We start from the raw sequence: 144179 nt of genomic DNA, 5'->3' as shown, positions 1-144179 counted from the left end.
TGTCTATTATCACGTCCAACTGGTTACTTGCAAACACAATAGTTAATCATTTGGAACAAGCAACTTACCAGTGCCTCCACTAATATTGCTGAAAAGGCTCAGCAGGTCTGGCAGAGAGAAATCAAAGTTCACATTTCGGGTTTTACTTTATTAATACATTTGGTGGGATCGTTTACTTTAATTGATATTTTACATCTGTTATATTGCCTGATAGTTAAATACTTCCTGTAACTCAAGTTAGAGACAGTAACTTTCGATTCTTCCCCGGAAACAAATATAGAGTTATTTATGTGTCTGCCTCTTTCATTACAAGTTTGGTCACAATTTCCAGACAAACTTAAGCGTCATGGACGCATTCTGATATATCGCAAGGCGGTTAGAATTTGAGGGGTCACTGGACGCGAAACGTTAGCTCCGCTGTTCCTTGACAGATGCGGCCAGACCTGCTGTTGTTTTCAAACTCCGTTAGGCTATAGTCGGAGACTTTACCACATAGTATAAACCGCCCTACAAGAAGTCCGGAGGTGGGGCTTGAGACGCGTCTCTTGGCCCAGAGGTAGGGACACTATCTTTTTCACACGACAGCTCAGTAGGATAAGCGACAGCATCTTAGGGATCTATTCGCCCTGCATGTGGCAGTGCTTAAAAGGATCTGCAGGCGGGCTGAAGGACTGATTTACAGTTTCAGAGGCAGGGTCAGGACAACTTCTGACGTTGGAAAGCATGGAGCACCTACAATTAAATGGAAGAGCCATCTCCAAAAATCACCACGATGCGTGGAAATTCTGTGGAACTGCCATTTCTGCGACAAACAAGCGCAATGCAAACTTTTACTGTGTTCTTGGGCAAAGCGTAAGACATCGCCCCCATCGGCGAAACGATAAATTACACGCCAATAATTGTTGTGTTCTCAAACATGATTGTCCAGTACTCTTGGTAATTCAGAGCTCGGAATGACCGGACAGATGTTCAGATTGCGCATGCTTGTTAGTAAAAAAAGACTGAGACACCAGAAGCTGCAGCTTTTTACGATTTGGGCTTAATAGAAATGATGTTAGTGGCACTGCATAAAATCGCTTGGAGAACGTAAAACTTTAGGCATCAATAGGGATTAATTGGATTTCGCGCTATTGAGCAATTCCCTTTCAATGCGGTGCCCACATATTCCCCGGTCTCATCAGGAGTGCGAATCTCAGTTGAAATGGTTTGAGTTGCGTTCACAAGATCATGAATAATATTTCTATATATGCTCAGGAGCTGAACCACTGTTTCTTAGAATCGTACAAAAATGAGGATGGAATTAGATGAGTTTGTTTTTTTTATTTCTCCATGGAATTAGAGTGTGAATTTCTCTTCCCTAAAAGCCACTGGTTGCTGGTTCCTTACATTGATTCCAGGCCTAATAGAATATATGAGGCAACAAGGTGTAGAGCTGGAAGAACGCAGCGGGTCAAGCAGCGTCAGAGGAGCCAGAAAGCTGACGTTTTGGGCCTGGACCCTAAGGGGTCAGCTTTCCTGCTCCTCTAGCGCTGCTTGGCCTGCTGCGTTCAACCAGCTCTACACCTTGTTTTCTCAGATTCTCTGGCATCAGCAATTCCTACTGTGTCTGGTAGAATAGATGTTTGCTGGACACCAGAGTCTAGGGTTATGATGACAGGATAGGAGATCATAGCCGTTTCAGGTATGATCTAATTGAATGGTGGAGCAGATTTGATGGGGTGAACGGTCTACTCCTGAGCTTAATGTAAAAATAAGGCACGTGTTGAAAAATATACGTACAGCTAAGAGATGATCTGCTTCACTCATGTACCCAAACCTTCATCTGTTTATCTATCTGCCATTTAATAGTAATGATCAGTAGATTTAATTCATGTTCTCATCTATCAATTTTTTCCCATGAGCAGTTGTTGGGATTTGAAAGTGATTTGGTTTAGCAATTAAATATAATGTTGTTCCAACTGGGAAGAACAGAATGCTTCCACCCATTAACTCCAGGGAGAACTTTTTAAAAGTGTGTTCATTGTAAACTGTAAATCTCCTTTTGTATTTAATGTATTCTATCATTCTGTGTGTGCTAGATCATGGTTATATCTCAGCTGCTTTGGGTGGGAAAGAGTTAACACTGGCCAGGGCTTAGAAAAGAATTACATAAATGTAAATTATACTTGTTTTTTTGGTGTTCCTGTCTCTTGCAGAAGTCAAATTATTGCTCTTTGATGGACGATATATTTTCCTTAGAAATTTGCTCACCAGGTCCCTAATACGGTACATCAATGAAATGGTATCATTCTTGTCAGTCTAAGTTGCTTGATATATTTTTGTGTGTATCTGACAAGCAAAAGCAATACAAACCTACCCTTTTGGTCATCATCAATTTACGGAGGCAATACTGCCATATTTTATTCAGCAGCGCAAGAACGATACCAGGATGCCCTCATGTGGATAAAAACAATCAACTCAGTTTAACTTTCCACCAACAAGCTGTATAAACTAACATAAAAAGCATACACTGGTTCAAAGGCTGAAATAAAAACAGAACTGCTGATAACTCATTGACATGAAACTATAATTTTATTTCACTCTCCACAGATTTGCAGAGTATTTCCAACACTTTTTTTGTTTAATTAACTCTATAAACTAGGTTGTACACAAAGATTAACCAAAAGTCCTCTGCAGTCTATGTTGTTTTCATATATTTACAAAACAGGCTTTGCATTGCAAAAGATATGGCATTGAGATAAAGATCAACCCTAAATCTTTAAAGCATTAGTGAAGGTGCAGAATGATTCCTGTTACTATATTGAGAGTTTTACAGTATTTTGTTTTCCATAGAGATTGCAAATGTAAGATAAAAACATTCAGAGGATGCTGTGAAGTAAGTGAAATAACACCAATTAAAAATCGTATGATAACATTCTTCAAATGAGATAATTGCCCAAGTTACCAAGTAGTATGATAATTATCCACAACTTAAATAAGGAGTGATCATTTATGCAGTCGCAGGCCCAAACTTTGCTGAGAGCAAGAGCAGATTGTTAATGTCAGCTGACGCTGAAAGGCTAATGATTGTGTTGCAATCATTGCAACTTTACTGAACAATTTTCAGTAGTTTATTGTCAGGAAATAAACTGCCAGGTTTTGATTTAATGATTTGTGGTTTCTTTAAAAAAAAGGTATGATCTGGGCTTGCATCTTTACTCGTTGCAATTTATAAGAACGAGAGATGACCTTTTTGAAACATATAAGACTCTTAACGGCTTGTCAGGGGAGACGGAGAGGGGTTGTTTCCACTTGTGAGAGAGACTAGGACCAAAAAGGATAATCTCAGCATAAAGAGTTACACATTTATTACAGACATGTGGAGGGATTTCCTCACTCAGACGCCAGTGAATCTGTGGAATTCCTTACTTAGAGGCTGCCAAGGCTGGCTCGTAAAATATATTCAAGGCCGAGAGACAGATTTTTAATCAATAAGAGCTGTAGGGAAAAGGAAAGAACGTGGAGTTGAGGTTGATCAGATCAGTCATTGCCATTGAATAGCAGAGAGAGTTCAGTGAGCTGAATAGTCCATATCCATTCCTATGCCTTATCGAGTTGGACACAACAGTGCTTTACAATATGCAAAGGCCTTGATGTATAAACTGTTATGGATTAACACTTTTATTTGTGAAGTACTTTGAAATAGTTCAATGTTTTGTCCTTAAAAGGTAGATATTTATTACAATTTTTTTAAAGCATTATGTAAGTTAATATTGATCCAACGCATGTATTACTTTTGTTAAAAAAAGAACATAGAACAGTACAGCACAGTACAGGCCGTACTGCCCAAGATTTTGTGCCAAACTATTATCCTATTAAGATCAAACTACCCTGCATACCCTACATTTTACTATCATCCATGTCCTACACCATTTGCATGGTGTCAGTGAGCTGAGAGCAGATAACAACACATACACAGTCACAAATGTGCAGAGAAAGAAGATTAATCTGTCTTTAAAATCGACATAAAGGCATCTTTAAAATGGTTCTCAAAAGTTAGATGACTTAAATCCCATCGCAACCAAAGCAGACAACCAGACTGAATTGATCGTAAAAATGTCATTAGATAATTCAAGGCACAGAAACAGAAGTTGCTGGAAAAACTCAGCAGGTCTGGCAGCATCTGTGAAGAGAAATCAGAACTAACAGATGAAGGGTCACTGGACCTAAAATGTTAGCTCTGATTTCTTTCCACAAATGCTGCCAGACCTGATGAGCTTTTCCAACAATTTTTGTTTTTGTTTCTGAGTTCCAGCATCCACAGTTCTTGCAGTTTTTTTGTGAATAATTCAAGGCATCAAGTCAGGTGATGGAACTCTCAAAAGATGTGCAGACTAATTGGGCAATAGCAGAGTGTAGGGACATCGGGAGGCTTTCCAGCAGAATTTGAACCATAGAATTGCTACACTATGGAAACAGGCTGTTCAGCCCATTGAGTCCACAGTGACCCTCCGACGAGCATCCCACTCAGACACAGATCCCTGTAACCCTGCATTTCTCATGGTTAACTTACACATCCCTCGACACAATGGGCAACTTAGCATGGCCAATCCACCTAACCTGCACGTCTTTGAACTGTGGGAGAGAAGCAGAGCAAACCCACACAGATACAGAAAGAATGTGCAAACTCCACACAGGCAGTTGTCCAAGTCTGGAATCAAACCTGAGTCTGTGGAATTGTGAGGCCGCCTTCACTTTGAGGAACAATGATTTATTGAAGTAATTATTTGGAGCCATTTTGTTTGCTTGTGATAAAAACTTGCTGAGGAGAACCATCTGAACACCGTGGAAAAGACATCTTAATACAGGAAAGAAAGAAGATGTTGATGTTAAACCATCTAAAGACTCCCTTACTGAAACATGCAATGCAAAAATCTATAGCATAAGGCATAAAATAGAAACAAAGGGAATATCACTCACCCCTCAAACCTGTTCTGCTTAACCAACTCGTGAGAGTAACTTACGAGTATTTGGTTACTGAACCTAACACAATATTGAATCTGTCTTGAAGTTTCAACGACTTCACTTCAGAAAAGGAATCTTCGAGTCTGCCAAGCCTGCAACAATATTACATATAAATTACATGGTCACTTTCATAACATAATTTTATATTTACTCTAAATCCTAGTACATGTATTTTAGCTAATAATTTCACTATTGTTTAATCTAAGAAACTTTCAGCAATAGTTAAACTAATGTTTTATCTGGCCTGAAGCACAAAGCCGTGTTGCTAAATATTTTTCAACTGAAACCCTCAAAAAAGGAGTCTGCATAAGAGTTATACAAATTTATAGTGGAATCTCACTGACGTCATGCATAGTACATGCTTGTGACAATACTTGCACAGATCTTGTCCTTCTGGTAGAAGTTCAACAACCTCTGTGACGACAGTTCTTTTTTTCAAATAAAAGCAGAATTCCAAGTTTCAAAGGCTTACGGAAGCAGAGCAAGTCAGCAAAAATAAGCAAAACTGTGGGTAAGACTGAGACAGTCAGGATACATAGTCTGCAATTTAGCACATTATTGCAGGTTGAACATCGATGCCCCCATACATTCAAGAATAAATTCATTATTATTGCACTGTATGACTGTTACGTTTTATGTTGGTAAAGGAAAAGTAAGAATTTTGAGTTTGTATTGTGACTTTCACCATCTTAGGATGTCACAAAATCCTTTACAGTCAGTATAGTACTTTGGAAATGTGGTCCCTTTTGTAATGTAGGCAACTCAACAATCAGTTTGTGCACAGCAAAACCATCCAAATAGTAAAGGGATCTGTTCTGCTCTTCTAAATACTTTTTGGAATTATTTATAATAGATTTTGGCCCTTCTCTGCGTATTTGACCAGAGTTGCTGGAAGTTGTGATCATTGGAGTTGTTCCCTGCATCTATTACTATCCCATTGTGTCCTGTGTCTGAATGCAGGCTTGTTTTCATTTTGAGTTGTGAAATTATTGCAAGAATAATAAAGTAAAAAGTTTTTTTTCTCAAAACATTGAATAATGCAACTTGTTGCAGAATTTTGAGGGACAATGTGCATCTGTATGCGTGTTTGTTTATTTTGAGAGGTGTTTTGTGGAGTTGTCACCAAAGATGTTTAATTGTATTCTACTGTCAGCAAGAGAATTCAAACAATCAAATTTCTACTCAAAATATTTTGACAAGTATTAATTAATCTTGAGTAACTGCATACTAATGAATGGTTAGCTCAAAAATATTCCACAAACTGTTAATGCATTGACATGGGTAAACATAGCCATCCAGCCAGAAAAGTGAAAGGTTCTACACGTTTTTTGGTAGGCTCCCAGCGTCAAGAGACAAACTCATGCTATTGGATAGAGCATTGGAATACTCAGTCTGACTACTTCAGCTCACCACACATAAAATTATCAAACAGTATAACACAGAAGGAAGCCATTCGGCCACTTAAATTTGTACTAGCTCTTTCAAAGAGCTGCAATTGTAAATGGGGAAAGTGTTGAAAGTTATGGAAATGAAATAGAGAAGTCCAGATATCTAACGTGATCACAATGCCCTCGACACCGCTATTATCATCCTTATGGATGGCTTGTTCTGCCAGTAGCACAGACCCATCAGGAATAATGGGTGTGCATAGTCAAGAAGGGATTGCCATGGAAGTTCTCAGCATTGGTTCCAGATCCCGTGAAGCCTCATAGTATCAGGTCAAATATAAGCAAAGAAACCTCCAGCTTGTTGCCACCTATCGCACTCCCCTCAGCTAACGAATTGGTGCTCGTCCATATTGAATAACACTTGGAGGAAGCACTGAGGGAAGCAAGAGCACCAAATATCTCTGAATGAAGAACTTCAATGTTAATGTCCAAGAGTAGCTCAGTAGCATGACTACTGACAGCGCTGACCAGGTCCTAAAGAGCACAGCTGCAAGAATGTGAATGCAGAATGTGGTGGAGATGAAGTTCTGCCTTTACATTAAGGATACCCAAGATTGTGTCGTGTATCATGACGAGTTAAATCAGACAGACTTTGAAGAGATGCAGCAACTCAAATCTGAGTACCCATGAGGCACTGTGGGCCATCAGCAGCAAAGATTTACTTAAACACAACCTCAGCTTCATGGCCTGGCATACCAACCCCTGGTTCAATGAATGTTGATCTAACAAGCAAAGCCTACATCTCTGAATGAATAGAATAAACATTATTTGCATTGTCATAACAGTCAACAAAGCTTCAGGAGGATTCTAAACTTGCATGCACTTAAAGACCACGCAAGTGCTTATTAACAGAACTGCTGATCCTTGAGTTTAAAAACAGAAGCAGGCAAAGAATGCTTGGTCTCTGTGAAAACGTAGAGAGCAAAATGTTGATGGGTTTCATTTGTGGTTTCCCTAGCACTTAGCTGAAGAGATGATCAAGAAATAAATATGCCAACGTGTCTCTCAAAAAAATGGTCAGGAAACATTTTATGTGCAGCTCGGAGACCTTCTTCTTCACATTTTTGTATAGAGACCTGTGTAACATTTTCCAAAAGTCCCAAATCAACTACACAACCTTTTAGTAGTGCTATTTTCGTATTTATAAAAATTTTTATTGTCATTCTAACCAGATACCTCGAACTACCTTCAACACAACCCAATGATGGGTGGTGATTGAGGGATGATATACTAGCGGCAGTATGATGACTGATACCAAATGATAACTGCGTCCCTTTACAAATAAAAGGACATATGTAGCCTCTTTATAAAGCTCACCTTTACAAGGCAAAAGAATGAGAAGGAGTTGAAACCTGATGGTGGATCACAAAAAGCTAAGTTTCAAATAAGTAGAGCTGAAAAACCTCCTCCCACCCACCCTCCTGCAAAAATTCCATCCCCTATTCCCAATTCCTCCGCCTCCGCCGCATCTGCTCCCACGATAAGACATTCCACTCCCGCACATCCCAGATGTCCAAGTTCTTTAAGGACCGCAACTTTCCCCCCACAGTGATCGAGAACGCCCTTGACCGTCTCCCGTATTTCCCGCGACACATCCCTCACACCCCGCCCCCGCCACAACCGCCCCAAGAGGATCCCCCTCGTTCTCACACACCACCCCACCAACCTCCGGATACAACGCATTATCCTCCGACACTTCCGCCATTTACAATCCGACCCCACCACCCAAGACATTTTTCCATCCCCTCCCCTGTCAGCTTTCCGGAGAGACCACTCTCTCCGTGACTCCCTTGTTCGCTCCACACTGCCCTCCAACCCCACCACACCCGGCACCTTCACCTGCAACCGCAGGAAATGCTACACTTGTCCCCACATCTCCTCCCTCACCCCCATCCCAGGCCCCAAGATGACATTCCACATTAAGCAGAGGTTCACCTGCACATCTGCCAATGTGGTATACTGCATCCACTGTACCCGGTGCGGCTTCCTCTACATTGGGGAAACCAAGCGGAGGCTTGGGGACCGCTTTGCAGAACACCTCCGCTCAGTTCGCAACAAACAACTGCACCTCCCAGTCGCAAACCATTTCCACTCCCCCTCCCATTCTCTAGATGACATGTCCATCATGGGCCTCCTGCACTGCCACAATGATGCCACCCGAAGGTTGCAGGAACAGCAACTCATATTCCGCCTGGGAACCCTGCAGCCATATGGTATCAATGTGGACTTCACCAGTTTCAAAATCTCCCCTTCCCCTACTGCATCCCTAAACCAGCCCAGTTCGTCCCCTCCCCCCACTGCACCACACAACCAGCCCAGCTCTTCCCCCCCCACCCACTGCATCCCAAAATCAGTCCAACCTGTCTCTGGCTCCCTAACCGGTTCTTCCTCTCACCCATCCCTTCCTCCCACCCCAAGCCGCACCCCCAGCTACCTACTAACCTCATCCCACCTCCTTGACCTGTCCGTCTTCCCTGGACTGACCTATCCCCTCCCTACCTCCCCACCTACACTCTCTCCACCTATCTTCTTTACTCTCCATCTTCGGTCCGCCTCCCCCTCTCTCCCTATTTATTCCAGTTCCCTCTCCCCATCCCCCTCTCTGATGAAGGGTCTAGGCCCGAAACGTCAGCTTTTGTGCTCCTGAGATGCTGCTTGGCCTGCTGTGTTCATCCAGCCTCACATTGTATTATCCTGAAAAATATCCTGTCTGGTTTTGTTTTGTGTGGTCCTCTTTCAGAGTTTTGCAATTCACATCTGTACTCTTAAACACTTCCTTCATTAAGTTTGGGCTTTTGTTTCAACTCATGGAGGTATAAGTGCCACTTCTGATACAACATGTCTCAAGTTGAATTGCCTGAGCTTCCTTTTTACAAGCATTTATCATAAAGAGGTCTGAACTACAACCTTTTGTTAGAATTCCCATAGTGTATTAACAGCAGGCTGCATTTCCCTTGAAGTTAACACATGCACAGTTGAGGAAAAGTTCCCTTCACTTCAACTGTAATTACGGTTCTTAATAAGATGGTTTTTAAAGGGAGCCATAGGTGGACATCAGAGTCCTCATCAACCAATACCTGATTTATAAATCCATTGCCATGATGTTGTCGTTACACATGTTTCCAATAATTTTTTTTAAGTTGAGTCAGAATCATTCCTATAAAATTACACATTATGATATTTTTAGTGAAAAGCTCAATCCCAGATTGCAACCTGATTAATAGATCACATTTATTTTTATTTTAACGGGATGGACTTTCATAAGAACACATGCAATGTTGCAGATTGGATTTTGACAATAAAAGACATTTATTACATAAAAGAAATATAGATAAAATAAAACAAGTTATTTACATATCACACAAGTTGTCTAATTTCAAAACACACATTTAGAGACAATATGCCATCAATCCCTTTATAGTCCTTAAAGACAAGAGAGAGAATTCCCTTTACTGTCTCATCTGTAGTATAGACTTTTTTTTCAAAGTAAATTGTGTATGTAGCTTTTTTTTTAAAAAAAACCTAGGCATCAGGGACTGTGCCAGTTATATTTTAACATGATTCATACTCTCCAGAGTGAGGCCTATAGCGCATCAACTGATCTTTTCAAAACTTATGAATAGGTAATAAGATACTACAATTAGGCATTTGTTGGAAACAAAAATTGATGGAGCTATTATATTAATTGATCGAACAATACAGTGGCTTAATAAAGAATGTGTAGAAATTCAATTGGATCGCAGGAATAATATTTCTAGACTGTATACTGTTTGTGTAAAAATATATGGAAACCACTAAGGGAATGATTTTCAGTACACCAAAAATCTAAATTTACCCTACAGTGGAAACACTAATTAGCACATTATTTGTAAATATGTATTCGTGTTACTTAGCACAATGTGAAGTGAGTTTGTAGTTACAACTATTACCTTAATAAACTCTTGGAACATTACAGCTTGTTTGAATGCCAGGTCATTAATTCCGAATTGTAAAAATATGTGGCAATGACTGTGTTGGCTAATGTTTGGCAAGGCATTGCCTGAGATCGATCAGAAATCTCTTGTGATGATGCTGACACTCACTGAAAGTAGAATGAACTAACGTATTCTCATCATACATCACTCTATACAGAAATCAGTAGAGGGAAATATGTCTTCTTTGGCTAACAAACATACTTTTGAGAACAGTTTTTCTTTAAGAAACTTCCATTCAAAGTTGTCTATCAACCCAAAATTTCAAATGGTAACCCTATTGGTCAGTGATTCTAATATAAGGACCCAACAGTAATTGTTTTCAGAGGTATTTCACAAAATGGATTGTCTTCTTAAAGATTCAGAGAAATAGAAAAATCTAAACTAATATGTGCTGATTAAACAGCAAAGAGCTCAATGTTACAAGTCAAATGTCAGTCTCATTAATGACTAAATTGAACAGAACATAAATTAAAATGCTAATAAATGTAATAACTTATGGAAAGTCAGCTAATAAATCAGGTTGGAAGCCTGAGATATATTGTCTGTTACTTTGCAGTTGACCCAGTCCTGTTGTATTTTTTTTTAAATCAACCTGTTTAAGGATGTTATCATACGCCTCTCGAGTAGGTGGAATTTGAACCCAAGTTTCTCGTCCAGGGGTGGCACCCTGATCCTTTCCTGTTGAAGTAAGTATGACAAGCACTTGCACTTGGAATAGCTGCACAAACGTAAATAGATACACTCATATTCCCACCTCATGACCAAACTCTTAGGTCATTTTCCTGGGCATCCTTTAGCAGATAGCCAAAGCTAGTGACCATTTGTTTTTACTGCCAGTATCTTTGAATCAGGATAACAAGATAGGCATCAAGATTAGAGGACACACCCACCAATGTTACCATAAGATGTAGAAACAGAAGTAGGCCATTCAGTCTCCTGAATTTGATGCACTTTTCAATGAGATCATGGTTGATTATAATCCTCAAGTCTACTTTCATTCCTATTCTCCACAACCTTGGTTCACTTAGTGGTTAAAAATCAGTATCTCATTCTTGAATATACTGAATAAGCCATCCTCTCCAGCTATCTGAGATAAAGAATTCCACAGATTGACTTCTTTCTGGGGAATGAAATTCCTCCTTATCCCAGTCCTAATTGAGCAACACCTTACTTTAGGGTGGTACGGTGGCTCAGTGATTAGCACTACTGCCTCACAGCACCAGGGACCCTGCTTCAATTCTATCCTCGAGCAACTGTATGTGTGGAGTTTGCACATTTTCCCCCATGTCTGTGTTGGCTTCCTCCCACAATCCAAAGATATGCAGAATTGGTGGATTGGCCATGGTAAATTGCCCATAGTTTACACTCAGGGATGTGTAGCTGAGGTGGATTATAAGGGGATGGGTCTGGGTGGGAGGCTTCAAGGTTCAGTGTGGACTTGTTGGGCCAAAGGGCCCATTTGCACACTGTAGAGGTTCTGTGATACTCTGATATCATACCCTCTGGTTCTAGCTAGTTATACACATTTTGCAAAAATTACATTAACAAGTTATATAAGATGCAGCTTCTCAACAAACCCTCAATTCATCTTTAGAATGAGCATTAGTGATGGTGGGTGGCATCAGAATTTTTGCTTCATGTGTCAGGAAATCAGCTCATTTAAAAAAAGCGTTCTTTGAGCAGCAGGATGGTTAAAACATTGAAGATCCTCCTGGGCAAGCATTAATTCTCGTTCATTTTCTGGCACACGGCCTGTCCTTCGGAGATTTCTTTATGGAAGGTTCATAAAGCTGCAAAATCTGCAAGTTAATTATCACAGCTGTAAAACTCCTTCAAAGTTTGCAAACGGTGGAAAAGTTTTCAGTGCCTTTTTATTTGCCTGTTCGAGCTTGCACAAAACTCGGCCAAAACAGGAAAAATACAAAACTTCGACTTTTTTTTCTTGAGAGTAGATGCTCATGAATATCGGTTAATTAGGAAAAACACAAAATGTACCTAACTCTTTGTACCTGTACTGCTATTCACATAGAATAGGATTGACCTGCACACTGAGCTCCATTTACTTGCCTTTGTTCTTGCTCGATACACTGAACATTAATTATTAGCAACATGCTGGAGATCTGCCAATGACTTCCACCATGTTGCCTTTTATGTTTTGCTCAGCTAACCGGTGTTTTGCAATGGAATACAAAGAAAACATATAGATTACTTAATTGGTCATTCTTCACTGCAAAATGACAGAATGCATTTGGTAAAGCAGATTGCGCAGCACAGGCAAAACAGATGAACAGCTATGCCTCAGCAACGCTTTGCTTTTCAGTTGTTATCAAGCATTCATTGAAAGACACTGGAATCATTTTATTCAATTGTGTTTTGCCTACAGGTGCTTTCAGTGAGTAGAAATAAAGGGTAAATAAACACAGCAAGTATAGCTTGCAGTAAAACTCTGGCTGTGGCACATTATTGCTGATTAAAAAAGAAACACAGCAGCCCAGAGGTTTTAGAAGCAGGTGAAGAATGACAGAAATGATCTGATTTTCTTGTCCTATACTCAATGCATACTCAACATACACTCCAGTATTTTAAACTGCCCTCAATGTTTCAACTCTTGTGATAGCCTATTTGTGTTTTACATGATTAAAATAGATCTCTTTGTCCAAGATTAACCATTGTATGAATCAAGGAGAGTAAACTGGATGGCAAGACCTGAGGCCGTTCAAACTAAGCAAATTGGTTGGATGGTGAATGTAGCTTCTCTGATTACATTGATTAGAGGCTATAATTAAAACAGACTCATTTTTGGTTAAATGCAGAGAAAACATTGTAAGTAGAAATATAAGTACATTTAGCGTAAGTCTGCTGTTATCTCCATTGATATTGCAGGCAATTGATTTTGCATTTTCACTCAACTTCTTGTCTGCATGGATGGAGGTCTATATTCAGCTATCTTCAAACATGTGGCTTCATTGAGACTATTGTCAGCTTTTGGCTGGTTTCTAAGCTGGTACTTTGCATTCTTTCCTTATCTTGTTCCAAGTCTGCAAATTGGCAATCCTGGTTGCCAAACCAGTCCTAAGCACAATAAAAGCATGTGATTTTGTGAACAGAAAATTTCCACGTAAGTCTATCACAACTAAAGAACTGATCATCGCCATCAGAAAGAAAGATGGAGAATATGCCACATTTACATCAATAGAGTTGAGGTTGAGATAGTGATGAGCATTAAGTTCTTCAGAGTGACAATAACCGACCAGTTCTGGACTTGCCATGTAAATGCGACAGTCAAGAAGACACAATGCCTTTTCTTCCTCAGGCAGCTCAGGAAATTTGGCATGTCCATAAGGTGCCTCAAGAACTTCTAAAGCTGCACCATTGAAAGCATACTGTCTGGGTACATATCAGCCCCGTACGGCAACTGCTCTGACCAGAACTGTAAGAAACTGCTGAAGGTGGTGTGGACAGCCTAGGCCATCATGGAAGCCAACCTTCCATCCATGGACTCCATTTACACAGCTCGCTTCTGGAGAAAGGAGGCCAACATCGTCAAAGATGATCCCATCGCACCCTGGTAATAACCTCTTCCATCAGGTAGAAGATACAGAATAGAGAAGAGAATATCTTGTATTGTCACTTGTACTACAATATGGAAGTATAGGAGTACAGTAAAAAGTTTCTACAATGGCTGCCTTTTAATGGTGCCATCTTAGGCACAAGTATCTAGGTACAAATCTTAGAGTTTAAAAAAAAGAGTAGTCTTACACAAAGGGGATTAAAGGAAAGCATAAGCATTACTCAGAGGTAGGTACAATATAACATGTGGCACCAAGCCCAAATCCAGCAACTGTCCTACCACCTCCAGTCCGCTCCTCACTGGCACTCAACAGTAACCAGGTAAGTCATGCTGTACTGGGATTGGTTCCTCCTGAACACATGCACAAGCAGGTTCAGGAACAGCTTCTTTCCGGCCGTAATCAGACTGCTGAATGGACTCTAGCTTCAAATAACATTACCTCCAATGTAACCTGTATGCTTCTAAGTCTTTTTGATCTGTACATCCGTTGCTTGCCAAGATTTGCATGTACCGCTCGTAAACAAAGCTTTTCGCTGTATTTCGACACATGTGGTGATAAAATTCTTGTCTTCTCCTTACTAATTGGAGGTATAATGGAAAATACAGATATAGGTCTATGGTTATAATCAGAAATGTCTATTAGAAATATATCAATCACGGCTTTTAGTTGAAGCAAACCTTCAGGCTGAGAAAAAATGTAATTGATTTCCATGCAACTTAATGAACTACTTACTGAGTGTTGTTAGCTATGTGACTGAACTAATCTATAGTCATGATTGCTCATTCACCTCTGAGATCAGGCTTTAAATCCAGTAGGATTTTCTGGCTATAAATGTTTTAAGTCAAAAGTTTTTTGGAATTCTAATCAACTTTAGGTGGGTGGATGACTGCAGATCAAAATTTCAAGGTCCTTTAAATACAGAGTAAGCACAATTGTCCCTTTATAGCGGAAATCCCACATTTTAAACAGTGACACCCCACTATTCCAATAATGCATAAAAACTGCAATAAGCAAAACTGTAACAAATACATTTGATTCCATGCTTTAGAAAAAAGCCATTCAGTTCATTAGATCTATGCATGCAACTGTGCCCTTAAAAGCCTCTTTCAGATACATTGCTTTAAAAAAAATAAATATTAAAAAAGATTATTTACAAATTGAACATCTTTCAAGACTTTGTTCTCTCAAATTCACAAAAACAAAATGAACTTTGACTTTCATGTTGTACTTCAAAGTAAACCTCAAGCTCTGACCAACTGATGCTGTAACCTAAGAACTGAAACATTTGGGCTGTCCATTCTGCAGCGTAGCGAGTTAAGATATTTTTATGCTTCCTGCTCTGACCTGTTATGACACCCCTTAAATTTAGGCCTTCTGGCTCAAAGATAGAGACACTACCACTGCACCACAAGCACCCATCACAGCTAACTTAGCATTCTGAATCTAATAATAGTTTCTCAGCTCCAGGCCTCAATATTTTCTGACAATTCAGTGCTTGAATTCATATTGGCAATAGTCCAAAGTGAAGTAGCTGTCATTTTGTTTGGAATTCCAGGACCAGAGTGACCAATTAACCAGCGTTTATAAGCACACATAATTCGGACAAATTTCGATTCTTCTCCCGTATTGTTTCATCCTTTAATTGTGAACAGGGCATTTTCTACAACGGTGTCCTGTCGCAAACAGAAAACATTGTTTTAAACACGAGCGATAACTAAAGAAGAAATACTGTTTGCTCCTGATGTGTCGTGAATGAATCATAATTCAGTGATGAGAAAAATTCAAATCTGTTGAATTCACATTGCCAGGAATGAAACAATTTGCAACAAGCCATAAGAGCACAATCATATCTTTCTAGATGGGAGGAGTCAATGCTTCTGAGAGGATGCAGAGCAGATGATGTATGAGATGTAATACCATGGATTCTGGATTTCTGTTCGTTGGAGAAACTGAAGGAGGCATAGTGCTGTCTTGGAGCAGAGGAGGTAAAGAGATTTGATAGACATGTTCAAAATCATGAATAGCTATGACAGATTAGAACCCAAAGAATAGAGGAGAATTTGTTTGCTGTGACAGAAGAGTTAGTTTTGATATAATACAGATTAAAGATAATTCATAAAAGAAATGGAGATAAGATGTGAAACATTTTTGTGCAGTGAATTGTTATACTCTGGAATTCACTGCCTAAAGGCTGGTGGAAGTAGGTACATTAAATTTCCAAAAGGGGAATTGGATAAATATTTCAAAAGGTATATAGGACAATGAGAGAAACCTTGAATTAATGGCATTCTGCAGAGGGGATCTATTAGAATGGCCATTGGCATGAATGAGTTCAGTAATTTGGAGAGTTGAGAAACTGGAATTTCTTTTGTCATGGAGATATTTGATAAGGTGTTCAGAATCACCATAGGTTTTGATAGAGTAATTGCAGACAAACTGACAGAGATTTAAGACAGCTGACAAAACAATCAGAACTAATGTGAGATGAAACTCTTATATGCAGCAAATTATGACTTGTTATGGGTGGGCACTGTCTGAAAAGGCAAAGGAAGCAGATATATTGAGAGTTTCTGAAGTAGCTTGTGATGAATAACTGTAGAGGAAAAAAATTGCAAAGTTTATGGGGAATGGGCAGGAGAATGAAATTAATTCACCCTACTTTCTATAATAAAAGCTAATATGCATTGAAAGTTTTTTTTCTTATTTATATATCTTACAATAGTCTTCATTTAAGAAAGTTAAAAAACCTAATATTTCTGTGTTCTATGCAAGCTAGAGAATTTTATTTTATTCCCACAAAGAAACAGATACCATTAACAATTGAGAATAATAGATATAAATAAGAACGAGCAAGAGTAATAAGACAATATCCATATTTCTCTGTTTAGAAAGGGAGGGGTATAAGCTGAACTCAGTTATTGTTTACAGTCTAGATCAAATGCCAAGCCACATTGTTAAAAGAAATTTTAAAAACTCTCATTCCAAAGCTTGAAGCTTTAAGGAAAAACATTTCAATTCTCTGAACCATTATTTGTGATTGCCTTTTTGGGTCTTCAAACCTTAAAAAAAAATCTTAGTTCCTAATATTGTTATTACAGATAAATTTTGAATGAACCAACTGTAGCTTGAAGTTAAAATGCAGATCAGACTAATCTGTTTAAATATATATTTCTTTTATTTGTCTTTAGCAACTTGGGTTTTAAATTGTCAACTAATCCTGTTCCATTATATTCAAACAAATTTTAATTACCAGAGGGACAGTGTTTGCTACAAACAAGAAATTCACTCTAAGTAGATTAAAGAAAATAACAATGACAGGAGTTAGAGCCAACTTTATTTCAGGGCCATTGAAAAATCAAATTACAGTTTTCAAGTTGATTATTTTCAGAGAAGGCAAAATTTATAATGTTTGTCCATTGTTTTACTGGAAGTTTCAATGTTTATTGTTTCAAATTCTGTCTCAGAAACGGAAAGAATCCCTAGTGACAGATGCAGATGTGGTCAAGTCTGGTTTTACCTTTGCTAGATGCTCCGCGCTCCATTTACCAGAGTACATTTTCCTCTGCCGATATTATGTGTGCTCAAAAGTAGTCACATTGTGATATTGTGACAAACCAGAATACCTTTGTTCACTGGATGCAGGAGCGGAATTTGAAGTCATCCAAATTCTTTGGAATTTACCCAATCATGCGAAATACATGCATATTATTCTTTAAGAAGTGAAAATTGAATATGGAGTATCATTGGTTTTTGAGGTGGATACAGTAAGCAATTGCCCCAATACTCACTTTTAGGATAGAATAGAATAGAGTAGCTTCTATTGTCACGTGCACTCAAATGAGTGCAATGAAAAGTCTGTAATGTTGCCTCTTGACATCATTTTAGGTCCAGGGTACCTAGCTACATATTCTTTAAGTGTCGATGTAGAATTGAGATAGTGGAAGAAACAGACTCACATGGGAATACAGAGTTTAAAAGCCCAGAATAAGCATAAAATGTACCTTTAAAAGAACTCAAGTTATAGTCTCTTCCACCAGAATTCAGAACACGAGGCCTCTTTGCTTCCACACACTGTCATCTGTCCAGGACTACAGTCACCCTGGGATCTTTATGCTTCTGCTCTGGCTCTGGCCTTGACCTACCTCCAGGATTCAGCCTTCACTCACTGTTCCCTGCTCTGGCTGCGACTGGTTTCTCACAGCAGGCTAGTCTTGGACTCCGTTCTCCACTCCTTCCAGTTAGGGTACTTTAAGAAGCTAAAAGTTGGGGTTGGGCAAAGATAAATGGCAGCATGAGCCTAAATGAGAAAGAAAAGGAAAAAGTCAGCGAGCAGAGAGCTTTGGCTAGAATGTTTTACTCTGCCACCATCTTAACTCGATCCAACTTCAAGTCTACATTTGACCATTTTAAAGCAAACAGGAGAAAGAACTGTTAATTCCACCTGCATAGATTGTATTTCTTCTTGAAATCCAAAATTGAAAGGACAGTGCTTTATGTAACAAACGTGACTCCTCTCCTGGGGCATGTTGACCCTTAGGTTAAACTCACCACCAGTCATACTTCTCTATTATGACTGCAGTCCTCTAGATTCTGACACCATGGTTACTTTACTAGTTGCTTTGTTACTGAAGTAGATTATTCAGTTCCTTGAGCCTTGCCACCATTCAGTTACATCCTGGGTGATCTGTACCTCATCAGTGCCGCTCACAATATCTTGATAGTTTTATAATTTCATTCTTGAAAGGCACATTCATTCTAATGTTTCCATACTTTTTAGGGAAGGAAATTCCAGAAGCTCACTCCAAAATTCACACATGCATGAGAGAGATTCCTGGCATTTAGGATTGCTGGAGAATCCAAGATAACAAAGTGTGGAGCTGGATGAACACAGCAGGCCAAGCAGCATCTTAGGAGCATAAAAGCTGACATTTTGGGCCTAGACCCTTCATCAGAAAAGGGGGATGGGGAAAGGATGCTGAAATAAATAGGGAGAAAGGGGGAGGTGGACTGAAGAGGGATATAGGAGAAGATGGGTGGAGAGGAGAGGATGGGTGGGGAGGTTGGGAGGGGATAGGTCAGTCCGGGGAGGACGGACAGGTCAAGGGATTGGGATGAGGTTAGTAGGTAGGAAATGGAGGTGCGGCCTGAGGTGGGAGGAGGGGATAGGTGAGAGGAAGAACAGGTTAGGGAGGCGGGGATGAGCTGGGCTGGTTTTGGGATGCAGTGGGGGGGAGGGGAGATTTTGAAGCTGGTGAAATCCATATTGATATCATTAGGCTGCAGGGTTCCCAATCGGAATATGAGTTGCTGTTCCTGCAACCTACTGGTGGCATCATTATGGCACTGCAGGAGGCCCAGGATGGACATGTCATCTAAGGAATGGGAGGGAGAGTTGAAAAGGTTCGCGACTGGGAGGTGCAGTTGTTTATTGTGAACTGAGCGTAGGTGTTCTGCAAAGCAGTCCCCAAGCCTCCGCTTGGTTTCCCCAATGTGGAGGAAGCCACACTGTGTACAGCGGATGCAGTATACCATGTTGGCAGATGTGCAAGTGAACATCTGCTTGATGTGGAAGGTCATCTTGGGGCCTGGGATGGGGGTGAGGGAGGAGATGTGGGTCATGTGTAGCACTTCCTGTGGTTGCAGGGGCAAGTGCTGGGTGTGGTGGGGTTGGAGGGGAGTTTGGAGCGGACAAGGGAGTCGCAGAGAGAGTGGTCTCTCCGGAAGGCAGACAAGGGTGGGGTCAGAAAAAGGTCTTTAGTGGTGGGGTCGAATGCAACCACCATAAGAGAATCCCCCTTGTCCTCACATACCACCCCACCAACCTCCGGATACAACGCATCGTCCGCCGACACTTCTGCCATCTACAATCCGACCCCACCACTAAAGACATTTTTCCAATCCCACCCTTGTCTGCCTTCTGGAGAGACCACTCTCTCCACGACTCCCTTGTCCGCTCAACACTCCCCTCCAACCCCACCACACCAGGCACCTTACCCTGCAACTGCAGGAAATGCTACACCTGTCCCCACACCTCCTCCCTCACCCCCATCCCAGGCCCCAAGATGACCTTCCACATCAAGCAGATGATGTTCACTTGCACATCCGCCAATGTGGTATACTGCATCCGCTGTACCTGGTGTGGATCCCTCTACATTGGGGAAACCAAGCGGAGGCTTGGGGACTGCTTTGCAGAACACGTACGCTCGGTTCGCAATAAACAACTGCACCTCCCAGTCGCGAACCTTTTCAACTCCCCTCCCATTCCTTAGATGACATGTCCATCCTGGCCCTCCTGCAGTGTCATAATGATGCTACCCGTAGGTTGCAGGAACAGCAACTCATATTCCGATTGGGAACCCTGCAGCCTAATGAATTCAATGTGGATTTCACCAGCTTCAAAATCTCCCTTTCCCCCACCGCATCCCAAAACCAGCCCAGCTCATCCCCGCCTCCCTAACCTGTTCTTCCTCTCACCTATCCCCTCCTCCCACCTCAAGCTGCACCTCCATTTCCTACCTACTAACCTCATCCCACCCCCTTGACCTGTCTGTCCTCCCCGGACTGAACTGTCCCCTCTCTACCTCCCAACCCATACTCTCCTCTCCACCTATCTTCTCTTCTATCCATCTTCAGACTGTCTCCCCTTCTCTCTGTATTTATTTCAGAATCCTCTACCCTTCACCCTTTTCTGATGAAGGGTCTAGGCCCGAACCGTCAGCTTTTATGCTTCTAAGATGCTGCTTGGCCTGCCGTGTTCATCAAGCCCCACACTTTGTTATTTGAGCTTACTGCAGTTGTCAATATGGTTAATAAAATGTGAGGCTGGATGAACACAGCAGGCCAAGCAGCATCTTAGAAGCACAAAAGCTGACGTTTCGGGCCTAGACCCTTCATCAGAGAGGTTCTTGTCTTTCAATCTATGTTCGCCCTCAAATTCTCTGTAACTCAATGTTCAAGGCTGTGAGGAAGAGATAGCCCTCAGTTAATTGGATGTGAACATTTTGTAAGGATCTAGATTCAGTGCATGTGTTCCAGCTCGATCATAGTTATACCCTCAAATAAAACCTGTCAAGGCACTAAGTTGACAAATCACTTGACCCACCAACATAATTGGCACGTGCATGTTGGACCAAAGCGTCTGTTTCCACGCGATACCACTCTGACTCTATAAGGATAGTGTGACCTGAGAAGGTTGCTGGTATCTGTTGACCTCTATCCTGGCACAAATCTCTGTCCTTGTGGAAGAAAATGATGTAAAGCATTTGATAAATAAATACGCTGCATGCGTGAGTTACTCCATCTACACACTCAAAAATAATAATAATTAATAATAATAATAACTGCCAGCTAGCATTACATTTGCAACTTGCTGTCCTGAATCCAGGAATAAAGAGGTTGCAAAACATCAGCATACATGGAACTCAAATAGTCCTCAATATATGTCTATCCTATTGATTGGTTTCCTCCTCAAACTAAAATCTAATGGCCTATAATTCAAATACAATTTAGTACAAGATATAAACAACATTATGAACTGAAAACAATAAAGAAAATCATTATCTGTGAATCAATAAGGTAGAAGCATTTCACCCATCATGGTAGATGTGAAAATGTCCTATGCAGACACCATGGAGCATAGATTTGACCACAAATGAGCCAACAACCATTCATACAGCTATCACTACAACAGAATGAAAAAGATGTCTCTTATCATTAGCCTCTTCAGAATATGGGAGAAAGACAGCGGATTCGAAACGTCAACTCTGATATTTTTTTTCTTCACAGATGCTGCCAGACATGCTGAACTTTTCCAGCAACTTCTGTTTTTGTTCCTGATTTACAGCATTCGCAGTTCTTTCAATTTTTTTTTACAAAACCTTAGGTATTTGCATGGAGGGGTTGATTTATTTCATTTTGTCGCACCAGTTATATTGCGCACATTGCTAGCTTTTGGGAGGGGAAGAATTCAGTGGCAGGCCATAGGAATACTACCGATCTTATACAAAATGGTCTACCATGTTCCCTCTGGGCTGCAATGTGACTAATCTTCAAAGTTATACTTAACTTTAGTAATTATAATGAGGTCAGCAAGGTGGAGCTGATAGAATATGAATTCCCTAACTGGGGATTTTAACCTGGTCCAATCTGGGAGCCCTGGCTGTCAGATATAAAGAGGAGTGTCAAGGGTTTTGTTCATTCTGAGCACTGGCTCTGAGGAAGCTGGAACAGTTTCCAGGACTCTGCATGTGAAAACAAAGGCTGACTTGGTGACAGGATACCAGTGTCTGTGGAGCTATTTCATAAACTTAACTGGGTCTTGGTGTGATTTGGTGGAAGTCGGGACAAAATATTTTTCATGCAAGGAAGACAGCTCCAATTATAAACTGATTTTGGAAGTTGAATACACATTGATCTTGCAAAGTCTCCATGTCTGGGCTCCGTTTAATAAAAAAACAGTTCTCTGCTTTTTTAATTAGACTGTTTTCCAATCAACCCGTTCAGAGATTTTATTACACAATTCTGAAGCAGGTGGAACTTGAACCCAAGCCTCCTGGTCCAGGTGTACAGATACTTCCACTTTTCTAATGACACATCACCCCACTTAGAAACGCTTAAAGCATGAATTGCCAAAGAAGGCTTAACAAAACATGGGTCATTTTAAAAATGAAATGACTATGAATTAGGTAAACATGACAGAAATTTGTACACAGCAGCATCCTGAAAAGATTGGCGATCAGTTGATGGAGAGATCATTATTTCTGGCAGTGGAACAATATTGGCCACAAGAAATGTGGGAATTCTAATCTTTGAACAATGTCATTAGATCTTTTGCAACACCCATATGTTGCGCATTGCTGTTATGCATGTAGCTGAATGTAAGCTTAAACAGACATCACTGATGATCAGTAGGACTGAATGGAAAACAAGAAGGGTTCAGGCCCAAAACGTCAGCCTTGCTGCTCCTCTAATGCTCCTTGGACTGCTGTGTTCATCCAGCTCTACACCTTATTCTCTCTTTAAAAGGTACTGTTTTGTTTTGTTCACTGGAATAAAGCTTTTAACTTAATAATTAGACACTTAGAAATTTTTCCAATGTCATCTCTAGCCAAACAGTAGGACCATTTCTGGGTCATGAGCTCATTGAGGGTTTCGACATGTGTTGCAGTGGCTCTTTAACTGAACTACTCCTAAGTACATCAACCAAACAAGAAAATCGGGCAGGATGACCTGTGATTCTGTGAAAGGAAGTGATGAAAAGGACCACCTTAAAGGGTGGCAATGGCTGACCAGCCCTTGGATTTTTGACACTGCAACTGAACACAGGAATGCAGAGGAGACCTTCAGAGGCCCATTTTCTGTGTGCCTCATTCCTACCTGGAGGTTCTAATGAGGGAACTTACGACCCGCAATGAGGTGAGCTCTCTCAGGTTAGGAGAAAGGAGGCAACCTTTCCGATCAAGCAAGCATCATTGTAAGTAGCAGAGGAAGTCAGTGGCACGCGTGTAATACCTCCAAACTGGAGACATGTACTCAGAAGATTCTGTTACATAAGCTGGGATCGCTTTTCGCACAGGGCATAATGTTAACAGGAGATCTAAAATAGTATTCAAAAGCATTCCAAAGTTTTGAACAGAGTGAATAATTTCCATTTAGAGAAGGGTCAATAATCAGAAGACAAAGCTTTAAAATTATTAACAAAAGATTCAAAGCAAAAATGAGGAAAATAATTTACGGAGTGAATCATTACGTGTGGAATGCATGAGTGAAAAGAATATAATCGCAACATTTAACGGGAAATTGGATAAATAAATACTTAAAGGATGGAACAAGGTAGGACAATGAGAAAGGAGCAAAAGACTAACGGGACTAACTGGCATCCTCTTGCAAAGAACCAACTCACACATGATGGCCAAATAGCCTCCCATGTGCTGCATCATTCTATGGTTCTGAAATAACTACCATTTTAAAATATGTACACAGGCTTCTTTTTTGGTAGTGAGCTCTTGAAATCTCTATGAAAAAGCAGGTGCCTTCGACAAACAGGCTTCTAATGAATATTCTTGTAAAAGCCCTAGTGTACTCTCTGAGGGACTGTTTTCCTAAAGCCAAATGAAGGAAAACATGATAAAATACAGCCCCCACTGTATCAGCCATACAATGTGTACAGCTGCTAATAGTAAATGCATTTTCACAAGTCAGTATGTTCTCCTGTTTATTTCTATGGAAACCTGCTGAAGTATGACAAAGTGTATGTATTAGTGACTGCCCCTCCTGTTCTTCCCATTCTAAATCTAATTATTCATCTATTAGCAATAGTTTCATCAAAGTAAATTTTTTACTGCATATTTTTAGCCAGTTGCACTGTTGTAAGTATCAACATAAGGTTTCCTTGTAAAGCTGTTAGTATGTGTTCTGTCCCTGCTGTCTACATATATACTTCCTGATAGCGACATCCATGTTTTATGAAATGTGACCGACATCCAATTCCGTGCCAACTTTCCCAGCTCCAGGAAAAAAAACTGAAGTTGCTGGAAAAGCTCAGCACCTGTGAAGAAAAAAAAATCAGAGTTAACATTTCGGGTCCAGTGACCCCTCTTCAGAACATATATTTGCTTTATTTATTTCCTTTATATTAGTGTTGCTGAAGAGAATTTCACAACCTCCTAGTTTTGTATGAATTATCCGAACCTGCACATTTCAATCAAATAATGATTTTGTCCTTTCAAGTCTATTTTACCACTTTATACGTGAATACATATAAGACTTAGTAACATTATGGATATATCCTGTGACATTTTAATCAATATTTTCTCTTTGCTTCTCATACCAATTGAAAATACAGTAGGTTTATTTGAAAAAAGGAGCTGTCTTTGTCTGATAAAAGAGCTTTTCAGCCACTGAGAGTGCCCTCAGTGAAGCCTGATGGAGTAGATAGCATGATACATATGGCTTTTTACCAGGCAGTTTGATTGTAATTTTGAGAGGTTCATCCAGATCTGAAATAACATGTTTAATTCAGCCTTCAGAAGACAAGGTATGATGTTGATTGTTACAACTCAGTGAATGATAGAACTGGAGCCTATTCATTAGAAGTTTTGTTTTTACAAAGCCACAGATTATACATCACACACTTTACATCCAGCCAACACCATTTCAACTTGCTTCTACAGATATGAACACAAGTAAATCTCTAGTTATCAACCACCTGACTACGTTCAAACAACCCATTAATATATTTTGTTAAGTGAAAATGTGGTAGTGGATGGAACAGCTGCGATGAGCAATGAAATGCATGAATGGAGATGCTACACAAATAGATGAGAGAAAGGGAAGAGCAGAAGCAAATATAGATAATGTGGGATGAGATTAGGCTTGTGTGGAGGATAGAGACTTTGATAGAACATTTGAGATGAATGGGGGGTTTTTTTGAGTTGCAAAGCCTGTAATTCTATTTGATTACATTCCTAACTTACAGAGAAAGTTTTGCTGGCCCATATTGTAAATATTATACATGTATCTGGGTTCTGAAGGAACTGAAGAAAAACGTATCACTATATTTGTTAACCTTTCCACTAAGTCTCCCCTCTACTGCATTCTCGTTTGCTAAGTCAACAGGTCATGCAAGGCATTGAAGCTAATTATTAATGATCACCAACTTCTGGCCATTGTTTTAACATCTTGAGCATGCTCCCCTCAAACCAACATTGATGTATTGACAAAGGTTCAGAGAATGACGATAGAACTGCTCTTTGTGTTTACCGAATAATTTCTTACAGTTTATTGTCAAGATCCTGTACTCTATACATGGATTATTTTAGTTCCCTGCATTGTTTTTAAAGTCTACCATCACCCCCTCTGTTATTTTTCAAGTATTGTACGTTCTTGGTTTTGCCTCACAATTTCATCAGTACCTACAATCAGTAACTGGCCATTTCACTTGAGAAGATGCTTGTTCTCTGATAAAAAGTTGTGTTCTAATTGAATTTGAGAAATGAATCATAGTAAATCAATGAATTCTTCATGGAAGCCGCAGAACTTTGCAAAGGACAAGGATAGATGGTACCTCTTGTAGCTCTCTAGCATTTAGAGAAACTTTTGCTAATGTTATTTGAAGCCTCAGTGTTAATTTGAGGAGGATCATTTTGTTTAAGTGTCCGTAAATTAAACCGGACTTTTGGATTCAGATAGTCGGTAACATCACATGTTTCCAATAGTTGATTGGAACAAAATGCCTGGTGTGCACTGTTTTGTTACATACATTATCCAACTAAAATGGACTTACTGAATCAAAAATATAACTTTTAATCTACATTAAGTTTTAAATTTTTATGATTTAGATTTTTTTCTGACTTGAAAACATGGGAAGAAACAAAAATCCTACAAGACAGCCTGAAAGGAAGAGGTCATGTGATTTGAGGTGCTATTTGCAGCACAGCAGAAAATATTTTATTTTTCTCGGATTCCTCTTGAGGTTACCCTTTTGATTTTGGGAAGATCTGCTTTGCTTTTTGAGGGTGAATGATTGATTTTGAAGGGTTACCTTTTCATTGGGTGATGCAGTCTTATAGTAACATTACTTTCTGTGTTTGTGTTAACGTATCTTGTATCCAGACTCTCAGAATCGGGAGAGCATTGATTTCCTCAACACCACTGAAAAAAACACCACAGCTATTTTGAAAATAAAATTGTTATGTTTCTTTTCAACAAAGAAAACTCATCACCTTGATATGATCCAAGCACAGGCAGGTGGGACTTGTTAAGTTTGGGATTAATATCAGCATGGACTAGTTCGGCTGAAGGGTCTGTTTCCATGCTGTATGACTCTATGACTCTTATGAATCTTAAACTCACCTAGAATGGTGAGATTACAACTAACACGATTCCATCGCATATTCTCAAAACTGGATGATTTTAACCAGGTAGTTGCTATCCTTCTTAGTGAATCTCGGGTCTCAATTTCAAATTCAAAAATTTAATAATTGATGTGCTAATTATTTTATACCTATTAGGAGCACCTGAGAATATGCGGCCTTAAACTAGAGATTACATGTTATTTCCCAACTAATTCATTACCAGATTTCAAGTTTTCCCAGTTCCTCATTAGCTGATAATTCTTTTGTTGATTGATGTGAAACTAGTCTCTTCTTCTCAGCCTCCTTCCTCCACCACTGTAGCTTCCCTATCTATTTCTGCCCTTACAGTCTTCTTCTTTCTTTACCACTCTCAAACAGCTTCCTTCTATCTCCCATATCTCTTTCAAGCTAAGTACATCTGCTCGTATCTCCCTGTCTTCCTATCTCCTTGAGACTTTACCTATCTCTCTACATTCCCTGATAATGGGAACTGCAGATGCTGGAGAATCCAAGATAATACAATGTGAGGCTGGATGAACACAGCAGGCCCAGCAGCATCTCAGGAGCACAAAAGCTGACGTTTCGGGCCTAGACCCTTCATCAGAGAGGGGGATGGGGTGAGGGTTCTGGAATACATAGGGAGAGAGGGGGAGGCGGACCGAAGATGGAGAGAAAAGAAGATAGGTGGAGGGGAGAGTATAGGTGGGGAGGTAGGGAGGGGATAGGTCAGTCCAGGGAAGACGGACAGGTCAAGGAGGTGGGATGAGGTTAGTAGGTAGGAGATGGAGGTGTGGCTTGGGGTGGGAGGAAGGGATAGGTGAGAGGAAGAACAGGTTAGGGAGGCAGAGACAGGCTGGACTGGTTTTGGGATGCAGTGGGTGGAGGGGAAGAGCTGGGCTGGTTGTGTGGTGCAGTGGAGGGAGGGGACGAACTGGGCTAGTTTTGGGATGCGGTGGGGGAAGGGGAGATTTTGAAGCTGGTGAAGTCCACATTGATACCATTGGACTGCAGGGTTCCCAAGCGGAATGTGAGTTGCTGTTCCTGCAACCTTCGGGTGGCATCATTGTGGCACTGCAGGAGGCCCATGATGGATATGTCATCTAAAGACTGGGAGGGGGAGTGGAAATGATTTGCGACTGGGAGGTGCAGTTGTTTATTGCGAACCGAGTGGAGGTGTTCTGCAAAGCGGTCCCCAAGCCTCCGCTTGGTTTTTCCAATGTAGAGGAAGCCACACCGGGTACAATGGATACAGTATACCACATTGGCAGATGTGCAAGTGAACCTCTGCTTAATATGGAAAGTCATCTTGGGGCCTGGGATAGGGGTGAGGGAGGTGGTGTGGGGGCAAGTGTAGCATTTCCTGCGGTTGCAGGGGAAGTGCCGGGTGTGGTGGGGTTGGAGGGCAGTGTGGAGCGAACAAGGGAGTCACGGAGAGAGTGGTCTCTCCGGAAAGCCAAAACCAGTCCAGCCTGTCTCTGCCTCCCTAACCTGTTCTTCCTCTCACCCATCCCTTCCTCCCACCCCAAGCCGCGCCTCCATCTCCTACCTACTAACCTCATCCCACCTCCTTGACCTGTCCGTCTTCCCTGGACTGACCTATCCCCTCCCTACCTATACTCTCCTCTCCACCCATCTTCTTTTCTCTCCATCTTCGGTCCGCCTCCCCCTCTCTCCCTATTTATTCCAGAACCCTCACCCCATCCCCCTTTCTGATGAAGGGTCTAGGCCGGACACATCAGCTTTTGTGCTCCTAAGTCGCTGCTGGGCCTGCTGTGTTCATCCAGCCTCACATTTTATTGTCTCTACGTTCCCTTGCAGCTCTCGTCTCCCCCACCACCTTGTGTCCTGCAGCTTTCTCACCACCTTCCTTACTGCATTCTTCTTCCACTCAATCCCCCCACTCATGGGTCTATCAGACAAATACTCACCTTGGCAAAAAGACACCTCTTGATTCTCCCTCCTTTGTGGCTGATTGACTCACCAGTGAATTCACCAGCTCCTCAGGACTCCCTGCTACTATTCTACTTACAGGGTGACAGGTTTCACTCGCTAAGGTTAGGGAAGTTAAGAGGTAACAGCATTCCTGAGCGTTGGGAGCGTTATGTTTCATTGGGTGATGCAGTCTTATAGTAACATTACTTTGTGTTTGTGTTAACGTATCTTGTATCCAGATTCTCTCAGAATCGGGAAAGCATTGATTTCCTCAACACCACTGAATTTGAACTGGCACAAAACAAGCAAAGCTTGTCACCCTTTTGAAAATACAATTGCTATGTTTCTTGGGAGCGTTATGTAGTTTGGGTGGCAAATTTCCACTCTTGAACAGCCTTAGTGAACCAAATAGGCTTTGTAAAAATCATGGGCATCCCTATTGAGGCCCACTTCAAATTTCAGATTTTATTAATTGAATTTGACTTGCCTCACCTTGTTAGAGAGGCCAATAATCTCAAGAGGTAAATTTTTAAGGTAAGGAATAGAAGGTTTAGAGGGGATTTGAGGAAGAAATTTTGGTATTTGGAACTCTCTGCCTGAAAGGATAGTAGAGTTAAGAACGGTCAAGACATTTAAGCAGTAATTATATGAGCACTTGAAACTGTGTCACAGGCTAAGTTCTAGACAGTAGGATTAGAATAGATAGATGTTTGATCGCAGTCATGGACAAGATGGTCTGAAGACTCTTTTACCATGCTATAAAAGCCCGATATGATTCTATGGTATGAATTGAGACCATGCTCTTCTATATAAGAGGTCCAGTGACATTTCTACTACTCAAACACACCTCCACGTTAGACTGTACTCTTTGAAGGAATAGATAGCAATAGTTTCTGAAGAAAAATAAATCATTATTTATTTAATGTCATGTCACATATTGCAGAAATATTCTAAAGTAACATGCTTGGATGTGTGGTCAAATTTGTGCAGGCAAACTCAGCATCAATCCACACAGGGGAGTATCTAATAAACTGCAACAAAGTAAAATAGCTACTAGGAGACAGCAAGAAATGAAGATGCTGGAGTCAGAGGCATTACAGCGGGGAAGTTGGAGGAACACAGCAGGTCAGGCAGCATCAGAGGAACAGGAAAGTTGATATTTTGGGTCAGGACCCTGCTTCAAAAAAAAAAAAAAAAGGATCCTGTCCCAAAATGTCAACTTTCCTGTTCCTCTGATGCTGCCTGGCCTGCTGTGTTCCTACAAGATAGCTACTAGTGGGTTTTTTTTTTGGTGTGCATTTGTCATGTTTCTTAAAGTGTGAATGTTGACCAGGGCATGGGAATAGCTTCATTTTTGCTACAAATAGTTTCACAGGATCTTTTCTACTCATCAACTGAAACTAGCACATAAGGTGTTGCTTTGACTTTTAAAACCAAATGACTGGAGCCCTAGCAACGGACAGTCCCTTTTTACTGTTCTGTTGAGTTTGCCTAGGTTGTTTTTTTAATAATGTTTAAAGAAACTCAGATTTCCAGATAATTAGTTTGCCCAAAACCGTCTGAAATATTAAATCATGCAGAGGCCTACTATCTCCCAAATTTTTAGTGTCTGAATCTTACTCTGTATTTGTAACATCTTTGGAGAGTAAAAAAGGTGCCTCGCAATACTTTTTGTGGCACCGTTCAAACCAACACAATCACCTCTCCTCCAAAATGGTGTGATGGCCAGACTGTAGCTATCTAGCTATACCCTCTAATGGAACCATCTTCAAAGCTGTTTTTCAGTTTTTATTCCAGTTCTATGTTTGGTTGCTTCAGCACCTTAACTTGCTCAAGATTTGATGCTATATTTTGAACTGCTTCATGGTGAAAATTTGTCAGCTTCCATCTGCCAATCTTCACTTGGCCCCACAGTGCCTCTGCTTCCTCCTTATCAGTTTTCCCAAATCCCCCTCAACATTTCCAACATCTCTTTCATCCCTGGATAGTCACAGATAAACATTTGGGGGTACTTCAGATTAACTGTATCAAACTCCATCTCCAATGCTCCAGACCGCATCATTTCAACCATCTCATATTGCCTCCACCCTACTACCGTCATGTAGTGACATGTGCCACTTTCTAACACCTTAACTCTCCAGCAGGTGCCCTTAACACTTGCAGATGCTGGAGTTTTATTTATCATGCGCCCGTCCTCATCAAGTAATCCCAGCACAGCCTCTTTCCCCTTTCTCCCATATCTGATACCAATTCAAGGCAATCCCATGCTCTAGCTTCATTTCCCCACGTAGTTTTGACCATGATCACCCACTTACCCAGCCATACCCTTGAATTCCTCTCTGACTTCACATAACAATATTGCTAACCGTGCCTTTAGTTGTCTGAGCTCTAGAAATCCTTCCCTAAAACTCTTCAGCTCTCTCTCTCCTCCCTTAATATACTGGTCTAAAACATATCTCTTTGACCAAAGCTGCCTTCACTTGTATTCTCCAGCATCTGCCGTTCCTATTAACTCTGATACAATTTTAGCCAGCTTTCCTACTCCCAAGATGCTTCTTGGCCTGCTGTGTTCATCCAGCTCCACACCTTGTTATCTCCAATTCTCCAGCATCTGCAGTTCCTAATATCTCTTCACTTGTATCTTCTTATTTGATGTGGTATGAAAATAGGTAACTCTCTAGTCAAGTACCTTTAGGATGTTTCATTGGTCCAGATCCTGTAGTCTCCGGTTAGTCATGGACTAGACATGCACTCAAAGCTGCATCTTTGGATCCCCCAGAAGTTTTGATCTCCTGACCCTGCAGGAATTGCCCAGAAACTTTAAACTTCTGATGGCCAATTCTCCAATGCCTGGAATCCCTGTGTGAATGTCTCCAACATGAAGTTAAAGTTGGAGATTTCCACAGGAAATGTTACAAGGCAGACTAAAAGCATATCAAACTCATGAATAATTATGCAATCACCCCCTTTCCCAATAACCCCAACCCTGAAGCCCCTCTTCTCCCCTCCACCACAATCCCACAATCTTCTGAACCCACTGAAATTCCGACACACTTACCCTGATCCCTGACTTACCACACAGCAACTCAACCTGACCCTATCATCTTGTCACCTTCCTACCCCACCCAGTTGTCATTTCTACCTGCCCTGCCACTGTACCTAGCTGTCACTTTGCCACCCTATCTGGCATGCTACCATGTGCCTACTCCTTTCAGACCTATTCACCTACCTTAAGTCTATTTAAATGTCCCGAAGCTTTTCAATTTTTTGGTGAATGAAAACTTACCAACTAGTGCAGGAGGGTTGTGTTGTGGCTTCCCCCTTAGTGATCCTGCACTACAATGAAGGAGTTTAATTTCAAGTGTGCTTCACATTTCTGAAGATGCCATTTTTGCAAGTCCTGAGTAGAATTGCAGAAAGCAGTAGCTGGAGAAGGAGAAATCCAACACCGACTGCTACTCCTAAAAGATTCTGATCATTATGTTAAAGATGCCATGTAAATGCAACACACATGATGCACTAATTTCTCAATTTGTTCCATCTGTCCATTATTGGAGCTTATCACCTACCCAGTGTGTGTTGCCTCCATGGCACTGAGAGCTTAATGAATTTTTGAAACAATTAAGTGAAAGTCATAGTAATCAGAAGGGCTGCACCTATAAGCAAATTACACTACATAACACACATACATTCATAATTTTCCCATGGGTGTATTGTAAGAAATACAAGATGATGGCATTTATAAACCTTTGTTGTCTGTGTATTTACTGGTTTACATCAGTTCCGCACATCCCAAAATGCTTCTCAGCTAATTAATTTCCTTTTGAAATGCAGCCACTGTTGTAACATAGAACTCAAAAGAGAGAAAGCAGAAGGAGTGAATTATAGAGACAGTGCGAAAGAGAGCTGTTAATACTGAGATTGCAATTAGGAAAGTATACGACAGCCACAACAAGAGAGACTCAGAAAATAAGACATAAGTGAGAGAGTACAGAAAAATTGAACAAAGTGACAAACAGTTACATGTAGAGGCACTTTGATTTTGTCCATGAGTGATGTTGAGGATGATTAAATATAATAGTTTGTTTCTTAGTACAATATCTTGTTGCCAAAAATATTCTATCCTCTGACTCACCTTGAATTGTCTACTGACAGACATTAAGTTGCATACAAATAGAGCAGAATGAGCTCTCTGTGTAAAATATAAATGACTAAGAAGATGGTTTCATCATCCACAGGCTGGTTCTGTCTTGAGGACACCTTTGTGATTTGCAAGTAGCAAGAAAATTGCCTCTCGTTTTAATTATAGTCATACCACATTAATGTTTATGCACAATAATCCTGCCAAAGACATCAATTGTTGGAATATCAAGGGCATCTCGGTGATAAGATTTCAAAATGTACTGCAAATGTATAAAAGTCATAAAAGATTAATTTGTAACATCATCGCTGGCTCAACATCCACTGCAATGCAACACTTTGCATTAAAAAAGAATGGTGTGTTTTGAAAATCAAAATTCTTATTTGCTAATTAAAGTAAGCTCATTTCAGTCTTTATAATACTTAGAGTTGTGTTTTAGAATGGTGAAAAGAACATTATGGTGCACAGCATACACTCTTCCACTAGGAGACACTAAATCTCATGGTTAAACGAAGGAAAAACAGGCTGATTGCTAATGTTGATGCCAAGCCACTCACCTGATTGAAAGTTGTCCCTATTACGACTCTTCATTCTATCAGCCTCTTGCAACCACATTATAATTGCTTCATTATTCTGACTTCCCTGACTGGTTATTCTGAACATTCATCAACATCTGAGTGAAGAAATTCTGTCCGTTTCTAAAAAAAACTTGATACTCCTGAGTTTTTCTTCATCATGTCTGACCATCACCAATCTCATGAAGCTAAAAGAACTGGGACTTTGTGATTGTTATTGTTTGAAACACCAATCAGAATGTCAAACTACAAATACATGCAGATTCTGACTCAATTAGAAACTGAACATTGAGAATTCCTGACAGGAAAGTCAGAGCAGGTACCTGACGACTTCTGTCTCCATTTAGTCATAGAATCTGTACAGTGTGGAAGGAGGCCATTCAGCCCATCGAGTCTGCACTGACCCTCTGTAGAGCATCCCATCTAGACACCCACCATATTCCCTAAACCCCATATTTACCATGGCCAATCCGTCTGACCTGCACACGTTTGGACTCTGGGAGTAAACCAGAGCACCTGGGGGAAGCTCACACATATCCAGGGAGAACATACAAACTCAACATGAACGGTCACCTGAGGCTGGAATCAAACCTGGGTGCCTGGCGTTAAGTACTGAGCTACCCGTACTATCCCATATGCCTCCTGATCACCATCTTGGGCACTTGGGAATAGTGCATCAGAGCATGCCACATAGGAAGCAGGTTCACACATTCCATGTCCACAAATGCTGACTCCTGATATGTTCCAGCCACTCCATATGGCAGTGCTCAGATGCACATACAGTAAGCCGCTGCACTTCAGAGATGCACTTTGCAGCATGCAGGCACCTTTCATTGCAATGCTGCCTCAAGAATGTTTTGCATGGCGGGATGGGAACCCAGCACAGAGGTGGGACCAAGCAGCTTCTCAGAGCTTCTCATTCACTCACTTCAATGAATGTTCACAACAGCCTTGCCTTACCTTTTCCGCCCCTTGCTTCTTGAGCTAGAACTTAAAAGTCAGAAGTACTGAGAATGGCTTCACCTCCAACATAAGGGCAGAAATGGGATATTTTCATTGTGCAATTGTCAATGTTCAGCACCATTTGCAACCATGTTCAAATACAACAAGATCTGGACAAAACTGAGGCTTGGGTTGACAAGTGGCAAGTAACACTCAAACCACACAAATACCTGGCAATGACCATCACTGATAAGAGATCTAACTACTGACCCTTGACATTCAGTGGTGTTATCATCACTGAATTCCCCACGACTAACATCCTTGGAGTTATCATTAACCAGAAACTCAACTGGACCCACCATATAAACTCAGCGGCAACAAGAGCAGGCCAGAGGCTATGAAAAGTGTTTGTGTGTAACTCATCTCCTGACTCTTCAAAGCTTTTCCACTGTCTACAAGGAACAAGTCAGGAGTGCAATGGAATACTCTCCAAATTCAAGATGACGGCAGCAAAGTAGCAGTGTTGGGTTCCTGAGCCTTGGTCTTATCCTTTACTTTCTTCCATCTGCTTTTCTTCCTTCCTTTTTTGAACTTTTTCTTTGTTGTGACAGCTTTCCTGCACTTTTTAGCCCTTAGGGAGCTCAGCTTTGGTGCAACTGCCTGCAGCAAATATGTTTCCAGTATGGGACCTGGTGGCATCAGCATCAGGACATTGGCGAAGTGGGCCCAGCAGTGAGAGATGGCGCTGGAGAATGTTAACTTTGACATGGATGGGTCCAGCGCAAGTGGTGTCGGTGAGCTTAACCCGGGACTTATGGTATCAGGGGCGATTGAACATTTATTTTCCTTTCGTTTCCATTTCTTCACTTTCTGATTTTGTGTTTTTCTCTATCTGTAGTGTTCTAAGATGGTGCTGGAGAGTGGCAGCTTTGTACACTTTTCACAGTAATCCTGTATTCCTGCACTCAGGTACACGTGACAATAAAATCCATTCTAACCTAATGTAGCCACTTGCATGGATGGGTTCAGCTCCAACAACGCTCAAGAACCTTGACACAGTCCAGGACAAGGCAGCCTGCTTGATCAGCACCGCACCCACAAATATCCACTCTCTCTACCATCAACACTCAATAGCAGCTGTGTGTACTATCTACAAGATGCACTAAAGAAGTTAACCAAAGATCCTTAGACAGCACCTTCCAAACCCATGGCCACTTCCATCCAGAAGAACAAGGGCAGCAGATGCAAGGGTGCAGCACAACCTGCAAGTTCTCCTCCAAACCACCCACCATCCTGACTTGGAAATACATTGACGTTTCTTCACTTGACACTGGGTCAAAATCCTGGAATTCCTTCTCTAAGGTCTTTGTGGGTCCACCTACAGCAAATGGACTGCAGTAGTTCAATGAGCATATATTTACAAACATGACAACTATTTACAGTAATATGTCACTCATTTCACCAACATGCACTCATTAGGCATTTGTTCCTTCAATCCCACTGCGTCTCAGAGCAGTCCTGGGTTCTGTAGCTGGGGTGGAGGATGCTTGCCTTACAGTGACATCTATCTGCCTTGGAGGTTTGGTTCTGAGTGGGTGTTCAGGGGTTTGTGTCTGAAGAGTCCAGATGTGCTGAGTGTGTCCGGTCCGGAGCACTGCCCTCATTTTAAACACCCACAAAGTTGAGGGGGAGCAGGCCTGTGGGTGAAAGCTGTGTGTGTGTGTGTGTGTGTGTGTGTGTGTGTGTGTGTGTGTGTGTGTGTTTCCTCCATACCTATAGGCACCACCCTTTCTTCCTGTGAGAAAGGAGCACCTCGGTGAGATCAGGATTCCTCATCACCCTGTCACCATGCCATTGGTGCCAGCACCAATGCCTAAAGGTATGGAGCGAAGGTGTGTGTGTCTCTCTGGAAGACCCTGAGGGTGATGGATCTGGCTCTCCTTGACAGCTGCCTACCTGCCCATTGTGGCAGATTTCACATGCCTGAAGCAGCAGGGCCCCAAACAGTTGCTGCAGTCCTGCGACCTTTGTGTTGGCCGGCCCAATGTGTCCAACAAACTTGCCTGCAACTCTTGTGTCTGCTTGTGCAATCATTTGCAATGTTAATTGACAACACCCATGGGGTCATCTCCTGCACAGAGCTGAGCACGTCCCTGGTCTCTGACTGCAATGCCCATCTTGCTGGTACATACAGGAGACAAAACAGAGAATGTGATGACTAAGGAGTATAAGTTGTGACATAACGTTCTTGGGAACCTGGGTTCAAATCCCACCACAGCGGATGGTGTAATTTGAATTCAATAAATATAAATCTGCAATTAAGAATCTAATGATGACCTTGAATCCATTGCCAATTGTTGAAAAAGCCCATCTGGTTCACCAATGTCCTTTAGGGAAGGAAACTACCATTCTTACCTGGCCTGGCCTGCATGTGATTCCAGACCCACCAAAATATGATTAACTCTTAACTGCCCTCTGAACATTTAGGAATGGGCAATAACTGCTATCTGGCCAGCGACGCCCTCATCCCATTTATGAATAAATGAAAAGAAAAGTAGTATGGAGGAGTTGGGGTGAGTGAGAGCAAATGATGGGATATGCACCATGCAACAATGAGAGACAGGTAGAACATGGGCCTTGGTCAGAGGTGGTTGCAGTAGCAGAAATAGAGTGAGTGTGAGGTAGCTGAAACAAAGTGGCACTTATCCTGGAAGAGCGGAGAAGGTCACTCATCATCTTCCTGTGCATTTCCTTGGCTGGGGAGACCACACTGTTGAACTGATTTGGGAAGTTATCGACATGAACAGACTCCTGCTTCCAGAAATATAATCAGAAATAGTGACGAAAGATTGCACTCGGTGACAACTGAATGGCAGGTACACTCTGTCCACCAATGTCAGTTCCAGTCAATTTCCTGTGATTTGTCATGTGACGAAAGACAAAAAGGGATGGGTTTCCTTTTATTAAAACTAGTTGAAAGTACACATTTTGGCTTAGGAAGATTTCAACACCATCCACGTAATTAGTTTGCATGTTCAAAAACAAATACAATTGTCCAGCCAATTTTTCAACGAACAAAGAATCTTTTTAAACACTTTTGTTATGGAAAGCCTCATTTGATACAACTCTTTCATACTAGGAAATTGAATGTGTTGTTTAGTCAAGGTCTTTCGCAATTACATACCTACCTTTTGTACAGCCAATGCTACTGTTGCAATTTTACAAAGAAATAACATTGTATTGTGCAGTATTATTTTGAAACTCTTGCATGAAATTAAATTTTGCAAAACCATTATTCCTTTGTATTAAATGTCTAAGTATCTTCATTTAAATATCAGGAACAGCAATCTCAATGCAGTTGGTATTCATATAACAACATTGCACAATTAAGTGTTTAGTAATTGCATTAATTTCAAGGCTGTTGTATTTGCTAACAAGTACATCCCAGCATTATAATTTAGAGAATTAAATAAGCTGAAAGAATGGTTTGGCTTAACGTTTTAATAAAATATATTATGTGGTAATAGGGCCTAACCTTTAATGTCCTGCACACACAGACGCATAAAACACATTACTTACATGCTTCAGGGTTTGCAAGTTTAATTTTAATGGTCATGATAGGTCACATATAAATGGTGCCTTCAGTGTCTAATTTAAGAATTTTAGTTAGATGGTGCATACGATAGGAAAGCGAGATAAATTAAGTCAAAGAGCTCTTTAAAAAGGAACATCTCAAATTATTATTGCTAACAGTTTCCGAAACTGGCAATAACTTTCTCTCATGTTAATTCAAGTTTAGAGCTGTTGCAGAGTTTAGGAACATAGAGATATGAGCTGGATTATATCAAAGTATCCCTCTATCAATCTAAAAATCTATCAGCCTCAGTCTTGAACATATTCATTAATAGAGCATCCTCTGCCTCTGCTTTTCAAAGATTGACAATCCTCCAAGTAAAACAAATTCTGTGTTCCCTTGTATTGCAAGTTAGCTTCCAATACCATTTTTATGAAGTGATAATCGAGCTTTGAAAGACTGTTTTTAAAGTTGTACCCCCAGGTCCCAGGTCTCAGTGGAACCTCATGCTTAGATCTGCTTTTGTCATTAACTTCTGAATTTTTTGAATTATTCATTCATGGGATAAGGGTGTCGCTGGCTAGACAGCATTTATTGCCCATCCCTAATTGCCTAGAGGGCAGTTAAGAGTCAACCACATTGCTGTGGGTCTGGAGCCTCATGCAGACCAGACCAGGTAAGGATGGCAGTTTCCTTCCCTAAAGGACATTAGTGAACCAGATCGGTTTTTCCAATAATCGATTCACGGTCATCGTTAGATTCTTAATTGAAGATGTTTATTGAATTCAAATTCCACCATCTTCCACGGCAGGATTTGAACCTGGGCCCCCAGAGCATTATTTGGGTTTCTGGATTAACAGTTCAGTGATAATACCACTAGGCCATTGCCTCCCCACTGGTTGGACCTCAACAACCGACTCCTTTCACTGTCCCAAGTTGTTACTCCTACCAAGGCAGCAGATAGCTAACACAACCATAGAGATCAGAGATAATGGGAACTGCAGATGCTGGAGATTCCAAGATAATAAAATGTGAGGCTGGATGAACACAGGCCTGCTTGGCCTGCTGTGTTCATCCAGCCTCACAACCATAGAGATTTCTGCTTATGGATGCAGAGAATTATCTCTGTCATGCTGACTAAATTATCCCTTGTGATGACTCCATGCTTCTTTGCCCTTTTTTACCGCAGTGCCATGAGCCTCCCTACAGTCTTTGTTCTTGTCTTGTCTACAATCGCAGTAGGTACCTCATATGATTTTGAATCATCCTTCCCCAGTGTTGCAGTGGTGGTCCCCTAATCTGGCTCAAACACAGTCACAGCCTATGGTCTGTAACCATTAACCAAATTGAAAATATCTGTTACAACTGGAACTGGAGTGCTCTGGCCCTATTACTCCAATGGTCACAACATAAAATGAGAATTATTTTGCCAGTTATCAAGGTGACTGATACTTTGTATCAAACTTTAAACAACAAGATCTGAGCTGCGTTTTTTTAAAAGAAAACACAATTAATGTTTTTATTGTCAAAACAAAACTTGGTCAAAAAAGACGCAGTAGTTGGTTCACATAGTCAGCAACGTAGATGTATAAATGCTAATTGCTAAAAATATTCTCAAAACACGCATACACGTTCTTCAGGAAAATAGAAAAGTAACAGATTTCTCCGTGGTGATTGGCTGTTCGTGCAACAAGTGAAGTACCAAATATGGAATGCTCAATCAACATGGGTAGAAAGCATTCTATCAGTATGCACAATGGGTTGGTATGGCAACTATTCTGCCCAGAACTGTAGAGACTACAGCCCAGAACATCACGAAAGCCAGCCTCCCATTCATGGACTGCATTTACACTTCTCGTTGCCACAGAAGGGTTGCCAACATCATCGAAGACCCCTCCCACCCCAGTAATGCTCACTTCCAACCACTTCCACCAGATAAAGGAAACATGTTTTCAAGATTCTGTATCAAAATGCCCAAGACCAGCTTCTTCCCTGCTGTTATTGGGCTGCTGAATGGATCTCTCTAATTTCAAATCAAGAGTTGACCTTGCTTGTGTACACCTCCAGTGCAGTCGTAACCTTGTAAGCCTCAATCTGTCTAAACACACTGTGATCCGTATGTTCGTGCATGCAATGATCTTCCTGTACTGCACACAAAACAAAACTTGTCACTGTACTCAGGTACATGTGCAGCAATAAATCAAATCAAATCAAATTACAAGGGATCCCAATGTCCAACAGAAGTGTAAGATGAAATGGTTTGGAAACAATTCACACTTTTCAGTCATTTTCAAGTTCTGTTCTATTGAACAACTATTTGTAGTTAATTCATAAATTTAATATTTTAACAGATTGTCTGGTACTTAATTATTGGCCAGAGACCCTTATTTTCAAATAATTTATCACCGAAGCTTACACACAGCATTATGAGGATTTTCCATGTGCACCAAATTCCCATTCTCACAAAATTCTCCACCTTTCACTTCATTCATGTTATGCACTATGTACATGGAAAGGAGAAGAAGGAAGAAGAGAAAGAAAGCATGGTTGCATTGTAGGTATGAACGATCAAAACAGTCCGAGCAAAGAATCTGCACTTGCATCGCAACCTCTTTTTCTCTTCTTCTGGTACTAGTGAGCCTACTCGGTATCTCTACTAGTATTTGGTATTTGCATTCACTGCCTTATTTAGCCATTTTCACTGACTCATGTTTTATAAATTGCCTCATTGAAATAATCGCTGCCATTTTTATCTATTTGCAGCTTTCCAAAAATCTGTTTGCACGTTGCAAGAATTGTATTCTCCTTTCCATCCATTTTTAATTCCATTAAGGGATTCACTTACATTCCAGTTTACAGTTCTAACGAAGTATTCACCACCTGGAATATTAAGCCAGTTTTTCTCCTTATGTGTGTTGACAGATCTGCATTGGGTATGTCCTTATTTTAAAAAGTGCTCCAGAGGAACTCCCAGGGGATTTAAGAAATAGATTTGCTCATTTTCAGTGAGTCACTCATGTTTATTACTTATGTCTGCTGAGACCTATGAACCCTATTCTGTCAAACTTTTGAGTGGTATCTTATGAAGCTCAGATGCTCAGTTCCTGCAAGTGTCGGTAAAAAGAGCTTTTCACAACTACTTGGCACCTCGAAGCCCTTTACCTCCAATCAGATAGTTTTGAAGCATAGTCACTGTTGTAATATAGGAAATGTAGCAGTCAATATGAACACAGCAAACTGCCACAAATAGCAATGTGTTAACAATTCGATAATCTGTTTGCTGCAGTGTTGATTTAGAGATAACCATTGGCCAGGGCACCAGGGATAAATCCCCAGCCCTTCTTTGAAATATTTCCATGTGATCTCTTACAATCACCCAAACTGAGCACACAGATTGGGCCGCAATAAATGTCTAATGTGAAAGATGGCACAGCTAAAAGTGCAGCTCACCCATGCTATTGTACTAAAGCGCCAGCTTCAACCTTTTTTGCGTTCAATCCCTGAAGTGGGTAGATGGGCAGGGTCTTTTTTTGACAAAGTGTGAATCATGACAAGTCTTGTTTTATGCCATGAGGCCAAGTGCATTTTCTCATTAAACTCACCAAATTGTTTGGTGCTTCAGGCCTCGCAGAGAGAATTAAGTTTTTTTTCAACAATGTGCAAGTACTCCAAAGTATTGAAATTAATGGAATCTTTTTCGATAGTGCAACTATGACCATACTTCATAAAGTGCTTCATTAGCTTTGAAGTCCTTGTGGACATCCCCCAGCCACAGAAGGCAGTTGATTAATGCACTCTTTCTTCACAATCATTGGCGGTTGGCAGCAATTTAACTTATTTTAGATAGGATCCCAATACATTTGGAGATTCCTTTATATTCCCAAATGCTGCTCACTTCTCCTGCAGGAATACCCACAATAATTTGGATTGCCTGTCACCAACTGGCTCTTGGAGATTGCAAGAACCGCAGATGCTGGAGCTGGAGTCTATACAGAGTGGACCTGGAGGAACACAGCAGGTCAGGCAGCATCAAACGAGCAGGAGAGTTGACGTTTCATCAGGATTGATGAAGAGGCAAGGCCCAAAATGTCAACTCTCCTACTCCTCGGATGCTGCCCGACCTGCTGTGTTCCTCCAGCTCCACACTGTATCAACACCATCTGGCTCATATAGGGTTTGAGCAGGATTTTTTAAAAGAACTTTTATGAGATGTGTGTTGTTGGCGAATCCAGCATTTGTTGCCCATCCCTAATTGCCCTTGAGAAGGTGGTGGTGGAGGAGTTGGCTTCACTGTGTGCCCATCGGAGCAGAAATCTAACCATTTCATGCTATCATGTCCTTTTTCTGTGGCTATCCTTGATCTGGTGATATGCTACCTTCCCAGAGTTGTTATTAGTTTCATTTCTGTGAATGCTCCAGGAATCTTCTCTTTGTAATTAAAATCCTAAATAATGTTTCGACATTCTAAACATTTTGCTGACCACTTAGCTAAAGTGAAGCCATTTGTAGCTCTTTAGATTAGGTGTAGAAATTGAAATCTATAGAGCATCAAGCCTTTCTTTAAAGTATTTACTGCAAAACATTGGTATGCTGCTATTTTACTGCCTGTCCTTTTTTGGCTCTAACAAACCTGCTGTTTTTGTCATTCAAGAATTTCTGGCATCCGAGTCAGAAGTTCTTAGTACACCTTGATAATGGCTTCTTGCAGGAACTGACAGTGTTGATGAGCTGTGCTGTGTTAATCCTTCCTTTGTAAGCTAATGTGCAGCAGGTCTGGTGACTGAATTGGTGACCTATTGGAGCTGTTATGTGGGCACGACAAAAATAAAGCTGTCTGATGACCTTATTAGACAATACATTTGTAATATCCCACCGGGGTGCTGAATATAACTGCAAAGGATTTAATGAAACACTCTGTACCAGGTCTCAGGTTTTGTGCAACAGAGGAACATACTTTAGCAATGATTCATAGAACAAAGCAGGCCTCAGTTCTGGTTACTTCCATTGATTTTGCTACCACACACAGGCACCAAGCTACTCTAGTACAGCCAACTATTCACAGAACTATCCAACTTTTCACATTTCACAAAGTCAAGGCTTTGCCCTCGCTTTGCAATTTAACCTAACATATTGCTCCATTTTAGGTCATTCTTCATGTATTAATGTATTTGTGTTAAATAAACCTTCAGCTGGCTCAATCAAATTTTAGTGTCAGTGATCTTAGTTGTTTAAAGTATCAAGATAATTCTGCTGGGCTCAATACCCTCATTAATTAATTTATTTTCTGCATAGACTAGGGTCAAAAAGCACAGATATCACGCTAAAATCATATAAGGTTTTACTCACTCAAGCAAGGGTCCACCCTAAATTGTCACTTTGATAGAAGATTTTATTTAAAATAGGATGTTAATTTACTTTGAACATTTTAGCACCAAGCCTCTCCCACCAATGGGTTTCTGCTATGTGTCTTTATTATAGCTTTAGCAACTAATATTTTAAATTGGAAGAAGGTATAATTCTGATTAAACGAGGACCTATTGCTGCATTAAGTTTTTGAATGTAAATGTTATGTTGCCTTATATCCGAAGAAAGTTATATTAATGACAACTATCAACACCAGTACAATATCAAGGGAATATAAGGTCTTGCATGAATTACATTTTGACAAAGAGCAGCTTTAAATTTTCAGCTAATATTTATCTATTTTCTGCTAATCAGAATGAAATTGTACAATGTCAATATTGCAGTCTAGCTCCTTAACTCCAAGACTTCTAATGCCAGAAAAAATGATGCATGGTGTCACATTTACCGCGGCATCAGACTCCCATGAACTTCAGGTTCTAGCATGTATTTAACTTACGTAAATTGAATATTCCTTCAAAAATGAATACTAGTTTCTTGTTGATTAATGAGGGTGTTGACCTCAGAGCAAGTTGACATTAATAATCCAAGGAAGACCATTTGTCTTCTATCACTCAAAAGATGATTATCTTCAGTGTAAAAATTCAGCAGATCCGTGTCTAAAGCCCTGTTTGCTCCCAGTTTAAATTTTAATAAAGCTATTCTGATTTGTTCAATTGAGCAGTTTTGCTTCAGTTTCCATTAATACAGCCACTTGCTGCTTGGTCAGTTAGATAGTTGGATATTAATGATGACTGTTATCTGGGAGTACCAATATTAATACCAATGTGAGCAGTGTGGTGGCTCAGTGCTTAGCACTGCTGTCTCACAGTGTCAGGGACCTGGTTTTGATTCCACCCTTGGGTGACTGTTTGTGTGGCGTTTTCATGTTCTCCCTGTGTCTGCGTGGGTTTTAGCAAGGTGCTCTGACTTCCTCCCACAATCTAAAGGTGTACACTTTAAGTGGATTGGCCATGCAAAATTGCCCATAGTGTGCAACCTAGGTGGATTAACCATGGGAGATACAGGAATAGGGTGGGAGCCTGGACCTAGGTGAGATGCACTTTGGAGAGTTGATGCAGATTCAATGAGCTGAATGTCTTCTTACCGGACTGGAGCGATTCTATGATTCAATTACTCTGACATGTTAGTTATAATTAACAAAGAGCTAGCCACACACAGTTGATACAAACAGGACAAGTGAATTCATTTGAACTATAAATCATGATCTTCTTTGTACCCATACTTCTGAGGCAGCATCTTCATTCTTAATCTTAATGAAGTCATATGAAAATGGCGTAATTTCACTCCCTAAAAGAAGATTAAAAATTGTTGCTAAAACATTTTTCAGGCAAGTCTTTCCTTTAAAAGTTTTGAGGAGAGGGGAGAAGAAAGGAAATATGGGTTTAGCATTGATTCATATTATATTTCTGAGCAGTTGTTAAGGTGTAGGTATATAATTCCATTAACAACTCATACCAGAAGTAGTGCTGACAGCTCTTCCTTAATGTTTTGATACACTGCGAGGGGACAATCTCACTGGCTCTTCTGCTCATTTTCGCTAACCTCAAGAACCGCTCAAAGACTGAAAATCACAATGTCAGCACTTAATACGCTGAGAAATTGAGGTAAGATCCATGTTCCTTTAAAAAAAAGTCAGAAACAGAAAGAGAAGTTGCTGGAGAAATTCAGCAGGTCTTGCAGCATCTATGGAGAGGAAACAGCCAAAGCTTTGAAGTTTCAGAAGCCAATGATGACAGAGATTTACTATTGTCGCAATATTTAAGGACAGGAACTTCTTCCCATTCTTTTAGCTTGGTGTGTTACATTGCCTGTCACGATCTCTCCCCTCCCCTACCCCAGTGGGACTGTCTGCTCTTTCGTATGGCAGCTAGATGCACTGTTGTTCTGCCATTGTCACTTAATCTGAACTATCAACATCCCTTCTTCCGAAGCACCGCAATCACCCTCGCTTAACTATTGCATAAATGCTGTCCCCTCCACATTTCAGTTCTGATGAGGAGTCATCTAGACTCGAAATGTTGGCTTGGTTTCTCTGCATGGATGCAGCCTGACCCTCTGTGATCTCCAACAGTTTTTGTTTTCGGAGTCTTTTGCATAGCTGTCAGCCCTATTATCAGAATGAACACATGTGAAAGCAATTCACAAATATCGATACGATTTGAATTTTCTCTCACTATTTTCTTTTTAGATGGTAGCTGCTGTGCAAATTGTACCAGCCATTTACATTCTATTACTGCCGTGAAATAATGTTAAAATTATGAGATATCTATGGCTTGAAATCTCCAGCCGAGTTTTTCAGCTTCCTTGTGCCAAGTGTTTTCTGTTCTGGTTTCTGTTTGCTTGCTTATTTTCTCCCATTAAATCATCTCCCTTTCACCCACTTGCTTCCATCTCCCTTCATCTCCTCTTTCCTCTCACAATCTTTCTTCACTATGTGTGTATCTGATTCTCCTTCTGTTTCTTCTCTGTACACATCATTCTTCTCCACTTGTACACTACTTCTTCCAACATGGATGTGTGTTTGTCTCTCTCTCTCTCTCTCTCTCTCTGTTTGTCTGTCTGTCTCTCACTCACTCTTGTTCCCTGTCTCATTTCTCCAGATACCTGGAGACAACTGTAATGAGCCAATGGTAAAAGTAATAGTCCTCATTAGAAAGGGGTAATCCAGCAAAAACTAATCAACACCTCATTTTTCTCCCCCATCCATGCAAGGCAGATGGACAACCCCCACTGGAACACTGCCCAGGCAGTGAAAGCCTGGTCCAACTCTTCAACCTTTGGATAGTTGTAGATTTTTTCCTGGGCATTTGGTCTTGGCTGATCGTATTTTGCACCAACATGATCTTGACTTTGAGAGAGTCCATTTCAGACACATTCAGATCACTTCCATTATAATCAACAGCAGCAATTTTTTTAATATCATCTAGCTGATACAGGTGGTTCTGCTATAACATGTTTTCATAATGTGAATTGGCTGTAACTCGATTGGTGAAGAGCAGACACTGTTTGGATAATGTGAACTTTCTGCTGTAATTTCTGTGAAATTCTGTGATTTTCTATGGCAATTTTCCACAGTGCCAGGCCGCACAAGAATGCAACTATCGCATTATAGGAGAACGACCTGTCTATTCTGAAGAAAAGGATTGAAGAACTTTGGAAATATCTTTAGGACTATTTGCTCGCCTGAACAATAAGACATGTTTCCATTCATGTTCTGAAAATGTACATCTATGGGGAAAAAACCATTCAAATTGGCCAATGCGTTTCAAAACCCAGCTTCACTGTTACTTCAATGCCACTTCTACTTTCATGGACTTCACAGTGCCAAACCATTCAAAGTCTGCCTCTTTTACCCACAGACTTCAAGACATGTGAAGATAGATATTAAGGACCAAGAACTATGGAAAGCCAAATGAAGTTGGCAACAAATAGGTGGCACACCAGAGAAAAAGCAGACGTGAAAATACTTAATGTTGAGTACATGTACTTGTAGCAATGAGCATGCCTCAAAATCTTTAGGTGTCCAAAATTCCTCTTCATCTGAGCAGATTGTGTATATGCATGAGATTTGTCCATAGGGGATGGCTTCTTTAATATGTTCAGGGTGGAAGCTAGAGAAGTGGCAGAACGAATTAGGGAAACACAAAGGCATTTTACACTTATGTGAGGAATAAGAGAATGGTCAAAGAAAGAGTAGGGCCGATCAGGGATAGCATAGGGAACTTGTGTGTGGAGTCTGAGGAGGTAGGGGAAGCCCTAAATGAGTTTTTTGCTTCTGTCTTTACGAAAGAAACGAACTTTGTAGTGAATGAAACCTTTGAAGAGCAGGTGTGCATGCTGGAATGGATAGAGATAGACGAAGCTGATGTGCTGAAAATTTTGTCAAACATTAAGATTGGCAAGTTGCCAGGCCCGGACCAGATTTGTCCTCGGCTGCTTTGGGAAGCGAGAAATGCAATTGCTTCGCCACTTGCAAGGATCTTTGCATCCTTGCTCTCCACTGGAGTCGTACCTGAGGACTGGAGAGAGGCAAATGTAATTCCTCTCTTCAAGAAAGGAAATAGGGAAATCCCCGGCAATTACAGACCAGTAATCTCACGTCTGTCATCTGCAAGGTGTTAGAAAGGATTCTGAGGGATTGGATTTATGACCATCTGGAAGAGCATGGCTTGATCAATGCAGTCAACACGGCTTTGTGAGGGGCAGGTCATGCCTCACAAACCTTATCGAGTTCTTTGAGGATGTGACTAGAAAAGTTGATGAGGGTCGAGCTGTGGATGTGGTGTATATGGACTTCAGTAAGGCATTTGATAAAGTTCCCCATGGTAGGCTTATTCAGAAGGTCAGAAGGAATGGGATACAGGGGAACTTAGCTGTCTGGATACAGAATTGGCTGGCCAACAGAAGGCAGCGAGTGGTAGTAGAAGGAAAATATTCTGCCTGGAAGTCAGTGGTGAGTGGTGTTCCACACGGCTCTGTCCTTGGGCCTCTACTGTTTGTAATTTTTATTAATGACTTGGATGAGGGGATTGAAGGATGGGTCAGCAAGTTTGCAGATGGCACAAAGGTTGGAGGTGTCGTTGACAGTATAGAGGGCTGTTGTAGGCTGCAGCAGGACATTGACAGGATGCAGAGATGGGCTGAGAGGTAGCAGATGGAGTTCAACCAGGATAAATGCGAGGTGATGCATTTTGGAAGGTCGAATTTGAAAGCTGAGTACAGGATTAAGGATAGGATTCTTGGCAGTGTGGAGGAACAGAGGGATCTTTGTGTGCAGATACATAGATCCCTTAAAATGGCCACCCAAGTGGACAGGGTTGTTAAGAAAGCATATGGTGTTTTGGCTTTCATTAACAGGGGGATTGAGTTTAAGAGTCGTGAGATCTTGTTGCAGCTCTATAAAACTTTGGTTAGACCGCACGTGGAATACTGCGTCCAGTTCTGGTCGCCCTATTATAGGAAAGATGTGGATGCTTTGGAGAGGGTTCAGAGGAGATTTTACCAGGATGCTGCCTGGACTGGAGGGCTTATCTTATGAAGAGAGGTTGACTGAGTTCAGACTTTTTTCATTGGAGAAAAGGAGGAGGAGAGGGGACCTAATTGAGGTATACAATATAATGAGAAGCATAGATAGAGTTGATAGCCAGAGACTATTTCCCAGGGCAGAAAAGGCTAACACAAGGGGTCATAGTTTTAAGTTGGTTGGAGGAAAGTATAGAGGGGTTGTCAGAGGTGGGTTCTTTACACAGAGAGTTGTGAGAGCATGGAATGCGTTGCCAGCAGCAGTTGTGGAAACAGGGTCATTGGGGTCATTTAAGAGACTGCTGGACATGCATATGGTCACAGAAATTTGAGGGTGTATACATGAGGTGCAATGGTCGGCACAACATCGTGGGCTGAAGGGCCTGTTCTGTGCTGTAGTGTTCTATGTTCTATGTTCTATGTTCTATGATCCTCATTACTTGCTTTCTCACCAATTTTGTGCTATGGACAAATGTCTCTAGCTGACTTAGAGCCTTTCCTTGGATTCCAGTGGCCTGTAATTGTCTGCAATAAATCAAAGGGAATGAAGAAAGTAAGCTGTTAGGACTCTATGCTACATGACATGAAGAACTGAGATACGTAAATTCATATTTGGTGATTTAGAATTTGCGTACTTGGTGCCATCAAACACCAATAATGTGAAATGATTGAAATTCTTCTGAAACAGTCAGCCTAAACTCTTTGTTAGGAAACTGGACATATTTGCAATCTGACAGCATACAACAATCTTTATTGTACAACAATGATCTTTCCATCTTGTCTTTGATACAGAAAAATAATCATAATATACTGCTACAGCTTCAGCTACAGTTGTTTTTTGACTCTCAGCACTGAAACTACAAAGAGTTATAGGAAGAAAACTTCAAATAATTTCAAAGGGATGGATGGAGCAGTTCCAATCTGAAAGGATTTGAATCAGACATAAATAGGACTTTTAAAAACGAGCTCTGGGGGACTTGGAGCATTCACGGATTCCCGCTAAAGCATGGGGCTTCACGGAATCACAGAATTGTTTTGGGACAGAAGGAGGGCATTGTGCCTGCATTAGTTAACTAGTGCCAATCTCCAGATTTGTCCCCATATGTTTACATGCCATTTCTACCCAAATAATCACCCAATGCCCTCTTGAATTATTTAATTGAACACTAATCTAGATGGCATGCCAGTAACTGAAAAACTACAACAGCATTTTCCTTCATTTACATTAAAATAAGCTTTTCCAAACTTTATTCCAAATGGAATCCATCCAAAATCAGAAAATATCTGACACACCCTCAACTCCCCTTGCTCCCACAGATGATAGAGGGTGAATTGTATCAGGCATAATGTTAACAGAATTGCTTAGCAACATCAGGGAAACAAGGTCAGGATATGCTACTGATATGCAACCCTGACCTACTATCCCAAAGCAATTGGATCTGCTGGAATCAAGGCACTTTCTACCTTTTAGCAGCTTTTGTTTGAAAAAGGTTAAACGTAGAAAATAATCTGCTTTAAACATTAAAGGGGAGATGGTGGATGGTTTCCAAATGGGATTTCTGAATCCTAAATCTCTTCAAAATTGGAGAACATCTGATAATTTTAAAGGAAAGGATTCCCTCACAATTCCAAGCAAAAGCAGTTCATGACATCAACAAAAGGTTTGTTTTTATTTGCTGAGAAGCAATTGGTTACAAATCCATGGACTGTATCCAAGGCCTAACCTTTAATAAATCATTTCATTGGGGAAATCTAGCGCTGACTGTTCTGTGGAAGAAATGCTCCCAGAAGAGGAATACAGTACAGATTTGTCTAAAACATTGGGAAAAAGGACAAAATAAAAATACTGAGATGCTGGACTCTGTCTACTTAACTCACAGCCATGCACTTTGTCCATTTTGTTGTGTCTAGGACAATGACAATGTTCTTATGTGGGCATTCTGCAGTCCACTGACAGGCCTGGACTTATACATTAATTTGGGATTATTGGTTTTCTTCAAGGTGAGTAATAGGGATAGGTGATATCAACTTTAAGTAATTTGGGGCACATTAACAATGTAATGGAACTTCTTTTCTATAGTATTGGCACACTATAAATGCAAGCTATTGTCATTAATGTATTCCAGGAATGGTGCTGATTTCGTGACCCCCCCCCACCCCCAGCACCAAGGAGAACACTAGTATACTACCTCCCTCAACCTTTCTCCTGGTAACCCTCTTGTAGTGTCTGAATCACTCTACCTGTCTCATGGTTTTCTGCAGTGAGTCTGAGGAACAGACTGAGAACATCTATACCCACCTGATGCAGAATGTCGTCAGCCTATAAAACAAAATAGACAATCAGCCCAACAGTTGGATCCTAAGGTTTTCAGTTGTAATCTGGCTGCCAAAATATGTCATAATAAGCAGAATTCCCCACCACGATAAAGGAAAAACAGTCGGATATACCAGCGTTTGAATGTAGAGAAACATTTTTGCTGTGTGCTTTCTTCCCCAGCCACTTTGCATTTGCATTCTCTGTCTTGCTTCATTTAGAGAACTGTGTTGTTTACAATTGCTAATGAGGGAAGTGTTCACACAATTTCCATGTCATCCCATCAAGTGATGGAGTCATACCAGGAATGTTCAAAATGCACACCCAAACCCTGCAAGCCAGCTCCTGAAGCCAAACAACTCAGTTTAATTTGTATGGATATTTCTGACCTGTGCTGTTTGATGATTATCAACCAATTAGTTTGAAGGGAGCCATTACAGTTTCTGGCATATGAATATTAAAGTCAGAAAACTAAGATCTTAAGTATTGCTTCTTCGTGCTTCTTTTATTACAACAGTGACTGCAACAGAAGTATTTCATTTTGAGACATCATAAAATTGTGAAAAGCATTACATAAAAGCAGATATGTAAAAATTCTTCTCTCTTGCAAATTTTGTCTGTTTCGGCGCTCATTTGGCAATGAATGAAAGCATTAAAAATTTGATGCATGTTGAACATATTACCACACAAATTTAATCATACTTTGATGACAGCCTGTGGCAGTTGAGCACGAAGCAGAAATTTCACAATTTGGTGTTGATGCTTACCTAGTACATTGGAGGAAGTTGGAGACAGTGGGCTTTGATTAACCAGATTGACACATCCACGAATTTTTCAAGCACCACATACCTCATATTTACAGAGAATCAATCCTTTACTCACTGCATCCTTGTATGTGTGATTGACAGCAAAAAGGAAACATTCAAGGATGTTTAAAGCAAGTTTTCTGTAATGCTAGAACAGCTATGGGAAATGTAATTGAAGGGAAGATTCGATGAGCACTGCAAACCTAAAGACAAAGGAGGGGAAGGGAAACTCCTGGACAGTAGCTTATTGGTGGAAGGTGTGTACTGGTGGAAGGTGTGTACTGGTGGAGAAGGCATGAATTCGCGGAAGGTGTGTACTGGTGGAAGGTGTGTATTGGTGGAAGGTGTGTATTGGTGGAAAGTGTGTACTGGTGGAAGGTGTGTACTGATGGAAGGTGTTTGCTGGTGGAAGGTGTGTACTGCTGGAAGGTGTGTACTGGTGGAAGGCGTGTATTGGTGGAAGGTGTGTAAAGTGGATAGGATTGGAACAGGTTACGGAGACAGAAAATAATAAGTTCCACCAGTGACTCGAAAATGACTATTGTTAATTGAATGAATTTAACTTGAGGAGTTAATAGATGATGATATCAATAGCATACATTTGGACTTAAGTGTGGAGTTTGAGATGAATTGGAGTTAATATAGGCTGTAGCTTATGATATTGGAAACAGAATGTCAAAATCAAGCTGGAGGTGACAAACATTTTAATGATGTCGATGGTAATGAGAATGAGACAATGCTGAGAGTGAGCAATGTTAGAGAGGTGGAGTGCAACAATATTCGTTGTGGACAGGACATAAAATATGAAGATCAATTGAGATCTGAGTAAGACATCAAGGTTACTGGATGTTGGGTTAAATTATGCTGAGGGAGAATGGTTTTGGGGTTACTGGAACTGTCTTGTTGGACTGAAACTAAATGGCATCAATTTTACCAAAATTGCTTTGAAAAATATTCCAACTCAACTGCAAGTTGATGTCAAAATTTGTTGATGGGGTTTTCATTAGCAAGGTTCATTATCCTGCAACTTCATAATACAATTCATGGCACATAAGCCCCCTGCTCCATCAGGATGCCCATCATCAAGATTTCCACTAATCAAATAAACTGAAACTAACATTCATTACTTGAATTATGCTCGAATAAGCTATTGCAATTTAACTAGCCACGTTTTGTCTCAGACGTTACACCACATTATGCATCATACATCTATCCATTTTTTTTGTCTGCAGGTATTTACCAATTTACTCCTGAATTCAGACTTATGCAGTCATCTCTGATGAAGGGTCTATGCCCGAAACGTCAGCTTTTGTGCTCCTGAGATGCTGCTGGGCCTGCTGTGTTCATCCAGCCTCACGTTTTATTATCTTGGATTCTCCAGCATCTGCAGTTCCCATTATCACTTATGCAGTCATCCTCTTTGTTGTAACAATATTTTCAATAAATTCACGATTTTCTACATCATTTTTTAAATCTAGATTTCCCCACTTGTAAACTGTGACCGAGCTTTGGGGAATCAGGAGGTGAGTTACTTGTTATTTCTGAACTGCTCTTGTAAACATTACGTGACCCCAAATTGAGAATCAGGTAGAGCTGAGGTGGAATTGGGGTGGTGGGGGGGGAATTGGAGAGGCTGTGGGGGAGGATTTGTGAGGCCACAAAAGGGGAGAGATTGGTGAGACTGATGAGTGGGAAGGTTCAGTGAGAGTGAAGAGGGAGAGAAACTTGTGAGACCGAAGTGGTTGGATGATGCAGAGAACGGTTGGAAGAATTTAAACTGGAGAATTCTTCGAAGCCTGCATTTGTGGCCAATGCCACCAGTAGGTGGAGCAATGTGTACTCATGCGTAAAATTGGAATGTTTTTCCAGCTATGATGGGCAAATAATTATAACGCTGAATAAAGGGGAATCTGAAATAAAAAGAAAGAAACTACTGGAGAAACTTAGCAGGTCTGGCAGCATCTGTGTGAGTCCGATATGACTCTAATATAGAATTGCCACACATCTGTACCCGTGGTCATGTAGTGGTAATGTAAGTGGACTAGCAATTCAGAAACCTAGCCTAATATCTAGGAGCAGATGGTGAAATAGTATTTTTTTTCAGAAAGGGGAACATACAGTCAATATAAAGATGACAATTAACCACTGTTGATTGTCATAAAAATGTATCTAACACAATTAATATCTTTTGGGGAACGGTATATGTTGCATTTACCTGGTAAGCCAGGCTCCTGACATCAAAACCACAGCAATATAGTTAACTTTCAGCTGTCCTCTATGCAATTAAAGACGGCAATAAATACTGAAGTCTCCAGTGATGCCCACACCGCAGGAATGAATGAAATTAAACCCACAGGAAATCAAGAATGGAATATGAAACATTCTTGTTGAGATCCTCATAGTTCATTGACATATTTTTCTGTGGATGATTCAGGTCAGAGTGTGTGATTTGACATGGAATTTCCTGATTTCCAAAATGCCTTTGACAAAATGTTGCATAAGATTTCTCTAACAAGTTATGGTCAGCTTGCATCATGAATATGACATGGTGTGAAATATTAACTGGCTAAAGTGAAATAAATGGAGGGTCAAAATGGGAGCTAGGATTATGAAGTTAGGGTGGTAACTATTGATAGGTTGTCCATGGGCTCAATATTCTGGTGTGGAAATGCAGTTTCTGAAGACATCAAACTGTAAACTCAGTTGAACTGATCAGTGGCGAATATGCTCTTATTCATTTTAATATATTAAACATCATACTTTAAAAGATGTGGATTTCTTCAGCAGCAGATGGGAAGAGGAATAGGCAGAGACTGCTGACAAGACAGAGATGGACAGAATAGCTCAGCTTAAGGTCAAATAAAACACTGCATGCTCTGGTGAGTGCTCTGGTTCAATTTCATGCAATAGAATCAGAGATTCACAGAGTGTCCACAGCATGGAAGCAGGCCTTTTGGTCCATCAAGTTTACACCGATCCTCTGAACAGCATCCCGCACTGACCCAAACAACCCCCACATCCTATCCCTGCAACCGCGCATTTCCTGTAGCAAACCCACTGAGCCTGCACATCTCAGAACACTAGGGGCAATTTAGCATGGCCAATTCCCCTAAACCGCACATCTTTGGACTGTGGAGGAAACCGGATCCCCCGGAGGAAACCTATGCAGACACGGGGAGAATGTGCATGCCCCACAGAGACAGTTGCCTGAGGGTGGAATCAATGGTCTGACAGAGGAATGGAGTCACTAGTTAGGGGAACTACTTAGAAAAGCATACAGTCAATTCCTCCTGCACATTTTTAAAAACTATTCACTCATCAGATGTGGGCATTGTTGTTTGGGCCAGCATGTATTATCTATCACTAGTTGCCCTTGAGATGGCAGTAGTAAGCTTCTTTTTGAACACAATGGCCATTTGGTGTAGGTACGCCTCACAATTCTATTAATGAGGAAGTTCTGTATTTTGACTCAGTGGCACTGAAGAACGTCAACATATTTATAGGTGATGTTAATGTAAAATAGAGGTGGTATTGCATTGCATGTGCTGCCCTTGTCCTTCTAGATGGCAGTGGTAGTGAGTATGGAAGATGTTATCTAAGGAGCTTTGTTGAACTGTTGCAGCACATCTTGTAGATGGCATATATTGCTGTTACTGATCATCGAAGATGAAAGGACTCTATGTTTATGGGTGTGGTGCGAGACAAGTGGGTTATTTTGTCCTGGATGGTGCCAAGCTTCTCGAATGCTGCTGGAATTGCACTTTTCTAGTCAAATGGGGAGTATTCCATCACATTCCTGACTTGCGCCTTGTAAACTGTGACCTAGCTTTGGGGAATCAGGAGGTGAGTTACTTGTTATTTCTGAACTGCTCTTGTAAACACAATAATCTAGTCCAGTTCAGTTTCTGGTCAATAGTGAACTCAAGATGTTGATAGTAGAGGATTCAGTAATGGTAATGCCATTGAATGTCAATGGTTGAGGGTTAGATTCTCGCTCATTGGAGATAGCCATTGCCTGACACTTGTGTGGAATGAATGTCATTTGCTACTTGTCAGCCCAAAAATGGATATTGTACGGTGCTGTATTTGTACATGGAGTGCTTCAGTCTCTGAGGAGTCAAGAATAGTGCTGAACACTATGCAATCATTGGCAAACGTCCCCAGTTCAGACCTAATGATGGAGTGGAGGTCATTGACGAAGCAGCTGAAGATGGTTGGGCCCCTGGAAAGTGCCGAGAAGAACTTCTGGGGAGATGTCCTGGAGCCTAAGATAACTGACCTCCAAACAACATTTCCTGTAACTTCCTTCCCAGCAGAAGACCCGTACACAGCCATAATTTTCTGGAAGCAGACATCAGCACCATGATCAGTGTGCTAAGATTGATTGCAATGTGCAGAACATTCAAGCAGCTGTTCAGACGGCCATCCATGCAGCTTAGAGGGCACATGGGTTCCTACTATTACAAACATGTTCCTTCATGTAAGATATATCTCCAACATTGTAAATGTAATGTATTAAGTAAGATAGAGAAGCATAGCAAGATTTACAGTACAGACAAGTTCATTTGGCCCATTGTGTCCATTTTGGCCTGAGAAAGTCTATTCAGTCAAACGTCACCTTGAAAGACTTGGTCCAAAGCTTTTTAGGTTACAGCACCTCTAGTACCTGTCTGATCATTAACTGTGATGAGAACGTTTGCCTCAATAATGCTTTCAGACAATGAGTTTTGGATATTCTACCACATTCTGGTTGGAAACATTCTTTCTCAGCTCCAGTCTAATTCTTTCACTAATTATTCTGAATCTATAGCCTCTGACTTGCAGATGACACAAAGATAGCAGGAAAGTATGTTGTGAAGAGGCCAAAGGGAATTTGCAAATAAGTTGAGTAAGTAAGAAAGAAAAACCTGGCAGATGTTGCATTCTGTGGGAACATATGAAGTTGTTGATTTTGACGGGAAGCATGGAAAAGCAAACAGAGAAGGACTGCAGAACTCTAAGGTGCAAAGGGATCTAGGTGTTCTAATGCATCAATCACAAAAATGCCAATGTACAGGTATAGCACATAATCGAGAAGGCTAATGAGATGCTATCGTATATTGTAAGAGGAACTGAACAGAAAATTAAAGATGAAATGGAAACAGAAATTGCTGGAGAAACTTCGCTGGTCTGGCAACATTTGAGGGCAGAAAACAGAGTTAATGTTTCAAGCCCCATGACCCTTCTTCAGGCATCACAGACTCTTCTAAACGGTACTGGAAACAAAGCCACCCTGTCCAACCTCACTCATTCCAGGTCCTGATCTGGTTAATGTCCTCTGAAACGCCTTTAACTCATGTATCTCCTTTCATAAATAAGCAGAGCAAAACTGCACACAGTATTCAAGATGTGGTCTCAACAATGCCCTGTATAATTGAAGTAAAACATCTTTACTTTTATAAGAATAAAGAACTGAAGATGTTGGAAATCTGAAGCAAAAACTCAAGTTGCTGGTGAAACTCCACAGGTTTGGCAACATCTGTGGTGAGAAGACAAAGTTAGTATTTTGAGCCCAGTGACGCTTCTTTTTATGTAGAGTATTGGTGAGACATTTTGAATACTTGTGCTGCATTGATCTCCTTATACATCAAAGGATGTGAATGAATTGGAGATGTTTTGGAAGATGTTTCCTAGATTGGTGCCTGGAATGAATGGGTTGTCTTGTTTCCACTGGAGTTTAGAAGAGAGTATAATAATCTGATGGAAGTTATAAGATCCAGAAGGGTCTTGACAAGATGCGTATGGAAAATACATTGCTTCTTGCAGTTGAATCCAGATCTAGAGGACATTGTTCGAAAATTAGGAGTTTCCCATTTACGACTAAGATGAAGTTTTTTTTCTTTCAGGGGATTGTGAGATTTTGGAACTCTGCCTCAGAAGGTGATGGAAATGAGGTTTTTTTACAGGTAGAGGTAGATAGATTCTTGCTAAGGGGCTAAAAAGTTGTCCAGGATACACAGGAATACAGATTTAATGTTATAATCAAATCTGCTATGATGAAGGGTCTGTTTCCATGATGTACAACTCTATGACTATGACTCTATGATCTTACTGAATAGTGGAGCAGGCTTGAGGGGCTGAATGGTGCTCCTATTTCATATACTCATATGATTATTGATGCCTCTGCTAAAGAATGAAAGTTTTCCTGTCCACTCCATTTCATTTACGCACCTCAAGTAAATCTCTCATCAGCCTTCTCTGCTGCAAAGAAAACAACCCCGAGTGTCCACTGTTTTCTCAGATCAAATGATAAATTCCTGATAACAGCACCACAAACTTCTCAAATGCCCTTAAAATGCAATCACATACTTCTCATAATGCAGTCGACACAATCCACTAGCTGTAGTCTAGTAAGTGATATATACAATTCTAGCCTCAAAAGAGTATAACTTGCTTGTTTTCATTGTACAAAAACAGAAGTTGGTGGAAAAGCTCATCAGGTCTGGCAGCACCTGTGAAGAGAAAATCAGAGCTAATGTTTGGGGTCCAGAGACCCTTCCTCAGAACATTTCCTCAGTATCCTCATTGTCTTCTTGTCCCCATTATCTACCTTCTATTGCATCCTTAGAACCCAGTAGACCTCATTTCCTAGGTCTCTATTCCTCTACACATTTTAGAGTTCTGCAATTAATTCTGTATTTCCCTGTCTTGTTTGTCCTTTCTTCATACTTTTCTGGGTTGCAGGGTCTAGGCTGCAAACGTCAGCTTTTGTGCTCCTCTGATGCTGCTTGGCCTGCTGTGTCCATCCAGCTCCACATTTTGTTATCTCAGATTCTCCAGCATCTGCAGTTCCCATTATCTCTGCACTTTTCTTCCAACATGTCCAGCCCATTGATAACTTCTTCTCCATTCTACAACCATTTTCCTCACTGATACGACTGAATTCCTTTTTGTGTTGTTTGCAAGCGTCTTACTCATGACCCCATTTACGTCTAAATCAGTGATGGATATCACAGACAGCAAGCTAACCCTCCAGAACCCCACTGGAAACAGCAAACTTCCAGTCATTAAAAAAAAGCCTGTCAACCGTTGTCTTTTTGCTGCCTGTCACTGAGCCAAATTTATAAACTATTAGCTACGTTCCTTTGGACTGCGCAGGCTTTTCATTTAGTGAAGGGTCTACCATGTGAAACCTTATCAAGAGCCTTGCCATAGACAATATAAAATTGCTTTGTTTCTTTTTCCCCTAAACTAAAAGTGAAATACAATCTTCCCGTAACTGATTTAAACTGCCGGAATAATTTGTGTCAAGTCTAAACCACAAAATTCACTAATGCCTGAAGCTGTAGAGAAGTCAATGACTAATTGCAACATTTTACTAAGGGGCAGGAATTTAAATGCAAATCAGAAATTGTACAATTTAAGTCTTCCTCGCTAAAAAAAAGCACGCATTCTCTGTTGTTTACATTTCGTCTGCATTATGAATGGGATGAATCAATGTTATTTTTAAGAGAGAAAAAAAGGCAGGAAGTTTCCTCCGGCGGTTTTTTGGGAATTGAAATCAATGATTAGAAGAGTTTTGCTCAGAGGGATCGATCAGGAGAGCTCCAGGGACGCTTGACGTCAAGTCTGCGGGAAATAGGCGTTCCCAGAGTGGGTGGAAACAGACAAATGCAGCTCTCTCCAGCAGCTTACTTCCCCTCAATCCCTGGGTAGGAAGGTCGCACAGTTACTCCTGATTCGCTTCTGCAGCTTTCCAAGCTCTGCCCTCCCTCTCAAATAAAACTACCAGCGAGTGGATAGAAGCTGCAGTGTGCAGCCAGCAAGTGGCAAAGACCGCACGTCCATTGAGAATCCCAGGGCTCAACTTTTGTTTTGAGAAACCGGCCGAGATTTAACAGCCAGGAGGAGGTGCGGGTTTGCAGAAAACGCACAAGTGACCGATCCAACGTTTGAAAAGGGGATGGATCTCCACACGGGGATGCAGAAGGTACGTCTGAATTCACCTCTCAGCAGCGGTGAGTGGGGCTTGCTCAGGTCACCGACAGAGGTGACCTCGAATAACTTGTAAAAGTGGGGACCGCGCTGTTATTTGCGGGCAACAGGTTTGTTTAAATGGGGCTTGTACATCGAGGTTCATCAAAGAAGGATTGTACAAATGTGTGTGCTGGTTGTGGGAAAATACATGCAACTCCGTTCTTGCTCAGAGTTTGAGTTGGTTCTGCCTTCAATGTTAATGACTGGGAACAGTTTATTGTTCTTCGTAGGCGTCCCCCACTTCCCCACACTCTCGGTGTCCTAGCGATGGGCACAATTCAAAGCTGCTTATCCTGTTTGTTGGGCGATACTCCCAATCCGGTCATTCAAGAGAAACTTTGGAGTCAAGTAACAGCCCCATCCCCGCCGTGAGGTGTGGCGCCCATTTGAGAAAGTGGAAGTGAACCCAGCACCAAAGCAGAAGAGAAGTGATCCTGCTGTGCGCTGGAGATAGGTTTCCGAAGTGGAGGGCCGACAGCGGCGACACGACCTTGGCTTTTCCAAGTTTATGGCCAAAAAGGCGCCGTATTCCTCCCAAACAGCGGATAGGACAAAAGGTCTGCTTTGCACCGCTGGCGTAGGGCTGAATCTCTTTGAACCAACCTCACTGGCTCCAACAATCAGTTAAACTAGAGGCGAACAATCAGTTCTCCTCCTGATTTATTATGTCTCTGGGAAGTGGACCCTGTTTGGGGGAGGGGGAGATGGTAGTTTAATACATTTGAGAAGCGCCCCCAAGGTGAACCCCCAGCCCACTTTGGTATATTGCAAGAGAGACAAGTCAGAGCCTCAGGCAGTCGTTTTAAGTGACTCCCGCCCCAAATCCAACCCAGTTTCTCAGGAGTAACAATCCCCAAAGTTTTTTTTGAAAAAAAGAGCTGTTGACGCTCTGAAAAAAAGTGTTTGTTGTTTCATTTCATTTGTTTTAGAGGGCAATTGAATGGTCGGTTTGTCTAAATTGACGACCACCTCTACTTTCGCCTGATAAGTTTTGTGTTCAGTCGAGTTCTTGGGTGGTAGAGTCCAAGTTGACAGACCTGTAGCGCCGAGGCAGTGTGGCCATGCCCCAGATGGTATTTTAATTGGAAGCCTTGTCTCTCCCTGTAGTTCAAATGGAGATTGAAGCATTATTTCTAATGAGTAGCCAGTTCTACTTCGTCTATATCATGTGGCCATAAGTACCCCAAGATATGGATTTAATCGTATATTAAAATAATTTGCTATTTGCTGGATCTTGTCTGCTACTGTCAATGCCTACCCAACAGCAGTTGCATTTTGACATAATTCATTGTATTTTTTTGAAGAAATGAACATCTTTTGTAGCATTGGAAAGACAAAAATTAATAAATTACTAAATTAGAAGGTGCAACTGACAGAATCGCTGTTTCTAGAAATACTTTTTCATAACTTTTACCCAACTGATAAATGGAGATTTGCCCCAAGTACTGGAATTTTGCTTGAATTAAATTTATTCTGCGTTTATGAGCAAATTTGCACACTGACTTGTTTACTCTGATGGATCTCTGACAAATGCTTTAAAGAAGCTGCAACACCATTAACAAGTTCCTCATTATCAGCCCCTTGGGGTTGAAGATGACTTGCTTCCATAGTGCTAGGAGTTTGTGTCTAAGTACCTGCCTGTTGGCAGGATGACTCAATTCCCATTTGCTATTTTTGAGCTGTAAGAGACTCGTGCTCAAATATCTGAAGCTGAAACGTGGTGTGTGGGGAAAGTAAATGTCTAGCCAGCAAAGGACCTACTGAGTGGAAGTGCTGTAGTCATTACACTATCGCAATGCCTGCAGCAGTCACATGGGATTGATTTGTTTTTAGTAAGTCATAGGCTGATTTTGCTGTCACAAGGCATCTAGTAGCATCTGCTGTTAGTTAGATTTGCCTTTGCACATTTTCACTTGAGAAAGTATTGTATGGCCTTTTACTGCAAGTGCTAGCTGATAACACCTCAGGGACGGAAACGGGTCTATTGGGGGAATGGGCCAACCAACAATGTATCTCCTGAATCAGGCAGACTCAGAACTTGTGAACTTCTTAAAGGAAAGAATGAGTTGCATGAATTCAAGCTCAATTAAGGAATGGGATGAGTGAAAGAAATACAGGTTATTTTGGGAAAGGAAACAGACAGAAAGGAGAAGTTAAAAGATATCTGGAAATGTCAAATGTGATAGTTTATAAAATCTCAAATGTTAATTTTCAAAATTTGCAGATCATTTAGATATGCACTTGAAATGACATAAGCCTGTCAAGGGGAGATGATGTCTGAAAAGTTTTTGGTTGAATTTTTTAAGAACATTACTAGACATATGGGCAAGGGTAGTGCAGTGGATATAATCAACATGGAGTTTAATAAAACTTTGACAACATCTTGTATGGGTGTCTGGTTGGGAAGGTAGTAGCCCATAGGATCCAGGGTAATTTGGCAAATTGAATCCAAAATTGTGGTAGGAGGCAGAGGATGACGGTTGATTTTGTCTGGAACCCTGTGACCATTCGTGCACTGCAAAGTTTGGTGCCAGATTCTCTGTTTGAAGTGCATGATAGACATGAATGTAAAGATTTGATCTGTAAGTTTGCAGATGACAGGACAGCATCAAAGCTCTGAAGTGAAAATAGACGAGTGACTAAAGATTGTAAGAACGATCATGATCTTGATCAGAAATTAGTTAGAGAAAATGTTGTGCAATAAGTCCTGATTTTAACACTGAGAAGAGGAAGACCACACAAAGGGATGGTTTCAAAGCTTAGGACTCCAGATAGGATGGTTTATAGAAACACTGACTGTATTAATATCAATAAAATAGGTTATGACAGTTGAGTGAAAACCAGCTTGGAGCTTAATGGATGATGATTGTCTTTTCCTTGCCCGCTATACTGGAGTATGAGAGAGGGGGTGTAATGGAAAGGCCGACACCGACCTGGCAACATTGTTTCAGTTGTGAGTAAAGTTGGTGAAGAATTCATGGCATGAAGTTTCCTCCCAGACCTCCTGCTTATGAGCAGGCTCCTGGCTGTCAACGTACGCAGCAGTGAAAGTGGATGTGTGATGAATGCATGTAGGCGGTGAATGCTGGAATGACATAGCATTCATTCTGCATGCCTTTTGAGTATCATGGCTCACAGTGTAACTGAGGCCTAAAACACAATTGAAGTTCAAGCCATACTAGAACCTTCTTTCTGCACCTGTTGTGGAGATCCTCCATTGAATTGACATTATTACTTTGATGTTTAAAGTGTTAGGACCCAGGAGAGACGTGTGTTCTACACCAGCATTTGGTTGCATAGTTTGAGCTATTATTATCAAAGCATCCTTTTGTCACTTTGTAGTGATGAATGAGTGATGCTAGTCATTGGTGAATGTTGCTGAATTCATATCAGTCCACTCATAACAAAGCACTGAAATCACAAATTAGCTACAACTGTATTGGCCTGTTATTACATTAATAACTTATGAATAAACAACCCATTTGTTTATTTGCAGCTGATTTTTTTCTTTGTATTTTATGGCATTTATGTCTCAGTATTGATTATCTTGGTTTAATTATTATTGGTGCATGAGATAAACCTTGTACCCCGAGATTATAATAACTGTCTGAATGTTGTCTGTGAAGAGTCAAGGTAACTGTTATGAGCATGCTGAACTTTACACTTTCTCTGCTCACTGGGGCAATTAATGATGTAGAACTTCCCTATTTTGATATGCTTGCATCATTGAATTTCAGTCTGAAGTTGGAGAAAAGAAAAAGTATTAGTTAGGGAGGTGGACTGAGCTGGCATTTTACACCACTGCCTGCAGCAACCACCCAGCAAGGCTGAACTGCTGGTGCAGTTTGAGATTTAATCACGCAGCAGAGCAGAAGATGTGTGCCAGTACACACTGGACTTTGGAGGCGATCATCTCTCTATGTGCAACTCAAACATTTTTTTTCCTGATGTTCAGAAGTTTACCAGCATTCATCTGTTTTGCTGGTGGGTTGGCCGCAGGCAAGCATCTTCAGAATCATTCAGCTTTTCCATCTCAAAGATTTATTGTTTTCGAGGGCCAGAGATGGTCAGAAAAGTGAGGGAACTTGGCGTGGTTATTTTGAACTGATAAGTGTAAATGAAGGTCGATATTTCAAGATGAAAAGAAAAGTGAAGTTTACCAAGAAGATGTCATTGACATTCTCAAGGTTAAGGGATCGTAGTAGGAAAGGTAGATGGGGGAAAGTAAAGAACTTCACAGCTTTGAGTTACAGAGACAAATGAATTAAGAAAGAGGTAGTGAGAGAAGTAATGATTTGAATGTTTTAAGAGTATTGCACATTTGCAGCAAGTTAAGAGGCCATCATACACTTGATTCATCCCTAGTTTCTAATCAATCCTATCAGTGATAATGGGAACTGCAGATGCTGGAGAACCCAAGATAACAAAGTGTGAAGCTGGATGAACACAGCAGGCCAAGCACATCTCAAGAGCACAAAAGCTGACATTTTGGGCCTAGACTCTTCATCAGAGAGGGGGATGGGGAGAGGGTTCTGGAATAAATAAGGAGAGAGGGGGAGGTGGACTGAAGATGGAGAGAAAAGAAGATAGATGGAGAGGAGAGTATAGGTAGGGAGGGGATAGGTCAGTCCAGGGAAGACGGATAGGTCAAGGAGGCAGGATAAGCTAAGAGATTACAAGAGAGTTGCAGTGGGAGAGAGATTCCCTGAGGTTGGTCCGGAGGGAGGAGGGTAACTTCTTCAGGTTAGGCAAAAACGTTAACTGATTTTTCTTCGCTTTTGCCTAACCTGAAGAAGTTACCCTCCTCCCTCTGGACCAACCTCAGGCAAGATGTATAGACAAGCTGAATATAATGTAACTGGGGAAAGACTGCAGAAAGCTGTGGAAATGGGATTTTGGAGTCTTTGACCATGAGCCACAGGAAGCTGGTATCCAAATTCAGTGGGCAAGAGGAAATAGAATTTCAATGGTTGTTTCATAGGGAATGGAGTATAACAGCAGAGATGTTCTGCTAAAACTATATAAAGCACTAGTCATTCCATAGCTGGAATACAGTTTTATTCCCCTTATCTAGGGAAAGGTATGTTGGCATTGGAGATGGTATAGAGAAGGTTCACCCGGCTGATACCAATTATGGAAGGTTGTTCTTATGAGGGGAGGTTGAGTAGAAGAGCTTGTGCTCATTGGAATAAAGAATGAGACACAATCCTAATGAAATGAGAAAAAGTATATTACACATACCCACGCAGACACACATACAGCTTGTGGCAAAGTGTAGGACCTGGAAGCAGAAAACTCAGAGTGAAGAGGAAGCACGTCTCTGAGTAGTCAATCCATGGAATTCTTTACCACAGACGACTATTGTGACTGGGTCATTGAGTATATTCAAGGCTAAGATAAACAGTTTTTTTAATCGGAAAGAAAATCAAGGGTTGTGGGGAAAAGGCAGGAAGGTGGAGTTGAGGACTATCTGATCAGCCGTGATCTCTTTTAATGGTAGAGCAGACTTGATGAATTGAATGGTTTAGTGATGTCCCCATGTCTTATGGGTTCCCTACATGAATATGCAGTTTTGCTTAGATCCTTACTGCATGAGGAAATGAGAGAAGTTCTCAAATATTGAGTAGAATTGGACCTTAAAGCAAACTGATTTGTTGTTAAAGGAGAAATAAATAGTTTAATTAGAGTACTACAAATGGAAGAGAGTTTGGAGTTCCAATTGATATTGGAGTAGGAGCTAATGACAAGAATATAATTAAAGGGGGAAAATGTAGATATCACAACTTTTCCGTTATGAGCTGCTGTTGGACATACAGGGATGTGAAGAAACTCTACTTGAGAGGAAATGTACGAACTGACTTTAATTCAACTATGAATGTGATTTAGGGCACATAATCTGTTAAGCCCTTGATGAGAGTGGAATTGAACCTTCAGCAAAAGGTCAAAACAGTTTGATAGTATTTGGAAGGTCATCAGTATGAGAAAAGAGCTTCGAAGAAATAGCTGAATTCCAAGAGAAAGGGAAACATTGACAATGGCATTCCCTGTAGGATAGCTAGGACTGTATCGAAGTATTTAATTTTCTTTTTGAAGTGTGAGATGCCAGTTTGGAACATTGATGAAGCATTCAATACAACAATGCAAATTACAACAGTCGCCAAATAACATGTCCTGCTGGACCAACTGCCCTCTTGGTCTCTCCGAGTGACTTTGCCAATTTATATCCAAACTGATTGCTATGTATCCCATTCTTGCTTGTGGTCAGTCTTTGACTTTTGACATTTTTAATAAATAGTGACTAACTTGAACAAACATGTGGGAGCACAGTTGTAGGTTGTAATGCAAAAGTAGTTCATGTGGATCAGTGGAAAAAACAATAATTAAGGAATCAAGAAAGAAAAGTCAGTTATAATAAGCAATTTTTGAAAGAGATCCAAAGTTATACAGGATAAAGTTGAGATGATAACTCCATGCTGTGATAAAATTTGTACTGCAAAGTACCATTAAAGTACTGGTTACACTGTCAGAGACTAGAACTAAATCAACAGGGATTATATTGTTCCAGTAAGGGATTCGTCAGAGCCTACCCAGAGTAAACTGTGCAGTTTGATCATCTAATTGTAGGGGTAATGTTATTACCCTCCAGATGACATTGAGGCAAGAAACAAATCTCTAGTGCCAGGTATTTCAGTGATGTGGAAGGGTTGAAAATATTGAACTGTGATTTAGATAAGGAAAGATTTTAGTGTAATTTAATCAAAGTTTACTAGATCATAAAGAAAAGAACTGTTGATCCAGTTTCCTTTTTCTTCATTCCGGTTTCTAGCAGAGCAAAACTAATGGCTCTATTAATACAACTGGTGTGTGATATATCAAACAGCAGCTAGTACCATAAGAGAATGCTGCCAGCATAAGGTGTTTGAGTTTGTGCTAGAAATGACCCAAATATTGCCAATAATTAAATTACAAAGTTGGTTTTGGCTTGAGTAACTTACTGTTGGAACTTGCAGTCGTTAGTGTTAAGTTATGCTTACAGTCATTGTACAACTGTGCACACAACCCAAGTTAGAAGATATAATTTTGACATCTTACTGAAGGTGCTGTTATAGCAGAGTCCTCTGACATTCTACATCTACAAACAGTTGAGAACATAATGAGCTGAAATTTTTTTTGTCTGGGAATAAGCTTCTCAAGCATCAGATATATGAATATTTTTATACTTTATAAGATTTATCTTTTGGCAAGTACAGGGAAAAATTAATAGTAGCTACCAAGAAGTTGGAAATTTGAAACAGCAATGGAAAATGCTAAAGCACGTCAATCAGCTCCTATGGCAAGAGCAGACAAGTTCATTCTTCAGGTGTGGGTCTTTCAGAACTGAAAAATAAGAAAACAGAAAGAAATATTAACCTAAATAGAGGAGAGACTGAAATAATGTTTCAAAACTGAGGAGACACATGGTCTCTTACGGTCTCTTCTAATATGCCTCCTCCTATCTCTGATTTTTACATTTAGAGCCTGACAGCCTTTTGTTTAGAAGAAGAATACAAACTCAAACTGTAACTCTTCTGTCCTTTCCACAGATGCTGACAGCCTTGCTGCTTCCCACTCCACATTCTGGTAAAGCTATGTGGAGGGTATACAAAGTCCCCATTCAGTGGTTGCCTCTGTAAATTTGAGCTCTTCCAAAATTCTTCTCTCAATATACCAGTTTGCAACAAGTTCTGACCACGCTGTCAGCTTTGTGCTTCCTGATTGAAATGAGCTTCCATCCTGACAATCCCTAAATTTTACAGCCCATGTCCTTACAATAGAACTCCTTGATTTACTTTATCTGCTCTACAACCTTCCAAGATCTCTGTGTTCTTCCAATTCTAGTTTCTTGTGAAATCCCTGATTGCATCCATTACATTAGTAACTGTGGCTTCACATGACTGTAGCTTTTGATCATCCGACCGTGTCTTGGTTGAAAACTCTCTAATGAAAAGCCGTGTGTTGTACCACATTAAAGGTGCTACATAAATGCATGCATTGATGAAAGGTTACTAGCTTGAAACACTGGATGAAATTTAATCTAGTTTACAGGAGTGGCCCACCAGCTGGAAAGTTGGCAAAAGCCCTGCATCATCTCCTTTAGTGATATTTTGCAGTTTTAAGGACCAATTAAAAGCCAATGCCATGCATTTGCTGGAATGAAGCCATCCAGGAACTGCTGTCCAATCAGATGTTGGAAGATGTTCATTGTAGGTGAGGCATGCATTTGGCAATGCACCCTTTGAAGTAAGATCAGCAGAGACTCAGGCCACAGGTGATTGCAGAATCGGAGTCATGGGAGGAATTTCAGCAGCCATGCAGGGGTTGACCTTCAGTTTCCCCAGCCTTTGCAGGTGCCACCCTTCCAGATGCCAGATCTCCAAATCAGGCACTAAATGTCTATCAATGGGACAGCCAGCCAATGAGATTGCCCACAAGCAAACCCAAGAGACGTTGACTATCAAGCTTCCCATGTGGTGAGTCCCCAGTCTGCTGCTGGCTAAACACTAGAGTGGTGAGAGGAGACCCTCAACTGGGCATGAATTGCCTGCTTAAGGGATTCAATTAGCATTGAGGCAGGAAACACACAAGGACGGTCTTGGGCCTAGTTGGGGAGAGATAGAATTGTGAAATTAAAAGCCACCTCTTCCCCCCTGCCTCAACCCACCAAATACATCTCGGTGGGGAGGTCATTAAATTTCACCTATTAATTCTGTTAACCCTTCATGGATGCTGCCAGAACTGATGAACATTTCTTATGTTTTTATTCTAGAGCCTGAAGGAATTGCAATATGTTGGGACTGTGTAAAACATTGTTTGGCTGTGAAGGTGGTATCACCAGCTCCTCTATTCAACAAGATCTCTGTGTGCCACTGCCCATCCACTGACTTTCCCTCAGTCTGTTTTCTGAGCCCTCTCTCATAAATCTTTTTTTGTGCCTCTGTAATTGCACTTAAGTTATTTAAGTTGAGGATACTGGTACGAGACCTCAGCTGCTTACCCTCAAAATGAATTTGAAATTCTGTGATGTTGTGATCCGTACCTCCGATAAGATTCTAAACTATGATATTGTTTACTAATCCTACTTTGTTTACCCTTAATTAAATCTAATTTAGCCTATTCCTGAGTAGGTTGTGTAATGTACTGCTATAAGAAACAATCTTTGATGCATTCTATAAATTCATATTTTGTGTTACACTTTCCATCCGATTTGTCGAATCACTAGGCAGATTGAAACCACCCGTGACTAATTGCAATCGACTTCTTACATGCTTCTGTCATCTTCCAATTTATACTTAGTGTGGCAAATCCTTGCCAGCCGATAGATAACTCCTATTTGCAACTTTGTTGCCTTGCTATTCCATATTTCCACCTAAACTGATTCCAAACCATTGAACTTCTGACATGACTCACCACTGCACTGATACTAACCTGTACGAACAAAACTAAGCCACCTCCTTTTTCCTTTTTGCTTTGTCTTCCAGAATGTTGAACATGCTGGAAGAGTGAGTTCCTAGTTTTTGTCACAACAACCAAATCTATGTAATGGCTGTGAAGTCCTATTGATTTACTATTATTTGTGCCATCAACCCTACCGCATTACAAATGCTACAGGCATTCAGATAAAGATCATTAAGCTTTGACATTTTTTCACCATTATTGCTAATTCTGAATAGAATGTTTGCTGTACTGTTCCATGTATATTTCTTTCCCTTTTCTATTACACTTTGATTATTGCTCATCTCTGCTGTCTTATTTCTTTTTTACTTTTTTGATACTTCCCTTCAATTGAGCCTTCTCCCACTAATCAGTCGAAAGCCGTATCACCAACCCTAATTATCCAATTCACCAGGACATTGATCCCAGCATGGCTCAAATGAAGCCCAGTGGAGTAATCTTTCCCTAATGCTGATAACGGTGCCCTGTGAATCAGAATCTGTTCCTTCCACACCGATCCTTGAGCCGTGTATTTATCTCTATAACCCGTTTACTTCATGCTACCATGCTCATGGCTCACATAGTAATCTGCAAATTATTATCTTTTTGTTCTGCTTTTTAATTTAGCCCCAAGCTGCTCAAAGCCTTTCATCAGAACCCCTTTCCCTAGTCCCACCTATGTTGTGGTATGTATGTGGTTCACAACACCTGGACCCTTCTCACAGCCCAAGTTCCTCTACAACCTGAAATAAATGTCTTAAACCTTGGCAGCAGCTAATGAACACAGTCATTAGGACCCTCTATCTTTGCTGCTGAGAACAGTATTTATTCCCCTAAGTATCCTCTCTCCAGTTCTGATTACATTTTGTTTTATTTCTCGCCCCAGTTGAACAATACCCTGGACTGCATTGCCATGGACGGGTCACTCATCCTCCCTGTGGTCTGTATTTCTGTCCATATGGGGAATAAGAACCTCATACCTATTGGAGAAGGACATTCTTCTGAGGCTCAATCAAATCTAAATTCTGGATCCCTGTAGCTGCCTCACTCGCAGTCACATCCCCCTGACTTGAACAAAATTTGCTGTAATTTAATGTAAGCGTCATCGCAATTGCCTACTGAAAGCTTGCCCAGTTATCTCTCCCCTTCCCTGATGCAATGCGGTGTCTGCATCTCAGACTCCAGACTGTGAGCTTTGAGCGAATTTCTTCAAGCAGCCATCATCTGCTTCAGATTTGGTGTCTGCCAGCTCCAATATACTACAGCTGCAATGCATTCCCTCTGCAGCCATCTCCATTCTATTTAATTAGTCAGTTTAAGTGTCAAATATTTTACAAGTGTCTTTTTTAACTGTACTCTTCAATAACATGTTTTGATTTAAATCATTTGGCCAATCGAAAGAGACAAAGAAGATGTACCTGTTACCCTGTGATCTTGTATGTCAGCTCTGAAATGCATAAATAGATTGATATGGCTCTTGGCTATTGATTTTCATTTCTTATCAGTGCTGCCCTTGTCACATAGGTCTGCTGTTTATGAAGCTGCTGACCCCAGCCTCTCTTCAGCTATACATGAAGCAACTCTTTCAGTTCCTTTTCATGCTGTTTGTAATGCTGTTGTTCTTGCTTACTCTTGTGCTGCCTCAGAAGCACACAGTTCTCCTCTCATCTTATTAGGTGGTATGACTGTCTCTGGGTCATCCTCTCTCTCTGTGTCTCTCTCTGTGTCTCTGTCTCTCCCTCCCTCACTCTGTGTCTCCCTCCCTCGCTCTGTCTCTCCCTCCCTCGCTCTCCTACTGAATGGAGCATGACTTTGCATTGGATTGTCATAGTTTAACTGGATTGAATGATGTGAATGCAAAACAATGCCCAGACAGGCACTTGAATCCTGGACTGTTAGATTAAAATTCTAAAGGTTCACCAACTGAGTGACTGATTGAGTTAGCCCAGTTTTTTGATGCCTTTCTTATCGTAGACTCTGAAAGACGGGAGCTTTTCCAGAGCTTGTTCGTTTCTACCAGATGAAGGTGTAAAAGGTCAGTGGATCCAGAGATGTCTTTTGCAGGGTGCAGGTTTGTGGTTTGGAGATTTGATTTCGATTGTCTCTTTTTTTGGGTTTTTTTAAGAGACTGATGCTGAGATCTGAGTAGACCAACAATATTGTTCTTTAGAGGCTTTTCAGAGTTGGGGATTATTAGAGGAAACTGCAACATGCAATACTCTCCTGAATGCTAAAAATCCTTTATCTTGACAAGACTAAAGCTCTGTTTTAAACATGTCCAGTGACTGATTACCAGAACTTGTTCAACATTGTTATGATGAGAGTACAGTGGGTTTTTGGAGACTTCCAGGATTGTATCAAGGGCATTATTTTTAAAGCCAACGTTAATGGTACAATAGAAGATGTAGAAAGACGCCTACAGTACAGAAAGAGTCCATTTGGCCCATCAAGACTGCATCAATTCTCTGAAGAGCATTTCATCCAAACTCAGCCCCCTACCCTTAAAACGACAACCCTACTTTTACCATTCCACTTAGCCTGCAAATCTATGGACACTGTGGACAATTTAGCGTGGCCAAATCCACCTAACCTGCACATCTTTAGAGTGTGGGAGGAAACTGGAGCACGTGGAACAAACCCATGCAGACACGGGGAGAACATGCAAACTAGAGTCAGTCACCCAAGGCTGGAATTGAACCTGGCTCCATGGCGCTGTGAGGCAGCAGTGCTAACCACTGAGCCACTAATTAAACAGTAGTTGGGGGTATCGTCTATCCAGTTAAGTAGTGATTTAGTTTTGATTAATATCAAATATGTCTTCAGATGTTCTAGCAATGTTAATTGGGAGGGGGGGTGTTTATGTAGTTGGATTATGATGTAATATATGGAACTGTTCATCTAGAATCATGGTTTGTCTGCCTGCTTGTGTGACACTGACCACATAGAACCATCAAAATTTTAGAGTATTGAAGGGGGTTAATCAGCCTGTATTGTTATGCCGATACAAAGACCTCCAGAAAAGACAACTACACAGTGGCCTAAATCTTTGTTTCGCATGGGCCTATAGGCTGCTCTGCCTGTAAGCCTGACACACTGTTGGTTGCAGTTTAGTGAACACGTAGCTGCGTGTTGCAGCTTTAATTTGCTCAGTAAGAGTCATATCTCCTCACTATGAGGCAAAACAATGAGTGCAAGTTAATTGTGCAGACAACTTTGACTTGGTGACTCTGGATTAAGATGTTGACCCATCACTGCTGATTCTGGGTTTGAATCTAGCCCCAATTTGGTTCCCTGCAAAACACCATCCTCAGTTCATTTTAATGTCATAGAGTGAAAGACCTGTGATGCTTCACTCTCATTTAGAGGGCAAAGTTCAAAGCTGCCTGCAAGCTGCTGCAATGTTGATAAATTCCAAATGACGCAAGTGTGACAGGTGTAGGGAGTAAAACTCATTGCCAGTGATAAATGGCCTTCCAAGAGTGTTATGTTTAGTGAAATTTGTGAGGCAAAATAGGAGGAGGTTTCATCCAAATTTAAACCATGCTTACCGTATGTGGGCATTCTTTTTCTCTGTCTTCCATGAAGTTTTGGCACACTACTTGGGAATAGTTCCATGTGAAGCCTCTCACCCTCTGATATTTTTATACAAGTTGACGTTGTTTGGGTGATCATGTTTGGCGAATATTAGGTCTGTTTTACAATGGAAATGTTTGAATTACAGTCAATTGTAGCATCGCCAGACATATCCCTGCCAACATGAATTACTAACATCCATCAGCCTTAGGAGCCTTGTTAATTATGTTTCCACAATTAGATTGGAAATCCCCTGCTACTATCATGCCTAATGCTCTTTATCTTGGTACAAATTGAGATTAAACCTGGAACTGTATTGCTCAGATATTTCCTGGATAATCAGGGAGCAATGAATAGCAGTGATTTGTGCTGATATTGAGGATGTTTTCCAGTCCCCTTCACTGCATCTTTTTACTGAAGGCACAACCTGTCAAACCGATACATTTTCATAAATCACACACAGCAATACCAATGGTTGTAGCCATACTGGACATCAGGATACATATGGACAGACATGGAAATTTCACACTTGACAGTTTGCCTGAAGTATTTGAGCTATCTTTGACAATTCATGAGTTAGTCTGAAATATTCCAGTTTGTATTGTTCTCTGATAGAGAAAGTGACTCTTCGCTTATGATCTAATGTGTTTGCAGTTTTTAATAAATGTCCACACTTCTCTGAATCTGAGCTTGTCTATGTATAGAAAAAATACAGGTATAGAATAAATATCAGAAAAGTGTAAGCACCAATCCTTTTCAAACATTCTTGAACAATTCAGTCGGAGATGTGGGTGAACTGTCTTGATGGTATCACATGGAAAAACTTGTCCTAATTGAATTTTCAAGGGGTCGCAACCTCATTAGTGAAAATGCCACAATCAACTAATGATCTAAGGTACAATGCTCAGAAATTGTAGGTGGCCCAAGTGAAACAGTGATGCTTTGGTATCATATGTGGAACTGAATGTGGTCTATTTAGGCGTGGATTTATTAATGCCTTGTTGAACTCACCAATTGTACCTGCCATCTTTAATGGCAGGAATTGAAGTTCCATTGACTGAAAAAAAAATCTAGATCATAACACGAGGAACAGAGTTGAATTTCAGTAGGTATGTGGTATTTATTGAAAGTAATAAACAAGCTTTTGTCCCAACTAGGATGTTGATGCAAATATGGATTTGACTATAGATTAGCAGACTCAGGAATTTCAAGACTACTTCTAATTTGGGAAAACATGATTGGATCAGTGGTAAGAAATGAAGAATACGCATACATAATTGTCAGCACAATTCATCAAACACTTTCCATGTTACTATCCTGGACTTTTCAGAATCTTTACTACTTGTAGATAATATATATTCTCTGAAGTTGAGTTCAATGAAAGGTCTGTATGATCTGGTCCTAGTAAGTCTGTTTTCTGTACTCCACTGCTTCTTCATCAATGGTTGAATATTATGGGGAAAGGGCAGTGATTTAATTGGACTGACCTTTCAAAGGCCTGGCACAGTCTTGGCCTCCTTTGCATCATTACAAAATTAAAATAAGATTTTGCACAGCTGAAATGTAGGAATATTGACAAAGCTGGAAAAATATTCAGGAGTTTGCCAATTGATCTTCAACCATCATGAAGCCGTTTTATAGAAGTTTTTCTCAAGATGTCGGACAGAATGTACAGTGGAAAAGGTTATATGCATTTTGTGGACTAATTGAGCTTGATGGGCTGAATTTTTTCCTCATTCTTGTATTTCTTTCTCTTTTAGATGTCCATTCTTTATCAAACCGGAAAGGGAGCTCCCTGTTTGGGATGCCGAGGAATGTGCAAAGCATTTGAGCCACATCCTTGGAGGTAAGTGGCTCCTCTACTAATAGTAGCCTTTCATAGCACAGTTGGAGGCCATTCAGGTCTTGGTGCCTGCGCTGGTTGACCTATTGATTGACAGTTTTACCCTACAGCCTGGAATTTATTTCAATTTCGAGTCACCAAGAAATCCAACTAGGAATTCTCATAAGAATCCTCTTTTGCACAATGAGTGGTGCACATGTGAATCTATTGTGACATATGTTTTAAGCAAATATTACAAATGCATTTAAGAGGAAACTAGATAAATGAGGGAGAAGGGAATACCTGGCTACAGTGGTAGATTTTGATGAGGAATAGTGGGAAGAGATTTGAATAGAGCATAAACACTACTCTAGTCCAGTTGTAACAAATGGCCTGGTTCCATTCCATGTATCCTATGTAATCCTGTATGCTAATGTCCTTCTGAAAATTACTGTTGAATCTATCTTCCACAGCCTTTCAGGTAGTGAATTCCAGAAATTCCATGAAAGGATGCTTGTTTGAAAGAAGGGTCTCTGCACTCAAAACATTACTTCTGTTTTCTCTCCACAGATGCTGCCAGAACTGCTGAGTTTTTCCAGCAGTTTCTGTTATGGTTTGTGTTTGATGCTTGCTTGAACATTGTTTCAGGAAATTATCTGCTACATGTAAGTGGGTGCCGCTCAGAAACATAGCAGCGTACCGGAAATTTATATGGCCTTTAGTGCCAAGAGGGAAGACACCTACTTAGCAATAATTCTAATTTTACAAAATATAAACTTGCTTTTGTTTTATCCCTAAATGGAACATGATTCTGTCACTCTGCTGTGAGTGTCTTGACTACAGCCATGGTGTGTGAAACTACTTCCAGTCTGTTCCTACAGAGGTGCCATAAACTGTCAAACTCCATCTCAAATCATGAATACAGATATGAATTATTTTCATTGAATATATTAGAGCATTTTTGCCCAGTTCTTGTGGGATTCTTTCAAAGCACTGCACCGAGCTTGTACAAAGGTGTTGCATTCCAAGAGAGAATCCAGCATGTTTGATTTGTTCGATAATTCAATTCTCACGTTGCACTGTTGAGACTTTATCGATCACATTTTAAATGATAATGGAAGAAGGCAGAGATAAGATAGGAAGAGTGGGTTTTAATGGCTGGAATTTGGATTGGGTGGGACGGTAAAATGTCACAAAGTTTTATACCCAAACTCCTGACTTTGCTTTTTTTTCCTAATGCCTCCAGTGCGTTTCAATGAGGTGATGTAATTATTTGTGTCATGGATTTAATTTCCATTATAAATTTTATGTCAACTGTCTGAATTCCCTGAGGTTTGTGAGCACCAGGAATTAAAGAACAGCATGAGCTTCTGGAATCTTCTGTCATGCTTTCCAACCACAAAGTCTGGAAGTGCTTTTCACATGCCCACCAAAGTTACCCATAACTCATTCCCGTGAATGGGATGTCACCTTGTCTCCTGCCAACGTTCCCCACTGCACTCTCTGCCTACCAAATTTGTCTTCACAGTCTTCCCCTGGCTTGTTCTTTCTAACCCTCTCTTCCAGTTTTGTATTCCATGGCTGCGAACACCTACTCATCCAATGTGCAATCAGTGTTGTCACTGGGAGACAGTGACAAACATCTCCCTTGTATCTTGCTAGTAGACTCTGCAGGATCTGTTTTTCCAGTTTTCATGAATGCAGAAGTGCACTTCTGTTGGAGCACATTGAAAGATCGGAGCGTTTTCTTAATTTACCTTGTCAACTGGTGAAGTGTTACACAAAGTTTGTTCAGAATCAGCTGCCTATTGTTGAGCGTGTATTAAACTTAGAGCAAATCCGACAGAGATGGTGATGAATTTGTGAATAAATTTTGAAAAAAATTCACTTAAGGAAGGAAGAAGATTGAGCAAAATTGAAGAACATTGGGAAATGGAAGATTTTGTTCTCAATGTTAACAAACTCCTCGCTGGCTGTCACACAACTTTCCCACTTTCTCGCCAATGTCCCTATCACTCGGGCTGATAAGATCCCACCCCCTGTTTTGGTCAATAGCAAGTAAGTAAATCTTGATGTTCAGTACCAAAACAGTCAAAACCATTAAGATTTTGAGAAGTTCTTTTATTAATTTTATGGGAGCATGATGGCTCAGTGGTTAGCATTGCTGCCTCACAGCGCCAGGGACCTGGGTTTAATTTCAAACCATGAGTATGAAGTTTGCACATTCTCCTTTGGATGCTCCTGTTTCCTCCCATAGTCCAAAGATGTGTAGGCTAGGTGGATTGGCCACGCTAAATTTCCCAGAGTGTTAGTGACCAGGGATGTGCAGGCTGGATGAGTTGGCCATGGGAAATAAATGGTTAAGGCAAGGGGTGGGTCTGTGAGGGATGCTCATCAGAGGGTCGGCGTGGACACAATGGGGGAATGGTCTGCTTCCACACTGTAGAGATTCTATGATTTTGCAAGTGTAGGTGTCAGATAATGGCCCACAATTTACCTGAGAACTCTTTGAAATATTTCAAAGTGAAAATACCGTATACCATGTGAAGCACTGCTTTGGGCATGAAAACAAAATCGGGCATTGATTTTGAAGTTGGATTTGAAAAGTGTAAAAAGTGAAGTTTCACCAGACGAGTGTCATTGCTTGAAGGGTTCAGCAAACAGGTCAGCTTGGCTTGTATTCCACTTAGCTTTAAGGGTTTCCCCCCCTCTTAATTCATGAATGACATGAGGACATTGCTGGCTAGGCAACATTTATTGCCCATCCCTATTGCTTAGAGACCAATTCAGAGTTAACCACACTGCTGTCTGGAGTCACATGTAGTCAAGACTAGGTAAGGATGGCAGTTTCCTTCCCTAATGGGATCAGTGAACCAGGTGGGCTTTTTCCCTGACAATTGACAATGGATTCATAGTCATCGTTAGATTCTTAACTCCAGATATTTATTGAACTCAAATTCTACCATCAGCTGTGACAGGATTTGAACGTGGGTCCCTGGAATATTAACCAGGTCTCTGGGTTAACAGTCCAGTGATAATACCACTAGGCCATTACCTCCCCTAGGGAAGTTGAGGCTGAGTTAATTGTAGACTTTAAAATTATAAAAGGATTCAACAGCCTCAATACAGAAGTGCATTTTCCTAAGCTGACAGTCCCCGGAACCCAGTATCATACTCTTAAAATATGGAATTAAGCCATTTGGACTGAAATCAGGACACTCCTTTCCACAAAACTTAATGGAATTGTGCAATTCTCTCTGCAGCTGTTGCTGGGTCAGTTGTAAGCTGTGTCTTGTGATTGACAACTGTTTATTAGGTAAAGGTATGAACAGGTAAATGGAGTTGAGATGCAGACTTCCCATGAACTAACTGAATAGTTCAACTGGTTCAAGGAACTCAGTAGTCTACTCTGGTTCCTGTTTTATCCCCAAATGCTCATTTTTTAAAAGCCTTAGAATCCCTACTGTGTGCAAGCAGGCTATTTGATCAATCGATGCACCAAAGAGCCACCTTCCCCCGTGGCTAACTCCCCCAGCCTGCACATCCCTGGACACTATGAACAATTTAGCATGGCCAGTCCACCTTGAGGAAACCCATATAGACAAGGGGAGAATGTGCAAACTCCACACAGACAGTTGCCTGAGGCTGGAATCACTCCCAGGTCCCTGGCATTGCGAGGCAACAGGATAACCACTGAGCTACCATGCCACTGTGCACTGTTCTAATTTCATATGAGTAGCTGGTGCAGGATCTGGACACGTACAGATACACATAGATATAGACCAACTTGCGCGCATGGACTTCATAAATTCTTATAAATGCATTAAATTATGTAATTACAGAGGAATTTTAAAATGTGACCTCTTCCTTTCTCAAGGAAATAGTTATTTCAGTGTTTTTGAGTGTTAAATTCACAAAGAGACGAGAGTCACATCCCAAAAATGTTGGTTCAATTGCATTGGGACTTTTAAATAGTCTGTAAATTCCCTACATCAATGCTTAACTTTTTTTTTCCCTGAAATGGATGATTTTGAACACTTAAAATATTGGTCTCTAAGGATCTTAATGACCTGTGTGGATGAAGGCTTGTTTACTTATATGGGAGACATCAGTCGGGTATTGAGAGAAAGAAATGTCAGACAGACAGAACAGGAATCTGTTTAGTCATGAAACTTAGTAATTCAGACATTATATTAACGTTATTTCTCACTCCATGGATGAGTCATGCTAGGTGGAGACTGGAACAGTCAATTAAAATGCTTCGTGCTTAACTCTGTTCGGGGAAAATGATTGTCAAATTCTTCAAGTCACACACCATCCCTACTGCTCTTACATTGTTGTCGGGTAAAAATCCTGAAATTCCCTTCCTAACAGTATTGCATGTCTATCTGCATCACACAGACTCAAACAGCCAACTCACCAACACCTTCAGAAGGGCAGTTGGGGATGGGCAATAAATGATGGCCTTACCAGTGATGGCCAATGTCATGAACACTTTTTAAACATAGCAGTGTTTCATAAGCCCAAGATTTTAACTTGCAATAGGCTGTAGGGCTCACAGATGAGAACCAAGCTATTTGTGACTTATCAGTGAGACTCTGGCACGTTTTAGTATGTCGGGCCCAACCTGTAGCCAATCTGGATGTCAAAGACATAGCCTCCCCACTTCCTCAACACTGTCTGTCCCTATATCATCTTTGTGCCCGTACTGCACTAGTGTGACAATTTTAAATTTCTCAATTTAACCTTCCTGTGATCTGTCTTGAAACGAAATTACAAATTTGGTGCTGAGATAAAGCTTGTTTCTTTCTTGTTGTCTTCCTGCCAAATTTGATTTTAAACTGACATTATCGAAACAGTCCAGCGCCAACACAATTGTAGCTGAGTAAAGATCAAAACAAATTCATATTTCAGCTTCAAATTTAACTTCGGAAACATGATTTAAAATGTATTTAGTTATTTACTTAATGTAGGGTGAATGACCTATCAGACTGTTTGGATTTGATTTGCTACAGGGATTAAAATGAAGATTTCTTCCTCTTTCCCTTCACTTTAATGTGTGTATTTCGTTCAGATGGACTGTATTAAATTCTAGCAAGGATTTAAAGTTTGTTAGAAACAACTGCAGGGTTAGACCATTTGGCCCATCTAGACTGTTCCATCATTGAATAAAATCTTGGCTGATCTGATTTAGGCCTTCCTACATTTTTCTGCCTGCCTGTCATAACCCTTAACTGCCTTGTCAGTCAAAAATCTGCCTTATTCAGCTTTGAACATACACAATGACCCAGTCTTCACTGCTCACTGATGAAGAGAAATCCAAAACTAATTGACCTCCAAGAGAAGAAATTCCTTTTCATCTCTGTTTAAAATGGGCAACCCCTTATTTTTTAGATTGTCCCATAGTTCTAAATTCCCCCAGTAAAGGCAATATCTACTCAGCATGAACTGTGTCCAGTCCGCTTAGAATCTTTGTTCGAATAAAATTGACCCTCAGTCTTTTAAATCCCAGTGAGTTTAGCCCCGACCTGCTTAACCTTTCCACCTGAAACAACTTCTTTATCCCGAGAATGAGCCTAGTGAACTTTGTCTGAACCACTTCCAATGCAACTCCATCTCTACTGAGGTAATAAGGCCGGTTCTGTGCACAATACTGTCGATTCTGATATAACGCGTGTTTCTTCAATGTGAATTGGCTTTAACATGATTGAAGAATTTAGAACGCCAACTTTCCTTGCCTGTATTGCCTATAACATGCGTCCAGTCCCATTAGTTTAAATGGTGTGGCTGTTTTACGATTTTTCTTATAATATGAGATTGCATAAGAACGGAACTACCGATTTACAGCCAAACCGACTGTACTCCAGAGGTGGTCTAATCAATGCTGCAAGATTTTCCTTCTTTGGTCCTGTCTTATGTTTACACACTTGTCTCTTCTTCCTACACCGTGTTTATCATTACCTTCATCACTTCTGTTTATTGTTGCCTTATTCTTTACCTTGAACTTTTCAAGGCTCCCTTCATAGGTACCTTCCTCACTACGTCCGCACTCACTATTTTGTTGCAAACCTGCTGTATAGCTTAAGCTATATGATTTATCTGGCCCTAGCATGGTCAGGTGAAGGATAACCCAGGAGTATAGCTCCCCCTTTCCCTAGTAGTGTGTCAGTGTCCCTCATGAATAGAAACCCATTTCTTCCACACCAGTCTGAGTCATGTATTCAGCATTCTGATCCGAATTACTCCATGCCAACATAATAAAATGTGAGGCTGGATGAACACAGCATCTCAGGAGCTCCTGGGCCTGCTGTGTTCATCCAGCCTCACATTTTATTATCTTGGATTCTCCAGCATCTACAGTTCCCATTATCACTCCATGCCAACAGTCTTGTGACTTGAGTAGTTATTCAGATTCTGTTAGCCATTCGCATTCTGCTTTTTAATTTAGCCCTTTGCTGCTCAGCCCACGGGCAACCCGCTTTGTTTAGCCCCACGCATGTAATAAAATGTCCATATGGGCCACAGCAAATGGAACACTTCCCCTTCCACTGCATGCTTCTCTCTCACTGTGGAGAAGTGGCTGTATCCCTGTCACCTGACAGGCAACACATCCTTCAGGATTGCTGTTCTTGGCTGCGGACAGGAATGTCTAACCCCCAAATTTCACCATCCTCTTCTGCAACTGCATTTCTTTATGCTGCCCCTTGCTTGAATGCCCTCTGTGCTGTAGTTGGTTTTCTCATCCACCCTTCATTCCCTGCCTGAGCCCTCTTAGTTCTCAGAGATAATGGGAATTGCAGATGCTGGAGAATCCAAGATAACAAAGACTCTGATGAAGGGTCTAGGCCCAAAATGTCAGCTTTTGTGCTCCTGAGAGGCTGCTTGGCCTGTTGTGTTCATCCAGCTCCACGCTTTGTTATCTTATGTCCTCTTGTTCTCATATTGCTGTCTCATCTGTGGGTTATTAGGGTCTAATGTAGTTCCAGAACCTGCCAAAGTATTCCTCCCAAAATTTGTAATGCTAACCAACAGTATGCAGTGGCTAGAGTCCTTCATAGCGGGGATCAGGTAAGGGGAGACGGAACTGGTAATGGGAAGGTGTGTGAGGCTGATCTAGAATGAGCTTGGAGGGAGGTGAGAAACAAGAGTTGCAGCTTCAGATTGGTGAGGACCGGGGCACTAGGTTTGAGGATGGGTGAGAGGAGAAACCATTGATTTGGATTTGGAAATGAAGAGTGTAAAATGAAACTGGAAAGTAACCAGTCCCTGTCAGTAATTCGGTCGGGAGGATACAGTGCCACCAATAGAGCCACCAGGCAAGTTTAGAAGAGAGTTCCACCTTGAAACGAGGAGAGAGAAGAAAACTGCCAATTCGACCATGGTGCTGAGGGTGATGTTAGAAAAGGGCTCTCTATTTCTATTATATAGCCTTCTCATTTTCTCATATCTGTGGATGCATTGAACAGCATGCACATAACAGTCACGCAGAGGCACAATGCAAGTCTGACCCTGTGTCGATACAATTGTTGCTTTCAGTTGTAACTTCAGGTGTGTGCCCTATACAGAACATACAACAATGCAGTGCTCGAACTTTCTGTTCTTGAGCCTCGGCGGTGTTAACAGACGAATGACACCATTTCTTGCCTAATTATAAAAGAAGGTTTTATCTTTCCTTTCATAGGCTTCCTTTGTAGGCTCTTTCCTACAGCACAGTGGATAAAGCATGTGCCAATTCTTGTTTAACTTGTGACTCTGCATATCAAGCGGGAGGGAAATATCTCATTGCTCATTTCAATAGCCTGAACTACAGTTGACTCCCCAGATGTTACTAAGATTATGTTCTTGGATGTTGCACCACCCAGTCCCATTAGATAGTGACTTGTGATACAGATACTAAAGCACTTCTCTACAGTGGTAATGGGAACTACAGATGCTGGATAATCTGACATAACAAATTGTGGAGCTGGATGAACACAGCAGGCCAAGCAACATCTCAGGAGCACAAAAGCTGACGTTTCGGGCCTAGACCCTTCATCAGAGAGGGGGGATGGGGAGAGAGTTCTGGAATAAATAGGGAGAGAGGGGGAGGCGGATTTTTCTCTCTATCTTCAGTCGCCCTCCCCCTCTCTCCCTATTTATTCCAGAACCCTCTCCCCATCCCCCTCTCTGATGAAGGATCTAGGCCCGAAACGTCAGCTTTTGTGCTCCTGAGATGCTGCTTGGCCTGCTGTGTTCATCCAGCTTCACACTTTATTATCTCACTTCTCTACAGTTTGTGTTTCAAAATACAGACGGGGACTTCCACAAAGTGCAGGTTTTTCATCAGATGTGCTAAGGCTCAAATAAGCAATGATACTTTGAATTCTGGAACCTGACTGATTCCACCAGATAATGGTCATTCCTGTATAGACAGATGAACTCTATCTAATGTTACTTTGCTTGCTTTTGATGCAGGAAGATATGCAAGTCATGCAAATGCAACCAAGAGGATCACAGCCTGCACTCTGATGCTGAGGATGATCGGAAAATCGGCCGTCTTTTGGCTGACTCCAACTATTCCAATCTGACTGCGCGGGTGAAGGGAGGAGATGGAGTCCGCATTTATAAGAGGAACAGAATGATTATTACCAATCCCAATGTAACAAAGAAAGATCCAACTTTTGACACAGTCACATATGAGTGGGCCCCACCAGGTCTGACCCAGAAACTGGTAAGCTGATTCACTCAGGAGAGCTGACATGTGTTTTCACAAGCTTGCCTTACCAAAAGTATTAGGACACTATAATAATAGTCTCTTATGGGAAGGAGGGTAAACAAAATGCAAGAAAAGGGAATTATTTTGTAAGTGTGAAGCAACTAGCTAAATTTACATTAAAAAAATCAGTGTATAATACCTGTTTTCTTTTACCTAAATCTGTATGCTGTGGCTTTCATACAAATCACGAGTATTGTTTTGCAAGCCATAAATGTTCATAAACAGCAACTTGCGTTTATAAAGCACCTTTTAATAGAATGAAGCATTCATAGCGTTTCTTTTGTTTTTTATTCATTTACGGGCTGAGGGTGTCTGGCTAGCATTTATTGTCCATCCCTAATTTCCCAGAGGGCAGTTATGAAATATCCAAATTGCTGTGGGTTTGGAGTTACATGTAGGCCAGACCAGGTAAGGATGGCAGTTTCCTTCCCTAGAGGACAGTAGTGAGCCAGATGGGTTTTTTTCCGACAATCAGCAATGGATTTTCAGGAGTACTGTAAAGCAAAGAATAATCTCAAAAACCCCAGAAGAGGATTTTAGTTGATATGAGCAAAAGAGATAGCTTGGAGAAGTGTTGGCAGGATATTCCAGAGCTTGGTTTTAGGCAACAGAAGGCATAGCTGTTAGTGTTGGAGCTAATAAAGTTGGAGATGTGCTCAAAGCTACCAATAGATGAGCATGGATACTTCAGAAGATTCTGGAGCTGGAGAAGAATACAGAGGAAGTGAAAATCTAGAATATGAAAAAGTTTTGCATTTATATAGTGACTTGCACAACCTCAGGAAATTTTATAGCTGATAAACTAGTGGTAACTGTTTTCAAATGGGAAGCAGGACAGACAATTTACACAAAGCAAGCATTACACAAACAGCACAATAACAATGACAAAATAATATGTTCTTATTGAATGAGGAATGTTGCGAATATATATAAATATTGAGAGCATAACATGATAACTCTCCACTTCAAAATGGCATTGTGGGATATTTAATTCTGTCTGAGAACACAGGCACTTCCAACAGCGCAGCAACCCGTCAGTCACTATTAAAGTGGAGAGTCGGCTTTGTCTTGGAGTGTGACTTGAACCCAAAACTCAGCTCAGTTCATAGTACTCTTGATGTTAAGTTATTAAAACGAGGTGAGAGCAGGTATTCAAATGCAGGGATTCAACTGTGTGTGAGGAAATGTTCTCAGAACCAAGCATGATTGTACCTGAATATTGAAGAGTATGTATAGTGGACACATCCAAACCTAATGGTTCCAAGTTCCTTTCCTAGACTCAGCCACTTGTAGTTCTTGTGAACTGACCCAGAAACCTTGGTGCAGAAAGTGGAAAATCAGGCATGGGTCCCACAGGTCTTTACTCTTTTTGCTTGGGTTAGCACAGTTTGGGTTGAGCTGCTTGTCCATTGCTAGATCATCTGCAATCATTCTATAGCTTAGGTATGGAGAACAGATTAGCTTAATGAATTGTTAAGTCAGGGATGGCCCTACGTTTGAAGCTGAAAGGTGCGGCCAAGAAGGGGATAGCTGCAAAGTTTGGGAGAGGGAGGCTGAAAAGGGAAGAGAACAGTTGATAACAGCTGAGAACTGAGCTATGTAAATTACTTGACATCACTGGTGTAATTAATTATTTGCAATTGAATGTTGAAACTTAAATTTAAGGCTGCATACGTTTTGGAGAAAGTGGACTGGATGCTGCAGTAATGAACACGGTGTGTCAACTTTCCTGCTCCTCTGATGCTGCTTGACCTGCTGTCTTCCTCCAGCTCCATACTGTGTTGTTCTGATTCCAGCATCTGCAGCCCTTGCTATCTCATGGTGTGTCAGCTGTTCAGTTTAAATGTAAGATTTTGATCTGTTATGCAACAAGAAGGGCAGCAGCTCTTTTAACTTTTCTAGAGTAACTGAGAACAGGATGGTTTTGGTAGCGCACACACACAATTATTACTCTGTAGAAGGAGGCTATTTGGCCCATCGTGCCTGCATCAGCTCAACTATCTGGTGCCAATCTTCTGGTTTCTCCCCATATCCATGCACGCCATTACTATACAAATGGTTGCATCACCTTGTGTCTGCTATCAAGATGCATTTCTTTTCATGAAAAACTAATTTGATATGGAACTGAGCATTAACTCTGTTTGAATGCACATAAAATGAGGCTTTTTTTCACACTTTCAGTTTTGGTCTCCTTCGCAATGGTTCCCAGTTTTAACTTGTTCTTTTGAACAGGGAAATTGGAGATCTAAAAAAGGAAAATAAGATCCTTTTTGATGACTATGTCACAGTGATGCTATTGGATTCAACATCTTTGGGTTAATTTCATGGAGCACAAGCTTCATACTTTAAAATTGGAGATATTGTGACTAAGGTAATACCTTCCCAGGTAGCCAGCACAGCTAAACCAGAGGCTGCTAGAACAAGCTCACTGTCAGATATTCAAGCTGGAATATTATGCATAATTCTGAGCACAACACTTTAGGAAGGACATGATGGCTTTGGAGGGGGAGGAAGGGGAAATTTATTTCTGGTTCAGGTATTTGGGATGGGATAGACTGGTCTAGTTAGAATTGTTTTCCTTCAAGTGGAGATGATCAAGGCAAGCTTTCATAGAGGTATTTAACATAATGAAGAGGGACTAAATCTAAAGAAACTGTTTTCCATGACTGAGAAATTAATAGTCAAAGGGCATGAATTTAAGATGGTTCGCAAGAACTATAAGCGGCAGGAGGAAAAATCAATATTTTATGCAATGAGTAGGTAGGATTTGGAGAGCGTTGCCAGCTAGTACCCTTCAACTGTAGATTGGATGAATACTCGAGGGAGAAAAGTCAAGGATCTATAAAGAAAGAAAATGAACTAACTAAATTGTTCTGAAGAAGAGCCAAATCAAACTTGATGGGTGACAAATAGCCTCCTTATGTTCCATACTACTTCTATGACAGAGTCTTAGCAGGCAGAATTCAATAATAAAGCATCAGTACATGTTTGAGGTTGTAGTGAACAGCAGGTAGTTATAACAGTCATTAAACATCAATAGTTAAACTCTGAATGAAATCAGTGCACTGTTTATGGAATGATAATTGATCCTGACTTTTGGACTGTTGAAGGTCACACTGGCATTCAGTTGAGCAACATATATATTTGCTGGGAACCGTTTTTCTGCTGCAAGTGTTTGTCAATTATTTCTATCACTGGGGAGGTGTGGTTGTGAACCACGTTGCCTAATAATATTAGAATGATTTCCTTTGGGATATTAGAACTACAAACTTCCTGTTTCAGTGCTCCGTCTCACCTAAGGCAGTCATGATTCTTTAGTCCAAAAATGTAATGCCTGACTAAACGTTCAATGGTTACATAGCCATGAGATTGAACTATTAGTGACAGCACCATTGCATAATTGCATTATTCAAGTGCATTATATCTTTTGGCTGAATTGTTTTCTTGTTTAACTTATTGGCATATACTTGAGCATTAACCTTTGAGCACTGTGATCTTTTTTAGATTAGACAGTATTCAGTTTTGCTTGATTGAACTCCACAGGTCTGGCAGTATCTGTAGAAAGAGAAACAGAGTTAATATTTCAAGTCTGATATGATTTTTCTCCTAAAGAAGTCACCTGGACTCGCAATATTAACTCTGTTTGTCTCCACATACATACTGCCAGATCTGCTCAGTTTTTCCCATTTTCTGTATTTTTATTTCAGACTTCCAAGAACTATTGTATTTTGATACTATTTGTTTGTTTATTTGCCTTGCCTTAATTGATCAGACAGATTTTTCTGTGCCTCACACCAATTGCAATTGCAAAACATAAGACAGACATCACATTTTTTTTTGTATTCCCAAAGGATATTCAGGTCTCGTTTGAATCTAGTAAGATATAATTAGGGAAGTTTAATAAGTTATCTCAGTGCAAGGTCCCCTCAAAAGCAGTGATCATAACATGGTAGAAGTTAGCATTTGGATTGAGACTGAGAAACTTTGGTAGGAAACAACTGTAGTAAACATAAATAAGGGTTATTACAAAGAAGCAGGGGCAAATATGGCTAGAGTTGGCTGGGTCAGGAGTGTAGCAACAAAGATAGTTGAGGAACAATGGCAGATGTTTACAAAAATATTCATGACATACAACAAATAAATATGCCAATGAGGAAGAAAGATTCTAGGAAGGGGATTAACCAACCATAAGTGACCAGAGAAGTTAAGGACAGAATAGTAAGAAAAACATTATACAACATGGCAAAGATTAGGGATAAACCATAGCATTGGGAAAGTTTGAAAGCCAACAAAACTTAACCAAAAACAGCAAAAATTAACTTTGAGGGTAAACTTGCAACTGATTTCAGGACAGGTAGCAAGAGCTTATTTTAAATATATAAAAAGGAAGAGAATTGTAAAAGTGATCATGAATCACTTAGAGAATGAAGCTGGGTAAATAATAACAGTACGGAACTAGGGGTTGGAAGTGAAGTTGAACAAAAATATTGCATCAGCCTTGATGATAAAAGACATCTAATTGTAATCTGAAAGTACCAAATAATCAAGAGTGGGAGAGGAAATTAATATAGCAGCTATTACCAGAGAGAAAAAAAACTAGTAAAGGATAAAAGCTGATAAGTCCCTGTACCTGATGGGATGCTTCCCAGATTAGTAAAGAAACTAACTGCAGAGATAATGGATGAACTGATAGTAATCCTTCAAGAATCCTTAGATTTTGGAAAAGTGCTGGAAGACTGGAAACTGCCATTATAATTCCTTTACTCAAAAAGAGAAGGAGACAGTTGGGTTGACACCTGTCATTGTGAAATACCTTGCCTCACTGAGATAGTCCACTGGAAATCACGCCCCACTATTAACAAAGTGTTCTCAAAAGTGAATAGATTGTAGCAAAGTACACAAAAATACCAAATTACCTATCTGCTTAAACTGAGGCGAACAGGAAACACAGACCAGGTTTCTATACTTAGAAGAATTACTATTTAATACAAATAAATAAGTTCTAGCTACAGATAAAAACAATCTGTAAACTGTTGACGTAGACTTGTTAAAACTCTAACTCCCTTATGGAACTTCCCTTATGTGGACATGCAGACAGGCACATACAGCCAAAAAAGGTTTGGTGTTATGGATGGAGAGAAAAACCATGGGAAACAGTTCAATGGCCTCTGTCCACAGGGTTTTCTAAGAGATTCTTTTGTTTTCCAGGACTTGCCCTTCTAAAGCTTTTCTGGTTCCTTTTACTTCCTTCCAGAGGTCCAGAAGCTTCTGACAATATTGGAATACTGCGTCCAGTTCTGGGCGCCCTATTATAGGAAAGATGTGGATGCTTTGGAGAGGGTTCAGAGGAGGTTTACCAGGATGCTGCCTGGACTGGAGGGCTTATCTTATGAAGAGAGGTTGACTGAGCTCGGTCTCTTTTCATTGGAGAAAAGGAGGAGGAGAGGGGACCTAATTGAGGTATACAAGATAATGAGAGGCATAGATAGAGTCGATAGCCAGAGACTATTTCCCAGGGCAGAAATGGCTAGCACGAGGGGTCATAGTTTTAAGCTGGTTGGTGGAAAGTATAGAGGGGATGTCAGAGGCAGGTTCTTTACGCAGAGAGTTGTGAGAGCATGGAATGCGTTGCCAGCAGCAGTTGTGGAAGCAAGGTCATTGGGGTCATTTAAGAGACTGCTGGACATGCATATGGTCACAGAAATTTGAGGGTGCATCCATGAGGATCAATGGTCGGCACAACATTGTGGGCTGAAGGGCCTGTTCTGTGCTGTACTGTTCTATGTTCTATGTTCTATGTTCTAATATTGCTTATACCCACAAGCTGTTCAGCTAATCAGGTTCCAACTGTCATTTTTAGTTGGGATGTGGCCCTTGTCATCCACAGCAGTCTCATTTCCATGAGCCCAGTAGCAACTTGTTAACAGTTGAGTCCCTTTTGGTTCACAAACCTTGGTGCCAGCCCCAATGCTAGAACAAAGCAGCAGTGTCAATACCACTTACAGCATAGGTCAATAATTTCACCTTTGTGTTACTGACTTTGCAATTGCAAAACAGAGGAGACAGACATCATGTTTTTGCATTCCCTAAGGATTTTTTCATCTTCTTTAAATCTGGTAATGTGTAATAAGGGAGGCTTAATAAATGATCTCAGAGTAAAAAAAATCCCCTGAAAAATAGTGATCATGATGTTTTAGAAATTAGCGTTCAGCTTGAGAGTGAGAAACCTAGGTAGGGAACACCTAGGACTGATTGACTTCCAACATGAATTTATGCATCACTGAATCCCTACAGTGTGGAGACAGTCCCTTCAGCCCAACAAGCCCACACCAACGCTTGGAGCATCCCACCCAGACTCATCCCCCTATAACCCACCTAAGCTACATGTCCCTGAACACTTAGGGCAATTTAGTATGGCCTAACCTGCACATCTTTGGACTGGGGGAGGAAACCCGACCAGACTCAGGGACAATGTGCAAACTCCACACAGACAGTTGTCCAAGGCTGGAATCAAACCCCAGGTCCTGGCGCTATGAGGCAGCAATGCTAATCACTGAGCCACTGTGCTCGGTAATTGAGATTCAGACTGACCAGGACTTGATTTTTGAATATATATATATATACCTGAGGTGTGGATGCTGTTGGCAAGGCAAACAGCTTCTGCCTATCATATTTGTTCGACAAAACGTAGTGTGGTGATCTGCCATCTTGAACTCCTTCCAGTGCTGTTGGGAAAGGGTAACCAGAATTTTGATCCAGCAACAGTGAAGAAACAGCAACATTGTTATAAATCAGGATAGTGTATGTCTTAGAGGAAGCTCGCAGGCAGTGGTGTTTCCATTTATCTGCTTTATCCTTTTAGATGATGAAAGTCATGGGCTTGAAAGGTGCTATCAAACTCTCTGCTGCAGTTCCTATTATTCAATCCACGTTCTTTTTTTAATGTCTATAATTTTACTTAGCAGGAGAGCTCAAAGAACACCAATTAGAAATGAACCCCCAGTTTATGTCCTTTCGCTCAAGGGATTTTGAGGCTGTCTGAACTGGTTCAACCACTTCTTCTGGGTGAAATAAGCTAACAATGCACTAGTAAGATGTGTGGTTTTCTGACCTCTGCTGATAAATGCCATACAATCCAAAACATTTGTCTAGTCTAGTAGAAATGTTTTGATAATGCCACAAGCCATAAATTATCACTTTATGTTGAGATGCCTGAGGATTTCTTCCTGAACTGGGACAGTATTAAGATCATTGATTTTACAAAAACCTTTTACAAGCTATAGTTTAAAGCACAAGATCCACAAAGAAGCATCTCAGAACATTCATGATTGTTTTGAGCATTACTAACCTTGCCCTCCCAGCCATTAGAGCAGCTTCACAGCTCACCTTGTAACGGTTTGAACCGTGAGGTGTGTGATCGTGTGAAGTTGGCCTGCTTTCACTTCCCTTCACCGCGGGAGAGATGCATTTGAAGTCTAATTGGTGGAAGTTTTCCTGCAGCTTCCCTTGACCCTTTCAAAACATCAGAAACTGAGCAGCCACCATGAATCTCTTGGTGATTGGCCTTTTACGTATTTCTGCAGTGATAACTGTGCTTGTTACAAGAATTAGCAGGATCGCTGCAGTGGTACTTGCATTTCATTTAGCCTGATTAATAACCTTCGGAAGGGGCTGCGTATCCTCAATGTATCAAATGATCAAAGTGCACAGTAAAGTAAGTCTTTTGTCAGTATCAGCATGAACCTTATGTAACCACCCTGACAATCTGTCTTGTTTCAGATTATAGGAAACAGATTTTTTTAAACTCATCTAAGCCAAGCAACACAACAGAGACTTTCAAATGAACTCCATTGTCAGAACCTCCCAGGCAACTTAACACTGCTGCTTGGAGTGCAAATTTAACTGGTTTGAAATCCGATGAGCTCTTGTGAGCTCTTGTTCAAGTTAGGGGAGAGTCACAGCTCCCAGCCCTGTTAATGAGGGACTGAATAGTTAAAGTAACCTCTGGATATTGAGAGAGCAGCTATGAAATAAACAGGACCACCCCTGAAGAGCGAGCAATGTGATCATAGCAGCAGATTGTTTAGAGAGGGCTCACACTCACTCAAAACCCCTCTAGGCCTACCGCAACCTACGATAAACTGAGCAATGGCCGGTAATCAGCATGCCCCCTATCTCAACAAAAACCTTTGACTGTGGATCAGCTGATGGCTGCGAACGCATGCAAAACATTATACTTCAGTTTCACAGGTACACCCTGATCATTGTAACCAAACAATACCTTGCCGAGATGCAAGTGAGGCTTGGTGTATGACAGGCCTCCCACTCTAAATGATCATGCACAGTCCTGTCGACTCAAAACATGGATAATTCTTATGCTGTGTGTGCCAAAGAAAGCAAGCGAGCACTCCTAATCGTTTGTTTGTGATGGTTTTTCCCTTTCGAGGATTCTCTATCTGGGGGACATAGTCATTGCTGCCGGCCAATTGCAGCTTTTGGCTACAATTCGATTTTCAAGCAGTTTCCTTTTAGGCCTCCTCACAAAATGTGAAATAGCTTTTGGTCAGTTCGAAAGCTTGTATGCAGGGCAAATGTTTTAGTCCACATTCCCTCAGTGAGTCAGAACTCCATGATACTTAGAGATCAGAACTGTATCCTAAACTTAAATAATGGTAATTAGGTTGGTAGACTCTCCCTCTGAACCATAAGATCCCAGGACTTCAGCATAAAGATTGTGGCCATCACAGCAGTGCAGGACACTCTTGTCATCTTTCAGATGTTGAACTAAGGCCCTGGCTGCCCTCAGGTGGATGTAAAAGTTTTGATGGTGCTATTTCAATGAAGGGTGATTTCTGATCAATATTTGTCCCTCAATCAGAGTCACAAATACAGATCTTCTGCCATTATCATTTGAAGTCTGTGGGATTTAGTTGTGTCCAAATTGGTGGTGTTTCCTACTTTATAACGTGGACTCCACTTCAAAAGTATTATTAACTGGAGGATGCTGTGACATGGCCAGTGTCTTAACAAATTAAAACCATATTTGTAAAGAATTCTGATAAATCGACTCTTGGAATCTCATAATGATTTATGAAATTGGACCCTAATCTTGTATCTGTGAAGGTTAAGATAACAAAGTGTGAAGCTGGATGAACACAGCAGGCGAAGCAGCATCTCAGAAGCACAAAAGCTGACATTTCGGGCCCAGACCCTTCATCAGAGAGGGGGATGGGGAGAGGGTTCTGGAATAAATAGGGAGAGAGGTGGAGGCGGACCGAAGACGGAGAGGAGAGTACAGGTGGGGAGGTAGAGAGGAGATAGGTCAGTCCAGGGAAGACGGACAGGTCAAGGAGGTGGGATGAGGTTAGTAGGTAGGAGATGGAGGTGCAGCTTGAGGTGGGAGGAAGGGATGGGTGAGAGGAAGAACAGGTTAGGGAGGCCGAGACAGGCTGGGCTGGTTTTGGGATGCACTGGGGGGAGGTGACGAGCTGGGCTGGTTGTGTGATGCAGTGGGGGGAGGGGACGAACTGGGCTGGTTTTGGGATGCGGTGCGGGAAGGGGAGATTTTGAAGCTTGTGAAGTCCACATTGATACCATTGGGCTACAGGGTTCCCAAGCGGAATATGAGTTGCTGTTCCTGCAACCTTCGGGTGGCATCATTGTGGCACTGCAGGAGGCCCATGATGGGCATGTCGCCTAAAGAATGGGAAGAGGAGTTATATGGTTCGCCTCCAGCAATGCCACAACAATGCTACCCGAAGGTTGCAGGAACAGCAACTCATATTCCGCTTGGGAACCCTGCAGCCCAATGGTATCAATATGGACTTCACAAGCTTCAAAATCTCCCCTTCCCCCGCCGCATCCCAAAACCAGCCCAGCCTGTCTCCGCCTCTCTTACCTGTTCTTCCTCTCACCCATCCCTTCCTCCCACCTCAAGCCGCACCTCTATTTCCTACCTACTAACCTCATCCCGCCTCCTTGACCTGTCCGTCTTCCCTGGACTGACCTATCCCCTCCCTACCTCCCCACCTATACTCTCCTCTCCACCTATCTTCTTTTCTCTCCATCTTCAGTCTGCCTCCCCCTCTCTCCGTATTTATTCCAGAACCCTCACCCCATCCCCCTCTCTGAAGAAGGGTCTAGGCCCAAAACATCAGCTTTTGTGCTCCTGAGATGCTGCTTGGTCTGCTGTGTTCATCCAGCCTCACATTTTATTATCTTGGATTCTCCAGCATCTGCAGTTCCCATTATCTCTGTGAATGTTAAGTAGTTTATTGTTACCTGATCTGCATTTCTCTGTATTGTCTTTAAATATAAATAATTTTAATATTTAGCTTGACCAAGAATGCTTGTCCGTCATAGTGTTGTATGGTTTTATTTTCTTTAAAAGTTTAAAAAAATATATACAAGCTAACATCTCAAGCTATTTCCTGTGTGAACTCTAACATCCTTGATGGTTCATTTTCTGGTTCACTATCCCAGATGCCCAAGCATAAGACGATATTTTATTTCATAAGAAGCAACGAGATTTCCCAAGGGAGGTTAGATAGGAAGAAGATATGCACAATGACATTTCCTTGAGAATTATTAAAAGTGCAGTGTTGCCTAGTCTCTAGGATCAATGTGGAATTTTCTTTTATTATTTCTTAGGATGAGTGCCACTGGCTTGGCAGCATTTATTGCCCATCAGGTTTTGAAGAGTCAAGCATGTTGCTATGGGTCTGGTCTCACATGTAGGCCAGACAAGAATGGCAGTTTTCTTTCCTAAAGGACAAAGGTGAACCAGATGGTATTTACCAACAATCGATTCATAATTACCATTTGAATCTTAATTCCAAATTTTTATCAGATCCAGATTCCACCATCTGCCGTGGCAGGATTTGAACCCAGCTGTTAGCTGAGTATATGGCTTAAGGGTCTAACGATAATACCACTAGACCATCACCTCTCTGTGTCGAGAACTTGAAGGATTGCATTTTTGAAAAAGTTTTTTTACATTTTCTTCTGACATTTCTGTTGACAAATTGCAAAAGTATTGAAAGATGTGGAAAAAGGCCACTTGATGGACAGTCAAGAATCTTTCAATTTGGTAATGGGAAACACTTTTCAAAAGCTGCAGTAAGTGAGGATAAATGTGATGGACTACTGAAGCAGGAGCTCAGAGGGAGAAAGCCATGTGATGAAGCCTCCAATAACTGCATTTCGTCAGTCTTGATGACCCTACTACCAGTGCGACTGGGAAATTGCAGAAGATTGTGTCAATAATCAATGAGAATTTGCTCTTTTTTACTCCTGGAGAGTACTGTGCAAATGACCTGATAATTACAGCTGACAAATAACACCAATGTTTTCAGATTATTTATTAATTTTCATCTTACCAGTTCCCACTCCAACCTAGTTCATGCAGGCACCTCTAGATTTGACACTGATCACTTTTTATTCTCAGAATTAACCCTTTCCTTTCAGAAAAGCAACCAGTTGCTTAATTTACAAATCTATGCAACAATAATTGCTGGCTGGGCCAGTAATGCCCCCATCCCTTGAGTCAACAAAAAGAAATATACTGGCTAACTAACATGCCACCATCTACTGGGAACGATCCACTTAGCTGCAGCAATTGCAGGTCACGGGGCTGGATTTTAAATGGCGCCATATTCCCTGCCATCTCCTCTCCCTGACACCCCATAACATGAACTCACCCCTGACCCCAGTCTCTGACATTTAACGCTCGATTGGTCATTAATTGACTCAGACTGAGACTTCTACCCCTAACTGGAAGGACGTTCCTATCCGTAGCATCAACTTCAACCAGTGGCCTTAATCGGGTCCACAGGTAGCCACTGAAAAAGGTTGCAGAGATCATCTGAAGATAAGTTTTGGGTAGTAGCATAATCTGGCTTGGAGACAAGCCCCAATGAAGAAGATATAAATGTTGGGTGTGGGAGCAATCTGGTGAGACCAGCTAGGATACAGTTAAATGAGAGTATATAATGTTTTTTTGGGCAGGTATATGGTGTGTGCCTCTGATGATCACAGGAAAACCCCTAAATCAAACATTGTTCCCAACCGTCCAACCTGGGACACACAGTCCACTTAATAGAACTGGTCAGGGCTCCACCTTCAACCAATAAAAATATTTAATGGTCACAAAAGGGTCTCATTAGTCCTGGGAATGATAGGTCATCTGATGCCTCCACTGCCCCCTTGTAAACCAGGAGATGGGGTAGCAAGGTGCACAATGTATTTTACAAGCATCTATATGCACACGTTCAAAGCGGCCAACCCATTCAATGTTTTCTATTTATTTCAAAGTGGTACATTTTAGACCTTGCAAGACTATCAAGTTTCCTAATCCAATTGGCCGTGTCATTTCTTAAAAGACACATCGCTTACAAAATTTAACAACACAGTTTGTCTCATGGTCAGAACTTGTCTATTTCGATCTCCAAATCCATTTCAAATGTTCTGTTCTTTATCCCTTTCCTGTGTATATTAGCAACTTATTCTGGTTTCTTACAGAAAAATGGAATCAGCCCCCTCGTCTCTGAATGTTTTTCAAAAAGTCAGAACATAGGCAGAAAGGTGGTCATTTTGGAAACTGGATATTTACAAGTCTGTGAGCCTCCCTGGGAACAGGAATTAGCCTCTAATGTAACTACAGATTGATGAGAATTAAAATTACTTCATTTAAAAGGACCTAACGCCCAGTTCAGAAACTGCTCCATCTGAGAGGACGATGTCATTGTGTTCTGTGTTTTGACATTCCTGTTGCTGGAATACGGCATGCGATTTGAACTCGTCATGCCACAGAAGATTCATTAATGTTCCTGAAAGAGAAGTAGTGTTGGTTGTGCTGATCATAGCAGGAGTAGCAACAGTGTTGTTGTATTTCTCGCTACCCATTAAGTTCAGATCAGGGATTTTACTCCTCATCGCTATTTAAGTGACGGTGCTAGAGTGCAGAGTTTGAGTGTGGAAAGGATCAACCATGCTGTGATGAACAGCAGATTTAACTAACCTGCTGCTACTTGCTGTTAAAACTCATGCATAAAAGATGCCTCTGCAACAAGCATCTGGTATTCCTGGATTCATATCTTCAAGAGGACGGGTGTAGAATACTGGCACGTTTCAAACAAAAACAAACTAGAAGTTTGACTTTTCTTCAGCCAAGCAAATTAAACTAAATACTGTGTGGGGATAGTGTGAAGAGATTTTCATTCCTGTTCTTGGCCTGTGGAGAATTGCTTGCACATGTTTTCATTATTAGTTCAGACTACTAGGAGCTATAAATCATTTCTTGCTGGCCCTATAATCTATATTTTGAAGAATTCTAGTAAGATCTACATCCCGTCTGTTATGACTATCATGTCCCTGGCTCTGTGTCCGTGTATGCAGGAAAAATGGGAAGATGTAGAGCATTGATCTTCCTTCTGTAATATTAGCTAATTATGTTCTCATCCCTGGCATAAAAGAGAAAGTTTAAAGTTCAAATGGGACCCTTCAGCAAATGTTGGCTGACCTGATGTTTATTTACAGCCTTACACAGTTGTGTTTCTTCCTCATTTAAGCTCCAGCATTTCTTTGTATACAGTACAGATTAATAACAAATTGCCTCAGCAGCCATGTGTATGGGCTTTGTACAATGTAGGATGGTGAAATGGCTCACGAACAAGGGTAAAGTTTGTTGACATTGCTTTGCAATGTGTGTGTCTCGCACTTGATATTATCTAGTGCACACTTGACATTCGTTGACAACCATAGCAAATGGAAAGAAGTCAATGCAACATACTTGTTGTTTTGTTTAACCAGCTGTCTGCATTGTGCCACATCACTACGTTATGAGATCCTGAGTCATAGAGTCATACAGCACAGAAACAGACCCTTCGGTCCAATGCATCCATGCTGACCAAGTTTCTGAGTACTCTATCATGAAGACTGATGCAAAAGACCTAATCAATCCTTATTTCCCATTATTAATTCTCCAGCCAGTCTTTCTAATAGGCCAATGCTCACTTTGTTAGCTCTTTAAATATTTATAGAACTCTTACTATCTGTTTTTATATTTCTGATTAGCTTTCCATCACACTCTAATTTTTCCCCTCTTTATTAATTTCTTGGTCATTCTTTGTTTTGTTTTATATATCTGTCCAATCTTCTGACCTGTCACCTGCCTTTGTACAATAATTTGCTTTTTCTTTAAATTTGATGCTATCTTTAACACTCCTAGTTAACCATTTGTTGGAATTTTTCTTTCTTTTGCTAAGCTATTGAGGAATCCACATGTGTAGAGATTCTGTTTGGCCAGTGTAGTGTATGTCCTTGCATGACCCTTGCTATCCATTGGCTTCCAATGACACATGGTGCTTCTCTGTTTTGTCTCATGTCCTCCTTTGATTGACTGTCCGGGGAATCCCTATCATGATTTCCTTTACTCATACTCCCAATGAATTCCGTGGCATAGGATAGCACAGCAGTTGCTTATTATTAGGTAGGGGCTGTGGAGAATTTCCAGAATAAAAATTGCTCAAGTGTTGATGAAGCCTTAATTAAATGTCCCACCAATGTGATTCAGAGATCCTCATTACAGATCCAGCAGCAGGAGAAGATGAAATGAGGAACCCATAAATGAACTGCTTGGAATTTACATCAACACTGTCTTCACTCCTAAAGAGCTGCTTGTTGTTGGCTGAGGACAGTAGTTGGAAGTGCTAGCCACCAAAATATTCTGCAGCCTCTTCAGTGAGAACGATCAGGTATTTTAGTGGCAGTTAGCTATTTAGAGGCTAGCTCTTCTGAGCCGCCATTCAGTGTGAGCGTCAACTCCTTGACCAAGGCATTGTCTTGAGCTGAGAATAAACTAACATTGTTGCATAAGATAACAAGGTGTAGAGCTGGAGGAACACAGCAGGCCAGGCAACATCAGAGGAACAGGAAAGCTGACGTTTCGGGACCCATCTTCAGACATTTATGAAACGTCAGCTTTCCTGCTGCTGTGATGCTGCTTGGCCTGCTGTGTTCCTCCAGCTCCACACCATATTATCTCAGACTCCAGCATCGGCAGTTCCTACTACCTCACTATAGCTTAAGACTACTTCAGAGACTCTTTAAACCTCAGTTTTATCAGTCCCAATCCACCCAGAAGAAAGTAGATTGTTGGGAAGTTTTTCAATTTTGCACACAAATCAGTATGATCCCAGAAGCATACAGGCAAGTTATTTTGGATCACAATGAGAAAACTTCTACCAAAAAAAATGCCTGAATAAGAACTGCACAACATACCATAAATTATACTTTGCATTTAGAATTGATGAATCAGAATCCCAGAACTGTTGCAACACAATGGAGACCATTCAGCCTACTTCGTTTATACTGACTCTCCATATGTGCTTGTCCCTTAGCGATGTTCTCCTTCCTGCTGCCCATAACTTTATCCATTGCCTTTTTTTCAAATAGCCACCTAATTCGTTTTTGACTACCTCTATCGAAACTGCCTGCTCGCACGACGCTCTTAGCCAGTGCATTCCAGATCCTGACCACTTGCTGCATGAAACTTTTCCCTCACTTTTGCTGTTTTATTAGTTACTTTAAACCTGTCCCCTGTCATTGATCTCTCCATGGATGTGGGTAAGTGTACAGCCCTTCAAAATTGCATAAATTCAGACAATTTGTGTGAAACTGCACTCTTGCACGGGTAACGAGGAAGCTGTTTTAATGAGCAGCCGAGAAAAGTTGACAGAAGGTTCAAGCAATTAATGCAAAAGCTCAAGATCATGAAGTTGAGGTTGAAAATGGGTGCAAATCATTCCTGCCCAAATTGCCCTGTTCTTTAATGCAGGCAATTTACATTATGCCACAATTATGCTGTTGTTTCAGTGCAAGATGTCAGAAAGCTTCTGGCCAGAATATGAACATGCTTTGGGATATTCCCAATCATTATCACATCTTTAATTTAGCAACAGTGAGCATTTAATCTTCTGTCCTCTGTCAGCAGTTGTCTGAATGTGCTGTAAACTGACTGGTAATAAATGACACACGTTATTTACAAAGTCTCTGGTTTTCGTCATTTTTGGATGCATGATGCAAAGAAATGCCCATATTTGGGTAATAGTTTATGGATGTAATCAACTAGGACTGGATGATTTCATACTTGTGGTTTCCAGCTTCATCCTTGGCTTGTTTTCGTACTAACTTGGTGTTTTCGGAAGTATGTCCCCACTGTGGCAGAACGGAGGAAATGCATTTGGGTTTTCAGCTTATATTTGCTACCTTATAAAACTTTCTGGAAAATATATGGTTGAAACTGGATGTAGTTCAGGTTTTAAAAAAAACCCACAAAGAACTGTGGATGCTGGAAATCAGAAACGTAAACAAAAATTGCGAGGAAAACTGAGCAGGTTTGGCAGCATCTGTGGAGAGAAAGCAGATTGGATCCAGGTTTGAAATTGGGTCAACTGGACTTAAAACATTAACTCTGCTTTCTCTCCAAAGATGTTGTCAGACCTACTGAGTTTTCCCAGCAATTTCTGTGTTTCTGTAATGCAGGTACCATTGCTCAGGCTAAAGTTTATCAGTCTTTTCCAAATCTGGGAGCTCCCTTACCTACATGGCTCAGACCCATTTAAGGTTAGTCTCTGTAATATGAGCGTCGGTCCCCAACAGGATCTGCAGGCTTACTGAAACTTTGTAATTGTTTTCCTTCTGTTACTCCTTAGCGAGTCCTGGGAAAAGGAGTGGATTTTGAACTTTTTCTGATTTTGTCATCATTTCAAGTATGGCATCTTGCACCGTTACGATTTTAGGTACAAGCCAGTCTTTACACAGTACATATTTTTGTGGCCAGATGCATTTGCAATGTGGTTAGGCTGGTCATTGCTGCTTGCTGTGCTCTCTTTGAGTTTCATTTGGAGCAGGTGGAATGTCATTGCACAGAGTGCTGATCCTGTTGCATGTGGATCACTTTTCGAGGGAGTTCAAACCCTAAAGACCCTACTGTCAGATCACACACCACGCCATTCGTCTTTCTCATCAAAATCTATACAATTCAAAGCATCACAGAGATACAAGAAGGGTTTGCCTGATTTGAGTCTCGTATTCAATGGATTCTGAAAGTCCTCAAAGAGCAGTATGCCCAGGTTGGCTTCAATGTGGTCAATCGCGTTCAGCATTCTTGCCTTCATAATGTGGGATTCTGGGAAGGGCAACCATCATGGCAGCCAGAAATGCCATGTGGATGAACTATCTCAGCCTCCTCCAGTTGTTGCCAGCACCACAGATGCCAGTCTTCAGCCAATTCAACTCACTCCAGGTGATATCAAGAAACTGTTTGAGGCCCTGAATACTGCAAAGGCTATGGGCCTTGACAGCATTCCAACAACAGCACTGAAAACCTGTGCTCCAGGACTTACAAAGCCCGTAGCCAAGCTTTTCCAGTACAGTTACAACATTGGCATCTACCCAATGATGTGGAAAATTGCCCAGTTATGTTCTATTCACAAAAAATTGGAACAACTCCAACACAGCCAATTACCGCCCTAGCAGTCAACTCTCAATCATCAGTAAAGTGATGGAAGGTATCATCAATACTGCTATCAAGCAGCACACCCTTAGCAATAGCCTGCTTAGTGACACCCAATTTGGCATCTGCCAGGGTCAATCAGCTTCTGGTTCAAACATGGACGAAAGAGCTGAATTCCAGAGGTGAGGTGACATCAAGACTGTATTGGACCAAGTGTGGAGCCCTAGCAAAACTGGAATCAATAGGTATTGGGGGAAAACTCTTCACTGCGTTGGAGTCATATCTGGCGCAGAGGAAGATGGTTGTTGAAATACCTTCACTGAGACCGGTATCCTGTCCCCAAGATTCCACGTCTAAATAAAAGGTAAGCCCTTGACATTAATCTAGCTCCCTCAGAGCCAACTCTCAGAGTGAACAGAACCCTTGAAACTCCTGTTTATATCTGCCAACCAGCTCTCCTTGATTGAACCAGATTAACAGCCCCAATCAGACAACTCATAGCCTGTGATGTCCACCTAGCTGACTTTGCTACAGTTGCTACATCCCACCTCCTCTGAGTCTGAGGACATAGGTCAGTTCTTTATCTTGGAGCTCCTTCTGGGGTGTTCTAGAACTGGACCAGGTTCCTCTAACTGTGCCTTGAATCCAGCAGTATTTAACATACAGTCGCTCGCTTGAGCATCTTGGAATAAGTTCATCCTCTTCATAAGGCAGTGACATCCACAGTGTTCATCTCAGATTCCGAGGTCTCTTCAGTGCTTGATGGAGAGGGAGAACCTTTCCATTTGCCCGGACAAGCTGGGCATGTTTTACTCCAATGAGGTATGAAGCCTTCTCTCCAATAGTGTCACTGCTGGAGCTATCCCTGTAGTTGCATGAGGGGTGGCCCTGGAATCAAATATGAACTGGGACAGTCAATATCTCGTGACACTGTAGCTGTTTGTTTAAGCCTGCATTCAAATGGTTTATCTACTAGGCCATTGGATGATAGATGGTATGGAGCTGTATTGATATGTTGAATGCCTTTCAACTTTGGGAAATACTCAAATTCCCTTGGGGTAAACAATGGTCTGTTACCTATGACCAACACTTCTGGGAGTCTGTTCATTGCAAAAGATGCTCGCGGCTTTTCTATTGTTGTCCTTGTGTTTGATGAAGGAACTTTGTACACGTCCAGCCACTTTGAGTGAGTATCCACAAATGACTAAAAACACTGAGCCCATGGAAAAACCTACATAGCCAACAAGTAACTGAGCCCAGGGTTTACCCGGCTATTGCAACAAATGTTGGGGAGCTTTAGGTGGTAATTTTTGCCCTTGTTGGCACTCTGGGCACTGTCCCAATAACACGGCTACATCTGCAGCCAATCTTGGCCATCAGACGTAACTTCTTGTTGACATCTTCATTTCGGACGACCCTGGTGGAGTTCAGTCAGTATCTGGCGGCAGTGTTTGCTTGAAACAATCCCTCTTCCTCCCCATAATAATATGTTGTCCACCGCTGTGATCTGGTCTCCATGGGTTCAAAATGGTTTCAGTTCTGGTTGTGATGGCCCTTTGGTTTCTCCCATCACTACCAGCTGTTTCAGTTTTGCCATGAACAGATCTTTCTGCATCCAAAGTCTGATATTGACATCTGTGACTGGAAGCGTGTCCAGAAAAATTTAAAAACGTTATGAGGTCATTCTGTGGTAATACCACCAGTGGTGTATCTGCCAGTGGGAGGTGGCTCAGTATTTCTACATTCACTACTTAGCCTCCTGGAATGTGTTCCAACCTGTAATTATACGCCCTTAGGCAGCAAATGGGCTCTAATACTTTGGCCTGATGTTATGGGTGGCACCACCTCAACCTCTTTAAACAGATCAGGCAGGGCCCTGTTTTCTACTGTTATAACAGATTTATGTCTGTAAAGGCATTGGTGGAACATCCTGACTCCAGATATGACCATTAAACCTTCCTTCTCTGTCTGGGCATACTTATGCTGTGCATTAGCCTAAGCCCTAGATGCATACGCTATTGGGCGTTTCACCCCAATGGGCCACCTATGACCTAATACTATCCCAGTGCTGTATGGGGAGACCTCGCATGTCAATACCAGATCTCGCTTGGGATAATGGTGTGCCAACAGCTTACAGGATGATAGCTTTTTCTTCACTTCCCTGAAAGCTATGGATTGGCTTGGCTATGCGATCATTTCCTAGTTAGGCCCTTTTTGGGAGTTGATGGATGAACTTTCCATAATAATTCACCAGCCTAAAGAAAGTCCTAAGCTCTAGTAGAGACATGGGAACCAGGGCACCTTTGATCGCCCTCATTTTATCACCCAATGGGTGAAACTGGTCTTGTTGACTCACTGGCCCAGGCAGGTCACTTGGGGTGCCTGGAACACACATTTTTCCTGGTAATGGCATGATGCCAGAAATGCTTGTTGCGAGTGAATTTCTTCAGGAACTTTGCTCTTGTGCCACTGAAATAACTCGGCAGAGGCTGGTATCCCATCACCAAGTCACCCTTAATTTACATGTGGAAAGATCCAGCTCCCTTAGAGCCCATCTCCAATAAGAGACAATCTAACCACTGCTACTTGACATTCAATGGTAACACCATCACTGAATCCCCCACTGTCAACATCCTGGGGTTTACCATTGACCAGAAACCCAACTGGACCGGCCACACGAATACCAGAGCAGGTCAGAGACTGGGAATACTGTGGCGATTAACTCACCTCCGGATTCCCCAAAGCCTGTCCACCATTGACAGAGCACAACTCAGGGATGTGGTGGAATGCTCCCCATTTACCTGGATATATGCAACTCCAACAACACTCAAGAAGCTTGACATCATCTAAGACAATGCCAGCCACTTGTTTGGTGCCATTTCCACAAGCAGCCACTCCCTCCACCAGCGATGCTCAGTAGCAACAGTATGTACCATCTACAAGATGCACTGCAGAAATTCTTTGAAGATCCTTAGATGTCACCTTCCAAACCCATGATCACTTTCGTCTGTAAGGACAAGGGCAGCAGATACATGGGAACTCCATCACCTGCAAGTACCCTTCCAAGCCACTCGATATCCTGACTTGGAAATATATCATCGTTCTTTCAGTGTCACCAGGTCAAAATCCGAGAATTCCCTCTCTAAAGGCATTGCAGGTCTACCTGCAGCACATGGTCTGCAGCAGTTTAAGGAGGTAGTTCACCACCATCTTCTCAAGGGCAACTAGGGATGGGTGATAAATGATGTCTAGCCATACCCAGGACTGAACAAAAAAAAGAGTACAGGTGTTGATTTCAGTGTACAGTTGGTTGGTGGGCTGAGGATGATGACTGAGTGTTTTGTGCAACTATAGTCTGCCCACACCTGGGGCAGTATTCTGCAAAAGAGTACAAAACATCCAGACTAGGAGTGTGAAGAGTACTTCCTATGCTGTGCCAGCAGAGCAATGCAGCTGACATGGGGAATCTGTGGCGTGGTTCACTATGGTTAGAATACTCAGTCTGTGGTCTCCATTACTAATTAGGTGTCAATGCCAACTTAGTCAAACACCCAGGCAATCACTAACCATGAGATGAACTCCAGCAACTTGGGAAGGGTATGCTGTTACGTTCGGAAATCTAGATGCAGAATAGAAGGTGCAAGAAGAATAGAAAGCTGTACCTCAGCCACTACTCTCCCGCCACATCCCACCCCACTTTCCCAAGGAAGCTGAAGTGTGAGTGGAGGAGTGAGAATTCTACTTGAGTTATTTATCTATCCATTTGACATGCATGGACAGCAGCCAAGAAAATATTTCCTGATGTTTTACCAGTAAATTCCTGCCCAGTTACTCTACTCCTCCTTGAAATCTTATGCAGCCCATGTGTATCCAGTCTAGTGTTGGTTGGTGCCAAAACAATGTCTGTTCAAAATGATAATAAGAATTATCTTGTAAAATCTGTTTTTTTATCATTGAACTTCTAATTGCATGTAAAGCATTCCAGAACTGTCTTCAAGAGGAAGAAATTTAATCTGTGTGATGTTCTGGAGAATAAACCTGGTGTGATAACTGAATAACAATGCTTTAATAAGAACTGATTTTAAATTTAATAAAAGTGGACAGTGTAACCAGCAGAGAAATGGTCCAAACAACACAATATTTGTAGGATTCCATTAATGCTTCAGAATGAGTAATATACATGCACCACCATTGGCAATAATTTATTACCATTTATAGTAAAACTTTACAATATGAAAGAAAATATTTGTAAAGCATAAGGAGCTTTATATTTTTCAGTTTGAAGTGAATGAAATTAATATCTTCTCTCTGCACAAGTTATGTTGTTATTATTATAAATTATAATGAAAGTCTGGCTTGAACTTGACAGGAATTAAAGCCGTATGTTTGTTATTACACTTCACAAATCATTTTTTCTTCCACTTCTCCCTTTGTCTCTCTGTCTTTTTCTCTCTCTCTGCTTGCCAGGCAATTCATTATATGGAACTTATTCCAAAGGAAATGCAGCCAATTGCTGGCACAGAAGGGGCCTACTATCGCCGTAAGCAACTGATGAGGCAGCTGCCAGTCTATGACCAGGACCCTTTCCAATGCCACGCTTTGTCGGAGAGTGAGGTGAAGAGCATGGAGGAGTTTGTCAGGAAGTACAAGAATGAGTCACTAGGAGTTGGAGAAGTGGCACTGCCAGGCCAGGTGGGGAGTGCCAAAGAAAAAGCTAACCCAAAGCAGAAAAATGAAGCCGCGGGACAATTTAGCAATGGCAAGACAGCAAAAGGGGACCCTCGGGATGGTCCTGCATCAACCAATGGAACGCCACCAGAGGCCCAAGAGAGAAATGAATATGTGAGTAATTAGTGAAATTTGGCTTCAAATTAAGGTATGAAAGAAATAAGATACTTGTGGATCCATTTAGCTTTCATGTGTGTTGTTAAACTTTTTTTTTCAAAAAAAAAGCTTCTTTTGGCACATGTGAAACCAATTATTCCAAGGTACACATTAGGAAAAATTCTTGTTGCTCTTTGAGAATGATTGCGTATTTCAGCACAACTACTTGGCACTTAGATTTTATGCGCTCTCATGAAAGAGTTCAATGTTTTTTAACAGTCCTTTCTTTCTTTCATTCTCTATCTATTTATTGCTTTTTTTTTTAGCTTTCTTCTTCTTTCAGTGTTTCTGTTTTTTTTTTATCTTTCCCACCAATTCCTGCAATAATCAGTGTCAGGAATTGAAACTTGATGCAGCTCACTGTAAGTATCAAATGAAAACAGAGTTCATCATCTTTGTATGTGTGTCTCTCTTTCACCCCTTCAGTAGGCTAGATTTAGTGATTGACAAGCAGCATGCTTTATCATATACATTTATTTAGTCATTGAAGAAAAAGGAAAGGAAAAGAGATCAGGACAAAGCAACTTTCACCAATCTTTAATATTTGTCATTCTGCCTTCTTTAACTTTTAATGTAACTGGGCTGACCTTTGATGCCGTTACAGTTCACCCTGGCTCAAGACCAGAGGAAAATTTTAGTCTTTACATCACCTCCATTGTCTTATGATACTCCTTTGTACTTGCATTTTATTTTCAATTTTTTGAAGTTTTTTGAATGTACATAAATTTCTGCGCTAGCTATAATAAAGGGTTCCTTCTACTACTAGACCTAGTACTATAAATTATAAAAAGTGCCAGTGTGATGGTTTTGAACAAGCTCCTACTTGCCCAGAGTGCCTGATTTGAAAGGTATAGTTGGTACAGCTTAATTGTAAGTCTTATGAAAGGTGGAAAACAGAGGCCCATATTGTTCTTTCTTTTAATGACTATTTTGTATGAACTATTGAAGAAAAAGAAGTTAAATGATTTGATTTTTATCAGATTCTGTTTAATTATCTCTTCAGCCCCTCTCTCCTACAGACATGAACAGGAGTTTGTTGTTTGGCCACTGTCCATATTCAGTCTGACCTTGATTGATCTGTATGTGAACTCTATCCACTTACTTCAGTTCCAGGACTTTTTGATACCTCAACTCCACAAAGCTCTTAGCTAATCCAGCTCCCAAGGTTTCCTCCTTCCTCTGTGAAACCTCAAGTTAAGCTTCCACCAGCAGCCAGTTGTGCCTTGGTTTGACATCATAGAATAACCAGATGCAGAGGAACAGCCTACTTGCAGGTTGTCCAAGGGAGTGTATGCATCAATGAACAATGGACGAAGAAGGGTAACACGTGAAATATTGACTACACCTTTCCTCCAGATACTGCTTGGCCTGCTGTATTCTTCCAGCTTCCTGTTGTCTACCTTGGATTCCAACATCTGCAGTTTCTTTGTCTCTCATGGACTGAATCTTCCCTTTTTATTAGCTAAACATCTATTTCATCAAGTTTCATCGAAGGTTTCACTCCTTCAGACCTACTGAGTGTTGCTATTTATCCAAACTGTCTGAATTAAGTATCTACCAACCTCCAAGGTTTAGCCAATGCTAGTGTGATTCTACCACATGCTGTACCCGGAACAACCCACCCCTGCTAGAATGGGCCAGCATCCTGGCATCAATGCCATCTTTAAAAGACTGCTGTACCCTGTAGACAAGCACTGTCAGTCCAGAACTATCCTGCACAGTTTGGGACATATTCCCCATGCATGGCAGGCAATGGGAAATTGGTGTCTCATGTTGTGGACAGGGTACTGAAGGTCCTGGTAGATGGCATGGTGCCGAAGAGAGTCACCAGCTATCCCCATGCAGAAGAGGCCATGACATAAGGTCCTATTAGCCTAGTATGAGAGATTGCCACGCAATGCAGTCTCAGGCATCTGGAACAATGTAATAGCGTAAGTGACATTCTCCATTTTGCCAGGGCAAGTGCCACATCTTTACTTACGCTAATCACACTCACCGTATCTATGCTTCTGCATCTGCCTGCCACTAAGACTCAAACTGTCCTCCTTTAACTATTGCTCAAACTTCTCATGTGATTGTCTGAGATTCCTCTTAGAGCCCACATAGTTTAGGCCCCTATCAGATTCCACCCAATTTCTGACAAATGACATATTGCTGGTGAAATGTCACCTTCGTTACTATGAGATTGAATGAGGGGGATCAATAGGGATGTTCGGCGGATAACTATAGAGCTGAGAAAAGGTTGTCTCTTGTGTCACAAATGCCTTTCACTATGAAAATCAGATGCTGGACTGCTGAAAGAAAAGCAAAATACTGCCAAATCTCAGCAGGTCTTAGATTATTGAGATTACCCCTCAATTACTGCCAACAGTAGTGTTACAGTTCAGGGATATCAGAGTGACAAAGTGCACCAATAAGCCCAGCAATGTAATCTTTTATGTTACTGTATGCTCGGCTTCTAAATCCATTTATCACAATATGATTGTCCCCCCTGGGACAGCAGACATGGCTACAAAAACAGGTAAAAAAACTAAATCTATTATTCACTGAGAAGTTGAATTTTGTAGTTAGAGACAATATAGTTGTAACTTGAAACAACCACTTGAAAGCACTTATAATGATGAATGGAATACATTAAAATCTGAGAATGTCCAGCTACAAAACAGAGCCTGGCTAATCTCAAGTGCTTTCTGATAAAGCCTTCGAACATGAACTCCGACCTTTGCCCTTCCTGAACCACTAATTACAGTGGAATTACCAGAGTCTGACTTAATTAAAGTCATATATACAGAGTTACCTTATGATGAGGTTAATTAGCAAGAGGGGAAGTGAAACGATTTTGAAAATGTGCATTAAGCAAACCTCAAATACACAGTTCTCTGAGAAAATACCAGCATGTTTTCAAATTGCCAACACGTGGTTTGTCACGGTTTCCACCAAATATATTCAGAAAATGTTATTTTCTTGTTCATTGAAAAGAGTCGCTTACTACCTTTGCATTTATATATTTGTGAAGAAAAGATAGGCATTTTTCTCATGCAAGTTTTGCCATTTGGATGAGGTCAAGCGTGGGTGGGCAACCTGCATGTCATCTTGCAGCACAGTAAAGGGGAAATCTATTCATCAGCAGTAATTAGGAAAATAAAACCAGTTGCAGAAGTTGGAAGCTAGTATTTTGAAACGTCCATTTCAAATTTAAGTGTATTGTCCTCAAGTAATACTTCAGCTTTTCCCTAATGTTTGGAGGCTTTCCTGCTTCACAGACCCTTTCATTTTAGATTCTGAATTGATTAGCAATCTTATTATGTTGGAAATTGCGACCATGTGTGAAAATGTGGGCCATAATTAGGAGAGTTCACGGATGCCCCAATCCTAATTGAAACTAGTTATGTGGACTGGTTCAAATTATGAGCTGGATAATGTATATCAGATCTCAGCCAAATTCTGCCTGATGCACAGTGAGGGCCACAAGCTGATGACTTTTTCTGACACATGTCACAGCAGCACTAGAAAGCAGCAGAAGGCAGGTAGCATTATGTTTGGAAGCCTGTTAATTCAGATAGAAACCAGTATATTTGTTGAGGGGAGGGAAAGAATAAAGAGTGTGTAGATTCATTTCTGGCCATGGTTGAATTTACAATCCTTGACTGGTGGCTAGCTGGTCACATTTAATACTGTAAACAGTCAATATTCTAATATTTGCCTCTTTAGAAAAGTTTAAGGATTTTATATTGTGCTGTTTGCCACCCTTATCTAACAATGCGACACCCAACCCCAAGGAATGCATGGGCCTTTTTTTAATTCCAGATAGTAAAAGCACCACTCTGGGTCTTGATAATCTGAAACCATCAAGGAAGTACCAGAGGGTGCATTGTGTTTTCAAGTCTCCATTCTTTGTTGGGCTTCTGAAAAAAATGCTGTTAAGACTCAATGTTAAAGCTTATAAGAAAAGTGTGGTGTTCTCTTGCTGTGCTGGGCAGTGTTTTTTCCTCATCCAACGTCATCAAAGCAGATTGACAGGCCATTTATCATGTTACAGTTTATAGAATACTGCTGTGTATTACAGTAGCCCATGTATAAAGTTATTGAGCTCCAAAGTCATGAATTATGCTACATTCAAGAAGCATATAAATGCTTTATGCATTCAGGCTGTGTCTGAGAACAGTGAATTTGATGTTGAAATGGTTTGAGTTTGTACATATTTTCAGGGTTTCTAAATTCAACAATGATAAGGAGCACATGGGCTAATATTTGCTGAGACCAGATTTACAGTCATCTCAGCTGCTTCGCTGTCTTCCCCAGGCCAACTGGGCCAGGCTTCCCTAATTGTTTTGCCTTTAACTTGCATTTTTCTCTGGTTGCTGGTTCACTTCTATTTCCCCCACATGCACAAACCAAACTCGTATTTGAAATGGGACCCACCCTCCGATGCCTTGACCATGCACTTTCCTTTTCTGCATCCCACGTTAGCTGACTGTTGACAGATTCCTCTCTTCAGGTTCTATTGTTCCCTCCTTCAAATTTGCTATGATTGCTCTCTTTCTTAAAATGCCCAACTTTAATCCCTTCCATCTTTGCAAAGTACATCACCATCCCATCTCCAAGTTTCTTTTCCCGATCAAAATCCTTTGATGTCTCCCTCAAATCCATATACATCTTGCCCTGAACTCCACGTTTGAATCCTTCCAATCAGTTTCTCTCCTTGCCAGAAAAACCTCAACTGCTTTTTTTTTAAAGTCACAAATGACATTCTGTGTAACTGTAACAGTAGTAATACATCCATCATCTTTGGTCACCACCACAAACTCCATTCCCAACTACTGGCAATACACCCAACCCTAACAACTGTCTGTGACTAAAACTAGACTGTGTGCATCCTCAGTGTCATCTTTGATCCTATGATGCACTTGCGGTCACACCATTGCTGAGACCTTCCATTTCTGTGTCAGTAATGTTAGTTGACTCCATACCACCTCAGCCTAACTGCTGTTGAAGTCGTGGACTCTGCCTTTTCTATTCCCTAAACATTTCTTACCCCCCATAAACTTGAGGTCATCCAAAGCTGTGCTGCCAATGTCTCAACTTGAGCCACACCTCATTCCAATCAACCCAGTTCTCACTTACACTACAGTGGTCCCTGGCCAATGAACACCTCATTTCAAATGCCAACCCTTGTTTTCAAATCCCCCCGAAGCTTCATCCCTTCCTTCCTTTGTAACTGCGTGCAGCCCTCCGAGATAGCTTGGCTTCTCCAATTTTAGCCTTTTTGGGCATCCTCAATTTTAATTACCCCATCACTGGTGAATGAAACTTCAGCTGCAAAGGTTCTGGGCTTACAAATTTCCTCCCATAAATTTGCTGCTTCACAATCTCTGCTTCCTCCTTTGAGGAGACTTCTTAACATCTGTGCCTTTGGCCAAACGTTCAGTGATTTCTCCTAATAGCTACATGTGTGGCTTGGCCAACTATTGTTTAATAACTCTTATGATGAGTCGGTGCATCAAACATGTTATAAAAATACAAGCCATTGTTCTAACTATCCCACTATAATCTCAACTCTCTTATCAATGCCACATTGACAGTTAGTAACCCCTTATGACTTTTAGGATCTAAGTGCAGTATTCGCCCTACATCCCTATTGTACTGAAGTCAAGAATCATAGCACAGACCTTTTTATTCTATCTGATCTTTGAAATCATGCAAGTCGTTACTGCTGCCTTTCCATCTCCATAATCACACTTAAGCCCGCGTGATTATGATGTAAAACTTTTAATTCATCTCCGCAAATTAATCTTCTCAGTGTGACAGAGCTACTTCTGCTTTGTGTTTTTCACCTTCAGGAATTCTCTTCAGACAGAGCCCAACTGGGCAAGGTTCAGTTTTGTGCTCCTGGAAACTTTACAGGACTCGCTTGGGCCAGAGTGCCAAACCTTCATGTATTCTCCAAATGCCTTCTTAATGTCCAACAGCTGAATAAATTTTTATTTTACGATAAACATCTGAGGATTGAGCCATACTTCTGAACTTTTAGGTTTTCCCAGAAGGTGAAACGAGAACACTTGCCATGCCCACATGTATGAACACGCACATGATAGAGCAGTGCAGTGGCACAATGGTATTGCCACTGTGCTCGTGAAACCCAAGCTAATCCTTTGGTGGCATGGGTTCAAATCCAGCCAAGGCAGATATTCAAATCCAATTTTTCAAATAAATCTGGCCTAATGCAATTGTCGTAAATATCCAGCTGGTTCACTAATGCCGATTCAGGAAGAAAATCAGCCAACCTTAGCTGGTCTGGTCTCCTTGTGATTCCTAGCCCAAACCAATGTGGTTAATTGAAATGGTCCTAGCTAGCCACAAAGATCATGGGGCAATTAGGAACAAAAAACAGAAGTTGCTGGAAAAGCGCAGCAGGTCTGGCAGCAGCTGTGAAGAAAAAAGTCAAGAGTTAACATTTCAGGTCCTGTGACCCTTCTTCAGAACTTTCCAGGCAGTTAGGGATGTGCAATAAATGCTTGCCCAGCCAGCAACACGTGGCACCCATGCAAGAAAAAAGGAAATATGTACATAAATATCTTCTGATATGTGTCTTAAGATGATCTGAAGATGAATATTGTTGTCACTGCGGTCAGCAATTCAGTTTCAAGGCCTTGTCGGGCAGCATTTTACTGAATTCTAAACCGTAAGTTCTTGATGTATTCCTTTGTGACAACCTCTGATTTATTCTTTTGAGATAAACATTGGAGGCAAGAAAGATACGGAGGCGGTAGAATGGGGCAGTTAGATTGGGGGAGTTCAAGCAAAGAAAAGGCATAGGCTCAATGACCTCTTTCGGTTATAAGCCTCTGCTGTCCTACATTTAATCTAATTATTTTACTCCTCAATCTTGCCTGATGTCTGTTTCTGAATTGCATGACGATTGTACAAGGACAGCAATTATGTATCATTACCATGATGCTGTGTACACATTTGCTATTTAAGGGATTGTGATGGCCAATGATGCTGGATGTATCATAGCTAGGAGTTTCCTTGTAGCTCTTATCACACTGTGGTTACCTTAGTAGTAGGAATCCTACAGTCTAACATACAGGGTGCTGCTCATCTGAAAAGCTGATATAATCGTGCCTGGTGTTTTTCGCTGACTGAAATAATGTTCTCAGGACCCACAAATTGTCAGGCCCTCAACACTGTTAAGATAGCTATTGTTGATTCCTTTATGGTAACCATGCCCTACTGAGTAACTGGAGCATTGTACACCTACTGGTGGAAGAGACGCTGACAGTTTAATTTTCTTATGAATGTTGTCTTGTTAAAATCCTCCTGATATCAGATGTTACACCACATGTTCGTTGAAAATTAAATATTAACACCATATGTTAATGGCATTTGATGTTTCTGTCTCTTTGATCTAGTTCAATGGATACCAACTGTTGCCACTTTCTGAAATTGATGCATTTTTTTAATCAGTGGAGCCTGTGCAAACAGGACAGTTGGAAAATTGAAATGATCTGTCTTGATTTGATTAATGAGTTTGATCACGCTGAAAGCTTTTTTGTTTGTGTGCAAGGGAAAGTGTGGGAGTGGCCGTGGGGAAAATGCATTTATAATACTTTTGAGTCAAAGATTCTTCCATCTCTTGACTGCTTTATTGCCACTTTATAGCATTAATACAATTCTGAACATACATTAATGTTCGAGGTGTTGAAATCATTCATTACTGATTGTATCTGAGGGGTGTTAAAGAAAATATAGATGAAAGGTTTTATCGTTTTGGTAGTAATATTTATGTGTAGCGGGGAACAGTTTTCTCTTTACCAAGTAGTATTTGATGCCTGTTTTGTGTTTCCCTCTATTCATTCCTCGTATGAGGGTGTTTCTGCCTAGGCTAGCATTTATTATTACCCATCGCTAATTGCCCAGGGGGCAATTTAAGTGTCACCCACATTGCTGTGGGTCTGAAGTCAGATGTAGGCTTGGCCTTCCCTTAAGGATTTTCCCTGACTGTCAATTCATGGTCATCATTAGACTCTTAATCCAGATTCCACCCCCCCCCCCCCTCCCCCCGCCCCCCGACCCATTGAGTTCACATTCTGCCACATGCTGTGGTGAGACATGAACTCAGGTCCCCAGGACATTATCGGAGTCTCTAATTTAATGCTCCAGTGATAATACCACTAGACCATTGCCTCCCCTTTACAAAAAGAGTATTAAGTGAGGTATTGAAGACACTTTCTTTCTCCCCATTCTCCTTTCACAATCTTTTTATCTTAACACTTGTGTTTCTTGGTTGGAATGCCTGATTCCACAGACTATCAGAGAAACATCACAAAGTGCAGACCTACTAAATTTGTTGGCCCAGTTAATTCTACTTTTGTCTCTCATCTTTTTAGTGCTGCCCCTCCTCTCGCTGAGACAGGTCCAATATTCAACCCTGTCCAGCCCTACAGTGAGCATTGACTGTCTCTTTGTAATATTAGCTAAAGAGCTGGGAATTTTCTGCGTGCTTCCCTACAGTTCTCTCACAGCCAAAGTAGTTAAACTATTCATGTATTTCACCACTTTTCAGTTCTCTGTTTTACCTGTTTTTCATTTTCACCTGGTCTCTCGCTCTCTCCTCATCTCCCTCCTGCACCTTTGGCGTCTTCCCTTTGTCACTAGTCAGTGGCCATTTTGACAGACAGCTAAATCCAGGCAGCAAACAGTGAGGAACACATAGGCAGCTGAAAGCCACCTGTAGATCTAAATCATTTATAAAGTAAATCTCATCTCCCTTGATGACGGTTGCAACAGAAGCAGTGCTAGGAAAACCAACACTTTTTTGTTAACCTTTGAGTAATTAACACGGCTGTCTGCAACTGAGTGAAAGGTAAAATGTACAAAAGAAGTATAGACTGTGGGGCAGCAGAGATTCACAAACTCCATTGTTCACAATCGAGACAGATAAAACAATATGCCACTCTCAGTTTGGGAAATGTGAAAAGGGAATCAGTTTGAGTTTCATTGCTGTAGTTGTAAATTAATAGAGTAAAGCTTTAACTAATTTATTCCTGAAGGGGGTATATTTTTCTAATGCTTTAACCCTGAAGAATGCAAACACATGCTTCAGTCAAACACACAACTGCCATTTATTGGCTGGGCCCCGTTTGCCCACACAGGGAATGTTGCCAAATTGGTATTGATCACCTGCATAGACTTTCCATAATCATGAGGATAGGTCCACATTTGGTATCTGCCTACATCCTGTGGGTTTTGGGAATTTCACCCCAGAGTGTAAACAAAGTCAGAGTCAGCCTGGACAAGCACTTCCTCTTGAAATAGCCCTATATTGCACCAAATTGGTATTGATAGACATATTTCAGGGAAGATCACTACTATTCAGGTCGGTGAGCTTGACCGTCATACTCAGAGCTCTTTGGGTTTCAGTTGACCAATGGTTCAGGAGTTAATTTTAAATTTACCCCTTGCATTAGGCGAGATGGAAGGTGTGACAACTGAGGAGACAGGCTCCTGCTGAACCCAAAGCTAAAGATGGAGAAATTCTATGCCTGTAGACGTGTCAGTAAGGGACTTGTTAGAGATGTAGAGTCAAGCAGAAGAACGTCAAGCATAGGTTCCACAGATCACATGTGAGCACTTGGTGGTCTTGGAGAGAACGCCTTAGAGACACACAGCGGCTGCTGCATATGCAGTTGGACCTTTACTCTATTATGCTAGGCATGAGCATAGTGTGTCAAGGCAAGAGAGGGATGAGGCTTCTAGATATCCCTCAGGTGCCCTTTTCTTGATGGGGTTCAAAGTTGGAAGAGACACATCAACAATGGAAGTTTTATTCCACCATACATGAAAGGTTCCCTGCCTCTCTAATTCCCCTCTTCCAGTGCCCCTAGTGCCTCCCACAGGTTAGGCCAAAGTAGACGCATCAACAGGCTTGGATCCCTGTAACTCCCAGCTCACCGGAGAACACCAGCTCACGTCATCTGGGTTAACAGGATACAGCAGTCAGTACTTGCCTTCACCTCAGCTATGAATGTTGAGAAATGACCTGGGTGTAATGGTGGGAAAAGAAAACTTCAGACATTATAAAAGCACAATGGTGGCACAGGCCATCTGAACATGTATATAAACTTCATTTGAAACTATATGTTTAATCACAATGCATTCAAGTATATTGCCTCTTATAATGTGGCTAGCTTTTACAATATTATTGTGCCTTTCAGTCATTGCATTCCATTCCCTCTCAGTTAGGGGCACTGGAAGAGGGGAATTAGAGAGGCAGGGAACCTTTCATGTATGGTGGAATAAAACTTCCATTGTTGATGTGTCTCTTCCAACTTTGAACCCCATCAAGAAAAGGGCACCTGAGGGATATCTAGAAGCCTCATCCCTCTCTTGCCTTGACACACTATGCCCATGCCTAGCATAATAGAGTAAAGGTCTGTGGATGCACCATTTATTAAGTCCAGTGCAATAGCAGTAGCATCTCTGAGTATCTTGCCATGTATAGGATTGAATGTTGGGCATTATTTATGGAGTTGTAGCCTGGGAATGTATATGTCAATCTGTCAGATCGCATTCACTGCAGTATCATCCATCCTAAGCTGCTGCTTAGCATAGTCCAGATGGTGCCCACATGATTCTTACTTTACCACTTCCTATCATCCACAATTTAATCCTAAGGACCCCACTGGGAACACCACCTACCCTACTCTTTAGGACCAGTTCTCCACCACCTCCGCTGTCAAGAAGGTCCTTCCTTTGCCCAGCCACAGGAACACCACATTTTTAATGAGATCACCCTATGTCCCTTGGGCACTATGCCTGTCATCCTCAGTCTGCTTCCCTTAGCCTGCCCCCATGCTCTAATTGCCTTTGATTGCCCATATCTGATCTCAATCAACACCCCTTTGAGATACACATCACACAAAGAACAAAGCAATGGCTACTCACTTCAGAGTCCAACAGTTACAGTACCTCACCGATGGTACACTGCATATATGCAGCCAAGAATCAGAAGGCATGGACTGATTACTTACAGAGAACTTAATTTTGAAGGATAGCTTAATTCTGGTGAATGGGTCTTTCATTGAGCATGCGTGATATCCAAATGCCTGCAAAAACATTTCCCATGCTTGCTGTTGGGAAACTGAACCTTTGAAGTTCTGAGAACTTAATACCCAACTTTGATCTCACTGTCAGGAAGCTGATGTATGACTCTGGCACAATTAAGATTCCTATCCTGTCTTTCTTCCTGTGGTTGGGAACTTCGTTGAGGATTTGCCGAGGGCATTTTCATACCTCGCTATTAAACTCTGTTGATGGAAGTGTTAATTTAAGTTATTATTGCTGTGTGACTCATGAGTTGGGTTTCTGTACTTTGTTTCAGCATTGTGAGCTTTGCAAGCAGCCAGTCAGCAGTGAGAGCCCCGTGGTGTATGGGGAACGAGCAGGGTATGACAGGCTTTGGCACCCAGCATGCTTCTTGTGTACCTGGTGCAGAGAACCCCTGGTGGATCTTATCTACTTCTGGAAGTGTGGCAAGCTCCTGTGTGGTCGCCATTTCTGTGAGAGTGAGAAGTACCGCTGTGCTGCCTGTGATGAGGTAGGGTTTTTTGCAATTGGCAATTGTGAGAAAGAGTCACCGGACCCAAAACGCTAACTCTGATTTATTTTCTTCACAGATGCTGCCAAGAACTGCTGAGCTTTTCCAGAAACTCCAGGTTTTGTTCCTGATTTACAGCATCCACAGTTCTTTTGGTTTTTATTTGATGTCTTGCAAGCCTGTGGCATTTAGAAAGGCATAAGCGCATCACTTTCCTATGCCCCTGCCAAGAAAAGATTTGGTCACACAACATATTCTTTCATGTTTGTTTATTGCTGCAAATGAAACTGTACAAGTGGACTGCTGCAACTGCTGTAGGGATACTATTTTGGATGGGTCCAAATGAAACAGTTATTGTCTCCTGTAAACTTTATTCTGCTCCTCAGGATTTTGCAAAATAAGGCGATGTACAGGACAGCTACCTACACTTGGAGCTCCTGCTGCAACAGTACAGCCAGTCATAAATAAAATTACTGTGCTACAGCTCCACAATGTTTCTGCACTTCCAATAGACTTGGAGAAACTATAAGCTGGACAGAGATGTATAAATCCACGAGCAAAGCAAAGAATTGTAGTTCCCCTGGTCCATGAAGCATTCCACTCCTGGACATCCCAAATGTCCTCGGACTTCAAGGACCGTAATTCCTCCACTCCCATAATCGATAGTGCCCTCACTGCATCTCCTGCACTTCCCGCATTTCTGCCCTCAGACCCTCCCCCCACCCCCACAACCCCCCCTCCCCCACCCATGGCAGCCTGTGCCATTTTCACCACCTGCAGTCAGACCCCACCACCAAAAAGATGTTTCCTTCCCTACCTCTATCATGCGGCACGGTGGCTCAGTGGTTAGCACTGCTGCCTCACAGCACTAGGGACCCAGATTGATTCCACACTCGAGCGACTGTCTGTATGGAGTTTGCACATTCTCCCCGTGTCTGCGTGGGCTTTCTCCGGGTGTACCGGTTTCCTCCCACAGTCCAAAGATGTGCAGGCTAGGTGGATTGGCCATGCTAAATTGCCCGTGGTGTTCAGGGATGTGTAGATTAGGTGGGTTATGGGGGGACTGGTCTGGGTGGGATGCTTCAAGTGTCGGTATGGACGTGTTGGGCCAAAGAGCCTGTTTCCACACTGTGGGGCTTCTTTGATTCTATCTGCTTTCTGTAGGGATCGTCTACTCTATGACTCCCTTGTCTGTTCCACACTCCCTAACAACCACACCCTGCACCTTTCCCTGCAGGCAGTGCTAAAACTGCCCCTGCACCTTCCTTCTCACCTCTGTCCAAGACCCCAAACAGCCATTCCCTATCCGACAGAGATCCACCTGTATCCATTCCAACCTAGTCTATTGCATCTGTTGCTCCCAATGTGGTCTCCTCTATATCGGATAGATCAAGAGCAGACTTGGTGACCGACTCATGGAGCATCTGCACCCCGTATGTTGCAATCAGCATTGCCTTCCGGTTGCCAGCCATTTCAACTCCTCTTCCTATTCCCTGAACATGCCCATCCTGGGCCTTCTCCACCCTCGCATGTAAATTGGAGGAACAACACTGTATATTCCACCTCAGGAGCTTATAGCCTCACCATAGGGTTCACCAGCTTCGAAGTCTCCCCAACCCAAGTCTCAACTCATGTCCAGCCCTCCCTCTCTGACCTGACACAACATGGCCATCTCCCTTCTCACTTATCTGCCCCAACCTTCTCATTCACCAATCTCTACTACCCCCTACCTGAATCCACCTATCACCATCCTAGCTACCTTCCCCTAGCCACACCCCCTTTCTCTATTTATTTCTGAGCTTTCCCCCCCACCACTGTCCTGATGAAGGACCCCAACCCAAATTGTCAACTTTCCTGCTCCTCAGATGCTGTCTGGCCTGCTGTGCTCCTCCAGCTCCACATTTTATTGAAATTTTTTCCCCCACTCTATTTGCTCAACACACTGCCTGATCGACATTGATAAATGGATAATTGCTTCACTGAAAAATCATTATAATGGCAGATGCCAAGTTGTGATTATAATAGAAATAAAATAATTAATTATAATTATTTACATTGTTATAGACAATCATTTGATTAAAAATTGTTTAAGATAATAAAGAGATTGCCAAATAATAATCATGTAAAGTAATACAATTATTTATATACTTAAAAGACATTGCTACCCTTAATGTGAAGATTGAAAATGAAAAATCTGTTGCAGTCTACATTTTGTTTAAATGGCCATTGACCATATGCTGTCATGTTAAATTCATTAAATTCTCAATCTTTAATGCGTCATTTATATCGTACAATGGGGAGGATGTTGCATTTCGATTAAATTTGTATGTTGTAGGGATGTCAACGTAACACTCTGTTTATTTGCTTTGAACATGCATCTTGTACCTCATATTGGGGCGTTATTACACATGCAATCCTTTTACATAAGGATAGGAAGTCCATAGGACCCACAACTTCATTGCTCCTTATGGCCTTGAGTGTGGGGTGATTTGTAGTTACTATTTACAGTCTGGCATAAAATTTCTCATTTATAAAGGACCCCTTGTGATCTTCAGAGATCATTATTAGATGCCAATGTTTTAAGACCAGAAGACATAGGAGTGGAAGTAAGGCCATTCAGCCCATCGAGTCCACTCTGCCATTTAATCATGGCTGATGGACATTTCAACTCCACTTCCCTGCACTCTTCCCGTAGCCCTTGATTCCTTGTGAGATCAAGAATTTATTTATCTCTGCCTTGAAGACATTTAATGTCCCGGCCTCCACTGCGCTCCATAGCAATGAATTCCACAGGCCCATCACTCTCTGGCTGAAGAAAATGTCTCTTCGTTTCTGTTCTAAATTGACCCCCTCTAATTCTAAGGCTGTGTCCACGGGCCCTCATCTCCCCGCCTAACGGAAACAACCTTGTAATGTCCACCGCTGCAGCCTCACAGCGCCAGGGACCCGGGTTCAATTTCAGCTTTGGGTGACTATCTGTGTGGAGTTTGCATATTCTCCCCATGTCTGCGTGGGTTTCCTCTGGGTGCTCCGGTTTCCTCCCACAGTCCAAAGATGTGCAGGCTAGGTGGATTGGCCATGCTAAATTGCCCGTAGTGTTCAGGTGTGTGTGGGTTATAGTGTGATGGGCCTGGGTGGGATGCTGCATGGAGCAGTGTGGACTTGTTGGGCCGAAGGGCCTGTTTCCACATTGTAGGGAATCTAATCTAATCATAACCCAGTGGGGTGTATCTGTGGAATGGGATAATGGATTATGGGTACCATTTTTCATTTTCTTTATATTTGTTGGTCATGGAATTATGTGTTTATCTGAGCTGGTAATCTGTGTCTGATTCTGAGTCAGAAGATCATGACTTCAAGTCGTACTCCAGTATTTGTGCCCAGAATCTAGAAGCTTCTCAGGGTGCTTTTGGTGTGTTGCATGTTTGAATGTAGTCCACTTAAGTGATGGGCCCAATTGCTATACAAGTATCTGGAATGGGACTGACAGAGATCTGAATGAGAATTACTTTGAGGAAATAAAATCCTGTATTGAACATGATCTCTCTATTACAGCTGATTTTCTCAGAAGACTACATAGAAAGCGGGGGACTGACATGGCACAAGAAACATTTCTGCTGCATGGAATGTGAGCAGCCACTGTTGGGAAAATCCTTTGAGCTGGAGCAGGCCAAGCTCTCCTGCATATCCTGTTACAAAAGCACCAAGAAAATGTGATGGTCTTTCCCTGGAACATGGTTTTCATGCACAATACGCATTAAAGCTAAGGAAGTTTAGTCAGCTAATGCATAGGAAGCAGATCTAACTATGATATTGCAACCAGTTTCTATGAGGGAAGCAGTTCCACAGAGTGGGCATTCTTTGATTTATTTATTGTCAAAGTATTTTGTTACAGAATACCTTGAAACATGTTATATAGTGTTGCCATGCTCTGGCGCCATCTTAAAATGCAGAAAGATAAATCAAAACATAGAACTTAAAGACGGAAGAGTAAAGTATTCTTTAAAATCGCTACAATATTCATTTGTGAGACAGCGATGAGGTTTGTGTTATTAGCTCATTTTTTGCAATGCCCCTCTGAGTGAAACACTTTGCCATCCATAGAAATGACCCATTTTTAATATAAAATGCTCAATCTCAGCATTCACCTTGTCCATAAAACACTGCTACCACCCCACCCTGACTGCTGAAAAAGAAATACTTCTATATAAATAGTTGTTAGATGTAGGTTTACATTTGTAGAAGTGACGATATCCAGTTGTAGATCACTGCCGGATAGATAACAGAAAATATTGGAAGCGTATGTGTGGATTAAGCATGCACTGGGTGTCGATAAACAGAAATCCTGTTCGACTAATTGATCTCTGGGAAAGTATTGATTACCGTTCCCTTCCACTTAAGAATGGAAATGAAAGATTTGGATGTTAAGTGTTTAGCACCGGCTTATGGCTGTCTTTTATTATTCAGATATGAGGACCTAAAAAAGAACCCTTCAGAGCCTGTCAATTTAAGACTGCAAGATTTTATATTGGGTGAGGATAACAAACATTTGTACAGTCCATTTATGCAATATGGTGGAGAGATTCTGCTAGATTTCTTTCAATGTTTATATATTTAGAATAAAAAGCAACCTAAGGGCATGGCATGAAATGGCTCATGGAAAATTTGATCTGGAATCTACTGAATGGACATTCCTGTGGCGGGATTTTGAGCTAAAATTAAACTGCTGTTGGCATTGAATGTATACAGCTGTGTATTATTGTAAAGGTGAAATCCTTTTGGATGGTCACTAACAAAATATCAGCACTTGGAATTGAACCCATTGTATTTTGCAGTTTAAATTAAACAAGCACCCTTGTGCAAAAAGACAACCTGAGAATTTCCCAGGAGATCCCCAACTGCCTCAGTTGGTGGTGACAGTGAATAGACCAAGCTTATAACAATGCTGAGCTCGTGCAAGAGGAGGGGTGTTGCTGTGCCCCTGACTGAAGAGGAGATCAACCAGGATTCACATTCTCACGTCACTATCCCCAGTAACCTCTGTCTGTGGATGAAAGTAAAAGTAACATTCTGCTACAATGCCCGTCATAGTCAGATAGCCCCTTGGCATTCTCAGTGTACCAGCAAAGTAATCTCATGAGCCAAACACTGGGATGGAGCCCTGTACCCACAGGCTGTGCCCCAGAAAGGAATGATTACAGAGCCACTGAAAAACCTTAACAACCAACATATCTGTCAGTTTAAAGTTACTGCCTCTGAGGTGATCTAGACTAAGTTTTTAGCTTTGATTTGAACAAATTGCACAAAGTCACTAGAGGACGTAATGATTGAATTTTGAATGTGCTGTTGGGTAATTACATTGTTGTTGGAATTTCTTTTATGACAGACAGACCAATCTTGGTGTCCTCATGCTGAGAATGTTCCTGTTTTAAGATTTTACTGCATAGCTGCTAATACAGCATACTCCCAATGACATTTCTCTTGCAGTAGATAAGCTGACACTTTTCTTAGATGTATTGCAGGGGATTTGGGAGAAAGAAATGCCTGAAGTCAACAGCTGTATGGTTTATCAATGCAATGTTATTTCAAAACCAGTTACTCTCAGACAGAGACAGAAACAAGTTGCATTTACTGTCTTTTTATGTTGTTATTTTTGTAAAAGTATCTCATTGCTTTACATTGGAATAACTTTAAGTTTTCATGATTAAAAATGCCTTGATTCTTAGTTGTAGTCAAAACTGCAAAAGTTATGGATTCAGATTTCCAACAGTGAGCATCATTGAAGTGGAGCCTGGTGGGCAATTGACATGAAAATTTCCAAGTCCATTAATTCCTGTATGACTTATTAACTTGTGTATCAAAAGTTCTTCCCCCTAGACCCTCTTTGATAGCTTAAGCTATATGCCAACCATGTGCATCTGTACGCTAGTTCAGTGCCTGTGTTAATATTGATGCTGGGGTTACCTCATTTTAAAAAATTTTCTTGTAATATTTTGTTGAGAATAAAATGTTCAATACAGTACAGATGTAACATGTTTGCAATCTCTGTGTGCATATCTGGAGATCTAGTGTAACAGACCAGACCAGACTCCCTCGAAATATATTAAGGAGATAGTCTAGATCCTAACATTTTCTTATTTTAAAGGTAAGCATATGGTGATGTGTTCTGAATGCAATTCAATCGGTCAAACTGCCAGGCTTGAAACAAGACATACTTTATTCATGAAGTATAATTAGATTACACACAAAATAAGCAGTAAGAAAATTGGCTTAACTATAACTTTGTTGAAATGCTTAACAAAATAATATATATTGATTACTACTAATTAACTGTTCAAGTATAGTAATGTCCCATAAACAAACACTTGACAAAAGGAAATCCAGTAAAATAGATTGTCTCACATGCAATTCTAGCAGCAGGAAGAGAATCCCAGCTTTTAGCTGTAACAGAGAGGAATAAGAGCTTCCACATCCAGCTTCAAGTCCCCAGCAACTGCTACTGAAAGCTAAAACTAAAAAAAAATACACTGGTTCTGGTGGGAGTTTGACCCCACCCAGTCAGGTTGCTTCTATTATTCGAACTTTAAAAAAGAATAATCAAGGCCTCGCAAGTTGTTTATTGGATTTGGAACAGACTGCTTTGTGCCTCTCAACCTTTCTTCATAAAAAAACAGGCTAAAATTCACCTCTAAAAGAAATAGTATTATGACACCTAGGATGGACATTAGTTTATCAAAAGCACAAAATCTTCACAGTAAATGAATTAATGCCTCTCTTTTGATTAATGGACAGAGTATTAATACATTGCATGTTCACAGTAATGTCTCCCAATGTTACTGAGTGCAACAAGTAGATGGAATCACATGCGTGGAAGGAGGGAAAAGAATTTTTTTTTAAGACAATAACTCAAAGAAACCCATGAGATCAAGTAGAATACTAGTTTAATGCCCTCCCAGCATTATACACTTCTGCCTCCAGTGGTGAGTAAAATCAGATGGGTCTAAAATCAGTGTTGCACATCATCTGTTAGTTTCCCCACTCATGGGTTGTTCCCCATGAACTGACTTCAATATTTTGAGTCTAACCACATGGCCTTCTTGTAGTCTTCGACAAAGGGCTGCTAGTGTACACTGCAGGAGGTGAGCCCAGTCTGTCCAGAGCATGTTTATCACTGAGGATTAAAGAAGGAAAGGAAGATTTATCCGATATTTTTGCGCTTTTTTTCTTCTACATGCAACAATGATATACTTTTTAAGTGAATGATTACGTGTCTGTGTTGGTGCAGCTGTGAATGGTACATTTAAATGCAGACTTTTGTAGATATTTAACCCTTTTGAAAACTTAATAAAAACTCAGAGCACAACAATTTTGTGTTTGGTCTTCTATGTTTCCTAGTCCTGCATTCTGCTTTTCCTCAATTTCATTCATAATTTAGTACAAATTATGGAAAGTGCATGTGATGCAGACTCTGTGCAATATGCAAAAGCACACCATTGCCTCAAATATATTCAGCTAGCTTTCTTCCTTCTAGCAAGATCTGATGTGTTCAATAAACTGTTCCTTTAGACTTTCAGAACTCAGCAATTTCAAATGACACCGGTATCCTTGACTTTTTTATGCTTTTTCAGAAAAATTTAGGGCCCACAATCAAAATTGTCCCTTGTGCTAGACAATAGGAATGCCAACTTTTATAGTATTGTGTCTAGTGAATGATCTGTTAGTCCATAAGTTATTTCTCACAATTTCTCTCCTTGGGAGTTCCATTTTCCATCAACTGGACTTGTTTTGTAGCCAGAGGCCAGAGGGGGATCTTTTCAAATCAAATTTCTGAGGATCATTTTTACAAATATGTAAAATGCACACTACCTTTTCCTTCTTAACACTTGCTGAGGCCAACAGATACAGACAATCTTAATGTATTACTCGTAAATTCTGTTCTTTCTGTTGAAGTGTCAGGCGGATTGTCAAATGGCTCAATGCTCCCATCTTTCCCTAACTTTTTCCCCGGAGTACATATAGATATTGTATTGCTCTACCGCTGGAGCTTGCAGTCTATGATCACACTATTCCATTAAGCTGCTGGAAGCTGTACCTTGAGTTATAATTTTCTTTTATACTTACAGATTTCCCACTATCCATTCTGAAGATTCAGTGGTGGACTGAATAACTAGTACCCCACCAACTGGTAGCCCTTTATAGTATGAACAGACCAAGAATGCTGAAAGAAGGTCATCATCCACATCCGTACCAGTGAACATCAATAGCCCTTTATTAAATGCAAGAGATGGCAAGTGAGAACATGCCTGAAACACTGCACACTTGGGTTTCAGTATCATGTGATGTTATTATGAAATTACTCCTTAAGCACATGCTCAATAGCTTTTATTAGAGTGAAGTTACAGTTAAATCTTTATTCCACATCCTTCATTCTTGGACAATGACACAGGCAGGCACAATAGTACTGATATCTGACATCCACAGAAATGCATTGGTCGGTGCATGTCATTGGATCAGCGACAGAAGTGGGGACCTGTCTGAATTATCCTCTTGTGTTATTTCAGATTACATGAGGCCAATGACAGTGTCTCATTTCAGCAAGTGACAAAGAACAAAGAAGATTACAGCACAGGAACAGGCCCTTTGGCCCTCCAAACCTGTGCTGTTCCAGATCCTCTATCTAATCCTGTCGCCTATTTTCCAAGGATCCGTGTCCCTCTGCTCCCTGCCTATTCATGTATCTGTCTAGATACATCTTAAATGACACTATCGTGCCCACCTCTACCACCTCCGCTGGCAACACGTTCCAGGCACCCACCACCCTCTGCGTAAGGAACTTGCCACACATATCTCCCTGAACTCTTCCCCTCTCATCTTAAAATCGTGACCGCTAGTAATTGAGTCCCCCACCCTCAGAAAAAGCTTCTTGCTATCCACCCTGTAGATACCCCTCATGATTTTATAGACCTCAATCAGGCCCCCACTCAACCTCTATCTTTCTAAGGTAAATAATCCTAATCTACTCAATCTCTCTTCATAGCTAGTGCCCTCCATACCAGGCAACATCCTGTTGAACCTCCTCTACACCATCTCCAAAGCATCCATATCCTTTTGGTAATGTGGCGACCAGAAATGTACGCAGTATTCCAAATGTGGTTGAACCAAAGCCCTATACAACTGTAACATGACACGCTGACTCTTGTACTCAATACCCCGTCCGATGAATGAAAGCATGGCACATCCCTTCTTGACCACTCTATCCACCTGCATTGCCACCTTCAGGACACTATGGATCTGAACACCCAGATTTCTCTGTGTATCAATTTTTCCCAGGGCTTTTCCATTTACCGTATAGTTCACTCTTGAGTGGGATCTTCCAAAATGCATCACCTCGCATTTGCCTGGATTGAATTCCATCTGCCATTTCTCCGCCCAACTCTCCAATTTATCTATATTCTGCTGCATTCTCCGACAGTCTCCTTCACTATCTGTTACTCTGCCAATCATAGTGTCATTGCAAACTTGCTAATCAGACCATCCATACCTTCCTCCAGATCATTTATGCATATCACAAACAACAGTTGGTCCCAACACAGATCCCTGTGGAACACCACCAGTCACAGTTCTCCATTTTGAGAAACTCCCTTCCACTACAATTCTCTGTCTCCTGTTGCCCACCCAGTTCTCTATCTCTAGCTAGTACACCCTGGACCCCATGCAACTTCGCTTTCTCCATCAGCCTACCATGGGGAACCTTATCAAATGCCTTACTGGAGTCCATGTATATGACATCCATGGCCCTTCCCTCATCTATCAACTTTGTCATTACCTCAAAGAATTCTATCAAGTTGGTAAGACACGACCTTCCCTGCACAAAACCATGCTGCCTATCAATAATAAGCCCACTTTCTTCCAAATGTAAATAGACCCTATCCCTCAGTATCTTCTCCAGCAGTTTCCCCGCCACCAACGTCAGGCTCACCGGTCTACTGAGGAATGTTATGATATACAAAGACTGGTTCAACTTGGACCATTGAATTTGAGTGTCCTGATTAAAGCTGAATTAAGCTATCAGAAAATGGACAGCCCCACAAGGCAACCACATCTATAAGTCAGTGTTCATTATGCAGCAAATGCTTGAGCCAACACACATAGTATGAATACTTACATGTAATGTTAACAGATGAGGATATGGGGTAAAGGAAGCAAGTTGTTGAAAGCTCTTCCAATCTATAAGACAATTTGATTACACTGATTTTTGTGCGTATGATTCGAGGAGCCTTAAGAAATGTGCATTGAATTTCTTATGGAAAATGTCCAATTTTAAGTGTTTAGAAACATGGGATTTCATGTTGGGACAGGACCAGGAGGGTAGAGAAAAAGTAAAGTGTCCAAGTGATAACTATTCTCAAAATTAAACCATGTAGATTAGAGTGGTCTGAATTTTCCAATGTCCACACCAATGAAATCCGAAAGTTTCTGTCCTGAATTGGTTCAGGCACATATGAGGGATGCAGAGGAACTGTGATAGTCTCACTGGGCTAGTAAACTGGAGCCCCAATGATCTAGGTACATGGATTCAAATCCAACTATAGCAGATTAAAAAATTTGAATTGAGAAAAAAGTTTTCACTGGAAGCTATCCTGATGGAGAACACGAGTGTCAATTATTGATAAAAACGCTTCTGGTTCACTCATGTTCCTTTGGGAAGGAAGTCTGCCAGTCTTGTCCAGACTGGCCTAAATGTGACTGCGGATCCACAACAATGTGGTTCACATTTCACTGTCCTCTGAAGTATTTAGCAATCTGCTGTGTTGTATACAATGTCTACAAAGTTTAAATAAAGGAATGAAATGGGACCAACTGTTTGGCTTCAATCTTGGCACCAAAACTGATGACAGAAAAGATAACCTGATTAATACTGCAGAGCACTCCTTACTCACATCTGGGGGCTTAGTGTCATAAAATCATAAAGATGTACCAGAGACCTTTCGACCAAGCTTGTCCATGCCGACCAGATATGCTAGATAGATTTGACCTCATTTGCTAGCATTTGACCAATTTCCCTCTAACCCCTTCCTATTTAAATACCCATCCGGATGCCTTTTAAATGTTGTCGTTGTACGAGCATCTATCTTCCTCTAGCAGCTCATTCCATACAAACACCACCCTCTGTGTGAAAAAAGTTGCCCCTTAGGTCCCTTTTAAATCTTTCTCCACCCCCCCCACCTTAAACCTGTGCCCTCTAGCTTTGGACTCCCCCACCCCAGGGAAAAGACCTTGTCTATTCACAATATCCACGCCCCTCATGATTTTATAAACCCCTATAATGTCACCCTCAGCCTTTGACGGTCCAGGGAAAATAGTCCCAGCCCATTCAGCCTCCTCCTGCAGTTCAAACACTCCAACCCTGGCAACATCTTTGAAAACCTTTTCCGAACTCTTTCAAAATTCACAACATCCTTCCTATAGCAGGGAGGTCAGAATTGAATGCAGTACTCCAAAAATAGCCTAATCAATGCCCTGTACAGCCATAACATGACTTCCCAACTCCTATACTCAATGCACTGACCAATAAAGGCAAGCACACTACATGCCATTGTTACGATCCTATCACCTGCAGCTCCACTTGCAAAGAACTATGAACCTGCACTCCTGTTTGTGCCAAAATTGGCAGAGCTATATAGCAGCTAATCAAGGAAGAGCCTGATATAATTATACTAACAGAATCATACTTTACAATGTCCCTTAATGTGATTGTCCCTGAGCTGCATCTTGTTCCACTGGCAAGACAAACACAACAGAGGTGGTGACAAAGTGGAATGTGGCTGGGAAGGGATAGCCCTGGGAGTCCCCAACATTGATTCAAGAACCAACAAAGCCTCATGGCATCAGATCAGTTATGGGCAAGGAAGCAACCTGCTGATTTTGACCCACCATCTTCATTCCTATGTGTTGAACAGCACAGAGAGTGGCAAGGGCACTGTCTTCAGTGGCTCAACAGAATTACTACTAATCGAAAGGGATTGAAGTGTGTGGGGAGAAAACAGGATCAAAGAGCTGAGTTGGATGATCAGCCTTGATCATGTTGAATAATGGAGCAAGCTCAGAGGGCTGATTGACTCACTCCTGCTCTTATTTTTTAAACGTTTTTCAATGTTTCTAATTCATTCCTCAATGCTCAGTTTGGGTTCCACCAGGGTCACCAGCTCTTGGTTTCATTCCAGCCTTTGTCCAGACATGGACACAAAAGGAAATGAACTGCAGAGATGAAGTGAGAGTGAATGCACTTGACATCAAACCAGCATATGGCCAAGTGTGGCATCAATGAAACCCGATGAAAAAAAGAGTCAATGGGAATCATAGGAAATGCTTTTTGCTGGTTGGAGTCATATGTGGCATAGAGAAAGATAATCGTGGTTGTGGGAGATCAGTCATCTGAGCTGAACATCTGACCATCAACTATCTGCAGTGTTACTATTACCAGAAAATTAACCAGACCATCCATATAATAGTTTCAGAGATAGTAGGAACTGCAGATGCTGGAGAATCTGAGATAACGAGGCGCAGAGCTGGATGAACACAGCAGGCCAAGCAGCATCAGAGGAGCAGGAAGGCTGGCGTTTCAGGCCTAGACCCTTCTTCAGAAAATACTCAGACTTGAACAAGTGTTAGGAATTCTGTAGTGAGTAATTCACCTCCTGTGTCCTCAAGTCTGTCTACCATCCAAAAGTCCAGAGTGTGATGGAACACCCTCTATTCTCCTGGGCAGGGACAGCATCAACAACACTCATGAAGTATCTCACCATCCAAAATCATAAAAGTACTTGATTGGCACACTATCCCTCGCCTTTAACAATCCTTAATTTCAACACAAATGTACATTGGCAGCTGTAAGTGCCATCACTAAAACACGCTGCATAACTCCTTAAAGTACCTTTGACAACACCTTCCAAACCCACCTCCACTGCATAGAAGGAAAAGAACAGCAGATGCAGGGGAAAATCAAAACTTGCAAGTTCTTGTCTAAGCCATACACTATCCTGAACTGGAAGCATACTGCCAGTCTTTCACTGTTGTTGGTTCAGTTTCTCATTCCCTAACAGCTCCTTCTACCCCAAGGACACAACTCTTACAGCAGTGCAAGAAGGCAGCAGATCACCACACCAGAGCAATTAGAGATAAGCAAAAAATGCTTGTCTATCCAGCGATACTCACAGCCCATGAGCCAAGAAGAAAAAACACCTGTACTGCAATTGCCCAATAAGTTTAAACTTCTGGGCTTACTTTCACTCACCGAGTCATGGTGCAAATGTCTTCTACACTGATTGTGTTGACTGAGGTTTAGCATAGATTCACAAAACTCACCTCAGTACTGGCCTAGAAATGTTGCACAGTTTAAGCACTTGTCTCAGATGAGACAGCATTGTTCAATTGAACACTACAACCGATCACAGCCACCAACCAGTCTGCCACTATCCACACCAGATGTGACCTGGCAGCCTGCTTCCATACATCCATTTACCCACTCACCCACTCCTCCACTCATTCATCCATCCGCTCACATACACCACAGGAATTGCAATACACACCTTATAAAGATTACTGGAATCAGATTGTAAATGTCAACGTAATACAAGTGTACAGTGAAGAGCTGGGACCAGTGATTCATGATGAACAATAAGAAGTGACATTGCTGAAAAATAATAGATTTACAAATAGTACACTGTGAAAGTTTAAGTTATGTGTAAAAGAATTTATGAATGTGTCTCTACATGAATGGATTTACATGAGTGTTTACATGAAAGTAGACAATGAACGTGTGTATTGAATCTCTGTGTGTATGATAGCATGTAAATTTGAACATTAATGGGCACGTTTGTGTGATTGAATATGTCTGTGTGTATGCATGTTTATGTGACAACGCTTTGTGTGTGTCTGTGTGTGTGGGGTGATATATCATGCCTAATGTGTGCAGCAATGGTGAACACTAGTATATAGGCTGTTTGGGAGAATTGTGTTCATGTGTTGGCATTGTTCCACTTGTCTCTAATGGACAAGATCCTTTTTTAAACTCAGGAGTGACCTTCAATCACCAACAGGATATCTGCCATATGTGACTGTATGAGGAAGGGTGCTCAGCAGAGACAATATTCAATTATTCAGTGGCAAAAGCAGTTAACCAGCAGTGCTCATTTTAAACTGCAAGCACAGAAGATAATTTAAGTCAGTTCGGCGAGTGGATTGGCCAGTAAAACAGAATGTAGCTCAGAAATGACAGAGCAAATAGTGTTTGGTTGGCCAAGCTCAGCTGAGATGGCAATGAACATTTTATATAGGACTCAATGGTCTGCGTAATAAAGGAGAAAAGCAGATAGCAATCCTACAGAGGATAACTATCAAACAGAATTTACCAAACACTGTCCGTGCAGAATAAGAACAGGACTGAGGATGACTGTGATGCCTCTGATGGTTGAATGACATTGTCAACCCTACAGGTGTATTTAAGAATCAAATGCCAATCTGGACACAGCAGTCATTTGAGCATTCATTTCCATAGTTTTCCTATTTCTTCATTTTACGCTCTTCATTTTACACCTCACACCTTTCCAGAAATACACCTCACAAGCAAATATCTTTATAGTTGCCTTGATGAACAGAATAGCTAAATTTGGCTAACACAGTTTTAGTTTGTACTGTGGTAGTTCATGGTTGTATAGTGATCTGCTTAAGTCTTTTTACCTCATGTGGCAGAAATTAATTATAAAGGGCCATTTATCAAAGAAAGCCAACTTTGATGTTGGGACGGGAGATTTTAAAGATAAAAATAATAGTTGTAATTGAATGGTTCAATTTTGAGAAGCTACATGTACATTTAGAACACTACAGATTCCAGAGATGGTTACTTAACGAATGCACAGTTTTATTAAATTTAAGTAAGCCCACCGGTACTTTGAAAAATGTTATCACACAACTTCTAGTTGTCACTTAAACAGACTATAGAGGACCTAGACCCCTGCCCAATGGGACAGTTTAGGCTACCTTGTTGAATGTTTTTAAGGCAAAGATAGATAAATATTAGAAAAGCAATGGATTTAAGGGTTGTGGTGATCAGGAAGGTAAGTGAAGCTGAGTTCACAAAAAGATCAGCCAGAATCTTATTGAATGGCAGAGCAGTGTCAATGGGCCAGATGGTCTATTCCTGCTATTATAATAGTATAACGTAATAATACAAATAATTTATTCATAGCTAATATCAGAATTTTAAAATTTCTTTTTTACAGTAAGTGTTGTGAATATATTAGTATTTCTCAATTCTTTCAGCATTTATTTTTTGCAGGCCTGGGTTACAGAATCTGTGAAGCCTTGTTCTTAAATAGTCAGATTTTTGAAATCGAGGTATGCAGAGACAAATAAAGACATTACTGACACCTCAAACCTGGACTGAAAGGTCAGCAGCCAGAAACAAATGACCTGGATTTCCTTGTATAGACACCAATGAAAGATATTGAGTCATGAGGAAAACAGGGGGATTCTGCAGGCAGACAATCCTTGCTTCTTGTGAGAGCTCTTGGGTTTATTTACCCATGCCAGTTAAATTAAACAGAAGCCGATATAGGGTAAGAAACAGTTTTTTTGTTAAAGCAGCTGCCTTATTTATTGAACTAATAAATTCATGGTGGGGGGCAGGGGAGTATTGCGCAGTATGATGGATGGGAGTGGTGTGTGATTACAGAACAAAAGGTCTGTGTACTGTGTGTCTAAGGGGGAAGGACCCCATCCCAATTGGTCCAAGGCTACAGATTTGGCAGCAGAGTAGACTGAGGTTAATGAATAGATTGATTGTGGCTGGGCTTTCTTTCTATTCCATCTTAAACCAATTTTCTTCCTACTCCCTTGAAGAAAAACAGTTAAAATCCTGTTAGCAGCAGAAACTTAACATTGCATCTAATTAGAGAAAAGAAAGTTGTGGCTTTAATGTACGCTATATTGGCAAATGCTGAACAGGCGAACATCTGTGTTCATAGAGAAAAAAAAATTCAAACCATCTCGGATCTTATTACCTGTGTGCTTTAATAGAGGTATAATAAAATAAGAAAGAATGGTTTCTTGGTTAGCAAGCAATAAACTTTGGCTTTATAGAAATTTCCATGCTTTATTAGTTTCACTCCTCCTTCCTACTTTTCTTTCCCAAAAGATTGTTTCCTGGAACAGGTTTTCCTTCTTATATTTTCACTTACACAAAGGCCAAGTGTTTTGCCCTTACCGTAAGTGAGTGCTTCAGCTCCTTAAGCACTGAATCCCATGAGCAATCTGATTTCTATTTAACTAAACAGTGCCTCAAGTAACTGCCAGACTCTCCTAGTAACCGTGTTTAAAATGACCACATTTGAAACGACCACAGACAGCTGTTGCCGGTAGGTTACTTCAGATGTGGTTTAATGAGCCTAGTATGATGGAGAATTGACTGTGTCAGATCCACTGTGCAAGTGATCATGAAGAGCATCTCAGAATGAGTTTACTGACTCCACAATGCCAAAAAATGCATGAGGGAGAAAGGAGTAGTGTAAGAACATATAGCTGGGATTAGAAGACATGGGGGAAAGAAAAGACTATGTGGAATGTAGCTAATTGGGGGGCAGAAAGGAAAATCAAAAGTCAATGCAATATCCACCATCAATTGCATAAAGTATGATGTTCTCCCCTGTCCACACCGGGCTGGGCAGGCCTCAGAAGTGTCATGTCATTGAAACTGGCCTGAGGAACTGCAATCTTATTTTCCCAGGACCCAGCAGATCCATCGGCTTGACTGAGAGCCAAATGCCATAACAAACTACGATTCATCAAGCAGCCGAAGTTCTCAGCTTGCTGCAGTTTCAAAGTTCATCGGAGAGCCAGCCCTAGACATTCAACTGCAACAAACCTTGCGACGTGATATGAAGACTTGGCTTTACAAGATGCTCACTTCAAATCCTGCTGTAACTCATGCATGCATTTTGACTGCATCTTCCAAAACCAGAATCTCTAGCACCTAGAAAACTATGAGGATTGGAAAAATGGATTGGAAAACCAGCACTTCCAAGTTCCCTTCAAGTCACTGACTTGGTCCTGACTTGGAAATACATTGCTGTCACTTCACTATATCTGAGTGAAAGTTCTGGAATTCACTTCCTAACAGCATTATCGACACCCAAGGACTGCAGAGATCGCACAAAGCTTCATACCACCTCTTTCTCAAGGGTAATACATTATGGCCAAGCCAGTGATCTCAACATCCCATGAATAAAAAAAGTCTATTTAGGAAATGAAAGGCCTATGAAAGATGGGAAATCATAAATCAGAGACTGAGTGAAAGATAATTCATAAAAGTGCACTGCTGCACTCCAATGATAAGAATGACACACCTCTTTCCATGCAAAACATACTACTTGCAGTCAGGAAGAGATACACACATAATTATGAAACAAAGAACTGCAGACAATGAAGATCTGAAAGAGAAATCAAAATTGCTTGAGAAACCCAGCAGGTCTGGCAGCATCTGTGGAGAAAAAGGAAGCTGACATTTTAGTCGAGTGATCCTTCTTCAGCCTTACCAGAAAGTAATTATAATAATTATAAAAACAGCAGTCATGGCTAATATTTGTTCCTCAGTATTGGTGCCAAAAAGGATGATATGTTCATTAAGCCATTGCTTTTGATAAGAATTTGTTTTGCCCAGTTTGACTGCTGCATTTCCTCTATTACAACAGTCAGTAGACTTCGAAAAGCATTTCATTTACTTTGCTCTGAGGCACTTATGAATCATTTTATAAATACATATGTCTTTTTTGTCCTGATTTCCTCTGATGCTCAGTTTGCCCAGCTTTTGCATTCAGTGGAAAAATAATTTGAAGGATTCCTTTTCTTGGCATATGTGTTTGCACTTTTACATGTGGGGTACTTTGTCTGTTCGATGCAGCAATGAGCAGGGCTTAGGAAATCAGTGTAGTTGTTTTTATTAAACAATCACTCACATCAAGTCCTTGGAAAATCATATGCATTCTCAGCACAGTGACACAGTTAACGCTGCTGCCTCACAGTGCCAACGGCCCGAATTCAATTCCACTGTCGGGTTTGTGCGCTGTTTGTGTGGAGTTTGTATATTCTTCCCGTGTCTGCATGAGCTTTTTCTGGGTGCTCCGCTTACCTCCCACAGTCCACAAAGATGTGCAGTTTAGGTGGATGGGCTGTGGGAAAGGTAGGGTAACGGAGATGGCATGGGTCCAGGTGGGATGCTCTTTGGAAGGACGGTGTGGACTCAGTGCTGAATGGCCTGCTCCTGATTCATGGCAAATGAAGCAATCAAGGAGGATTGGACCTCACAGAAAAGGAAAAGCACCAAATTCGACAATTTCAAGAGAAGCACTATGATGCAAATCATCTGAGGATCTATCTATACAGCCGTTCTGATCAGATATTGATAATGAAACCCAGCATGAAAGGTCATCTCATGTAACAAAGTACATAAAATTAAGAAAAATGTTTTCAACAGCAACAACTAAATACATTAAGGCACATTGGTGTATTAATATTTATTGTAAGTTGATAAATGTCCTGACCTGAAGGATAGCCCTATTCAGAATATTTGTTACATGAACGAATGCATCATCCATTTAATCATTCTGATGTATGTCCCTTTCCAAACACAGATCAATCTCTTTTTGAAGGAATCAGTTCTTTGAAAGGAAAAGTGATTAAATGGATTTGAGGTATTTGCTAAGTACAAGAGAATTGCTAACAAATTTTATTGTTGGCCTCTTATAGGATATGTAACCCTCTCCTTCTGACTTGGAGTATGTGATAACCTTATAAACTGTTTAGCGTAGACATTCTCTCATACTTCATATTTATAAGTCAAGAGACAATTGTAGTTGTACTCAATGTGTTTATTTTATTACAACTTCTGCTTAAATGCCCTTCCTCCAGTACTTGAGTTTGTTATGGCACTGCAAGGGTCCGTGAAGGGAGATTACTTCCATATACAATATATAATTTAAGATAACCCAGTTTTTGTAAATAAATCTATAATTTCATCACACACTATACACGGGAAGTTTTCTGGCACAATGACATTTTGTTCCACATTTGGAGGCTTTAATTCCTTTATACAGAATTCAGTCAGTAGTTAATAGTTTTCTAGTTTAGTAATGTGTGAAAGCAAGGAGAAAAAAATGCTCTTCAGTAAAACATGTATAACACACCCTCCACAAAGGGTGACACACTCTCGAATCTTGCAATCTTAATTCCTAAATAAAGTAACTCCTGATCTCCAATGATAATAAAACAAAACTCTGCACTTTCTATCCATTCCTACATTGGCTGCCTCTAATGAATTAGTCTCCACATTCTTTTCTATTATCACGCGTAGCAGCATCAATGCCATAACTTTCTAAGAAGTTTACTGTCTGTTCTTCACTTCACAATCTTCAACCCTTATACCCAAAAGATATTCATTTGGCCCTTTATCACACCTCATTTATAATAATTTTCTTACAAAAATGAAAGAAGTGAAATGGAAAATAGTTTTCTGACTGTAATGGAGGGATAAAACTGCTATTTAAAGAGGTGAGGAATAATATATCTGAATGAACAGATGATGGGCTAAAAGACAAAAGTGATCTTTCTCAGGTTACCAGGACCTTACGTGAGTAATATAAACGCTTGTTTTGTGGCATCATCTATTTACAGTTTATATTCATGATTTTGATGAAATGACTAAGTCTAATGTATCCACATTTGTTGATAGTACAAAGCTACGTGAATAAATAAGATGTGACAGGATATAAAGAACTGAATTTTGAATAGATGTGAAGGGCAGGACAATGTTAAGTTTGTGGCTGCACATATTGCTGTAGCACGACTCTAGAAATTCAGTGTAGCACAGTGCTCAGCTCCTGATCTGTTCTCATTTCTTGTAAAGAGGTAAGCTGCTAACAATGCAGTAGTCGTATGTACCCCTAGATAAAATCAAATTCCTCTAAAAGTGGCCAGTAAGTGGCTCATTATTACAGTCATTGGTTTAGCCGTCATCTCCTTAAGCTGACTCCATAAAAATTGTGAGGAGGCAGAAAGTCATTCATGAGCCTCTTTTCCACCATAATTCTTGCCTCTAACCCTAACCTTCCCCTTAGCCTTCAAGATCACCTTCACAGAGCTGGTCGTTTCTGGCCAAAGAGATGAAGACAGTTCAGGTGACTGGCCAAGAATTTGGCAGATGTATAAGGCTGGAAATAGTTTTTAGTTTTTAAATGGTGAAAAAATATTAAATATCAGAATTCAGAGGAATTTTGACATTGCTGTACACAAGACAGCAAGCTAATACATGATGCACAGCAAGAAATTAGGAAGGGAAATGGGTATTTCACTTTTATTGTATAGGGTTGGGTGCTAGAAGAAAATCTCTTGTTGCAATTGAATAGGACGTTGATAAGACCACAGTCAGAGCACTGACACCAGTTTTGGTCTACAAACCTAAGAAAGGATATACCTGCCTATGGAGAGATGCAATGAAGATTCACTACATTCATTCCTGAGATGATAAGGTCATCCTATGTGGAGTGATTGAGTAGAATGGAGCTGTACAGACTGGGGCTTAAAAGAATGAGAGGTAATTGCATAGAAATATGCTGTGAGAGGGATTGGCAAGGTGAATCTGCTGAGACCCTCTGTTTCTTCTCAAACTAGAAGGCTTAATTTCATGACAAAAGATCTATCATTTAGGTCTATGGTGATGAGAATTTTATTCAGATAAAGGGCAGTGAATTTTTGTTAGTCTCTAAGCCAAAGAGATGTGACTATGCAGTTATCAACTACACATAAGGTTTGATTTTTGGTCTGTAAGGAAATCATGGGATTTGGAGGTTGGATGGGAAAGTGAAGTTGAACAGTCACAGTTCATTCATATTGAATGACTGTTTATCATTAATGGGCTGTTTAGACTATTGTTGCTCTGATGTCTTTTGTAAAACAGTTTTATGGTTATTACCACCAGATGGCAGCATTGTTGACATTTCAACTCCACTTAATTAAAGCAGATGATAACAATGACCCAGACAGGTCCAAGATCTTAGTCCTTGGTATAATGAAAATATGCCTAAGAGATATAAATGTTTCCAGTGAGCTAACAAGGAGCAAAAGATGTTTCATACGAGATGTTGAGCTGATTGGCTCCAATTTGTAAACATTTTATCGACTTAAAACTTCATCTAGATCCTGGAAATAACACCTGTATATGCCATTCTGCCTCTTAAAGAAAGAACGCCCTTTTCTAGTCATGTGCTGTCAGAGCCCAGGAGAGAAAGGGTGAAGACAACGCCAATCACTGGGAGCCAGGTTCCAAAGAAGGTAGCGCCACTCCTCTCTCTGAATTGACCACCTTGCAATTTTTTTTGGGGTGGGGGGGGGCGACAGTGTGAGTTCGTTACCCAGGGAGCAAGTACTACATAGCATCTGGAAGCTCAGTATACCTCAGACTCAAGTCTCAGCTATTGCTTGACCAGCAGGACATTCCTCTGCATGAGTGCCCCTCTTCACATGATCGGTTAGCCTTCAACGAAGGAAAGAATTTGAATGAAGAGACTTGCTTCATGATAGAAGTGTTACTTGCAAAGGCCCAGATCTTATACTCTCCACATGGTCAGATTTGAGGCACAGCCTGATAAAACACTAGATAGGAAGCCCTCAGAAGCATCAATGCACTGACCACGTTGCAATTCCCCTGGGTGTTGAAACTTCCGATGGTCCAAAATCCTCCAAAGAAGTCCGCAACTCTGAGCTACAGTCAACAATTTTGCAGGGCTCCAACTTGCTTAGCCAGGAAATGCTGGAGAATCTAAACCCTGCTCAAACTGTTGGCTCACTGTAAAACTGACTCCATGACACACCACTGATCACCAGTCACTCACACTGAACTCCCCCTCAAAAAAAAGACTTAAGTACGATTTTTCAGAAACCATTAGAAAGGCTGGAGAGATCAATCACCAGCTTTTCAAAGGTTGCTGTTCAATGTTGCAATTCAAGTATTATTGCTTCCAAGTCACTCGTGGTTTGGGCAGTGTGAGGACTTGGAGGCGGTTCCTGACTTGCAATTACTTTCAATACCCAGCTAAGGAGGAAAACCAATGCTAAATGGTTGCCTGCTTCCAAATTGTACCTTAGTATGAATTCCACCAAGGCCTGTTTGGAGTGTGCACCAACAGCAGCAAGCCCACGAATGGTGTTTGTTAAACTCAACTCTTTAGCTCAGTCTGAGCCCATTCTCCCTTCACTGATAACCAAAATGTAGACCTAATCTGCTTCTTAAGTGAAACAACAAAACATGCTTTACTAAATAGTTTCATTAGTTGGCATTTTTATTGGTCATCTTTAATTACTCTCTGTTTTGTAAATGATCGATGCTGCTATAACATCAATTTATTTTTTGTTCAGAAAGTTGTTTTTGTTCTCTTAATATCTTAACATTTTTTCGAGATTCGTGTTTAATGCTGTGTCAAACAAGATTGCAACTGCTGCTTGGCTCCCAATGGAATCAGGAAATGTGGGAAATGCTCGGCACATCTGGCAACATCTGTGCAGAGGGAAACAGAGGTCAATGACTTTTATATTTCTGTATTGTCCATAAACTGCTGAGATCTAATTCGCGAGGAACACAATTGTCTGTGCAAGTGTTCCACTGGGGTCATACTCACAGCTGTATATATTGTGTACCATAATATGAGTCTCTGAAGCAGACAACATGGTAGGTTAGAATTAGAGACAAAGAGATCTAACTTTGCAAAGCGAAAAGTGAGACTATCTCAATATATTCATTGTATCATTGGGTGCACTGCATGTGACGTTCAAACCTTTTGAATGCTTTTATTTGGATGTTGCATAGAACTGGGCGCAAAGAAGCAGAACTGGTTACAGAATATGAATGACTAAGTTGTGCGTAAATGTCTGACAAATCCATAATTTCAAGGTGAGTCATATATATTCTCTCAAATGGCTTTATATATAGAGAGGCACAAAATACAAAAGCAACGTTTTCTAAACCTATGTAAAATGGTTTTACTTCACTGTCACATTGCTTTCCAAGTGTGGGCATTGAAAGAACATAAAGGCTTTGAGGGTGATTCAGAAAAAATTTAGTAGAGTGGCTCCCGGGGTAGTAGAGAAGCTAGGGTTTGATCTTCCTTGACCTAAGAAGCAGAAGGGATTTGATGGAAGTATATAACCTGGTTAAAGTTGTGATAGGATAATTAGAAAATGTTTCCAGTGATTGTACGATCAATTGTGGTTTGGATTTGAGTTGACTGGAGACAAAGCCAGAGGCCATCTGAAAAATCTGTTACACAAATATTGTAGGTTCCGAAGAAAGGCCTCTGGACCTGAAATATTAACTCTGCTTGCTCTCCACAGATCTGTTATGTTCCTACAGCAATTTCTGTTTTTGTTTCAGATTTCTAGCTTCACATATTCTTTGATTCATTTCAGATTTTGGAATGCTCCCCATGACATTGTTCTGGACACAAATTCAAAATAGAAATTTAAAGGAAGTTAAATAAATACTAGAAAATGAGAGGAAGGCCACAGGTGGAAAGAACTGGCACAGACTTGCTTGGTGAAATGGCCTTTTCCTGTGCTACATTGTTCCATTCTATTGGACCTATGATAGAAGGTGCTCGACAGGAGCTGACAAGTTTTAGAGTTGGAGAGGGTGGGAATAAATGGAAACAAGAGAAGAACTAGGGCCTTTAATTGGTCTCTCTGGGCCTGTGGAAAGTTATGAAAATGAAAGATGCTGGATTGTGATTATCGATGCACACTCAGCTGCTTCCTGAACACTGTAATGTCATGGCTGGTCAGTGGGAAGGGGGTGCTAAGCTATATGACTGTTTTTGATTTGAAACAGCCTCATCTCTGTTAAGAAATGATGTGAAAATCATTATCCAATTTTCCAGTCTTTTTGAGCCTGTATTCTTCTGGTTGTCCTGAAAGAATTTTGGAATAGTGTAACATGGCTGTATATAATTGGTTTCAAAGTGCATCGACACTATTTTCAATTTTTGGCAAAATAATAATTCTACATGAAATGAATCATAACATCTTTGCTTTATCCTGCTTAAGCTTCATTAAAGCTTGACCAAGAATTGACGGAATGTAGTGCAAATCATAAACAGGATGCCTAAACTCCAGTTCACATAACTTACTGGTTATTACTTCCAAAATGTTTGGAATCGTCAAAAAAACAAGGTACTTAACAAAGTACTGATTAAGCAGTGATGCATCTGGGTTTTAAAAGCCTGAAATTTGAAGTGAAGCAAAAGCCAGCTATGAAGTAAACAGTTAGGAGGGCCAGAATACAAACCAGTTGATGCAGGATGCATTACTGTTCATTTTATTTAGACACAGCAAGAATGGCTAGCATGTAGGGTGTCATTTTGAGGGAGGAAAACTGAAGCCCAGCAATACATTAAGATACCTGACAGATTATGGTCACAAGTGTGCCCATTTAGTATCTAAAATTACAAGCAAGAAATTGGAAATTTCTGAAAAGATGTGATATGCTGATGGCTGAAGTCAGAGCTCAAAGATAATCACATTTTTGACAAATTGGATTATTTGTTTTGGACAAATATATAGATTCTTCTCGCACAAATGGCTGAATCATTTTTTTTAGCTAAATCTGAGTTGTGTTATGTTTTCTGGAGAGCTAGTCATCGAGAGGCTGAGTGCATTCTCTCACACTCTCTGACCAAACCTGCCACAGTAATGACAGTGCCCTGTGTCTCTCATGACTGATTTCTGCCTGATCATACCACGTGCCATTCCCAGAACGATTGACAATTTACGGGCCACCCTAGAATTCACTGGCATCGGTTGTGCCCATGCCATCTTTGAAAGGTTATTGTGCACTCAGGTAGCCATTGTATGTCAGGGGGTGCCCGACACAGCTCCTGCCATTTGCCATGGTTGTGGCAGCTGGGAGTGAAATTGGCACTCTGCTTTCCGGGCAAGGTCCTGCTGGATGGGGTGATCCAAGTGTGGAACTTCCTCCTCCTTGGGACCATCAGGAGACCATAACATGAGCTTGGTTGTGATACTGCCATCCTGGTCAAAGCAACCTCAACCCGGCTAAATCACTGTAAAAGAAGGTCAATGTCCATCTCGACTCTGCAGTATGAGTGCCACCACTTTCTCTCTGATACCTCATACTTACTCTAGCTCTGCTACTATACCTATCTCCCAACATGAATCACACTCTGCCACGCCCTCTATTGCCTGCCGCTTTTTCACTCATTCACTGTCAATCCTTGACCCTTGGCATCTCTAACCTTGCATGCCTTCTACACTGCCTACTCAATCTCTCAGAGGCATCTTCCCACTTGCACTAATTGAAATGTCTGTGCAGCTCCCTCTCATCTCCCATAACGTTTGCTTCCCTTTCATGCCAGGCAAACATCAGCCCACAATATGACAGAAAGTGTCAAGATGAACAGTGTGCTGCCTGTCACGCAGCTCCTCGCTCATTATGTGGAGAGGATCCTGCCTGGAACAGGACCTGAGACTGCGCTTAACGTAATGTCCTAGAGTTTCCTAACCAAAGGCTACTATCGCACCCTACCTCCCTTGATTTGTCTAAGATCTGTTGACAACAATGACAAACTTCCTCCTTTTGAAACTGTGCTAAACTTCACAGCGAGACAGAAATAATATAAGCCTGGGATTTCTGGCTGAGGGAGAAAAGTACAAACAGGCAAGGCAAGGAAATACTGTGAGCATCCTGGGGGGAACTTAATGACAGTCACCAAAGTGCCCAGAGATGCCGTTTGCTTCAGTCCATGAGCTGGGTGCAAGCCCCTGAGTACTTAATGACCTTACTGGAGCATTGCAGTGAGAGTTGACAGTACAGCCTGTGAAATAACATTGATCTGCAGAAGTTAACTGTAAGTGAATCAAGGATGGGGCATGAGAGTTCTTGGAGACTGGCGCATGTCAGATGCCAAAATATCTTAATGTGCGGTGTGTCCCCTGTGATGTTAGTGCTCAGTTTTCAACATTAAGGTCCTTCAGAACAAGTGATGAGCTGAATCGGCTAGGTACTTGCTTTGTTTTTCTACCTGAGTTATCTTAATATCTAGCTTATTTGGTAAGATGGTAGTCTGAATATTGTGATTATGATTTGTGGCATCAAGGAGGCACTTAAGAAGCAGTAATGACAGTCATTTGGTGCCTCTCCATGCCCTGGTCAGAATCGCACCACACTGCTTGCAATAAACATAAAAGATATAGCAAGGTAATGTCTACATCGAGATGGACCTTGTCATATTGAGTGGATGCCAAAAATTTCCCTTGTGGAAAAGATTAGAACTAGGGAATGTAGTTTCAAAATTAGTTATCTTTAAGGCACAGAAGGGAGAAAGTTTTTTCTCTGAGCATTAAGAATCAATGAAACTCTCTTCTGAATGTGGTGATGGCTATTTTTAAGGCAGAAGCAGGTAGATTCTTGACCAACCAGTGAGTCTAAGGTAATGGGAGTAGGAGGGAACATAGACTTGAGGTCACAGTCAGATCAGTCTTGATGATATTAAATGGCAGACCCAGAACCAAGGAGCTGAATGCTCCTCCTCCATTACATCTTCTCTTTAGATTTCTCACTGCTGCTTGTCGTATTAGGTTCTGGGTACAAACTACTAGTGGATTGTGATTGCATAGAGTTTCTTTTACCCCCTTTATTCATTCATAGGCTGAGAGCATTGCTGGCTAGGCAGCATTTATTGCCCAACCCGCAGTTAAGAGTCAACCACATTGTTGTGAGTCTGGAGTCACAAATAGACCAGACCAGCTAAGGATGGCGGTTTCCTTCCCCAAAGGGGATTTGTGAACCGGATGGGTTTTTCCAACAATTGACAATGGATTGATGATCATCATTACACTCTTAATT

At 41.1% G+C, this 144179-nt stretch overlaps 1 protein-coding gene across 2 annotated transcripts; it reads left to right on the top strand.

The window, feature by feature from the left end:
- The first annotated feature begins 59256 nt into the window (after positions 1–59256).
- lmcd1 (LIM and cysteine-rich domains 1) lies at positions 59257–124583 on the top strand. Of its 2 annotated transcripts, none has more exons than XM_048548153.2 (6): positions 59257–59551; positions 74403–74488; positions 82919–83174; positions 105202–105576; positions 117002–117217; positions 120773–124583. In XM_048548153.2, the coding sequence occupies exons 1-6, from the start codon at positions 59525–59527 to the stop codon at positions 120932–120934; spliced, it is 1122 nt and encodes a 373-aa protein (XP_048404110.2). In that variant the 5' UTR covers positions 59257–59524; the 3' UTR covers positions 120935–124583. The 2 variants fall into 2 exon arrangements, with proteins under 2 accessions (XP_048404110.2, XP_048404111.2); XM_048548154.2 differs by having other exon boundaries at positions 59257–59579.
- The last annotated feature ends 19596 nt before the right edge of the window (positions 124584–144179 follow it).

Source organism: Stegostoma tigrinum, chromosome 11 (assembly GCF_030684315.1).
Source record: "Stegostoma tigrinum isolate sSteTig4 chromosome 11, sSteTig4.hap1, whole genome shotgun sequence".
NCBI lineage: Eukaryota > Metazoa > Chordata > Chondrichthyes > Orectolobiformes > Stegostomatidae > Stegostoma > Stegostoma tigrinum.
Note: the sequence above shows the minus strand (reverse complement) of the source record. Positions and strands in the feature narration are given on the sequence as shown.

Coding starts and splice junctions, on each gene's coding strand:
- lmcd1 (XM_048548153.2), top strand. CDS start 59,525: ATGGATCTCCACACGGGGATGCAGAAG. Junction 83,175..105,201: donor CAGGTCTGACCCAGAAACTG/GTAAGCTGATTC, acceptor TCTGCTTGCCAG/GCAATTCATTATATGGAACT. Junction 105,577..117,001: donor CCCAAGAGAGAAATGAATAT/GTGAGTAATTAG, acceptor ACTTTGTTTCAG/CATTGTGAGCTTTGCAAGCA.